Source organism: Panthera onca, chromosome B1 (genome assembly GCF_046562875.1).
Source record: "Panthera onca isolate mPanOnc1 chromosome B1, mPanOnc1 haplotype 2, whole genome shotgun sequence".
Lineage (NCBI taxonomy): Eukaryota > Metazoa > Chordata > Mammalia > Carnivora > Felidae > Panthera > Panthera onca.
The window spans coordinates 103,573,596-103,686,553 of NC_138342.1; the positions used below are offsets into that span (position 1 = coordinate 103,573,596).

Sequence of the window (112,958 nt, forward strand, 5' to 3'; positions counted from 1 at the left end):
TCCCAGCTCTGTCATCCTCCCACAATTGTTTGGCTTCATGGACTTGGATGGAGTCCTCTCTACAGTCTCTCTTTCTCTCTCACTCTCACTTTCCCTCTTTCTCTCATTCTCTCTCTCTCCTCCTTCTCTCCCTTCCCAGACATGCTTGAGCCTACAGTTCCCACATTTCATATTTGCAAAGGCAGCAGGAAATCCCAGTTTAGTCTCGGGCCGAAGATGGGTTTTCCATCAGAGTAGTCCAAATTCATTAATCGGGGAGTTTAAAAAATGCCTGTGCAGATTAATAAATCAGTGTTTAATTTCTCTTATTTGGCTGGTTGTCCCTACTAAACACATCATCAGTCAGAAAGCTGAAGGGCCAGGGATAGCTGGCATTTAGAAGTCCTAAGACCCAACTCTTAATGCTCCTTATTCCTGTGGGAAAATTCTTCCCAGGTTCCAACTGAGGAAGCTGGGACACATCTCAAATGCAACCTCCTTTCAAGTCCTGAGTGGAGGACCACTCCATTTCACAGTGACTCATCTTTTGGACGAATCTCCAGATCTGTTGTGGAAGAGTACTGGTCATGTTTTGTTACAAGAGGGACATAAAGTTGATTTTAGAGAAACTAAGAGAGGTAGTAGAAAGTATATGTGTGTTCCATTTCTTTAAAAGTTGCATAAAAATGCATTAGCTCATCCTTCTATGTTCAGAATGCAGAGATTTGGCTGTTTGCTAACCTTAGTTTCAACTGATGCAAACTTATTCTAATACAAACTCTCAATGTCATTTTTTCAGAGAACTCTGGCATTCTTCAATAACATCACTATTTCAACTAACATTTTTTTATTCAATTAGAACTTTATTATTAATTTTGTCTCACATTTTGTACAAAATCAAATGATTTATTATAGACATGTGACCTTTCTGTTTATAACCAGAACTTTCTCCTTAAATTTATTCTGAAAGCCATTTCTGTCCATAATCTGTTTCATAAGAGCCTCGTGTACTGGAAAAAATAATTGAATTGCCTTTGAATTGTTTTCCCTACAAATTTTATAGCCAGTAAAACATTATAGATAATCATATATTTTAACTATAAAAATTTAATAACATTATTAAAACTTCAGATTTTTCTAGCCTTCATTTAATATAGCTGGTATGTAAAAATGAGTTTGAATCTATGTGTTGTGTCTTATATACAGTTCAATACTTATAAAGGTCATTGTGAGACTTCGCTTCTAGATAACAGGTGACTTGAGCCCAGGGCTTAAAGACTAAGCAAGGTTACCTTGTGAATTAATTCTGAGTACCCAGCCAAAGCACTTTAAAAACTCTCTCTGGAGTGCCATATTCTTCCTATTGAGTGACCCACCGAAGCTGGACCAGGGGGAGCTGCCACCCCTACCCAGGTCAGTTGCATAGATCCTGGCTCATCACTGTGGTAGATAGAGATGGGAGGCATTGGTGTAGTGGGAAGCTGACTCCTCCTGTGCAGAAGAAGTTCTTCTGTGGAAGAGCACCAACATTCTGTGAGAAGCAGGGACAAGCAAGGGGAAGAGAGAGAGCTCTGGCAGGATTTGACCTTGGCTTCCTGTGCCCAAGGGCCAGATGCATCCCTATGCCTCCCATGGTTACATGAATGACTCAATTCTCTTTAAAACAGATCAAAATACTCCTCTCTTTGAATTGCAAACATAAAGACAGGTTTAGAGCCTGGCACTACTTTTGGCCACTCCATGAGCCCTCCAGTGAAAGAGCTACCAGCTGTCAGGAGGCCAAAGTCCCAGGGTTAGCTTCCCATAGAGAACAGGGGCAAGAGTCACACCCTTTTGAAATGTCCCTCTTTGTAAGCTTTGGAGGAAGTGGGGAATGCCACCTGGTCCTAGGACCCAACAACTTTCTCCTAAACTGCATGGAGTGTTTCTTTTAGAAATCATAGCGAAACTACTACTGGTAGCAGTTCACGTATCTCTTTTACAAGAGATTTTAGTTTACAAAATCCCTTTCACGAATTACAGAATTTGGGATGCAGCATCATAAATATAAAGAAACTATCAACTAACCTATACTTCAATGTTAAACTAAGACCTTATAATTAATTTTTTTAACGTTTGTTTATTTTTTGAGAGACAGAGACAGAGCATGAGCTGGGAAGGGGACAGAGAGATGGGGGGTCACAGATTCTGAAGCAGGCTCCAGGCTCCGAGCTGTCAGCACAGAGTCCGACATGGGTCTCAAAATCAGGAACCATGAGGTCAGACCTGAGCCGAAGTTGGCCGCCTAACCGGCTGAGCCACCCAGGCACCCCAGACCTTATAATTATTACTATCAACCATATTAATAAACAAAAGTAAAACATTTTGCTCCTTGGGGTGTCAAGGACAAAAAGCATGCATCCAAAGAAGCAAAACAATATCAAGAAACTGTAGATATGAACGATTTTGTTTCATGAGTGTGTGTATATGCATATATGTATACACATATAATAACATACATACACTAATCAAAAATGTAATGTAACAATTGTATACATAGGAATGTGTGTGACATAGGAATTACAGGCATATGATTTATTTTTAGTATTTAAGGACTTAAGAAGGTGGCTCTTCATGTTAATAGCTTGATTGAGGACAACTTGGGGAGAAATTTTACCTGTTAACAGGTTTTATACTTTTGCTCCGTTTATGTAGCTCCTTCCTTCCTTTCAGGACTTGTTTCATAACAAATAACGGCAGAATTTACTCAGTGTTTCTAAAAAAAAAAAACTATTGTGAATTGTGAGAAATGAAATAAAGAAAGTTCGTAAATGAGCACTAAAAAATAATGAATGGGAGTTAAAAACAGATTGAAGAGACTGTTGTAGTAATAAAAAAGGTTTTACCCTGGTTGGATAACTTCCTTAATTCTCTGTCTCACTTTGACCCTGTTAAAGGAGTTGATGAATGACATGAATTTTAACAGGTTACTTAGTAACGTCAAAAGAGGTGTCCCAATAATGATCATACTGATGTCTCAAATTAATTTCTAGCTATAAAAATGATGCTTATTTGCCCTACTACATATGTATATATTCAAAATTGTGAGATCCCTTTTATATAGAACAGCTCCAAAGGAATTGAAATTAAGGTTGTGGCCATCAAAAGCCCAACAACCTGACATAGAGAAATGTTCAGGTTTTCCTTTGAAGGTTGCAACCACCTTAACCTAAGTCTTTTCATGTGTATTATGTATATTGCTCAGCAGTGTGGCATAGACACAGTCCTTCTTCCCTTCATACAGGGAAGCATTATAGTGATTTCTTGATATTTCATGCCAAAGATAATGGTAGGTTATCCAAAAATGGTCTTGAGTCTGAGAGAAATATTCTAAAAATTCAGAGTCCTTGAGATTAAATAATAAAGATCTAACAACGCAAGAGGAACTGTAAAGCTATTCAACTGCCCCGCGTTGACTCCTGCTCAGTGAACCTCCACCCCCGCCCCCCGACCAAATAATGCAGGGAATTCTACATAGCACAAAGTAGACAGGTATTTATTGTCTCATCACTCAGAGAGCCACACAAATGTACAGGATTATTCATAAGTAGTCGCATGTATTAATTTTTAAATATTTTTCCACATCCTGCTGGCTTAAACAAGCACCATGTTATAGTGATAAGAACAAGAAATGGATAGATTGATGGGCATGGAAAGAGGGAAGAAGGGACAGTGAAGGGAAAATGGATTTGTTACGACATGCAAATGTCAAGTTCCTTAGCTAACACCAATGAAGCATTTAAAAAATACATGTAAAGGTACGGTTTGGTACTTTTCCATTAATTTTTCAAAGGTCTTGACCTCCTAAAGAAAAATTTCTGACTAAAAGGGGTTTTCCTCACCAGTCAGTTCCTTCTTCTACTGGGTCCTACAGAGAAATAGTGCTCTTATATTTGGCCCTTCAGACAGTTGCCACGGAAATGAGAGCTGCAAACACTTTCAGCTTTCTGGCTTCGCTGTGGGATCCAGCAGAGACCATGATTAAGCTGTCAGAGAACCTCCCTAAGTACAGTTTTACCTGATAAGTAAGAGTTTCCAGAAAAATGGTGACACATACAGGAAGGAAAATAGATTGTTTAACTCACTCTGAAAAATCCCTTTGATTCATAGACTGTCTCATGATTGAAACCATCTCTTTCTCTAATCAGACTCTTTTCAATTCACAGACGAGTACCTCAGGGGGCAAGTAAAATGCCCCTACCTTTACAAGAGGAGGTATCACGTTAACAAAAGGTAACACATTAACAAAAGGAACCCAGAGTTCCTGAGTGCTGAAGAAATAAGAAAGCAAAATGCTAAAAATGGGGGGAGGACACAGTGAATGAGAAGGGGAAAATCAAATGGCATTTAAACCATTTTAAGGAACATTAAATATCTGATTTGAAAAAAAATAAAGAAAGAAATCACTGTGGATGTCAAAGAACGCTGGCTTTTCACACCTGGAACCAGAGATGATTGGATCATAAGGGGCTCTACTGTAGTGGACTTGAAATTTTATTGGTTATCTTTTGTTCCCAGCAAATGAGACCTGGATTTTCTGGGAAGGAACTCTAGCTATCACTTTGAATCCACTGAGTATTTCTACTCCACATCATTGACCTAATAAAACTCTATTGATGGAGTAAGGTCAGTGTTTTTCATATTGGGATTAGAGAAGAGAACACACCAGTCCACGTGGTACCATAGCCACAAATGAAAGAACTGGTTGGCAGAAGCCAACGTTTGGACAGCTACTTGGAAGAAGACTTTCCAGATAATGGTGGAATAGGAAAACGAAGTTGCAACTTGAAAAGATTGTACCTTCTATCTTGGGGCGCCTGGGTAGCTCAGCTGGTTTCAGCTCAGGTCATGATCTCATGGTTTGTGAGTTTGAGTCCCGCATGGAGCTGGCTGCTATCAGTGGAGAGCCTGCTTTGGATCCTCTGTCCTTCTGTCTCTGCCCATCCTCCACTTGCTCGCTCTCTCAAAAATAAGTAAACATTAAAAAATAATAATAATAATGTCCTGTCATCTATTTACTTGTTGGTGGTTGTCTAAAATATTGCAACCATTTTGGAGAGCAATTTGGAAAAACCTAGAAAAGTTGAAGATGTAGATTTCATACAAGCTAGCAATTTTACTCTAGGTGGATGCTATGGACTATACTGTGTCCTCCCAAAATTCCTATGTTGAAGACCTAATGCCCAATGTGACTATATCTGGTGATTGGGTCTTTAGTAAGTAATTAAGGTTAAATGATTTCATAAGGATGGGGTCCTAAACTGATAGCATAAGAAGAGGTAGATCTCCCCCTCCCTCTCTCTCTCATTCCCCCTCATTCTACCATGTGATGCCATAGCTAGAAGGTGACTGTCTACAAGCCAGGGGAGAGCTCTCACCAAATCCAATCACATTGGTACCCTGATCTTGGACTTTGGCTTCTGGGACTGCGAGAAAATAAATTTTGGTTGTTTAAACCACCCAGTGAATGTTACTTTGTTACGGTAACCCAAACTGACTAAGACAGTGGCGATCCCAGAAAATGTAAGGATGTTCATGATAGTATTTCTCTGAATAGTACACATATGGAAACAATCTAACTTCTTGTAGAAAAATATATAAACTGTTCACATAACAGAATTGTATAGAGCAGTTGAAATAATTGAACAATAGTAGCATATATCAATGTAAATGAATCTCAAAAATATAATGTCAAACAAAAAATCAAGCTGTAAAGGATATTTATACATGCTATCAAAAACTTGCAACAATAGTTTATAATTTTAGGGATACATACTTGTATAGTAAAAGAACGAACATATGGCTGGAAGTGATACACACCAACTACTTCTGAGAAGAAAGGGAAAAATGATAGTGAAAGCAAGGGAATGCCTTTTGCTCTATCTGTAATGTTTTATTTCTTAATAAGAAATGAGATTTGTGCAAATTTCAGCAAACTGTCTGCATCTTTTAAATCTAGGTGGTAAATGCATAGTGCTTGTTATATTATTTTCTGGATTATATTTAATAAGCAAAAGATGTTTTCCCCTGTCATCTGGGTTTTCAGCAGTTCAGTGGTACTTTTTAGACAGACAGTTTTCTTATCCACCTTTTATATATGCTGCAGTAAGAAGCCCAGAGAAGTTAGGTGGCATGGACAAAGTGTCCAATCTAGTTAAACAGTGACTCAAGGACTAGAAATGAGTTGTCTGTCCATAGCACACTCCATATGTCTGTTAATTTTCTGCTATAGAGACAATGACGCCAACAAACTTTGTTTTCTAAGCCAGAAAAAAGCACAAATCCTGCCCAACTGTGGAAGAGCACATTTGAAGCCATTAGACCTTTTCTGTCCCCCAAGTCATACTCCACAGTTGATGTGTTACATATTTTGCTTACTCACTGAGCATCAACACTACTTAGGAGAGTTCAGTTTTTCCACTTTTGAAAAAAAAAAAAAAGGATCTCAGGAGACAGGACTAGTGATCCGCAAATTTTCTGCAACAATTGAGAAGTTGGCAGAAGCTTTGTTTGTCTGTCTGTCTGTTTATTTTTTTATTTAGAGAGAGAGCACATGAGCGGGGGAGAGGGGCAGAGGGAAAGAGAGAGAAAAATCTCAAGCAGGCTCCACATTCAGTGCAGAGCCTGATGAGGGGCTTGATCCCACGATTCTGGGATCATGACCTGAGATGAAATCAAGAGTCAGATGCTCAACCAACTGAACCACCCAGACACCCTTGGCAAAAGCTTTAAAAATGGTGGTTTTACTGATTATAATTAATTTTAGTTAGATTTCAATTAGGAAATATTCTTTGCAAGATAGATTTTTTAATACTGTTCAACATAGATTTACAGCATGAGAACTAGTAGCCATTTATACTGAGTTTCCCAATTAATCCAAGTAATTGAGTTTTCAAAAAATAAATGACAGGAAGGATTTCATGATATAGTATTGAAACAATGGGTAGGAAATACACAGGGACATCAAGAATAAGTGTTTTTTCTGCCAACATCTAACATATTCAGACAAAAATAAGCATTGTTTAACCCACTTTCTTTATTACATTTTACATAGTTGGGGCAAGAAATTTTGGCTTTGTTAATTAGGTAGTGTCGACTCATGTTACAAAACTGATAGGATTCTTTAACCTACATTTTATATAAAATAAATAAATAAAAAGGACTTGAAGGAGGACTGAACTTATTTTGAGAAATAATGACTAGATATACAATTATGCATAATTTCATACTAAAATTTATCAAAAATACAGTCGAGGAATGGGGATATTATTCACACACAGTAGCTGCTGCACACACACACACACACACACACACACACACACACACTACATGCTCAACCAGGCATAGGTAAGAAAATGGTCTCTACACTTGCTCAAATTAGATAGCTGCTTTCTCCCCATTATTTGTGTTTTGCTGACTCCCTAGTGTGTACCAAAGTATTCTCATCTGTTGTTTCCATCATCAGAGCCCTTATCGCTATTTGCTTATCTGACTGCTCAAAATTAATTTTAAATCCTATCTTGATAAGTAGTATTCCTAAAATATTCTTACTTTTCAACATGCTTGGCAAAAAGTTTGTGTGCCCTTTGTCCTCTGGCCAAATGCCTCGGTGATGTTCCCCTATTATGTTGATAGAAGGGATATTTGAACTCCAGTCCTTTGGGCAGAAACATTTTTGATTGAATTAGTAGTAAAAACATGAAGCCACGACATGTCTTGTGTCCAACCCTTAAACACTCCCGAGGGCACAGCAGTTCAGGGATGTTTAGTAAGTGATAGCATGGGGTTGCTACTCACATTTATAGGTGTTTAATTCATTATTTTTATACAGTTTGATATGTGACTTATCTACAGCATTTCCAAAAGAAGTAAAAGGTACTTACATATTTCTAATAAAAAGACAGAAATAATGTAATACAGTATACTGATTTATTTTTCATTCCCTTAACATTAATTTAAGATTAATTTAAAGGACCTTATTTAAGAACATCATTTATTTTGACTATGGGTGTTTCTTTGTTTATATAGAGTTAGTGCTTTTGTACATGTCGCTTTTTCTCAAACTGAATTCTATAGAACTGTGTTATAAACTCTTAAGTGTGAAGAAAATAAAATATCAAATTCTCAAGTAAACTGGTATATTTAGGGTTAGAACAAATTAAATAAGTTTCATTTTTGAAGACCTCAGAGCCTATATGTGACTATCCATTATGCAAAACAAGAGATGTGAAAATATACAGTATAACACTCTTCCTTTCTGATTCTAATTGTAGAATGCCTATTAATATCACTTAGATGTTATATTTATTCATATTTAGGCAGATTATATAAACTTGGACTTACATTTCTAATTAATTTTTATATTGGCATCCTAACCCAGTTTTTAAATGCAACTAAATTTTTTTACTTTTCTAAATTTAAATTATAAAATTTATGTTTATAAGAATTCAAACCATATATAGATATGGTGAATAAAAAGCAAATACCTTTACTTCTCTTCCGTCAGAAGTAACCACTGTCAACAGTTTGGTAAGTCTTTTTAGTCATTTTTACGTGAAACAAATGAATTCCTACTTCATAGAGAAAAATGTCAAACATCTTCAAAATTGAATTGGAGGGAAAAATATTTTTTAAAAATCTTCAAATATTATAACTCCCTCCATAATTCCATGGCTTACATTTTGAATAGTGTTAGATTTGGTTTTAAGTGCAATTCTTGACTTTTCATTAATGTGAGTAATTAGTTACCATGAAGGTGGGATAAAGAATAATAAAATTTCTGTAAATCTTTCCCCTAATTGTGCTAGATAAATTACATCTTTAATTTCAATCTTTCTTTAAATTCTTCTCTAATTTATGTCAGACTATCAAAACAAGCATAAATCAAACCACACCTTTATTCACCAAACTGAGACAAGACCTCAACGCCCCCTAGTGGGGTGACCTCTATCCTCCATCCTGTGTGACCAACCCCCTGAGTAAGATGAGGTACCATTAACTCTTAATGTTAAAGTTGTACTTTCCTCTTTCACTCATCCAAAAAATACTTAAATGTGTACTTTAAATTTTCTGGTTAAAATGAGCCATCACCAAAAAAACAAGGGAAAATTATTTGTGGAGGAAATGTCCATATATAAAATATTAAGCAATAACTTTCATCACTATAATCAGTCTCTGATCTTCCAAGTTATCCACTTGCCTTGACTGCCTACTCTTGGCCACCTTATGACTCTCTACTTTCACTTAAAAAAGAAAAACAGGTTCATCTTTTTCTTTGGTTTCACTTCTCTGGATTTATCACTTTCCTAAAGCATTAATTTCACTTACTTTTCCAAACAATAACAAAAAGCGCTCAGGAACCACTGCATCCATTTTTTCTCCTTTTCTCCCTTTGGAATATGTGCTATCAATGTCCCCCATTTAAAAGATCACACCTGTTGCAAGGAATGAAGAGAGCACAGTGGTGGAGTCAGCAGGCCTGACTCAAAGTCCATTTAATGTCCATGTGATGTTGAGATAGTCACTTAAACTCTCTGTATCTTAGTTTTCTCGTCTGTAAAATCAAAATGATAATAATAGTGTCCAATAGGCATAGGATTTAAGAAAGTCTGTGTAAATGTGGTAGAACAGTGCCTAATTCAGTAACTGTTCCTTAATATCACTCTTTCATCAGAGTCCTGTGAATGAAAATAAGAAAGCATGAATGAAAGATTTGAATTGTACCTCTTTTTTTTCCAAACCAAATGCAGCTATCTATTAGGTCCTCACCATCCCTTGTTTAAATGACTGCAGTAGCCTCTTAACTGGCCTTTCATCCAGCAGTCTCTCCCAATTCCAGTTCAGGGTCATCAGTCAGATTTATTTTCCTGAAAATAATATTGGCATTTTTAGCTCAGGATATGATGAACTTATCTTCCTGCTGAAAACAACTATAAAAGCTGGTATATGAAAACACTGTGTGAAGGAACAGGTAAGTACCCAGTTCAGTTCAGACAAGATTGGAAAGGAAAAGTTATAATCCTTGAGAGAAGAGAAGCACTGGAGGGGAGTGCCACACTCATCATGACTTTTTCCCTGAGGGGATTTTCCAATTCAAAAAATAGGGGAAATATCCCTGATGATGAGTGATGTTGAGCATCTTTTCATGTGTCTGTTAGCCAATCTCTATGTCTTTTTGGAAAAATGTCTGTTCATGTCTTCTGCCCATTTTTTAATTGGATTATTTTTTTTTTATTTTTTTTAACGTTTATTTATTTTTGAGGCAGAGAGAGACAGAGCATGAATGGGGGAGGGTCAGAGAGAGGGAGACACAGAATCTGAAACAGGCTCCAGGCTCCGAGCTGTCAGCACAGAGCCCGACGCGGGGCTCAAACTCACGTACCGCGAGATCATGACCTTTGCCGAAGTCAGCCGCCCAAACGACTGAGCCACCCAGGCGCCCCTTAAATGGATTATTTTTGAGTGTTGAATTTTATAAGTTCTTTAGATATCACCTCACACCAGTCAGATGGCTAAAACTAACAACACAAGAAATAAGAGCTGTTGGCAAGGATGTGGAGAAACAGCACTGTTGGTGGGAATGCAAACTGGTGCAGCCACTCTGGAAAACAGTATGAAGTTCCTCAAAAAGTTAAAAATAGAACTACCCTACGATCCAGCAATTGTACTACTAGTTATTTACTCAAAGAATACAAAAATTCTAATTCAAAGGGATGTTTACATCAGCATTATCAACAATAGCCAAATGATGGAAAGAGACCAAATATCCATCAACTGATGAATGGATAAAGAAAATGTGGTATGCATATGTATACAATGGACTATTACTCAACCATAACAAAGAATGAAATCTTGCCATTTGCAACAATGTTGATGGAGCTAGAGGATAAGCGAAATAAGTCAGTCAGAGAAGGACAAACACCATATGATTTCACTTATATGTGTAATTTAAGAAACAAAACAAACAAGCAAAGGGAAAAAAGAAAAGAGAGCCAAACCAAGAAACAAACTCTTAACTATAGAGAACAAACTGATGGTTACCAGAAGGGGAGGGAAGTGGGGGGATGAGTTAAATAAGGGATGAGGATTAAGGAGGGCACTTGTGATGAGCACTGGCTATTGTATGGAAGTGTTGAATCACTAAATTGTACACCTGAAACTAATATTACACTGTATGTTAAGTAACTGGAATTTAAATTAAAGAAATAAATAAATAAGCCCCAAGCAGAAAGGCAGGAATCTTACTGAGCTGAGGAGAAGAAACAGGTTGGAATTTGGGGATGCCAAAGTAGCTAGCATTTGGGAGGAAACATTATAGAGACCCAGGATTTAAAGTAGATTTAACTGAAAAACTGTCCAAATACCCTACCTCACTGACTAACTCCTTAGTTACACATGCCCTGGGTGAGACCCTAAAAACCCAACAGAAAACAGCATCTAAGAGAACAAAGAACTAAGTGAAAGTGTAATTAAATAGCTATGTGATGCTGCAAATATTAAAATTTGATTTTAAGCCCAGGTAAGATGAAGGGAGACAGAGATATCAGTAGATATCCTGTGCTTTCAGTCAACAGAAAAGTATTACATCTGGGAATAAGGGCAAACATGAAATAGAAAATCCTTAATTATGACTAAAGCTGTTTCTCAAAAGAATCAAAATTATCCTCCTATATTTATATACCTGCTAGAAGAAAACTTAGACTTCTGTGAAAGAAGATGACAGCATTTACAGTCTCTCTAATTTTTCATCCACAATATCTGGCTAAAAAAAAAAAAAAACAGATAACTAAAAGCCAGAATTTAAAAGAACAAAAATAGACCTAGAGATAAGATGTTAAAGTAATCAGTGACTTTAATATAAAGATAATTCATGTGTTCAATAAAACTGAGGAGAATATGAAGAATTTCAACAGAGATCTGGAATCTGTTAGAGAACTTCTGGTAAACTGGAACACAAGTCAGTAAACTATATATAAATTTGAAGCACAGAGAGAAAAAGGGATAGAAAACACCAAAAAGAGTGTGAGAGATATATAAAGAATAGTGATAAGTCTAACATGCATGTATTTAATTGGAGTTCTAGAAAGAGGAGATGATGGTTCAGAAACAATATTTGAAGAAACACTGGCTAAAATTGTTTCAAAGTTAATAAAAATCCATTAAACCACAGAATCAAGACACTATGAATCTCACGTAGATTACAAATATAAGGAAAACCACACCTGGGTAGATCACAGTTATATTGCTAATAACCAAGACAAAGAGAAAAATCTTAAAAGCACTCAGAGGGAAAAAAATCCCACACATTACCTTCAAAGAAGCAACAATAAAGCTATAAGCTTACTTTTCAAAAGAAATTACAAAAATCAGGACATAATGGAATGACATTAAAATGCTAAGTTTTTTAAAAATGCCATCCTACTATCTCACCTGGGACTCTATACACAATAGAAATATTATTCAAAAAAAGAAGGCAAAAATTAAGGCCTTTTCAGACAAACAAAAGCTGAGAGAATTTATTACCAATAGATCTTCACCATAACAAATACTAAAGACTTATTCAGCCTGAAGAAAATGATTCCGCATGGAACCACAAGCTTGCATAAAGGAATGAAGAGAACCAGAAAGGGTATGTAATTAATCTAAGTAAAATAGACTGGTTTATAAAAGACAAATATAAAATAATAACAATAATAATATCTTATATGGATTTGATTATAAATAGAAGTAAAATATATGACAATAGCACAATAGATCAGAGAGATAGATAAAGTTAAACTGTTGTAAAATCCTCTAACTGGGGGAAATTGTAAACGTGCCACTTAAAGGTAAACTATAATAAGTCTAGGATGATTGTTGTATTCTATTGTTGCTCAAAAAACTACCCCAAAATGTATTGGTTTAAAGTAATAACATCATTTATTTTGCTTGTAAACCTATAATTTAGGCAGGGCTCAGTGGGGTCATCTTGTCTCTACTCAGAATCAGCTATGGTGGCTCAAAGGCTGAATACTGGAACCATCTGAAGACTTATTAACTTATCTGCCTGGTAGTTGGCACTAGCCATTGGCTGGAATCTCCTTGGGGCTATGCCCAGAATACCTCCGTGTAGTCATTCCATATGGCTGCCTAACATAGCATGGTGGCTGGATTCCAAGGTTGGGTGCTTAGGGAATAGAGCCAAGCAGAAGCTATATCACCTTTCCTAACCTATCATCAGAAGTCATGCAGTGTCACTTCCACTACATTCTATTGGTTTAGAAGCAAGTCACTATGGACAACCCACATTCAGAGGGAGGGAAAGTCGAACTCTTCCTGTTGTTGGGAGGAATATCAAAGAGTAAGTTTAAAAAGCACAAGTGTAAGTTTCAACAACTTTCAAGTTGTATATTCTACATACAAGTGTTTAGTCAGGTATATTTATTGAAAATATCTTTTTCCAATTAGTAGCTTATGTCTCATTCTCTCCTTTCATGAAGAGAAGTTCTTACTTATAGTACACTTTATCATGTTTTCCCTTAAACTTAATGGTTTTTGTGTGTCCTAATTAGGAAGCTGACCCCAAGGTCATGATGATATATTCTTACTTTTCATGTCTTGATCAACAATAATTTAGAATTAATTTTTATGTATAGTGTGAGGTTGGGATCAAGTTTTCTTTTCTTTTTTTTTTTTTTTTTGGATATCCTATTGACTAGGAACAATTTATTATAATGAAGATGTCCCACTGTAGAGTTACCTGTGTCTTAAATCAATGGCATATACAATGAGTGTGTTTCAGGACTTTCTGTTCTATTCCATTTGTCAATTAGTCTATCCTAGTGAACACTATGCTATTTTTTTTAAGTTTATTTTGAGAGAGACAGAGACGGCATGAGTAGGAGAGGGGCAAAGAGGGAGAGGGAGAGAAGGAGAATCCCAAGATGATTCTACACTGCCAGCACAGAGCCCGATGTGGGGCTCAAACTCACAAACTCTGAGATCATGACCTGAGCCTAAACCAAGAGCCATTCGCTCAACTGACTGAGCGACCCAGGTGCCCCAACACTACACTATTTTAATTACTATGACTCTAATAAATCTTGATAGTCCGGTAAGCTAGTCTCTCACCTTGTTCTTTGAGTGTGTATCAGATCCTTGGATTTCCATAGAAATTTTAGAATTAGCTCGTCGAGTTTCACATAGGTTAAGATTTTGATTGCACTATAGCTATAGATCAATAAAAAGAGAACTGACATCTATATAATATTGAGTCTTCCAATCCATGAACATAACATCCCTCCATTTATTTAGGTCTTCTTTAATCTCTCTCAGTACTCTTTCATAGTTTTTGATATTGAAGACCTGTGGGTCTTCATTAGATTCAGTCATAAGATTTTTATATTTGTAATACTATTAGTCTCTTAAATTCACTTTGTAATTATTCATACCTGGTTTGTAAAAATATAATTGTGCTTCTATTTGTATTTGCATAACAACTTGCATCCAGTAATCTCTAAATTCTTTTGAATACACTATGGATAGATGTGTCATCTGCAAATGGAAAGAATTTTATTTCCTCCTTTCTGGTCTCTGTTTTCTGCTTGCCTTAATGTACTGACTAGCACTTCTATACAATGTTGAATAGAAATAGTGATAAAGGACATTCTGTACTTGAGAGAACTGGGATTGATGAGACTTCTATTTAGAACTCTTTGAACTTATTCATGTGTATTTTTAAGTGTATTACCCACTTAAAAATATAAATCATTTAACAACTTAAAGGCCATAATTTTCACTTATGAAGCATACTTAGTAGTTATATTTTTCTTTACTATAGAAGGAAATGCTGCATAATTAGGAATTAAAGATCCTGTGGAACACTTAATGAGCATAAGCATAGATATGCCATTCCAGCACCAATTTAAAAAAAACTTGTGTTGACAGAAGAAAATCGAGTCTTCGTTTCAGTGAGCTAAAAATGAACTGAGACAATTAAAGTTACATTTTCTGTAAGCCTGTCTTGCTCCAAAGACCATTACTTAGGTTTAGGAAGTGGGGGTGTCCAGCAAGTGGCATCTGTTGCCTATTATCAGGAGCAGAAATCTGAGAGCTTCTGCCATTGCATCTTGGTATCAGTTTAGTTGTCAAGGAAAACACAATGCAGTCAACTACTTGATGGAACAATTCTTCACTCATATGAAGACCGAGTAGTATCAGTTTTAGTAGTGAATGTCAGTTTTCCATGCAAGAGTTCCCTCCCAGAAGCCGATCTAGGGCAATTGGCCTGTATGGACCTATCTTGTTGTTTAGCAACCCCTTGCCAAAGGGTATATCCTCTTTCCAAAGTGGAGTTGGCCAGGTGTCATATTACATACACAGGCACTATAACACACACAATGCTTAAGCAGAAAAAAGTACACATTGAGTTTGAAGTGGAAAGATATTCAGACAATTCCAGCACAAGCTATAGAGACTATGTCTCTTGGTAAGAAGTGTTCTGGGCCCAAGACCCAGTCTTGTGTGACCCAGTGGGGAGTCAAAAGACTGTAGCTTCAGACTGCCTTTCTCAATAGATTGGCTCTTTCATAGGAAACAAAGTAAAATTACGAGAGTCACAATATTAAATGAGTTAGAAAATATATACTTAATTACCCTGAGAGTTTTTATCCATAGCAAAGCTTCATAATGAAGCATAAGGATACAAGATTTATAATCCATGTTTTATTATCTATGAGCAATTGAGCAATTTCTAAATTTCTCTGAACTTTACTTTTCTTGTATGTAGTAAAATGGAGCTAATACCACCAGCTTCCAAGTTGTAACATATTAACTGAGATAACATATGTAAAATCCCTACCACCTCCCAAGACAGTCATTAAATGCTCACCTGCAGGGTCAAACTTACAAGAAAATATGGGTAGTATAAGTGCCTTTCTTTATAATAAGAAAACTAGCAAATAAAGTATTACTAGGCAATTTTATTTAATACTTTACATATCTGAATAACTGATTAAAAATCAAATGTTTATCAGTTTTTAAAGAGTTGCACAAAAGGAAAATAATAGGGAAAGTAATAGCCTGTTTGCCAAATTCAATTGGATGTGGGCTCAGTTTCATTAAACCTAAAAAAAATTCTAAGTCTTTAGATGCTGAGACTCCAAAAAGTAGCAGTTGGAATTAATACTGGTTTTGGATTCACGATTCACAGAAATCATTATATTTTCTTTCTTGATGCTGTAGATGTTTAACAACATGTTGATAGAAGCCTAACTTCTTGCATGGATTACACATCAAAACACCAATTTGCGCAAATAAATTAGAAATTGACAACAAATACATTCAGATATTATGGAACTGTATAACAAATACAAAGTTATTAACTTTCCAGAGGGATTAAAAAAAGTATTAATAAAGAGTGGTCTTTTTCATCATCCTCAAAAATTCTTCCTCACTTACTTCTCCATCCCTATCACGATCAGCTTCACCAAGCATTTCCTATAAAACAAAATGTAAATATGGTATGTGAAATCATTAAAAATGAATGATATAATATTCAAATATATATACAAATTTTATTTTGAATGTATTTGAGTCCATCTAAGGAATATTAAAATTGTAATAAAATTAAAATTGTAATATATTTTATTTATAATATATAAATTACAATTGCATATAAATATATATAAATTACAATTGTATATAATATATATAAATTACAATTGTATATATACATGTAAGTTATAAAAATTATAAAAATAAGTAAAATTTACCTGAAGTTCATCATCTGTTAAATTTTCCCCTAGTTCCTTAGCAACCCTCTTGATATTGTTTAGTGTTATGCTTCCAGTATCATCATCATCAAATAATTTGAAAGCCTTCAATATTTCTTCTTTCTCACTCTTTAAAAACAGAAACAACTAACTGTCATTAATCTTTCATTTATTTATTCTATCAAATTGGACTTATGGGTGTTTGAGGTCTAGAGCAGCAATCTGCCAAGTAGCTGTGTTCATTTACTGTTCTAACTTTTAACAATTATTCCAAGGCACTCACATCTGCTCTCAGGGTATTTAAATTCAGAATTTGTTAAAGTGGAAGAGGCAAGGGTGATATAAAGATAATGGATCTCTATTAACTCCAGTAACTGATACCAACTACCAAAAAATGTAAGCTCTAACAGGGAGGTTGTCTCATCCAATGCTCTCTAGAACAGTGCCTAGCAAAAATAGGCACTCAAGAGGTGTTTGCTGAACTCAAGGCTTCAACGTGCTGACCCCATTTTCTTTATCCAGCCATTTATCTTTATTATTTCCTAACAACCTTCTCCACACCGGACAGTCTTTATTACTACCCTGAAAACATCTTTAATCTTGCTATTCCTGTCTATCTAAATCCCACCCATTTTTAAAGACCTAGTTCCAATTCATTGATTGCTCCAGCCAAAAAAAAAAAATTAGAAGGCTATTGCTTGTATTTCTTTGAAAAACAAAATCACTACTATACCATTTTTACACTCATTATGGCAAAAAAATCTTCGAAACTAATGGTGCCATTTCCTTCTTTGTCGATTTCAGCTATCATTTTTTTAATTTCTTCTTTCTTTGGTTCAAATCCTAAGGCTTGCATTGCAATCTGAAATAGAAAGCAAATAAATAATATGCCACGGTCTCATTCCTAGCTTTTAAATTACCTAATAATTACTAGATTTTCTCTTTTTTACTATGGACTAGACATAAACCTAGAAAGTCAGGTCAGCAGGCCTAGGTTCCAATTCCACTATGCCATAGGATATGTTACTGTTACACCCAGAGTTTTTGTTGTATTCATTCATAAAACAAGAATAAATGCCTAAAAAGATATAATTTTGTTAGTATGGGGCAGGTGCATACACTGAAGGTGTAGGAGTCCATAATGAAGAGACTTTATATCAAGCTTTTAGAAGGCTGCTGTTAAAGACTGAAAGATTTGTTTTTAAAATGTTTTAGAATTAGAAGTAATTTCAAAACCTTCAATTCTTTCACATCTATGGTTCCAGACCCATCAACATCAAATAAATCAAAGGCCTCTTTAATTTCTTGCTTTTGGGTTTCATTCAATTCAAGTTTTGCTGCTCTTTTCTTCCATTGGTCTGAACTTGTGGATGCCTGTAATAAACACACATGTGTGTGAAAAACTACGTAACAGGAAAAGTTACCAGAACCAGAAAAATTGATAAGTACATAAGCATGTTCAAGAACCCTATTCCCTAGTACATAATGACCATCAACAATTTCTACCTTTTCCTTTTGCTAACATTTATGCTATTAGTTATTAATATCTTGGTGGAAAGCTTGGTTCTTTTTACCACTTGTTTTTCCTTCAACCTAGTAGAACATTAGATGTTATGTCAGAATGGACTGGCCTTACTTGGTATATTTGAAAAAAAGTGTTTAAGGCATACCTTTTACCTAGGCCTATATATCTCATAATAAGATTTATTTTGTGGGATATGCTTGACTGAAACATGATATCCTTTCCCATCTTTTAGCGTACTTTCCTATATTGCAGAGGCTAAGAAATGAAAAAACTACATCTTCCAGGTGAAAAACTACTCCAGCGATCTGGATAAGAATAAATGTTGGGCCAATTATCAATATCCAGGTAAAGTGGAGGTCATCTGCCTGCTGTGTGCCATTTTCTGCTGGCAAGCAAGGTCACAGAGTTACTCCTGGGTTGTTCTGCAGCCTTATTTCAATATCTTGTCTCCCCATCTTTGGGTTAGGAAGCCGTAGCGGCAGAGACGGCAACTGGACTCCACGTTCCTGTGCACCTAGTCTCCAGTTTCGCGTGGTTTCGTTGTGGTAGCAGCAGATTCTTGATCCCTGGACCGCAAATCCACTGGTGTGGTCTTCAACTCCACAGTTGAGCCTTCACAACCTTCACCTTCCCAACAGTAGCAGAATTCGTAGCTATCCCAGCCAGTCACTTTTTCGGAGGTCAGGACCTCTTTCCTAGAGACCTAGACCCTCCAACAGATTTTAAGTTTCTTATTCTCTGTATTCAATTCCTCTCTGGCCGAACAGTGGTTTCATTTCCATCATAGAACCTACAGCGGAGTGCTGGTATTAGCAGTTGGCGGGGATAAACTGGAGACCCGCTCTTGCGTCCTTAAGAGACACGGGCAATGTGCTTCTATTTGACCACGAGAGGAGGAGTTACTAAACGACACTCGAGGATCAGGAGGCGAGTAATATATTTCACATACCAAAAACAATTTCTTCTCTGCTCCGGGGAGAGATTTCAGCACCAGCCCTGGCCCAACAAGCGGTTACAGCTTCACACTCACCATGTCACCAACCGGTGCCCTCAGCCGGGACCTCCCGATCTCAGCCGCCGGCAGCGCAGCCCAACGGCTGTCTTCACAGTTCAGAAACCGTTGCTAAGGCCGCTCTCGCCAGCCTCACCAGCAGCCCCGCCCACCGAGGCCTACTGATTGACAGTAGTTCCACCCAATAGTCAGAAAAGAAGGCCCTCTCTACCAATAGAGTAACGCTCTGCCTTTCCCAGCCAACCCTTAAGCAGAACTTTTCCTCTGGTTTCTTAGCGACCAGCCCCGACCAGCCGGCCCTCTCGCCCCGCTTCGCGCATGCGCAAAATGCCGGCGGCGAAGGGGGCGTCTTCGTCCCGGAGCCCTGGCGTCCAAGGGCCGGCCAGGACCGCGACTGGAGGTGGGAAGCTGGGAACTGGAGCCTCGGGTGAAGATGGAGAAAAGAGCTAGGTTAGTAACGAGGTGCTTCCACTGACTGCTAAGTCTTCAGTGCAGCCTTATTTGCTTTTTTGACCTCTTCTTGCCCGGGGTTATGATTGAGAATCTAGGGCCTGGCGGGCCGGGTAAATTTGGTCCAGTTTTGGTTTACCATCCGACTGGGATTACCAGAGGTGGAGGGGACTGCCCTTTCCATGCGCCCCTAGATATTTCTCAACTTCCACAGTGCCTGGGGATTGGCCTTTAACATTTCCCTCTGGTTCGGAGAGATTCTGGCGCGGTAGGGGTATGACTGGAAAGAAGTGGGGATGGCGACTGGAAGGAAGCCGGATAAGGTGTTGTGATGCACCAAGCCTCACTGCATAGGAAAGGGTTTTTACCTGTGTTGTAGTATTTATTCGCCGAGCAGGACTTTGGCCCCACCCATATTACTGTCAGACAGACACCGCCCCCCATCCCCCACCTCATCCCCAGCCATTCCAATGGTTTGAATCCCAAGATTTGACCGGCTTTCCAGCCATATCCAGCATAGATCCATACTCATGAGTCAGTCACACACAAGTAGTCTGATAATCCAATAGACTCAGGATTTAGAAGCCCATAACTGCTGTAAATCAAAGCAAATTTTTGCCCAGAGGGCCAGACTTGCTGGTTTGCCCAATCATGAATCTGGTTAGGGACCAGCTTAAGGGTGGGAAAGAATGAGGTGGACCTCTGACTTCCTGGTAGGAATGAAGTGATGATAGCCCTTTAAAATTTCTAACCCTAATAGCTTACACATCAGGATTCTTTTTATGCCTTCTGCAGTACCTTCTGCAGAGTAAGTACTTTATTTAACAAAAATCATACAGGCTTCTCCAGCAGTGAGTGGATTCAGAAGGAACATTAACTTTTGCCTAGATTTTTTTCCCTTTATCCCACTTACTCCTTGAAGTTAGGGCAAGAAAAATGTGCAAAGTACATTCTTGAGCAGTCTCCCAAATCACTGTTCATACTGTAGTAAATAGAAACATGGCACATTTTCTAAAACCATCATCCTGTCTGGTTCACATTATATCCTAGTCAGACATGCAAGCTTTGTAATCATAGATAAACAGCTCATTAGGATTCTGGAAAATAGGTAAGGTTATTCTAATATGAGAAGTTTTTTTTTTTTTTTTTCTGTATTAAGTTGTCCCAGTGGAAATTAAAATGATGCAAGTTCAAGATATTTTGTGAACTAAGTAAAAATATTCATTCACTTATAATACAGCTGACTCTTGAACAACATGGATTTGAACTGTGTGGGCCCACTTACACATAGATATTTTTTTGGAGATTTGCCACAATTTGAAAAGACTCCCGGTTGAACCTCATAGCCTAGAGATGTTGAAAAATTTTAAGAAAAAGGTATTATTATAAAAACACAGTATATAATACATATGACATAAAATATGTGTTAATCGACTGCTTATGTTATTGGTAAGGCTTCCAAACAACAGTAGGCTATTGGTAGTTAAGTTTCAGGTGAGTTAAGAGTTATATTTGGATTTTCGGTTGTGCACTGATTGGTTGGGGCCCCTAACTCTCAGTGTTTAAGGGTTAACTGTGTATTGATTTTTCAGGCCATTGGTCTCACTGGGAAAGTTCCTTTTGATCACTTTCAAGGACATTTACTGCATCTTTTCTACTAATATTTTCAGGATTTCTGAGACCCAGAAATAGTGACCAAACATATAGAACCAGATTCTAACCTAGATAAAGTTTGATCTCATGGCAATTAAAAGGCTGAAGTAATATATTAACCTGCTTTTATATCACTTTATGATTTAGGTTCTTATATTTGGGAAATTAACTTCTAGTGAAAATGATTTTTTAATTATAGGCTCAGATTACAATTTCTAGGTCTTGGGTAGGAAGTACTTAGTCTTGAAAAATAGTTGTTATTAATGTAATTGTATTATAAAACAATAATAGTAATAATAATTAATCTAAGAAAATATTAAATCCATTGGCACTCTTAAGTAAATCTATAATTATTTAATACTTTCCACATGTACTGTGCCAACTATTGGGTGAGTTTGAAAGGAACTGAATGTAGAGTATAAAGAAGAATAAAAGCAACCCACAGATTAGTCGGGGAGAAAGGCACAGACACAAATACAGAATTTGAAATTCAGGGTGCTAAGTGCTTCAGTAGGTGTGTGTAGAAAGTGCTTGAGCACAGGAAAGAGGCACTGTTCCTTCCTGGTGCATTGGAGAAGGTTATATTCAAAATGTGGCATTTGTCTTGGGTCATGAAAGATACACAGCATTTGCCAAAGTGAAGAAAGGGTAGGATATTCAAATCTGAATATAGCATGTGTAAAAATGAAAATAAATGTGTCTTCTCGTGTGGCAAGATCATAGGGTTTATATGGAAGGGTGGAAAATGAGTCATAAATTACATTGAGGTCCAATTATGGGACACCTATGTCAAGCTAGGGAGTAAAGATTTTATTTTATAAGATAAACAGATGTTTTTAGGCAATGGAGTGCTTTGATTAGGTTTGTGCTTTTCAAAGATAATTCTGACAACCATGTGAAGGAGGTACCGTTTTGGAATCATGGGATCTCAACTAAGACAGTGCCATATAGGAATCACATCAACTCTAAAGGTGATTGAAACTTAAATTTGTGGTGGGGGAATACTGACAGCACCATCTGTTTAATCTTTTCAGTTTTGTACTTAAAAGTTAAGATTTAGCAAATATGGTGAAAGCCATTTCTTCATTTGCTCACCAGATACTTCTTGAGTGTCTGCAGTATGTCAGACAATATTTTTGTTATGTGGGATACCTCAGTGACTAAAATTATCCTCCTGGGAATTAGATTTCAACAGAGGGAGATAGCTGAGAAATAATAATAGGTATGTAAACTGTGTACTATTTTATAAGGTGATAAATGTTATGGAAAAAAAGGAAGTAGAGCAGTTAACAGGAATCCAAGTAGTTAAAGTTCATCCAAACAGTTAAAGGGAATTCTACACTCAGAAAGGAAGAGCTTGTGGTGTTAAATAGGGTGCCCAAGCGTGGGCCTCGTTGAAAAGGGGAAATTTGAGTAAATACTTAGAGGTGGCAAGGCAATAGATTTCCCAGGGACGAGCATCCCAGAAAGTGGGAGCAACTAGAACAGAAATTATAAGTTAAGGAGCGTGCCTTGCATGTTCCAGGAACAGAAAGGAGGCCAGAGCCAAGTGCTCAAGGGATAGTGTAGTAGGAAACAAAGAGGGGTAAGAAGGAGGGGTGCAGATTACTAGGGCTTAAAGACTTTAATTTTCATTCCTGGTGAAATGGGAAGGCATTGCAGTATTTTGAGCAGAGAAGTGAAAGGATCTGAGTTAACTGTTTAAAAGGAGTCCTGTGTGAGACAAAGGAGCAAAAGCCTTTATGTTCCAAGTTGAAGGTTTTTTAAGTAATGGAATCATATGATTAGACTGCTATATTAGGAATAGATGAGATACGCAAACTATTGATTTTGATGATGACAAAAGCTAATCATACCTGTCAGAAAATAATAGTATTTTTAAAAATTCAACTCCTAAAAAGCATTGCATGTCTTAGTATTCTAAAACAAATTCCATATACAGGACTAGACATGATAAGAGGAAAAGAAAGCTGCTTCTGATGTCAAAACCCAGTGAAGTAGTATGAATGCTTCTATTACAGCTTTAAAATGTTCAAGAAACATTAAGCTGACAAGTAAAGTTGTTAAGGATCTCAATAATAAAATAGCTGTTTGTGGAAGACACTGGTGCTGATGTATCTCAGAACAAGAATCAGAGTGTGTCAATTCAATGCCAAGAATAGTTACCAGAGGTGTTTTTATCTTTGGAATTATGTATTTCACCATCCGCTTGACTGTCGTTGCCTTTTTTATACTCCACTTTTTAGAAGATGAATGATTTTTATTTTATGCTAATTAACTAATCTCTCTAAAATAATTACTTAGGAGCTTTTCTAACCTTAGGAATGCTAAGACTGGCTTTTTTTTTTTTTAATTGCTGCTGAAACAAAATAGTCTCCAAATGCTGAAACAGCATTTCTCTTGAATATTTATTTATTTGTTTATTCATATTTTATTGAGTAGAATTGACACACAGTGTTACATTAGTTTCAGGTGTACAACATAGTGATTCCACAGCTCTGTATGTTATGCTATGCTTATCACAAGTGGAGCTACCATCTGTTGCCGTACAACACTATTACAATACCATTGACTATATTCTTTATGTTGTACTTTCATCCCTGTGACTTATTCCTTCTATAATTGGGAACCTGTACCTCCCACTCTTCTTCATCCCTTTTTAACCATTCCCTTCCCTCCAGCAACCACCAGTTTGTTCTCTGTATTTATGGATCAGTTTCTGCTTTGTGGTTTGTTTTGTTTTTTTAATTTTACATATAAGTGAAATAACTGAATATTTTTTAGATCAGTTTTATGTAACTTTTTGTCTGTAGATTAGTTTTAGTAATTTCGTGTCTTCTCTTGGAAAACCTTTTTCACATAAATTAAATACAGACTTTGAAAGCTTGAGTAAGTTTGAAATAGCCCGTGGCTTTTTTCCTTTTGTTCTAAATTCTCTGTAACTTTTCCATTCATATAGTAATATCTTGTGATTTAAACATAGTATAGAGGGGGCACCTGAGTGGCTCAGTTGGTTAAGCAGCCTACTTTAGCTCAGGTCATGATCTCAAGGTGAAACGCCCAGAGTCCAGGAGACCCCAAAAACGAACCACCAGAGTCCAGAGTCAAAGCTAAGCAGCAAGGGTCATTTATTGCAGGTTCGAACCTGGACCTCTGCGCACTCGTTGCCGGTGACGCTAAGAGGCCCCGAGAGAGGTTTTTACAGCCCTTTTGTAGACAGGTACAAACAAGTCATGGGGAAATCAGGGATTTTCCACAGTTACAGAGCTGTGATTGGTTGATGTTTAAAGTTGGACACTTAGCAGTATTCGATTGGTTCCTGCCTTTAGGTCAGACCATAACTGGGGGTACGGGTATCTCAATGATTGATCAGGAATACACGGGCGCACCAAGCAACAATGATTGATCAGGAATACACGGGGGCGCCAAGCAATTGTACAGAAGCGGAACAAGCTGGTTAGGCTTGGTTAGGTTTCAGTTTCCCGTAACTTAAGCTTTTAAGTTTCAGTTTTCTCAGGCCTCTCAAAGGGTCGGGAGTTCAAGCCCCATATCAGGCCCTCTGCTGTCAGTGCAGAGCCTGCTTCGGATCCTCTGCCCCACTCTCTCTCTGCCCCTCCCCTGCTCATGCTTTCTCTCTCACTCTCAAAAATAAATAAATATTTAAGAAAAAAAAAAAGGCGGATTGTTAAAAAAATTTATAGAGAGGAAACCATAACAGAGACTCTGATGCTTAGAGAAAAAAGGGCATAGCCATATTAAGGGTATGAACAGGTTTAGAAGAAGGCAATAAGGGGCGCCTGGATGGCTCAGTCAGTTGAGCGTCCGACTTCGGCTCAGGTCATGACCTCACGGTTTGTGAGTTCAAGCCCCGCATCGGGCTCTGTGCTGACAGCTCAAAGCCTGGAGCCTGCTTCAGATTCTGTGTCTCCCTCTCTCTCTGCCCCTCCCCTGCTCATGCTCTGTCTCTGTCTCTCTCTCTCTCAAAAATAAATAAACGTTAAAAAAAAATTTAGAAGAAGGCAATAAGGTTTGGAAGTGGGAAATGCAATGGAAGATTCTACAGAAGAGAGGGTGAATTGCTATCATGTTGGGTAGAGGGGCAGCCAGAAGGTAGTATTGTATGGTAGTTAATAACATGGGACTTTGGTTTTAGACAAATCTGGGTTTTAGTTCATAACCTATTACTTACTAGCTGTGAGATTTTGTAAGTTACTTAACAATTTTTCATTTTCATAGGCTTTTTGCACCTCATTATATTGTGAGAACTATATTACATAGTGCATGTAAAGTACCTCATACTTAATAAGCTCTCAAAACATGTTAGAAATTAGAAACAAGCAAAAAGCCAGTCATTTTAAGCTTGTCTTTTCAACAAATTATTCTAGAGCAACTGGATATCCAGGAAGGAACAAAATGACCCCTACCTCACACCATTTACAAAAAATCAATTTAAGATGAATTGCAAACATAAATGTAAAAGCTAAAACAAAAAGAGCAGAGTTGGAGTTTCACACTCCCTTGCTTCAAAACTTGCCACAAAGCTATAATAATCAAAAAAGTGGTCCTGGCATAAGGATGGACATATAGACCAATGAGATAGGATTGAAAGTCCACAAATAAACCCAAAAGTCTATTGCCAATTGATTTTTGACAAAGATGCCAAAACCACTCAATGGTGAAAGAATAGTCTTTCAATAAATGGTGCTGGGACAATTTGACATCCAATGCAAAAGAATGAAGTTGGTCCCCTACTTCACCCCATATAGAAAAATCAGATGTATCAATTAACATAAGACATAAAACTATAAAATTCTTTGAGGAAAACACTGGGTCAGATCTTTGTGACTTTGGATTTGGCAGTATATTCTTAAATATGACACCAAGAGCATGAGCAACAAAGAAAAAATAGACAAATTAGGCTTCATTAAAATGGAAAACTTTTATGCATCAAAGTACCTTATCAAAAAAGTAGAAAATACAACATACAGAGAGAAAATGTCTGTAAGTTGTATTCTGATAAGGTTCTAATTTCCAGAATATATAAAGAACTCTTACAATTCAACAACAAAAAGAGAGCCCAATTTTAAAACGGGCAAAAGATTTGAATAAATATTTCTCCAAAGAAAAAATGTAAATGGCCAACTGGTAAATGAAAAGATGCTCAACATCATTAGTCATTAGAGAAATGCAAGTCAAAATCACAATGAAATATCGCTTCATATCCACTAAGATGTCTATTTAAAAACAATAACAAAACAAAAAAAAATGGAAGATTTGTATTGGTAAGCATACTGGGTTGAATAGTGTTCCTTCAAAATTTATGTCTACCCAGAATCTCAGAATGTGATTTTATTTAGAAATGGGGTCTTTATAGAACTTGTTAGTTAAGATGAGGTCATAGTAAATTAGGGTGGACCCTAAATACAATGACTTGTGTCTTTTTAAGAAAGCCATGTGAAAGAGAAGCAGATATTCAAGTTTTGTTACCAAAAGCCACGGACCTCCAGGAGGCAACTCGAAGCTGGAAGAGATTTCTCGAGAGCCTTCAGAAGGATCATGGCCCTGCAGACACCTTGATTTCTTCTGGACTCCAGAACCATGAGAGAATAAAAATGTATTGTTTTAAGCCACCCTGTTTTTGGTAATTTAGCGTAGCTGCCCTAGGAAATCAATACAGCAGGGATGTGGAGAAATTTCTTGCTGGTGAGAAAGTAAAATGGTTTAGCTGCTATAGAAGACAGTTTGGTGGTTCCTCAGAAGGTTAAACATAAAATTACCATGTGACCACTCCTAGGTGTATACCCAAAGTAATTGAAAACAGATATTCAAACACTTGTACACAAATGTTGATAACAGCACAAATTCACAATAGTCAAAAGGTAGAAACAATTCAAATATTTATCAGCAGATAAATAAACAAGATGATATATACATACAATAGAATATTACTCAGCCCTAAAGGGAATGAAGTACTGATACATAATACAGTGTGGATAAACCTCAAAAACATTATGCTCAGTGAAAGAGTATTGTGTGATTCTATTTACATGAAATATCCAGAATAGGTAAATCCATAGAGACATAAAGCAGATTGGTTGCTAGAGGCTGGAGGAGAGAACAGGAAGAGAATGTTTAATGGCTTTAAGGGTTTTCTTTTGGGGTGAGGGAAATGTTTTAGAACTAGATAAAGGTAGTGATTGTACAACACTGTGAATGTACTAAGTGACACTGAATTGTACATTTTAAAATGGTTTATGTTACGTGTTCACCTCATTTAAAAAAAAAAAAAAGATTAAAACCATGACGTTTTTAGAAGAAGTATAGAAGAATATCTTTTGTAGTCAAGGGTAGGCAAAACTTTTAAAAATAGAACCCAGTAAATGATAATCTTTTATAAAAAGATAAGTGAACTAGGGAAGTAGATTTTCAGGCAATACTAAGGGCCACTTGAGGTTTGAAATGACACCAGTATGGTTGTGTGTGTTTTTCTGTTTATTTCAGCTGTACCAGGGTAAGCATGGAGTAGACAGAGAGTTGGATTTCATCAGGCTTTGTGACTTTGCAAGGTGAGTAGGATGAACCTAAAGAGGGATAAGGATTTTGAGGGTATATGTGCAAGGGAGTGATTATAATTGACAAATAGGAATTTAGAATTTAAACTGAGTAAGTCGAGAATTGATAATATGGGGGTGAGGGGTAAAGGACAGCAAAAACATGCTAAGATCAGATCATTGTAAGATATCATGGGTCTCAGGATTAGAGTATTGGAGTCCTAGAATATATTTTTATGCTGTCTAGGGATATGTCTGAGTGTATCAAGAGTTTTATTTTTATTTTACAGAATTGAAATTTTCACAAAAGAGCATTTGTACCTGATTTCAGACAACTCATTGAACATTTTCCTAGGCTGTGCTCACTTTTCTCTAGTCCTTGAAAGCTTATAGGAAGCTACTCTTGAGGAATAGTTGTGTTATGGCTTCCTCCTGATCTTAAGGTATCTCAAATGGTAGTGTTCCTCAGCTTCAAGGATGAATCTAGGTATTCTAGAAACAAATTTATCTGGGGCACCTGGGTGGCCCAATCAGTTAAGCGTCCGACTTCAGCTCAAGTCATGATCTCATGGCTTGTGAATTCAAGCCCCATATAGGGCTCTTGCTGACAGCTCAGAGCCTGGAACCTGCTTCGGATTCTGTGTCTCCCCTCCCCTGCTTACACTCTGTCTCTCTCTCTCTCTCTCTCAAAAATAAATAAACATGAAAAAACAAAATTTAAATCATCCTAATTGCCAAGGCACCTGGGTGGCTCAACTGGTTAAGTGTCTGACTTTGGCTCAGATCATGATCTCGCAGTTTTGGCTTCGAGCGCTGCATGAGGCTCTGTGCTGACAGCTCAGAGTGTGGAGCCTGCTTCAGATTCTGTGTCTCCCTCTCTTCCTGCCCTACCCCTGCTTGCGCTCTGTCTCTCTCTTTCAAAAATGAATAAGCGTTAAAAAAAAGAATAATTAAATAAATAAATCACCCTAATTGCCATATATCATTTTAAAAAGCTTCTGAAGAAAAGAGAAAAGAAAGAAACAAATTTATCAGATGAAAAGCAAAACTCTGAATTGTTTTCTTTTAGATATTTTGGATTTAAAGGATTGAGATAAAAAATATCACTCAAAGAATTACAAAGTCTTAGAATTAGAAGAGAAGTTTATATTATTTACAATTTCAGTTCTAGTGCTTTAACTGACAGCTCGTATTTCATAAGACAGGTCATTTTATTATAGATAGCTTTTCAATTGGGGGTATTTGTTAAAAAATTCTTTTTACTGGGAGAAAGTTTTTCTCTTGTAAGTTCTTACTAGTCTTAGATGTAGATTTTGAAATATTATGTGGAAAAAGCCTAATAGCTCTTGAACTTCTCTTTAAGTAGTATTTTTCCCCATTACATTCTAACCAATAACCAAGTCCATCTTCTCACCTGCATTCCTCTTCTACATTCCTTATCTAGATAACTGTAGATGATTCTTAGCCGGCCTCTCTGCCTCCAGTCAGGCACCCATCCAGTTCATTCTCTGTGCTGTTATCAGAGTGGTGCTATTTCCAAAACACTAGTAGTAGTAGCAGTAGTACTCAGAAGGGATTATGTGCCAGGCACTGTTGTAAGCACTGTACTCGTTTACTCCTTATAATAACCCTAAGAAGTAGATTGTGCTATTTTCCTCAGTTTCCAGATGCAAAAGCAGGATAGAGTAGTTAAATCATTTGATGAAGTCTACACAGCTGGTAAGCATTAGAGCCAAGTTCAAGCCCAGACTTCTAGATTGAGAGCGCAGGCTTGCAAACTCTACATCAAGCTGTTTCTTAATCTTCCTTACTTAAAACACTTCAGTGATTGATTCCCATTATTGGGTCGGGTTTGACATGGCACATGATGCCCTTCATGCTCCAACCTGTTTCTCTTCTAGAGCTTCATCTCCCATTTCTCACTACTTTCTTTATATTCCTGTGAAACTAAACTACTTGTATCACCCAAATACACTGTTTTTTCACATATATGTGCATTTACTACCACCTCCTTCAATTTGCTCTTTTGGATTGTTCTTCAAGACTCATTTCAGGCATTGCTTCTTCTGGAAACACTACCAGGATTATTACCTGCATGATTGAATGAAGTGTTTCTTACCCACATGCCCATACCTTTATCGCAATATCATTATAATACAGTAACATTGCACTGACCGTATTTAATGGAAACTATGTATATCAGAAACTCCTCAAAGGCAGGGCTTATATCGGATTTTTCTTTTATGAGCAATTATAACCATGAAGTACACTGAATAAAGTTCCAAGTTTTTATTTTATTTGCAGATGAGGATTCATGGTGATGGCTTGCAGGGTCATAAATAAAAGAAGGCATGTGGGACTTCAGCAGCTTTCATCATTTTCAGGAACAGGAAGAACCTTCCTAGGCCCAGTAAAATCATCTAAATTTATTATTGATGAAGAGCGTCATGAAAGTATATTAATCAGTTCAGTAGTAAGACTTCTTGAAAGTTTGGATTTAACGAGTGCAGTGGGACAACTTCTCAATGAAGCAGTTCAAACACAAAATAACACATATAAAACTGGAACCAGTACCCTTTTGTTTCTTGTCGGTGCATGGAGCAGTGCCGCTGAAGAATGTCTTCATTTGGGTGTCCCCATTTCATTAATAGTGTCTGTAATGTCAGAAGGCTTGAACTCTTGCATTGAAGAGGTAGTTTCCCTTCAAGTACCTATCCACAATGTATTTGACCATATAGACAGCACAAAGACATTTTCTGGACTTGAAACATGTAGTGTCAGTTTGTGTCCTTTTCTACAGATCCCTTCAGATACTGGTTTACAGAAGGCGCATGATCTCAAGGATGTTGCCTCTCCATCATTGACCGTTTACAAACTTTCTGGGATACCTGTTAGATCACCTAAACTCTTTAGACCTCAGGCTGAAGATGAAGCAAATAAAAACACATTACAGAATCCTCAAACTCTGAAAAAGAGTCTGCTCGCCGACAGCCGCTGTGGAAAGTCAATACTAATCCACAGTAGGCATTTTAATAGGACAGATAGTAATCGGTGGATAAACAAACCAGAGGGATTTCTAGAACAACATGGTGCAGCTACTCCCCGTACTTACAGATGTAATGATTTGGTAGAGTTGGAGATGGGTTTGAGTCATGGAGATCACAACAGCATGAAATTAGTAGATGAAGCAGTTCGACTACAATTTCAGAATGCAAGTACGCAACAAGGCAACTGTACAATACCATTTATGTTCGACATTTCAAGAATCTTCACTTGCTGTTTACCCGGTGTACCTGAAACTTTTTCTTGTGTCTGCCCAGGATATATCACTGTTGTATCAATATCTAATACTACTCTGATCAAGGAATTGCAGAATCAGCCTGTCCAGATTATTCTCATTGAGGGTGACCTCACAGAGAATTATCGCCACCTGGGATTTAATAAGGCTGCAAATATTAACACGCTATTAGAAAGCATGAAGGTTCAACAAGACAGCTCAGAAGAACAATGGGCAGATTATGTATTACAGGTATTAATCAAGTTCAATGTGAACCTTGTCCTGGTACAAGGAAATGTGTCTGAAGACTTAATTGAAAAGTGCATGCACAGTCAGCGGTTGGTAATTGGCTCAGTGAACAGCAGTGTGATGCAGGCTTTCGCGGAAGCTTCAGGAGCAGTACAGGTGGCCTACATTACACAAGTGAATGAAAATTGTGTGGGCAGTGGGGTCTGTGTGACCTTCTGGAGAAGTATTCCCTCAGATGTCATAGATAGGATCAACATACTGACAATCATGATAAAAACAGAAGGAATTAATTTGGTTACAGTAGTGCTCACTAGCCCACTCCCTGCACAGATGCAAGCCAAAGAAGACAAGTTCTGGACTTGTGCCTATCGTCTGTATTATGCTCTAAGAGAGCAAAAGGTCTTTCTTGGAGGTGGCGCAGTTGAATTTTTGTGTCTTAGCCATCTTCAAATGCTTGCAGAGCAATCACTGAGTAAAAGAAACCACGTCTGTTCAGGATGGCTTCATAATACTTCCTCTTGGCTGGCCTCATCTCTGGCACTATACAGATCAACTGTGCTGAAATGCCTGGCAAATGGATGGCACAAATACCTTTCAGCTCTCATGTATAACACTGCCAATTGCTCATCAGAATTGGGAGCCAGCACAGTCATTCAACAACATCTACAAAGTGCCACAGACTCTGGCTCTCCTTCATCTTACATCTTGAATGAATACAGTAAACTAAATAGTGGAATTTTTAATTCAGGCATTTCAAATAAACTGGAACAGATTCCAAGCGTTTATGACATTGTTACACCAAAGACTGAGGCGTGGCGCCGAGCTTTGGATTTAGTGCTTTTGGTACTTCAGACAGACAGTGAAATTATTACTGGACTTGGACACACACAGATAAATTCACAGGAAACAGAGGGCTTTTTATTTTTGTAGTGTTATTGGCTAAGTCTTTGGAAAATAATCTTTTATAGTGTATCTTGCTAATAATAAATTTCCTAGTAGCCAAGTCATAGTGCCTAAAATGCCAGCTGTTACCAAGAAGAAAATTACTGATGTCTGTCAACAACTGCAGGGTCTGAGATTTCACCAGACTTACAGGCTAACAGGTGAGCCTGTTGCTATTTCATGGGATGCTACAGGATACATGAGACACCTGGGCCAGAGACAAAGCACTTTTGTTATTCACAAGCAAAAGTGGTAGCCAGGGCTTCCTGTTGGTTTGTATCAGTGATGGAAGCCAGCACACACACAGTGATGGAACCCACACACAGTGGGTTGTGTTATAGAAAAGGAACACTGAGCTTGGGACTTCCACTGCTTTTATAGTCAACAGAAACAATCCTGTTCTTTGTCCAGGGGGAGTTGTTACCTCATGCCTCAAGGTCATTCAGTGTAAATACAAGCCAGAGACATGGACTGGGTAAAGGTCAGGTCCTTGTATTCATGGCATACCCAGAAATATGCAGTGTCACTCAGAGCCCATAATGGATGGCCTCTTCCAAATACTCACTCCTTAACCTGATGTGCTCTTGGCCAAACTTGAATTTTCATGTAAGAATGCCACTCTCTTGGCTAGTCCAATTAATCTGACAGGTTGTTTAGTCAATACCAAATCTATTTAATTAGTTTCATATAGCAGTCAATTAAGGCTACCGTCAGACTCTGAGCAGCAGGATGAAACTGGTCTGTAGTATTGATCTCAGTGATGCCCCCTAGGGTCTTGAATTTAGTCAATTTTAAATTCCAAGGGAGGGGTGTCTTTTTATTAGCATGAATGTACTGTAAGACCAGTGTGTCATACATTACGACCCATGCCAGGAAGCTTTGACTGAGTTGTTAATCTTCAATGTCACTGACAAAATTACAGGAGGTAATAGATGGCCAAAACACATCCCCAATCCCTAATGGAGAGACCTACTGTGGCCCATTTTCCCCACATACAAGCACATCCCAACAGGGCGAGGTCACTGTACTTAAAGATTTGTTGTGAAACCTAATTTGAATAACCATTATGTGATTTGATTAAGTCACATAGGTAGTGTCAGTGGTTGCAGCCTTATTGCTATACATGGCGAAATCCAAGGCTACTCAAACATTAATAGAAGTATAAAATCAGTCAGATTGAAACTAGGTTGTCCTGGTTCCTGTGTTTGTACATTTTCACATCTAGAAGCTGCCATTGATAGCATTATGAACTGCCTCCAATACTGAATAAGAGTCTTATTAAGGAGACAACTTTTGTTTGTTTGGCTCTCAGAGGAATTAAGTGCTATTACTCTGTCTAAATAATCTTGAGAAACTACTTGGCAAACAAAGTTCTGAATTTTGTTCAGGTTTATCAGCCACTTTTACTGGTAGAAGAAGATAATAGCCACAGTCAGAGCTACTGATCATTGACACAGGCTTCTAACTTAACCACCAGAACCATCATCTATCTAGTGAACATTTGGGACATCAGAACATTGAGGCACTCACACTAAATCTCAACCTGCCAAAGGATTAGGGTAGGTTAGGGCGTGGTAGTAGATGGCAGGAAGTTTGTCTCATTTCTCTACATGCAGTAATACCCTGAATGGGAAAATGTCCTCTGGCACTTTGTGACCATTTATAATATAACCATGTTATATATTTTCATACAAATTTATTCTAATCTTAGTTTTGACTTTAGTCACTTTTTCCCCCTATGGGAACATGGACAAAGAAGTTTAACACTGGCACATTAGGGTCTTTAACAGTTGCCAAGAGATTGTTATCTCCCTGCATTCAAGGAGGCTCTTTTTTTCTTTCTTGGCCCTTGTCTTCAGTGTTGATGTCAACTTCTTTCCTGGGCACTTCCCAGTATCTGGGGAACACCCAAACTGGGGATCTTTCTTTTTGCCCTCCATATAACACTGTACCTCCTCAGTGTCCTACAGCCCTTGGTACCTTTGACCACCCTATGCCTAATACCAATTTCCCCTAGAATGGGAACTTGGGCACCTGTATCTAACAGAGCCACTTTCTTCCCCCAAGTTTCCCCACCACACTTGGCTTTTTCCTTAAAGCAGCTAAGGTCAGGGTGAAGGAGTTACCAAGAAGTGCAGAGGGAGAGAATGGTTCTGTGCCAGTAAGCAATGCTTTGCATTTAATTTTGGTTTTGATCAGCTGCCCAACTTGTGCTCAACAAACCTACAATTTTGATCTGCTCAAAGTTTTAGTTACTCATTGCTGGCAGCATTTGTTTCCGCTTTGAGGACCCCTTGACTTAGCAGCCACAGCCAAATTTCTTCTTGGCTAGAGCCGTGGGGGATGCTGCCTTGTTATATTAATATTGTTTCTTTTCCCACCCTGAGGCGAGGGAACAACAACCAATACATGATTTGACTGGTTTGTTTTAATCTTACTTCACATTGCTTATCCTCCAAACATAATTTAAGAGTGGGGGTACAGTGTGACAGTGGGAACTTATATTCCCCTTCCCCTTTCCAACTACTTAGGTGAAAACATTTACTGTTGGATCTCAGGAAGACTTATCTCTCTCAACCCAGCCCATTGGGTCCCTCATCTTTTCCAGGAAACTATGGCTTTCTCAGCCAAAACTGTCAAGAACTGGCAGGGTCTGAGATTTTGCCCTGTTTACAAGCTAACAACTAAAATTCCATGGGATACTGGCAGGAGACATGAGACTTCTGGGTTGGAAACAAATGGTTGTATAGTAGGCAGAGCTTCATGTTGATCCTCTGTCTTTCCAAGTCCCACAGGGGTACCATAAAAGCCTATGATGAATTCCTGCATATACAATGTGTTGTGTTATAGGAGAGGAACACCTAACTTAGGCAATTCACAACTTTTACAGTAAGCAGAAGTAAGCCTGTTCTTTGTCTGGAGTGAGATATGTCATCATTGAAGGTGACTCACTGGAAACACATCCCTGAGAAATGACCTGGAAAAAGAGAGCTCAACAAACAAAACAAAAAACAAAACCAAGAGAGCTCAAACTCAGCAAGAAAGTGCAGGGATGCTGAGAGCCCATCACAGAGCTCTATTGCTACTTAGTCATAAATCGAACATTGTAAGAACCAAATTATGTGTGGAGTTGAATATTAGAAGAGCTCTGGGGAAATAATATAGTAATTAAATTATTAATTACCTACCATGTTCCAGGCACTATTCTAAATTCTTTACATATTAATTTGCTAGGGTTGGCATAACAAAATAGCACACATTAGGAGGCTTAACAGAAATTTATTATCTCCCAAATCAGGGGACTAGAAGTCTGAGATCAAGGTGTTGGCAGAGTTGGTTTCCTCCGAGGCCTCTCTCCTTCACTTGTAGATGGATGTCTTCTCCCTGTGTCTTCATGTCTTCCCTCTGTATCTGTATCCTAATTTCCTCTTCTTGTAAGGACACTAATAATGGATGAGGGCCCTCCCTAATGACCTCATCTTAATTTAATTACCTCTTTAAAAAGCCTGCCTCCAAAACAGTCACATTCTGAAGTACTGGGGACTAGGACTTCAACAAATGAATTGAGTGGGACACAATTCAGCCATAACACATATTACCTCGATCTTTGAAACATTTTCTCCATTGTATAGAGGAGGAAATGAGCTTAATAATGTTAAGAAACTTGCCCAAAATCTTACAGCTAGTAGGTAGTAGAACAGGAATTTACACTAAGATTTTATCTGCTCCAAAATGTATTTCTAAGTATTAACTCTGATAGGAAGCTTTTTCTGTAAAGTAACAATAACAAAACAAGAAAAGAGAATGTCTAGTTTATAGCGATAATTTAAATATATTAGAAAATATAATTTAGTTACCTCTACTTAGGTAAAAGAATATAATTTTTGGTTTAATAGTTGTCTTAAATGTGATCACATGAAAACTTTGCACAGATCATCATTCTAGTTATATATACTGTCTTCAAAGTTAAAATAACATTAAGTGTTGAACTGTTTTTTAAAATAAAGTGTGTTATTTTACTTGTGTAGGTATCGATACTTTTACTCTCCTGTATACCATTAACACTTAGTGGGGTTTTGTTTGTGTTTTTTTTTTTTAATTTTTTTAAGTTTTTTTTAAATTTATTTTTGAGGCAGAGAGAGACAAACCATGAGCAGGGGAGGGGCAGAGAGAGAGGGAGACACAATCCAAAGTAGTTTCCAGGCTCTGAGGTGTCAACACAGAGCCCGATGTGGGGCTCGAACTCACAGACTGTGAGATCATGACCTGAGCCGAAGTCGGACGCCCAACCAACTGAGCCACCCAGGTGCCCAACACTTAGTTTTTGTTAAAGTATTATGAAAATTATGAGCGCCACTAATATTAATACAGATTCTTAGCTCACTTTATATAATAGATTTTTTGTGAAGTTGGTATTTGTATTTATTAGTACGATTAAATATTTAGTAAAATTTTGTTATAAATACTTTCGTTTGAAAGTAGAAGTCTCATTTTATTTATTTTTATTTTTTTACGTTTATTTTTGAGAGAAAGGGAGAGACAGACCGTGAGAAGCGGAGGGGCAGAGAGAGAGGGAGACAGAATCCGAAGCAGGCTCCAGGCTCTGAGCTGTCAGCACATAACCCATTGCGGGGCTGGAACTCACAAACCACAAGATCATGACCTGAGCCAAAGTCGGATGCTCAGCCGACTGAACCCCCCAGGCGCCCCTAGAAGTCTCATTTTAATATAGATTTTGTAAGTTCATTTTGTTTCCAGATTATAAAAAACTTTTTACTGTTGTGTGGTTTATCTGCTATTTTTCCAATTTTTTTAAGGAGTGCTTTTAAGTTGTAATTACTCAAGGAACTGTTCTGTCCTTGCAGACTGAGTCCCATCCCACACATAAACTTGATTCATTTAAATAAGTGAGTTTTCTAAGAAACCCTGTGCATAAGCAGGTAGACATTTTTCAAGAGACCAAAGAAGTGTTGACATCTTTGAGACCAATCTGCTTCTTTAAAATTATAGACTACAAAGAGGTTTGCAGTTATCTTACATCACATTATAGCCAGTCTTCCTAATGATAAATAACTCTTTCTGGACCAGGGGTTCATTAGCTCTTCAAAAAACAATCTTCAAGAAATTCTAGCAAAGGAATCCCTACAAATACCAGAATATGGGCAGGTGTACCTGCCTACCTCAACGCTGAATGGATGCAGGATCAGCAGAATGGAAGTGGGAAGCAGCAAGAATGAAGGGGTTACTGACAAGTCATTGTGAGCTATATTCCCTAAAACTGTTGAAAGGACTCTACCGGAAAGGAAGTATGGATGAACAGATTTGAGAATGGGCATCACATTCTGGATGAGTGCAAAGCAACAACAAAAACCAAAAACAACCCCACTTCTATGTGTTTGTGTGGATGCAAGAGAATTGATTAGTGCTGTAGTGCTCTAAGCTCTGAAGGTTATCAGAACTATTCAGCACATGCTTCTTTCCAGGAGGACTGAGCCATGGTCTAAGAGGGGAAAATGTTGGAAAGAAGTATAGAGCAGGACAAAAACATTTGGAATAAAGGAGAGGGAAAACTTACATTGGGAATGGTAAAGCAGTGTCATTTTGTATTAGGCTGGGTGGCCAGCAGACTCAAGAGGAAAAGATCTTCCTCTGTGGAAGGTCTGTAGACTTCTAGGAAACACAGAGCTAAAGGTGGAAAATCTTTCCAACTAGACTTCGCTTTGACAAATAGAGAAGCGTTACACAAAAAGGCTATATTTTTGGTCCTTCATTATAACAGGAGAGAGACCATGGGCCATGAAGCTGAGAAATTGACCGTGGTCCATCCCCATCTCCATAAGAAATCTCTCCTATGTTTGGATCCACAAAAGTCCACGTAATTTGGACATGAGGGAAAAAAGACATTTAGCCTCAAATGACCTTAGCTATTTAACCTCAAATGACCTTAGTATAAGAAAAAAGATTTAAATAGATTAAATAATTTGAACAGACCATGAGAACTTACCAGAAAAATACTCTAGCTATAAAGCAGATGAAAATTAATGTTTTTAAACAAGTTAAATCATTTAGATTGGAGCTTTTGAAAAAAACACACATTAAAAATGAAGATGTCAGAACAGATTATAGAATGACAGCTGACACAATTCAGAAAAGAATTGGATGAAACTACACGTAACACAACAGCACATAGAGTCCACATAAAGCATGGTAAAGGAAGTAACCCAGGAGAGGAATCTCTTTCACAAACCCTTCTAAATTTTCATAACAAATCTGCATCGTATCATTTTTTTTTTAAAGATGCTGACCTAAATGGCCAAACTTTACAAAGGATGACTTTCCTATGCAAAGCACAGACCAGTATAACATTAAAGTCATTCTCTGGAACTTTTCAAAACCATTAATGAGTCATGTAAGTTTTGGGGTAGTCCTCTGGCTCACTAGTTCACGCCATTGTTTGACAATAAATAGCTTTATTTAGTGAGGGGGAAAGCAGTTCACGGTCTCTCAGAGAGGCGATGCCTTGCAGTCACCAAATGACAGGGTTTCCATGAGCATAGCCTTCCAGGCCCACAAACTTTCCTCAGGATAACAGGAGGAGATCATCATCAGAGGAATTAACTCTTGTGCTAACGAAATTCAGAGAATTGTTGTGGAAACCAAGATGCTGATTTTGCATTTATATTTGTAACATGACTATTAGAAAAAACAGAATACTCATATAAACTGAACCAAGAATTGTTTCCTCCTGTGTCTAAAAGTCTCTGGGAAGCTAGGAACATTGTTTACTGAGGCTGGAATTGAAACCAAGGGACTCCTCTGATGCAGCACTAGCCAGACACCCTCTCATCAGGACAATGCTGGACACCCACCATGATCCAAGAAGGTTGCTCACTTCTGTTGTCATATTCTATTCAGGTGTTAGGTTAATTAAGTAAACACTACTTTCTTTTTACTCAATTCCATTTCAGACCAGCTTTCTGGTGGCAGCATCCTATGGCACCTTTGAATGTTAACTTGCTGATTTGGGAGACATCTCTCCAATAGTGACATCTAATAACCACAATCACCCACTTTGTGATATTCGCTAAACCCCCAGAACTTAACCATATCTGTTCTGGAAGCAACAGATCAGTCCCCAAGGACCAGCTAAAGGCTCTCCCTTTCATGATAAAAGAATGCTAAAGGGGAAGTACCTATCAGCTTCCAGGATGCACTTGTAGTGTAGTGAAATAAGCATTAGACTTAAAACTAGAAGATCTTTTTCATAATCTGACTTTGCCCCCTATGTGACCTTGGGCAGGTCACTTAACCTCTTTTAAATCTGTTTATCTGTAAAATGTATTCTTAAAGTGACTTTAAGGTTTAAATTAAATATGTATTATGATAATCTAACTCAACTGCATGCAGATATCTAGGGAAATAAGCATTTGGATCATTGTTATAAAGCAATTTTGTGAGATTTCTGTTTCTTTCCTGGCCTTAAAATTTTAATGATTCTCCTTTGTGCCCCTTCCTCCCTGACTCTCCTTATGGTGATTAGATATAACGCCCAGACCACAAAAGGTCAGCGTGCCTACTTTGGAGATAAGAGCAATAGGAAAGGAGAGTACTAGGCAAGAAGTATTTCACTTCTCAAGATGACTGGAGGAGAGAAGAACCCAGGCAGTTAAGGTTAATAATGATAAAAATTAATAATAGTAGGTTTGGTGTAGTGCTTTACCCTTTTAAATAGTTACTGACCCTGGTAGGCCACTTCTAAGAGAGCAGGACTACTCTCTCCCACATAGGTTTGCTGGCCTCAGGAAGCAAAGTCAAGTGCAAGCTAGGATGACTCAGGAGTGAGCAACAGGTGATTGTAGACCACAACACCCTTGGATCAGCCTACCTTGGAGTATGCATGTGTCATCTGTTACAAGTCATGATGTCAAGTTCTTATTGTGATTGCCACCTACTTTACTTTAGTATTTTGTTTACATAGAGCAATAGTTCTCAGCGTTGGCTTCAAATAAGAATCAACTGGGGACCTTTTATGACTGTTAATGTCCTGACCACATCCATAGATATTTATTTAATTAGTCAGAGGTCAGGGCTCCGGGCATTGGTATTTTTAAGAGCTCCCCAGGTGACTGGAGTATATAGAAAGACTGAGAATCATTGACATAAAATGATGATTTTTTTTCCTTGCTCAGTGTTCCTCAATCCCTGACTACACTGTAGTATCACCTGGGGAGCCTTTAGACAAATTGAATCAGAAGCTCTGGAATTGGGGCCTAGATATGTGGGTTTTTAAACCTTCCCATATGATTATAATGTGCAGCCAGAATTGATCATTGCTACTATAATGTAAATAGACTATGAAGAGATGGTATTTTTAATACAAAGTAATTGCTATCCTTCCTTGGGGCAACTGAATCCACATGTTCAGGGGAAATGCACAGTTTGCAACTTTGCAAAAATATGAAAACTCATGCACTTAGCTTCAGGCTGAGGAGATAATGTCAGAAAAGAGCAGAGAGATAAGGAAGAATAAAAAAAGAATAAATTGCCATGTATTATTTTATATGAAACAACTTGAATTCCTAAAATACCAGTAATCAACTTTAATTCAGCAATCATCTAAAGAAGGATCGTGCCTTGCAGAATATTGATCACAGATCTTATCTACCATTAAAGACCACTTCTTCATGCCAAGCATAGGCATGATGGGAAGCACTTCGTAGGCACTGGCTCACTTGATCTTCATGGAACTTCTGTGAGGCAGGCTCTATTATTATCTTCACTTTACAAATAAACTAAAATGAAGATAATAATAGAAATGATAAATAACAATACAAATAAACTGAGACACAGAGGCTAAGTGTTTTGCCCAAGGTACAAACTATTTAGAGGTGGATCCTGGTAGCAGGTCTTGAGAGACCCTAATGGCAGCCAGTGGTCTCTGAAGAAGAAAAACTGCACAGACAGGAAGGTACAATATGCTGCAAGACGAATATATTAGAATTTCTCCTGCTTATTTTATTTTTGTAATTTTAACTTTTTTCTTTCTGTTATATAATTTATGTATATTAGTTTGGTAGGACGTATATATAGAGAGAAATAAATATGCATATACTGGGGCATCTGATCAAAGTTTGAATATCGCTTCTCCAGAAGCTAATGGGTATACAAATAACAAACACAAATATACAAATTCTACATATGGCCGAATATCAGTCTATTTTGATAGAGTAAAGGTAAAATGGGAGCAAATTATTCATTATAGGGTCAAAATCAGAGGTGTCTAGATGTCTCAGTCATTGGAACATGGGACTCGAGCACATGGTCCATGGTTGTGAGTTTGAGCCCGGCCTTGGGGGGGGGGGGGGAGAGAGAGAGAGAGAGAGAGAGAGAGAGAGAGAGAGAGATGATAGATAGATAGTAAATAAGTTCTTCGGTTTTTCTCTTTTAATATTTATTTTTGAGAGAGAGAGAGAGAGCGAGAGACAGAGCATGAGCAGGGGAGGGGTGGAGAGAGAGGGAGATACAAAATCTGAAGCAGGCTCCAGGCTCCGAGCTGTCAGCACAGAGCCCGACACGGGGCTCAAACCCACGAACTGTGAGATCATGACCTGAGCCAAAGTCAGATGCTTAGCCAACTGAGCCACCCAGGTGCCCCAACTAAACACATGTTTTTAACAAATAATTAAAAAATAAGAGGTGAAAATAAATAGATTGTGGTTAGCTCTATCTTCTATATGTAAAACATTGTGATATACCTTCAAACATTTTGAAATACTGTTTTAATGAGCTGTTCTAAAAACCCTAGTTTCTTTGTTACTTTTAAATGAGTTTTCACCCTGTGACCTTTCAGCAATATATTTTTATGGAGCTTTTTAGACAGCTTAGACTGTATTTAAACTAGAGAATATTTTTTAAAAACTAAAACTAGAGAACTTTTAAAGTATTTTAGATTGACTCCTGGGATAACAGAGACCATACTGTGCAAGCAGCAAGCATGCTGATTTGCCTGGGCTGTTTTGTGGCCTCACTTCCAGGCTCTTAGATCATGTTGTACCAGCAATTACTTCACACCTGAGTGTGTCCTTGACAAATTTTACTGCATGTTCTGGCACCTCTGTTCTTCCTAAGTACTTTTATTTCTCTTCTCATAGCCAGACCCCATTCTTTTTATCTCTAACTATGGATCTCCTTTTCTGCATTCACATTTCCATCCTGGAAGGTTCTTTTGTTTTGTTTTTTAAACACATTTACCTTTTAATTATTTCCATTATTCTTCAAGAACATCTTTAGAGTAAACTCTTAATCTCTTTTCCCCCACACACAAAAGTAACCATTATTAATATTTGGTGTACAGTTTTCTAAGACCCCTTATGTGTACATGGATGTATATATATGTTTTTTCTAATCAATAGTGGGCTCAGACTAAATACACTGCCATATAACCTACTTCTGTCAAGTAAAGTAATATATTAAGAACTCCCCCCACCCCAAGGGGCACCTGGGTGGCTCAGTTGGCTAAGCGCCTGACTTGGGTTCAGGTCATGATCTCACAGTTCATGAGTTCAAGTCCCACGCCGGGCTGTGTGCTGACAGTTCAGAGCCTGGAGCCTGTTTCAGATTCTGTGTCTCCCTCTCCCTCTGCCTCTCCCCTGCTCATGCTCTGTCTCTGTCTCTCCCTCAAAAATAAATAAACATTAAAAAAAATATTTAAAAAAAAGAATTTCCCCCAATACCATTAAATAGAGTTCAATAAAAGAACTGCAGCGGCATCATGTTATCCCAGAACAATAACCCAGTATAATTTCTTTAACCCATATCCTATCAGTCAATTTAGTTTGGGTACATGATAAGCAAGGCTATAAAAAATGTATTTGTACTGAATCTTACCTCTTATTCATGATTATATCCTTTGGATCAATTCTTAGAGATAGATATTGGGTCAACAGGTGGACATTTTAGCATTTGTTACATAATTTTGCCAAATTGTTCTTTCAAAAGGCTCTGCAAATTAAAGTGTCATTTCCACAGCCATTATTGACAGTGGATATTATTATTAAAATTTTGTTTGACTAATTTGTGGGACAATGTAATCTCAATCTTAATCTTTAAGAACAGTGATTTTCTTTACATATGTTTAAATGTTTATTTATTTTGAGAGAGAGCATGCGTAAACATGGGAAGGGACAGAGAGAGAGGGAGAGAGAATCCCAAGCAGACTCTGCACTGTCAGTGCAGAGTCTGACCCGGGCATGATCCCACAAACCATGGGATCATGACCTGAGCCGAAATCAAGAGTTGGACGCTCAACCAACTGAGCCACCCAGGTGCCTTGTTTTTAAAAATATTTTTAATGTTTGTAAAATGACCATATTTTCCTTTAATCATTTTCCTTTGATGTTATGTTTACAAAGCTCTTCCCTACTCCAAAGTTATGTTACAATCACCTGTACAGACTTCTAGTAATGTTATGGTTTTGTTCATCTTTCACATTTATTTTTTTTTTTTTAATTTTTTTTTAACGTTTTTTTATTTATTTTTGAGACAGAGAGAGACAGAGCATGAACAGGGGAGGGGCAGAGAGAGAGGGAGACACAGAATTGGAAACAGGCTCCAGGCTCTGAGCTGTCAGCACAGAGCCCGACGCGGGGCTCGAACTCACAGACCGTGAGATCGTGACCTGAGCCGAAGTCGGACACTTAACCGACCGAGCCACCCAGGCGCCCCTCATCTTTCACATTTAAATATTAATCCATCAGGGACTTAGTTTAGTAGAAGATACAAGACTCTAAAAGAACTTTTTCTAGATGGTTATCCAGTTGTCCCAAAATCATTATAGGATATTGTTGCACACTCAGATATTTCTTAGCAGTGAGTAGGAAATTCCAACAGAAAAAGAGATATGTTCTCAGTTGCTAGGAAGCATTTTCATAGCCTTCTAAATTATGGGTTCATACTGTTCAGTGTTCTATGATAGCACCACCTACTATTGGAAGAGGAATACTGTAGAAACTTGTCACAGTAACAGAGATGAGAACGAAGGCAGCATCTTAATGATAAAAGTTTTCCTATGCTATCTTGACAGGTACTCTCCCAAGGAAGTGCTTTAAAACACACTTTTTGCTTTGTAAGAGTCATCAGAGCTTTACCCTGGAAAAAACCTAAAAGATTTCTTCTTTTGACCTGCAGGGGGCAAACTTCCACTCTTATCCTCTTTTGAAGTTTTGACCTACTGGTTTAAAGTCCTCAAAAGGGAAGGTGAGATTATTTTCATGTGAATTAGCATAAATATAAAGGTAAGGAGATTTAAAGTAAAAGGATAGTGAAAGTTAAAAGCAGTTCCTTTTTTTCTTATTGTATATTTTGAGATGGTCTGAGACATGAGTCAAAGTCCCAGGTCAGCTTATAATTAGCTGTGACTTTGGGAAGGTAATTGAAATTCTCTTGGCCTCTGTTTTCTCACCTTTAAATCACAAAGTTGCATGAGGTCATCCCTATTATACTTTCCAACTCTAAATTTTATGATTCTTGTTACCAACTTAAATCCCTGACATATTCTGAGTGATAGTAAAACTCATTGGAAAGGGGGCAAAAATGTCAAATTGTTCTTTCAAAAGTCTCTGAAAAAATTCTTAAAAGATTATAATGATTAGATCAGGCTTAAAGTTGATTACAAAAACTCTAGTGCATGATGTTTATAACATGGGGATTTCAAACACTGGCCAATTATGGATTCAAACCTTTATAATCACTTATTTTATTACAAACCAGAAGTAATACAATAGAGACTTAAATTACTTGTTTCAATGATCTGAAAAAAAATTAACTTAGATTGTTGTCACCATAGCCATATCCATAAATTACAATGAGTTCAAAAGAAGCATATAAGTTATAAATCTGCAAGAAACCAGAATATAAAATATAAAACTCAAAGGAAACAGAATAATATATGTATCCCTTTTGTGGGTGGAAGATAAATTAGCAGATATTCAAAAAAAGAGGAAGGGGGCACCTGGGTGGCTCAGTCAGTTAAGCGTCCGACTCTTGATTTCAGCTCAGGGCATGATCCCACAGTCATGGGATTGAGTCCCACATCAGGCTCTTGCTGAGCACGGAGCCTGCTTAAAATTTTCTCTATCCCTCTGTCCTTCCCCTGCACTCTAAATAAATAAATAAATAAATAAATAAATAAATAAGAGGAAGCCATTAAACACAAGATATTTTTTTTCATACTACAAGAATAAAAACATTTTGAAATGACAGGAAGAACTAAATGTGACACACTATTAAAGGCTTATTGTTTTAATTTTTTAAGTTTATTTATTTATTTTGAGATAGAGAGAGAGAACCAGCAGGGAAGGGGCAGAGAGAGGGGGACAGAGGATCCAAAGTGGGCTTTGCGCTGACAGCAGCAAGCCTGATGTAGGGCTCAAACTCACAAACTGTGAGATCATGACCTGAGTGGAAGTTGGATGCTTAACTAACTGAGCCACCCAGGTGCCCCAAAGGCTTACTATTTTAAATAGTATAAATATGTATAATCCAGGCAGCTGTCAGGGTACCTAAACTCAGGCTAAATCTGACCCAAATCTTAAACCCAGTTGCTCTGATATCAAAAACACTTTCAGGGTGCCTGGGTGGCTCAGTTGGATAAGCATCTGACTCTTGGTTTTGGCTCAGGTGATGATCTCGTGATCTCACCTTTCATGAGTTTGAGCCCTGCGTCAGGCTCTGTGCTGTCAATGCAGAGCCTACTTGGGATTCTCTCTCTCCCTCTCTCTCAGCCTCTCTCTCTCTCTCTCTTTCTCTCTCTCTCTCAAAATAAATAAATAAACATCAAACAAACAAACAAACAAACAAACACTCTGAGTGGAGCACCTGACTGGCTCAGTCAGTGGAATGTGCAATTCTTAATCTCAGGGTTGTGAGTTCAAGCCCCACGTTGGGAAAGTGGATATTACTTAAAAAATAAAAACAACTTCTGGGAATTTTAATGTGCACCCCACACACACAGTTTTGCTTCTCTCTGTCTTCTGTATTTTATTGGTAAGCTATTTTTTCTTTCTTCTTCTCATCCTTTACTTCTTCAATCTTAATGTCTACAACTGATCTACCTATTCATATTGTGCACTTCATGAGTTTTTAAAAGTATTTAAGATCTGAGTAAGTTACGGAGAGAACAGATGTCAAAATGTAGAGTGCTGACCTTTCATTATTTTCTGATTACACCCTTCTTTCTTGCTTTTCCTTTACTGTCCCCCATCCTTTTTTTTTTTTTTTTTAATGTTTATTTTTGAGAGAGAAAGAGAGCATGGAAGAGTGAGGTAGGGACAGAGAGAGAGAGAGACCAAAAATCCAAAGGGGCTCTGTGCTGACAGCAGAGAGCTTGATGCGGCACTGGAACTAAGGAACCATGAGATCGTGATCTGAGCTGAAGTCAAACGCTTAACCAACTGAGCCATCCTGGCACCCCCACCATCCCTCCTCCTTCTTAATAAAATTATCCCCAGTCTCAAAAAGAGCTCTTCTTATATTTGCCCTTGACTACAAACTCCCATTTTCCAAAAAGGACAGCTCTCCCTAAGAGGATATTAGTAAATCAAATTTTCCCCATCTAATTTTACCTGTAAGGTTGGCATTTAAATTCCCATTTGAAAAAGAAGGAATGGTTTTCACAAGAAGACATGGAAAAATGCACAACTTTGCTCCGATAATACAGTATATAGAGAAGCAGCTTTATAGCAGCATTTCATACTAGTTAGAGAATATATGAAACATAGAACTCAGTGTTGGTATTGTGCAGAAAAGTTTGCATTTATATACAATCCTGGAGAAAATGCAAATTGGTTCAACTTTAAATTGTTCTTGCACGAAGATGATAGTAGTATTATAAAAAATGGAAACAAACCAAATATCCAACAACAAGGGGTATTTAGACAAGTGTGATATCTTAATATGAAAGAATGAGCCCTATACTGCTTTTAAAAATGTCAAGTATACATTTTACTTCAACACATAAACAAGTAAATAGTGAAAAACTAAAAAACAAAACTCAAGATAAAATGAACTTTATAGCTATGTAAAAACAATAGCAAAGATTGGAACCCAGAGGAATGTAAATGATTTCATTTCCTATTCATTTGTAAACTTAAGTTCCAAGTTTTAGAAATGACAATAATTCTATTAGTTATAATTAGTCTATCTTGTATTATACCTCTGTATACACTAGGACCAATCGTTTAAGTCTATTTGAATTGATTCTAATAGTTAGAACCATCTCCAAAAGATATTTTTTTTCCTTTAGGATTGCTTTAAGTCAAATTTTTCTGATGTATTAATTGAATCTAAGAATAAATTAAGTATCTTTAAAAGCTTAATAGTATGCAACATTCTAAAACTTACTTAGCTGAAGTATAGTCTGAAGAATAGTCACAGCCTAGAGGAGTGTAAGGTGATATGACAACCACATGATAATATGGTATCCTGGATGGCATCTTGGAACAGGAAAAGGACATTTGGTAAAGACAAAGGAAATCAGAACAAAGTATGGATTCTGGATTCTAGTTAATAATTATGTATCAAAACTGGCTCATTAGCTGTAATAAATGTTGAAACTAGATGTGGAGGATATAGATATTCTCTGGACTATTTTTACAGTTTTTGTGTGCATCTAAATTATCCTAAAATTAAAAACTTATTTTAGAAATGTTAGTATGTTTAAACAGGTAACCACCATCCAATATATTGAATTAATGTACTAAATAACAGAACCTAGTTTACTGTTAGTGACCAATTGGTAAGGTGAAAAATTATCAGGTCATATTTAAAATTATGTAATATATCAAGAGAATACTTCAATAAGGGAAGATATCCTTCAATAATGAGAATGACACATTATTAAGAGCTGAGGCTGTACAGAGCCCTATATAAAGCACTATCCTTGCCTTGGGTATATATTAAACTATCTCCAGCAGGACCAGATAATAGAAATACATTACAAGGGCCCAAAGCCAACTCTAGCGTCAAATAAAATGTTCTTACTTATCAACATGTAAAGTTGTTACTACTAGACTACATTATATAATTAAGTATTTTTCAGACTGTTTGGAGTATGTTTTCCTTTTCTGAAATTTTTTTCCTTTTCTATTTTGTTTGCCATTTTTCTTGGCAATTGCATTTAAAAAATTTTCCAGTGTGTTTATCTGGTGTTGTGAAGAAGATTCTTTGTATATTGTCTACTAGGAATGAAAAAGTAAATTGCGAATTTCAGAGTCTGTTGACAACATTGAAACTGGATTGATGTCTAAAAAAAGTAGACCTGTTTCCTGTGTTAACCTCAGAGCAGGAGGTAGAAAAGGCTACTTCCCAATAGGTTTTCACTTTGGATTGATACCAAATTAAAAGAAATGAGGCAGATGTAATATATTTTTCCTCTCATCACTCTAATTAAATCATACATTAAAATAGTTTCTTTTTAATGTATTGAAAATGTTTTAAACTAGCATTTGTGTTTTCTTATTTAAAAGCAATAGAAACCTCTGTTGATGAAGTCATTTATTTTTTTAGAAATAATTATTGGTTTCCTGCCGTATTTCTGAAACTGCTTTATAAGAAGCACATGTGTCACTTGTCAAAATGCAGACTCTCACGGTCTCAAAAATCTAATTCAGTATGCCTGAGGGTCTAAGAGACTCTGTCTTTTTAATTAGAGCCTTCTTCTGGTCAGGCTAAGTCTTTTACTGATTAGTTGTTTATGGTAGTTCTTAGTTTTGGATGCACAATAGAATTATCTGGAGAATTTTTAAAACTACTAAAGCCCTGGTTTACCCTTCCCATACCCCAGATTATAATTTATTTATCTGGAATGGGGCCTACACATCAGTGTTTTTTAACTCTCCCTGGTTGGTACTACTGTGCAACCAGGGTCTAAACCATTAGTTTTGTGTATGGAATCATAATTAATTAGAAAAACCTGTACTTTATGCCTTAGGCTCTATTCAAAATATATATACATATATATATTGGCTACTGATTATAGCACATGAATCTCACAAACATAATGTTAAGAAAAAGAAGCCAAAAGCAAAAGAGAACATACTAATTGGGACCAACTGCTATTAGGTACAGGGTTTTGTGGGGTAAAGTAGGAGATGGAAATATTCTGGATATAGATAGTGGTAATGGTTGCACAACAGAGATTATAGTAAAGTGTACACTTTAAAGAGGTGAACTTTATGTTATGTGAGGTATATCTCAATTTAAAAAGCTACTAAAAAAAGAGAGAACATATGGTTTAACCATGCTTGTAAATTTCAAAAACAGACATATCTAAACCAAAGTGTTTGAAATCAGGTTTGTGGTTATCTTTGGGGAGGTGGGAAGGGTAGTGTCTGGTAAGGCAAACAAGGAGGGCTCTGGAAGTGCTGGCAGAGTTATTTCATGACCTGAATCATGGTTACAGGGGTGAATTCATTTTTTTGACCATTTTTGAATTGTATATTCATGATTTGTGCTCCCAAAAAACGGGGTTGTCAAGTAAAGTTTACAAGATATTTAGACTCCTCCACTTAAGAATACAGGAAAGAATGGCTAAGTAATCTGCCTTAATCTACAACAAAATCACGTCTGATGAGACGAAGATAATGTTTGACAGTACAGGTTGTTTGATATTGGAATTGTTTTCCAAAGACAGCTATATAATCTCTGTCCTTAGAACTCAGGGAAAATAACCTTACAGTAAAATCAGTTCTGTTTTGGGATAGTACCTTGTAGTAATTGGCCAGATGATATTTTGAGACTTGATCTAGGTGTTTGAGTCTACCTTTAGTTTATATTTACTTTTTACTCTGGGAAATAAGCAGACAAAATAAAAGAAAAACTTTGAATTCCCATAATAGAATACTTGCCAAAGAGAATTAGCTAATTCATATATTTTTTAGTTTCAGCAAAACTTATTGTAAATCTGTTCCACCAGTCATCCAACTGAATTTTTCTAAGATCAGTTTAATGTCCTTTCTTTTATATTATCACCGACAATTTTTTCTTAATTGCCATTAATATGCTGACAATCCTAGACTCTCCTTCCCTTCTCTGCTTATTGCTGCTTTTCCAGGCTCTATGAACTTAGTTGTTCCCACTTTCTTTCTTCATATGTTCCAGGGTTTCATCACTTTATTACCTCTTATATTTCTTTAGCTCTGCTCATATTTCTAAGACTTTTGGTTTCCAGTAATGACTATAATATCATGAGGTTCTGGAAAATGTCTACTTCCTTTTGCAACAATGCTTGTAGGCTACAACACTATGGTTCAACATCGACTCCTTTGGTTCCAGGATTATGTCTTTAGAATTGAGTCAATTCAACCTTGCCCCTGATTTCATAAACTCTGTTTTGCATGCCATCTATTCCCTTTGAAATCTTTTCATGAATCTCCAGAACTCTTTCTTATTCCATTAGCCACTTGTAGACTATGCTTTTATATTCTTATATCTAATGTTTGTTTTTGCTTTTTGTTTTTGTTTTTGTTTTTACAAAGAAAACAAACATCATCTTAAATTTGCTTTGTTCTTAATTGTTCTGATTTTTCTGAGGACATCACTATAATATAAATACCCAAGATATTAGCCAGATTCAGAAATAATGAGTGATTTTTTTCTAGTTCTTAATTTTTCCAATTGTTTCTTCATTGGTTGACAAATCTTATGTCAATTATTTTATTAATGATATTATTTGTGTTCACTTAAGGAAAATTAAATTACAAAAACAAGGGTACATCTTGTTTCTTAGCTACTAAGTAAATATATATTTTATATATATTCTCCCTTATTTGGGGTCAAACCCTTGTAGCCATAGATAATTTTGTGGCTAGGAAGAATTTTATAGATTCTTTTTTTCTAATCTCCTTGTCTACAGATGAGGAAACTGAGACCCAGAGAAATCTATGTAGTTAATTACTGATAAAGCCATCTTTCTTCCACATTCTTTATTGTTTTATTTACCTCTTTTTTTCTATGCAACGTTTTTAACACATAGGCACGCTAAGTCATTTTGGCATTTTTTTCTCTTAATTTCTTTAAAACTTTTTGGTAAATTATTTAGTTCCATTTTAGTACCAGACATTCAAGCTAACTATTTCAGCACGATTTATTATTTTTTTAAATTTTTTAAAGTTTATTTATTTATTTTTGAGAGACAGAGAGTGAGAGGGGGGAGGGACAGAGAGAGAAAGAGAAAGAGAAAGTCCCAAGCAGGCTCCACTCTGTCGGCATGAAGCCTGATGTGGGGCTTGAACTCACAACTGGTGAGATCATGACCTGAGCTGAAACCAAGAGTCAGATGCTTAACTGACTGAGCCACCCAGGTGCCCCTATTTTAGCACCATTTAATACATTGTTATATCAGCACAACTTAAAGAACTTCCTCAGGGGCACCTGGGTGGCTCAGTCAGTTAACTGTCCTTTTTGCAGCTCAGGGCATGATCTCATGGTTCACAAGTTCGAGCCCCACATCAGGTTCTATACTGACAGCTCAGAGCCTGGAGCCTGCTTCAGATTCTGTCTCCATCTCTCTGCCCCTCCCCTGCTGGTGCTCTGTGTGTGTCTGTCTCTCTCAAAAATATAGAAACATTAAAAAAAAAAGAACTTCCTCAGAACAAAGCACCTTTCTTTGTTGCTGTTGCTTTTTAATGTATTATATTTTTCTCCACACTTACTGAATGCTCCAAATCTAGCCACCCCCAGAAAAAACACATCCCTTCACACTCTCATACTCTATTTCCTTTTTTAGATACATTGGATAATAGTAACAGTTCACAGGGACACCTTGGTGACTCAGTCAGTTAAGCTTCTAACTTGATTCTGGCTCAGGTTATGATCTCACTGTCATGAGATCAAGCCCTGCATCAGGCTCTGCACTGAAAGCATGGAACCTGCTTGGGATTCTCTCCCTCTCTCTCTGCCCCTCCCCTGCTCATGCACTGGTGCATGAGTACGCTAACATTCTCTCTCACACAATAAATAAATAAATAAACTTCAAAAAAAAAAAAAAAAAAACCAAGGTCAAATTTCACCTAAAAGTGTGAGTCCTTTTCCGGTTTTAAAATCTTTTTAGGTTGTTTTGTTCCTCTTGGTTCCATTGACTGCATTAAGAATTGTTGATGGCTCCATCCCTCTTAAAAACTTCTCCTAGCTGATCTCATAGAATCAAAGGCTTCTAAGGGCCGAGACCACAATTTATTTATATTTTCAGTCCTAACATTTAACACAATGCCTTAGTTTCTCTTGTCAAGAGAAAAAACAAAACCATTGTCTCTAACACAGATGTAGTATTAGAGAAAAAGGCTGATCTCTAGTCCCTGGTTTTTTATTTGCTTTCAACAGTGAGCAAGTCACTTACCTTCTCTATACCTGTTTCATCACCTGTAAAACAAAGAATATGGGCTCAGTGTTCCCTATCTATCAATCTATAGGTATGGCACTATTTTCAAAGGAAATCTCACACAGAAGCCCAGTTGAAGCCCAGTTGAAGCCCAAGCAAATTGAAAAAGCTGTGCTAGGGCACAAGGAGGCTCTCCTGCTCCTCCCTTATCCCTGTCATGGCCTCAAAGGTTCTGCAAATCCCTATGACTCTTTAGAGCAACACCAGAAACTCGCTGAGCTAGACATTTCCCATGGTCCTGTCAGGCTTTAAAATACTATATTCTAGAAGCAGTACCGAGATCTTTTTTTAAACAGTATTATTACCCCAAATATTATTTAATGACAAAAAATTTTTTCATTTGATTCAATTTTTCTTTGTACTTTTAACACAATGTTTGCATTGTAAAACAGATTCAAATTGAATTCCTGAAGAAATAGAACAAAGGACAAAGTAAATTGAAACCCAAATCCATCATTTTCCTTTTTCTTTTTTTTTTTTTCCAACTTAAGTCCAACAACACTAAACAGATGGTGAGAAATTAACACCCAGAATTTTCAATGACATGGGTTCTTCATTTTGTCAGGAGACTGCCATTCTTGAGTCTGCTGGGAGAAGGGGAAATCATTAGATGAGAGCCAGTTATACAAGTTAAGTACTGAACTTTCACTTTCAGAACAGTCGTCCAGTTAGTTTGTCTTTAAGGTCACTGGTAAAACCTGAACTTGGATTGATGATTGTACCTAACAAGAAGCATTTACATAGCATTTATTTCATTTAAATCACCATGCATTTTCTTTACTGTTATTGATCTACCAGACAAGAGGAAGGTTAGCATACTATTTCTGTTCTTTAAGTGGTTACTCTTAAATTTTAATATGCATATTTAATTTAATGAAGTTTAATTGATATATAATCCTCCTGCCAAACAATGATCTTTAATGTGCAATTGACTTTTTTCCATGCCTATCCCTGGATCAGATGTTGGGATTTTCTGAGCCCCATTATATGGCTGAAAGGCCATTTCTGGGTCTCTCAGACCCACAGGTTTATGAAAGGACCTCTGCTCTATTACCCTACATGCAAAGGGCCATATATACCTTGACTTCTTTCCTCCCGTGATTATGATCTCCAGCTCTGTAGCTATATATCTTGTTCTAATGCCCCTGTGACTGCTTTTAGCTCTCACTCTTCCTCCCCATCCTGGATTATTTCCTCTATATTACATTATTTGGAGATCTCCCTTTCTTATGTTGAAACCTATGTTAAAACATTTAAAACTTTATGGAAGGAGTAGATCTCCAATGTTGGTTTAGTCTACCATATTAACTGGAAATTTCAGAGATGCTTTATTAACTTCTCTACAGATGTGGAGGCAAGCATAGAGAAGTTATGACTAGCCCATGCCAGTATTGAAAAAGAATAAGCAGACTTTATTTCAGATCTTATTATTCCAACTCCCATATTATTTCCCTAATATTGGGATTCTTTTGTCCTTCCTCTTTACTGATCCCTTAAAGTTGTTCCTAGATTCCTATTGACTCATAGAACACTAGTCAAATTTTACCCTTCCAAAGAAAGTCCTATGCATTCATTATCGTCTCAGAAGCTCTAGCTCCATTTTTGCCAGTATAATTTTTTTAAGTTTATTTATTTTTAGAGAAAGAGAGAGAGGGTAAGCAGGGGAGGGGTAGAGAGAGGGAGAGAAAGAATCCCAAGCAGGCTCCACACTGTCAGCACAGAGCCCAACATGGGGGTCAGTCTTACAAACTGTGAGATCCTGACCTGAGTTGCAATGAAGAGTCAGTCGCTTAACCAACTAAGCCACCCAGGTGCCCTGCCAATATAATTTTTTAAAAGCCATGTTAAGCATTTTTTTTCCAAGTCAATCAAAGGTTTTAGATGAATCATGAAAACTAAGGTTTACTTTAGTCCTTTTTTTACCTCTTGTAGCCTGATACAGAGCCTTTCTTACTCACAAATAAGAACTAGTCTCTGGACTCCTATGAACCATGCATGAGAGCTAGCATCCATAGCCATCAGTATAATTAGCTTTTGAAAAATTATGCCTCCATGCTATTTTTAAAAATTTTTGAAAAATGTTTTATTATTTATTTTTGAGAGAGAGAGAGAGACAGAGCGTGAGTGAGGGAGGGGGAGAGAGAGAGGGAGACACAGAATCCAGAGCAGGCTCCAGGCTCTGAGCTGTCAGCACAGAGCCTAACTCAGGGCTTGAACTCACAAACTGTGAGATCATGACCTGAGCCAAAGTCGGACGCTCAACCTACTGAGCCACCCAGGTGCCCCCCTCCATGCCATTTTTTGAAGCATACTCTTCCTCTGAAGAATTATTCTGATCTTCACTATAACAAATATTTTCGCTGTCTCAGCTCAAATTGTGACACACTCAGCTTGCACTAATACACATGTTTCTTAATGTTCCTATTCATCCAATAATCATTTTTTTTACTGTTATCCCTGGTTAAGCATTAGAATCACAAGGATGAGGGAGGGAGCAAGTTCACTGTGAAATCAGTGCCAGCATAGTCATATGCAGATTATGCTATGGAGTAAGAAGGAACAGTTACTCCTTTGGAGACAGAAGGCGTAGGGTTAGAAAGAGGCAACAGCTTGTGCAAAGTTATGGAAATCAGGGCACCTCCCAGAAACTGCAAGTCTGTCTGGGGCTGGGGATCTAAGATAGGAAGGAAGACTGGCAGAGAGGGTCCCAGAGAGGCTGGCAAGGGCTGGGCTGTTTGCCCCAGGTTCAGGTGTTTGTGTTTCATTCTGGAAGCTCTGGGCAGCCTTGGAATAATTTTAGGCAGAGAAGTGGATTAAAGTAGGGAAAGCTGGAGCCAAGGAGACACATGGGGTAATTATAATGCATGGCTTATGGTTAGCACTCAGTGAATGTCAGTTGAATTATTACATTTAGAAGAAAAATGTTTATTTATTTTTGAGAGAGAGAGAGAGAGAGAAACGGGATGGGGAGGGGCAGAGAGAAGGAGAGGATCCGAAGTGGGCTCTGCACTGACAGCAGAGAGCCCGATGCATGGCCCAAATTCATGAACTGTGAGATCATGACCTGAGCCAAAGTCAGACACTTAACTGACTGAGCCACCCAGGTGCCTTGAATTACATTTTTGTTCATGGATGAGTACCCCATCCTCATATTGGCCTGCACAAATTTAAAAATTTTAAGTGTGAAAGAATAAATGGTGTCTGCAAAAGGTAGAAACTAGTTTGGCTAGACCACTTTCCTTGTTTACACTTCACATGCTCAAATATCCTCTCAATAAAAACAGGCTCATTTAGCTTGCTATTTACTTAGAGCAAAAGTAGTTCTCTATCTGACCTGAGTGGGCAGAATCCTTGCTTAGTTTTTGAACACAGGATGTGTTCACAGGTAGTTTTTGATTACTCAAAGCCTCTGTTACTCTATTTATAAACCAAGTCCTTTGCTTTTCTTCTTCTTATTCCTTCTGATGTCTAATGTTTTACATTCACATTTAAGGACTCTTCCCATTCACAGATAGTGGGAAGAATGAAAGAAGAAAATAAGTCAATTTTTGTAAATATTTTTGGAGTAAGAATTTTCACTAAAAGTTTCCCTAAATTCTACGTGTTTCTCTAAAGACTTTAATATCAGAGGTATATTTATGTACTTCGGGAATCTGGTTCTTTTGTAGAGAAAATATCCATCCCACCCAAATTCTGTTTATTTGGAAAACTATTTACATAGCAATAAAATTAAACTCCCAGTATTACTGACTTATTTTTCTGACTTTTTTTTCTTTATGGACAGTTAACAATAACAAGAAAAAAGAGAATTCATGAGTTTTGTCTTAGATATTTCAATAACTTCAAACAATTTATGCCGAAGTATCTATACTTTCATTGACATATGAGTTAAAATTTCAAATATTTGCTCTACCTTAGTTTCTAAGCCAACCCAGACTATCTTTCCAAAGTATATCTAGGTTTTGTATTTTCTGAGATGCATTTATTGATGGTACAGATGAACTTGCAGAGGTTAGAGGCATGGCTAACATAACTGAAGCATTGATAATCCATGTATTTATTACTGAAGATGAGACTTGGGATAGGGTGGGGAACAGAAAATGTGTCAAATTTTCATCCCACTTTAACTACAGAATTATGGTTTGTTTTTAATACTTTATGACAAGTTGGTTTTTTTTTTTTTCCATTACCTACCTGTGTCAAACAGACAGCAGGCAAGGCCACAGCCAAGGCCTGCCAGAATTGGCCAGTAAAGACACTGAGCCCTTTTTAGCTTTAGAGGATTTATTACTTACATAGACAGAGAAGAGTAGCCAAAGGTGCTTGTTTCACAGCCCAAAAGGGATGGCGCGGAAACTAAAGGGTCAGATGATTACAAAACGAGTTGAAATACTCTCTTGCCAAGCAGGGAATTCTAGATTGCAACTATACAGTTTTATAGCCTACATTTCTGTCTAAAGGGGAGTGAGGCAGAAAGCCTCACACCTCATCAGAACCTGGGAGGCAATGGAAAACTGCCTCATGTCAGTTTCCCTGACAGAAAAGCAAGTGAGAAATTTCCTGGTAACCCCTCCTCACAAGCCTTCAGGTTCTCATGTTTCAAAAAGACCCTAAGGAGAATCCACCAGACCCAGGGCAAGCTGACAACCAAACCCAGCCACCAAGGTGCCATGACAGAGCTGTTCCCCCATAATTTACAGGTTACCTCCCCTACCTGCAAAGTCACCTATCTCTTCTACTCTTCAATGATATTTTCTTCATTTCTCCCCTTTCCTGTTGGTGAAATAAAGCTGTATGGTCTATCTTAATAGAACTTACTCACTGTCTGTTTTCCTTAATTCACTACCTTTTCCTAAATTATCTAGTATTTCCTATGATGCTGGCAGGAATAAGAAAAAAAAAATATGAACTATATATTTCTGTGTAATTAACCACACCAAAACTTAGTGTTTTAAACCAACAATATTTTGCTATTTCTCCAATTCTGTGTGTCATCTGGGTGCAACTGGTTTTGCCTGGGCTCATAGTTGAAGATTCAAGATGGCCTCAGGCACATGTCTGGCAGCTGACGCTTCTCCTCTGGCCTCTCGTCCTTAGTAAGCTAGACTGACTGTCTTACATGTCAGTCTCAGGGCTGCATTCTCCAAGAACCAAGACAGAAGCTTCAGGTCTAGTTTGGAAGTCATAACTTCACTTCTACCATATTCTTTTGGTCAAAGCAAGTGACAAGAACAGTCTAGATTTAAAGGGTAGGAAATAGACTCCTCTTTAAAAGATGAGTTGCAAAAAGAGTGTGCCTGTGTTTTTCAGTATGCGATGTAAACAGACTTGAGTAAGTGCCTTCAGGTAAATAGGTTCACTGAAGCCCAAACAGAATCTGACTTGACTTTTTATTCATGTAAGTAAGAATGACACTTGACTAAATATCTTCAATTCTGATCACAGCAATAAAATCACTGTAATGCTAGCAGATCACAGGATAGAAAATTAAGGAAATTGTCATAGGCCCAGAAAATATTTGCAAGAGGAAGTGGAGGTACTAAGTCTTATTTCTGTAGGCAAAGTGACCAAAGTGTGGTTTCCAAACCTCGGAGAGTTATTCCAAACCTCTTTAGTTAATAATAGAATGGAGAACACCAGCCAGAGATTCTGTTACTTACAGGGAATTTGAAAATTAACTCTCTTAAGTAATGATTGGTTGGTTAACACTCACTGACAGAAGTTTGCATTTTTACCATCTACCTTGCATAACTGATGAAAGGGGAATGAGATAATTAATGTAATGTGCCTACTGCAATACCTGGCTTACCTTTATCTCTAAAAAAATATATTTGTTACTATTATTTTATTTGAGGCTTCAAGAATTTACATTGTTTAATGATAGATATTTTATTAGGTACATTGTTAATATATTTTATAGTCAAAGTGGATGCTTAATAAACTTGCTTTAAAAACTTTTCAAGCTAAAACTATCATTGCCATATTCTGTGGGGTAAAAATGTAGAACCTCCATTTTCTAGTTGTTCATATGTTGGAAACTGACCTCTGACAATTGCAATAACCAGTTATTGATGTGTGACAGAACACGAGCAGGGGAGGAGACATGAGAGGAGACAGACAGACAGACAGACCCAACAGACAGAATCTTAAGCAGGTTCCCGGCTCTGAGCTGTCAGCACAGAGCCCCACGCAGGGCTCGAACTCACACACGAGCTGTGAGATCATGACCTAAGTTGAAGTTGGATGTTTAACCAACTGAGCCACCCAGGCACCCCTGCAAATAACTTCTTGATTCAGTAAGTTGCCTTTTAGTTTTCTTGATGGGCTCCTTTGCAGTGCAAAAGCTTTTTATTTTGATGTAGTCCTGATAGTTTATTTTTGCTTTTGTTTCTTTTGCCTTAGGAGACATACCTAGAAAAATGTTGCTATTGGCAGATGTCTCAGATATTACTGCCTGTGTTCTCTTCCAGGATGTTTATGTTTTCCGGTCTCCATTTAATCCATTTTAAGTTTATTTTTGTATATGATGTTAGAAAGTAGTCCAGTTTCATTCTTTTCTATGTAGCTGTCCAGTTTTCCCAGCACCATTTATTGAAAAGGCTGTCTTTTCCCCATTATATATTCTTGCCTTTTTTGTCATAGATTCATTGGCCATGTAATTGTGGGTTTATTTCTGGGGTCTTTACTCTGTTCCGTTGACTTACATATCTATTTTTGTGCCAGGACCATACTGTTTAAATTACTACAGATTTGTAGTACATCTTGAAATCTGGGATTGTGATACCTCTAGCTTTGTTCTTCTTTTTCAAGATTGCTTTTGCTATTTGGGGTCTTTTATGGTTCCATACAAATTCCAGTATTATTTATTCTGGTTTTGTGAAAGATGCTCTTGGCATTTTCATAAGGATTGCTTTGAATCTCTAGAATTGCTTTGTGTAATATGGACATTTTGACAATATTAATTCTTACAATCCACAAGCATAGAATCTCTTTTTATTTGTGTAATCTTCAATTTCTCTCAACAGTGTTTTATATATATATATATAGTTTTAGAGTACAAGCCTTTCACATCCTTGATTAAGTTTATTCTGGGTACTTTATTATTTTTGGTGCAATTGTAAATGGTATTTTTTTTTTAATTTCTCTTTCTGTGACTTCATTGTTAGTGTATAAAAATGCTACTGAGTTCTGGGCATTAATTTTGTATCCTGTCACTTTACTGAATACATTTATTACTTCTAGTAGTTTTTTGGTGAACTCTTTTAGGACTTTTTATGTATACATCATGCCATCTGCGAATAGTGACAATTTAATTTCTTTACCAGTATGGATGCCTCTTATTTCTTTTGCTTGTCTGATTGCTGTGTCTAGGACTTCCAGTATTATGTTGAATAAAAATGGCAAGAGTGGACATCTTTGTCTTGTTCCTGACCTCAGAAAGAAAGTTTTCAGGTTTTCACCATTGAGGATGATGTTAGCTGTAGGTTTTCATATATGGCCTTTATTATGTTGAAGGATATTCCCTCTAACCCCATCTGGTTGAGGGGTTTTCTCATGAATGGATGTGGAATCTTGTCAAATTCTTTTTCTGCATCTATTGAGATCAAATGATTTTTATCCTTCATTTTGTTGATGTGGTATATGATGTTGATTGTTTGGGGAATATTGAACCATCCTTGCATCCTGGGAATAATTCCCACTGGATCATGGTGAATCGTCCTTTTAATGTATTGTTGTATGTAGTTTGCTAGTATTGTGTTGAAGATTTTTACATTTATGTTCATCAGGGATATTGGCCTATAGTTTCCCTTTTCTGTGGTGTCTTTGTCTGGTTTTGGTCTCAGGGTAATGCTGGCCTGATAGGATATATTTGGATGCTTTGCTTCCTCTTCTGTTTTTTTTGGAATAGTTTGATGAGAATAGGTATTGGCTCTTTAAAGGTCTGGTAGAATTCACATGTGAATCTATCTGGTATATATATATATATATATATATATATATATATATATGTATATATATATATATATATATATATATATATATATATATATATTCTTGATTACCAATTCAATTTCATTATTTATAATCAATCTATTCAGATTTTCCATATCTGCCTGGTTCAAACATTTTGCAAGATTATATGTTTCTAGAAATTTATACTTTCCTTCTGGGTTCTGCAGCTTTTTAGCATATAACCTTTCATATTATTCTTTTATAATCCTTTGTGTTTCTATGATGTCAGTTATTACTTCTTTTCTCTAGCTTCTGATTTATTTTGGTTCCTTTTTCTTTTTTTCTTGATGAGTCTGGCTAAAGGTTTGTCAGTTTTGTTTTGTTTGTCAGTTTATCAGTTTTGTTTGTCTTCAAAGAACCAGCACTTTGTTTAGTGAATTTTTCTACTGGTTTTTGTTTGTTTGCTTTTGTTTTGTTTTGTTTTGTTTTGTTTTTTAGTCTCTAAATCATTTATTTCTGCTCTATCTTTATTTTTCTTCTTTTCTACTCATCTTGGGCTTTGCTTTTTCTTCTTTTTCTAATTTCTGTAGGCATAATATTGGATCGTCTATTTGAGTTTTTTCTTGTTTCTTGATGTAGGCCTGTATTTCTATCTACTTCCCTCTTAGAACTGCTTTCACTGTGTCCTGGAGGTTTTGGGCCATTGCGTTTCATTTTCATTTGTCTCCATATATTTTTTTTAAATTTCTTCTTTGATTGCTTCATTGATCCGTTGGTTGTTTAGTATCATGTTGTTTAGTCTCCACATGTTTGGGTTTTTCTAGTTTTTTTCTTGTTACTTATTTCTAGTTTCACACTATTGTGGTCAGAAAAGATGCATGGTATGATTTCAATCTTCTTAAATTTATTGAGGCTTGTTTTTTGGCCTAATATGTGATCTGTTCTGGAGAATGATCCATGTGCACTTGAAAAGAATGTGCATTTCATTGTTTTTGGATGAAATGTTCTGTATATGTCTATTATATCCATCTGGTCCAGTGTGTCATTCAAAGACATTGTTTCCTTATTGATTTTCTGTCTGGATGATCTATCCACTGATGTAACTGGAGTGTTAAAGTCCCCTACTATTATTGTATTACCTCAGTTTCAATCTATATGTCCATTAATATTTGCTTTATGTATTTAGGTGCTTTCATGTGGGGTGCATAGATATATATACAATTGTTACATCCTCTTGTTGGATTGATCCCTTTATCATTATGTAATACTCTTCTTGTCTCTTATTATAGTCTTTTTTTTTTAAGTCTATTTTGGGGGTGCCTGGGTGACTCAGTTAAGCGTCTGACTCTTGGTTTCAGTTCAGGTCATGATCTCACAGTTCATGGGTTTGAGCCCACATTGGACTTTGCACTGACAGCATGGAGCCTGTTTGGGATTCTCTCTCTCTCACTCTCTGTCTCTCTCTGCCCCTCCCCAACTTGTGCTGTCTCTGTCTCTTTCAAAATAAATAAACTTTATAAATAAATAAATAAATAAATAAATAAATAAATATAAATAAATATAAAAATTAAAATAACTGAAAAAAGTATATTTTGTTTGGTATAAATATTGCTACCTCAGGTTTTTGTTTGTTTCCATTTGTATTTCCATTTGTATGTGTCTTTAGGTCTGAGGTGAGTCTCTTATATGAAGCATACATGTTGGTCCTGTGTTTTTTTTGTTTTTCAAATTTAATTATTTATTTTGAAGGAGAGAGAGCAAGAGAGTACATGCAGGGGAGGGGAAGAGACAGAGGGAGAGAGAGAATCCCAAGTAGGTTCTGTATTGTCGGCACAGAGCCCAACGTAGGGCTTGGTCCCATGAACCGTGAGATCATGACCTGAGCTGAAACCAAGAGTTGGACGCTCAACCCACTGAGCCACCCCAGGTGCCCCTCAGTCTTGTTTTTGTTTTTTGTTTTTTGTTTTTTTAGCCATTCTGCCACTCTGTTTTTTGATTGGAGCATTTAGGCCATTTACATTAAGGTGATTATTGATAGATATGTACTTATTGCCATTTTTAAAATTTGTTTTCTGGTTGTTTTTATAGTTCTTTGTTTTCTTATTCTCTTGCTCTCTTTCTTTGTGCATGATAAGTACCTATAGTGTTTTGTTTGGCTTTCTTTTTCTTTATTTTTTTATGTATCATAGGTTTGGGTTTGTGGTTACCCAGAAGTTCATATATAACATCCTAAGTAAATACCAGCCATATTAATTTGATGGTCATTTAAGTGAAGCAGATTCTCAAAAAAAGAAGAAGAAGAAGAAGAAGAAGAAGAAGAAGAAGAAAATAAAGAAAAGATCTTTCTCTTTCTTTTTCTTTTTCCTCCCTTATTCCTCCCTTTTTACTCCCATCACATTTTATGTTGTCATATTTTACATCTTATTATTCATATTTGTCTTATGTCTAATTATGGCCATTCCTTTTCCACTTAAAGAAGTCCCTTTAACATTCTTGTAAGGCTAGTTTAGTGGTGATAAACTCCTTTATCTTGTTTGTCTGGGGAACTCTATCTCTCCTTAAAATCTGAATGATAACCTTGCCAGGTAAAGTAGGTTATAGGTTTTTTCCTTTTAGTACTTTGAATATTTCATGCCATTCCTTTCTGACTTGTGAAGTTTCTGGTGAAAAATCACCTGATAGCCTTATAGGTTTTTCCTTGTAGGTAACTTTGTTACCAACTTTCTTGTTACCAGAAAGCACAGAGAGTTCCAAACAAGATGAACCCAAAGAGGTCCACACCATGGCACATAATAATTAAAATGTCAAGGTTTAAAGATAAAGAGAGAATTTTAAAAGCAGCAAGAGAGAAACAAAAAGTTACCTACAAGGGAAAACGATTTTTATTATTTTATTATTATTATAGGTAATAATGGGATACATTGGATATAAATAAATAAGAGAATGTGATCCTAATATCTGACCCCTTGTTTCATTCTGGAATAAAAAGAGCTGAATTCATCTGTTGCTTTTCCAAACTTCTGTAATCAAATTACCTAATAAATAAACAGGCCAAGTATTGGATAGGGAAATTTTATTCTCCTTCCATTTAACTAATGTTTTACTGATTAAGTTTAAGTTTGTCTCATTTAGACCAAATATATTTCCACTTCTTGCCAAGAATACTTAGAATGAGATAAGTGAAAGCTTCAGTAAGAATAAATATTATTAAAGGATGGACAAAAGCTTGAAACTCTGTCTAATGGTTTGATGAGATGGGGATTGGGGAGGGTATGAAGTCCAATAGGGAATTCTCTTCTTTACAACAGCTAGTTTTTGGCCTAAGCTGGGCCATTAAAATACCGCTTTCTTCCCCTGTTCTGCAATGGAAAACCACAACAGATAGAGTTCATATATGTTTATGATAGCAAATGAATATCTGTAAATCAGGAAAATACAGGAGCGCCTGGGTGGCTCATTCAGTTAAGTGTCTGACTTCAACTCGGGTCATGAGTTCAAATTCTGTGTCGGGATCTGTGCTGACAGCTCAGAGCCTGGAGCCTGCTTCAGATTCTGTGTCTCCCTCTATCTCTGCCCCTCCCCTGCTTGCACTGTCTCTCTCAAAAACAAAATAAACACTAAAGTTTTTTTTTTTTAATAAATAAATAAACATTTAAAAAATTTTAATAATAAAGTACCTTATATTTGTATGTGTAAATATCTACTTATATGTAACTGTATAATCATCATCATCATTAATAAAAACCACACTTGCCATGTACCACGCACTATTCTAATATGCCATTGTTAATCCTCACAACTCAGTGAGAGAGGTAGTTATGCCCCTGTGCAGAGATGGGATTCCAAGGCACTGAGAGGTCCTTGCCCCACAGTCACACAGCTAGTAAGTGACAGAGCTGAAATTTGCACCCAAGTAGCTTGGCTCCCAAATCTGCCTTCTCAACTAGTAGGTCATGATGCCTCCCTGTCATGAGAAGAAAAATGGATGGGGGCGGGGGGGGAGGGGGGGGAGATAAGCAGCAGTTGGTTAATATCTGGAGAATGAAACTGTTGGGAATTTTTATTTTCTACATTAACATGTTTATAACATTTGGATTTTTATAATAAAGTACTGATTTTATAATTTATCAAAAATTACTTATAAATTAGAGAGGGGGTGTAAAACATTAAGCAAATATCTGAGACCATTCACCCTAACTCACTCTTATTAGCTGAAGTTTGGTAAGAAACCATGTTTTCGTAAGCAAGCTATAGGGCTTATAATGTCACTTCCTCCAGGTCCAACGTTTAGGTGTCACTCATGCTCATTGGTTAGCTAGTTAACCAAGCTCTCTGATTACAGGTAACTAATACCAATTTTGCTCACTGTGGCACTCTCTTAAAATAGAGTATGATCAGAATTCCTTGTCCCTGCAACTTGCAGTCAGATACCTAAGCCACTGGACTCTGGCTCCTACATTTACATATGTAATTGAACCTCGCTGCTGCTCTTCTAATGACCATGTTAGCATGAAAACTCTAGCCTGGACATTATGGTCCTGTCCGCAAGGATTACTGTTTTAGATCTTCCTCATTTCAGTTGAACAATACCAGCATGCCCTAGTTCAGGGTATACAAGAATATCATAAACTGGGTGGCATAGAAACAACAGAAATTTACTTCTCACAGTTCTGGAGGCTGGGAAGGCCAAGGTCAGATTCAGTGTCTGGTGAAAGCTTATTTCCTGCGTCAGAGACTGCCATCTTCTCACTGTTTCTCCACAAGATGGAAGTGGTAAGGTATGTCTCTGGGGTCTCTCTTCTAACGACATTAATGCCATTCTTGAGGACCTCATCCTCACCACCTAAACAATCACTATTACCATTTCGTTGGGGATTAGGATTTCAGCATATGAATATTGGGGAAACACAAACATTCAGTCTATAGCAAGCAACATAGCAAATTTATAAAGCAGAACATTATAACAATTTCAACACTTCCAAACCCGCAAATTTCAGAGATGTTCCAGACCTAAAGCAGTGCTATAAATAACCTTTCCCTGCATGCAATTCTTATAATATTTTAACACCATTGTCACAATACTATGCTCTACCATTCTATTATTTATCAGTACATTTATAATAGTGTATACTATTACACACACACACACACACACACACACACACTAGGTATTTACCACATTGATGAGGGACGCAGATAATTGAGGTCTGTTCAAAATTTAAACTTTTCGCCAGAACATTGTTTGAATAGCTATATTCCTTGTATCTTAAGACTTCTGGTTCTAGTGGCATTTACTCTTTTCATGACAATGGTTTATCATTTAGTAGGACACCGAGGCAAATTTAAAATTCTTAAGAATAAGCAATTATAAAAATCTTAAGAGCATCTTTCCCTCTCAAGAACCTAGATCTCTGTCAAGAGCCTAGGTCACCTTCACAGTTAAGATAATGGTAGAATTAACAAATTCAACTTGTTCATGGTCTCAGTTGGGTTTATTTAGATACAGTAGCTAGTATATGTGGGCATACACTGAGCATATAGATATGACAAGATGTAACTTTAATAAATGTAGGTATAATAAGAGCTTTTATGTATCTGCATGGAGTGGGGATCCTGGCTTGAACTTAAAGTAGATCTATGGTGTTATTGACAATCTCCACCCACCTTCTCCCACCTTTGGGTTATCAGGAATCCATGGAGAACTTGGTTTGGAACAAATCCAATCACCAAACATGCCCAGACATGTTGAAACAATGTAAGATTCCACTGCTTATAATTTAGTGCAGTTAATATTATGGTTTTCCACATCACATAGGTATAAAAGAGAAAGGTTTTTCTTTTACTAATTCCAGTAGGGTCCTTTATATGCATGTTTGTCTCTGTGTGTTGCCTAAAGATCAGAAATTACAAAAGACCCTGGGACAGAAAATTAACCTCTAGCTGGCCTAGTTTCCTTAATATTTCAGCCTACTGAGTTAATCTGTTTCATTCTTTTAATTCTGGAATCTGGTCCTAATTTAGCCATCTGATTACTAGGAATTACTTTGGAAGTATAATATTACAAGAAGACTCAGACTAAAAGAAGGCATTACACATAGGATTTCCTGTTTATAGGTTTGCAAAATACTTTAAAACCATAATTAAATAATTAATGAGGGAGAACAGAATACATCTAAACAGTGTACTCACCACAATTTCCTACCAAATGCACTGGATAGCTTGCTCTAATGCCTGACTCAGAGGAAACACTCTGGTGCATTCATGTACACAAGAAAAGAAATGCGACCTCGTGATAGATTGATCTAAATGTTGGAATCAACTGGTAAAGAAATGGCAATGTCTAATACTTCATTAAAAAGATTTCACCCAAAATATAATACTGGGATGCTGAATTTCTTAAGTGACAAATTGTGTCAATTGTCAAATTGTCTAGCGACATTATTCAGTTTCTCTTTCCTTATAACTTTCAACTTCAATTCTCTGTTTTTCTCTGCCACAGTTTTTGAAAATGAATACACAAGAAACTCACCAACAATGAACTGTCATTTTTATCTTTCTAACCTCAAGCAGGTGTTGACTGTTCCCTCTTTCTACACTATTTCTGATTGTGGAGTGGAGGGATTTTCTGATTTCTTAAATTTTTTAAAAATTTTTTTACATTTATTTATTTTTGAGAGACAGAGAGAGACAGAGCACAAGCAGGGGAGGGGCAGAGAAAGAGAGGGAGACATAGAATCCAATGCAAGCTCCAGGCTCTGAGCTGTCAGCACAGAGCCCCATGCGGGGGCTCTAACCCATGAACCATGAGATCATGACCTGAGCCAAAGTCAGACGCTCAACTGACTGAGCCACCCAGGCACCCCAGGATTTTCTGATTTCTTAATAGCAGGAGCAATATTTGGAATTTCAGTGTCTGGGTTTTTTTTTCTCTAAAGGGCACATTAATCTTATGTACTCTCTCCAAGAATTATGATAGTTTCCAATCTCATTAAGACTTTCATCTATGCACAGAGAATTCAAAGAAAATTAGTAAAAAAGATTTTCTCCACCTCTATGGCAAGTATCACAAGGAGTTCCTCAAAGTGTTTAGAGGAGAAAAATCAAAGGAAATGAAAGGAAAGAAAGAGAGAAAGCAAGAAAGAAAGCAAGAAAGCAAGAAAGAAAGAAAGAAAGAAAGAAAAAGAAAGGGAGAAGAAATAGATGCTGTTCAAGCAGTTCAGAAGATTCTTGACTTTGAGACTTTGATGAAGTTATAATATAAACAGCTTGAGGGAATATGGGATTCGAAAGCAGTTTTATATGTTGGAAAACAAGCAGTATTTTTATGAGGCTAATATTGGAACATATACCAATACCAATTCCTGCTTTTAGAGCAAATGAAGTCTTCCGTTACCAGTCCCTTAGCCAACCTGTTCTATTCCAGCCTGTTTCATAATGTATGTTTTCCCAAGTAAAAAACAAAACAAAATGACAACAACCACAAAAATGAACATTTTATTAAATATACTATTTTCCAGTTAATTTTTTTCCTTGTTGCTCAAGTACAAGGATAAACAAGTTATTTCTTCTGGGTTTCATGTCTGAAACTCTTTCTAGTGATAAGATTGTTGTAAAGATCAGAAAGACACTGTATATGAAAGTACTTTTAAATACAAAAAGAATCAGGGTTCCTGGGTGGTTCAGTTTGGTTAAGCCTTTGAATCTTTGGTTTGAATCTCCATGACCTTGGAGAAAGGTCATGATCTCACTGTCAGTGTGTTTGAGCCCCAGCTTGGTATTCTCTCTCTCTCTCCTTCTCTGTCTGCCCAACCCCCCTCACCACCCCCAATTCATGTCGGTGAGCTAGCTCTCTCTCTCAAAATAAGTAAACTTATTGCTTCTAGGCCTTTATTCCAAGATAAAATGTAAAATAAATAAACAAACAAAAAAATATATATATATATATAAAATCATACAAATATAAGTCAACATTATTACCAAATCTATTTGTGGTATGTACATTTTCTCCTTTAGTTTTTGTTTTTCTCTCTTATTCCATCATTATTTTCTGAATAATCAAAATTATTATACTAGAATTATAACATTATTCAGGTAGGTTGAAAATGTTAGCCATTTTTGGTTTTGCCTTTCAATAAAACTAACAAAAATTGTCTACCTTGCACATTTTTACTTTCAATTGAGGTTGGTATGTTTAAAAAGATTAGAAAACATGATCTAAACATCTAATTTTTATTTTTTTAAATTTAATTAATTTTTAAATTTAATTCTAGCATAGTTAACATACAATGTTATATTAGTCTCAAGTGTACAATATAGTGATTCAACAATTCCATATATTATTCAGTGCTCAGCAAAATAAGTGTACTCTTGGGGCTCCTGGGTGACTCAGTCAATTAAGCATCCAGACTCTTTATTTCAACTCAGGTCATGATCTCATGGTTCTTGGGTTCAAGCCCCACATCAGGCTCTGTGCTGACAGCACAAAGCCTGCTTGGAATTCTCTGTCTCCCTCTCTCTCTGCCTCTCTCTCTCTCTCTCTCAAAAATAGATAAATAAACATTAAAAATAAAGTGTGTTCTTAATCCCCTTCACCTATTTAACCCATCCCCTCACCCACCTCTCCTCTGGTAACCATCAGTTTGTTCCCTATAGTTACAAGGCTCTTTCTTGGTTTGTCTCCTTTATCCTTTGTTTGTTTTGTTTCTTAAATTCCACAGATAAGTGAAATAATATGGCATTATTCTTTCTCTGACTGGCTTATTTCGCTTAGCATTATACTCTCTAGATGCATTCATGTTGTTGCAAATGGCAAGAATTTATTCTTTTTTATGGCTGAATAATATTCCTTTGTACATATATACATCTTCTTTATCCATTCATCTATTGATAGACACCTGGGCTGCTTCCATTGTTTGGCTGTTGTAAAATAATGCTGCAGTAAACATAGGAGTGCATATATTTCTTCGAGTTAGTGTTTTTGTATTCTTTGGGTAAATACCTGGTAGTGCAATTACTGGATCATAGGTCACTTCTGTTTTTAATTTTTTGAGGAGACTCCATACTGTCTTCCACAGTGGCTACACCACTTTGCATTCCCACCAAGAGTGCAAGAGAGTTCCTCTGTCTCCACATCTTTGACAATACTTGTTGTTTCTTGTATTTTTGATGTTAGCCATTTTGACAGGTATGAGGTGATATCTCATCATGGTTCTGATATGCACTTTCCTGATGATGAGTAATATTGAGAATATTTTCATGTGTCTGTTGGCCATCTGGATGTCTTCTTTGGAGAAATGTCTGTTCATGTCTTCTGCCCATTTTTAATTGGACTATTTGAGGTTTTTTTGGTGTTGAGTTGTGTAAGTTCTTTATATATTTTGGATACTAACCCTTTATCGTATATGTCATTTGCACATATCTTCTCCCATTAAGTAGGTTGTCTTTTAGTTTTTTTGTTTCCTTCACTGTGTGGAAGGTTTTTATTTTGATACAATCCTAATAGTTTATTTTTACTTTTGTGTCCCTTGCCTTGGGAGACATATCTAGAAATGTCTAGGTAAAAACTTTCAAATGATACACTTCAATAAAATTAAATATGCACAAATTTTCACAGAGGAATGTTGTATATTTTGATAGTCAAAATTTCTGTTAGTAACCCATGCTGACCTGCTTAATATTTGTATTATGCAGAAGATTTTCCTCTTGAAAAATCACTATTAATATTTGAATCAAAATGAAAAGTTCATACTATCTATATATTTTAAGCCAAAAGTTTTATTTTTGAGGACAATTATTTTTAATAATATTAAAACTTTTCCAGAATAAACAGTGCTTTCTTACATTTTTACATTCTCATTTAAAGGATCAGTTTATCCTGAAATACGTTACAGAGGAGAAATGGAAGGATTTTTTGAAAAAGTAAGTATTGCATGTATTTCATAAAACCCTGAACTTCCTATTATCACTTGTTACATTAAATTAAGTATGCAATCATTTAAGCTAATAGAAAAAATTTGGCTGGAAGCTTTTTATTGATTTTGACTAAAGCACAATTTGCCTTTATTTACTTACATTGTTAAGAACCATATGTAATAAGATGAAAAGTATGTTTTAGATTATTTTTTAAAGTTGGAGATTTCATTATAAAATTATAACACTTCATAAAAATAAAACACATAGAAACCCGAAAGAAAATTAAATAAAATATGAACCAAGGTAATAAAGTATTAAATCAGTTTGTTATAGTGACAAACAAAAATAGCAATATAAAGCAAAATTGCCACCACTGGCCAAACTGTATCCATCTTGAATTCATTTGTGGTGTAGAGATTAATTCAGTTCTTCAAATATTTCTTTCTTCCTCTCTTCTTTCTTTACACACGCACACACACACATCACACACGTGCTTGTACACACTATATTCAACTTTGTGCCCAATCTACCAGAGAACATTTTTTCTTTCTTTTTTTTTTTATTTGAGTGTAGTGTACATACAATGTTGCATTACGTTCAGGTGTTCAACACAGTGATTCAAGTTTTATGTTATATTGTGCTCACCACAAGTGTAGCTACTGCCTAATGTTCCAATTTTAGTGTATGTGCTGCAGAAGGGAGAATGAGAATGTTTTCTTGATTCAATTATCTTCCACAAATGTGTTTTGAATGCCCTCTGTGTAGTACTAGTCACTTTGGAGGCTATTGACTTAAGTAAGACACTTGTCCTCCAGGAACCTGTGATCTAGTGGAAGAAATAAATGATGCACAGTAACAATTGTAATAGCAGATGGAGCCAAATAAACATCACAAATGAGAATTCAATGGTACAGGAATTCAAGGAGTTCATTTTGCTTGAGGAAACCAGAATAGTCTCATGGAAAAGGTTTCATTAAGTTTGGGCTTTGCAAAATGGTGAGATTTTTACAGAAAGTGTAGCAGAAAAAAAAGAAAGAAAGAAAGTATAGCAGAAAGCTGAGAGGACTGAGGTAAAACCAGCAGCATGTAGAGGAGTTATGATTGAGTCGTTCCGTTGAGCTGCAACGTAAGAAGTGGCAAGTAGCAGGTCCTCTCTCAAGGTGGGGAGAAGCTTGAGAAAATAAGTGAAACCACTAGTAGAAAAGTGTCATTCAGGGGCGCCTGGGAGGCTCAGTTGGTTAAGATTCTGACTTTTGATTTCGGCTGAGGTAATGATCTTGAGGTTTTTGAGTTCTAGCCCTACGTTCTAGCAGAGCCTACTTGGAATTCTCTGTATCTCCTCTCTCTCTCTCTCTGCCAAAATAAATAAATAAACTTAAAAAAAGAGAGAAGTGTCTTTTATTCAGAACACAGTGCAGATTCCTTGGAGGTTCTGGAGGAAGAACATGGCATGCTCAAGTAGCAGTTCAAGAAAGCATTTTTAGTTTGTTTTTTAGGTGTCTTTTTTTTTTTTTTTTTTTTTTTAGAGAGAGAGAGAGAGCATGATTGGGGAGAAAGCCAGAGGGAGGGAGAGAGAGAGAGAGAGAGAGAGGGAGAAAGAGAGAGAAAGAATCTCAAGCAGTCTCCATGCTGAATCCAACACAGGTCTCGATCCCACGACCCTGGGATCCTGACCTTAGTCAAAATCAAGAATCCAACTCTCAGTCATCCAGGCAACCCCCCCAAAAAATAATTTTTATGGGTGTGGGGCTCAGTGCTGAGTGTGGAGCCTGCTTGGGTCTCTCTCTCTCTCTCTCTCTCTCTCTCTCTCTTTCTACCCTTCCCCTGCTCATTCTCTCTCTCTCAAAATAAATAAATTTAAAAAACATTTTTTAAATGAGACTGTGGGTTAGACTATAGCTACAGAGATTGATTAGGTACTTGCATTGCCCAGAAAAACAAAGGAGGCAATAGAAATGAACAAGATGACACAAAGCCAGTGATATTTCAGAAGCAGAATTGTTAGCACTTGGTAATCAGAAGCCTCTTTTGGAGCTAAAAGTGTTAGTTACTCTTGTTACAGTCAGATAACAGCAGATTAAATTGAACTAGCTTAGGTGGAGTTGCTAAGCAATTTGCATGTATTATCTCATTTAATATTCATATAAGTACTTTGAAGTAGGTGCTATTACTATACTGATTTTATAATTAGAAAAACCTGTGCAACTTAGCAGACAGTAGCCCAATTTGACTCACCACTGCGCACTATTGCTCTTCCCAAGCACACTGAAGATCTACCCTGGAACCAATCAACTGAGGCCAGAGAAGGCAGAATCCTGGAAGACCATGGCCATGTAGCTGGGATGGGACAGCACTTGAGGAAGGAGGGGCAGCAGACAAAGTCTCTAGAAAGCCACTAAACAAACAAACAAAAAAATCCAATGTGTTGAGCCAGGGTGCTCAAAGGTAAATCATCAGAAGTAATCATTTGCAAGGGAACATAGTGGGTTCGACTTGGACTAGTTTAGTTTGTGCTGGCCACTTATGTAGGTGGACATATCCACCAGAGAAGTGGGGATGAGAGGGCTATGCACCCAGATAGAGGCAAAGTTTGTAAATCTAGGAGTCACATCAGGGCAGTGGTAATTGAAGCAAAGAGAGTGGATGTTTGTTGAAGAAGAAAGTATGGAAAGTGCTCTAAAAAAATGCAAGTAAGAATGGGAATGCTTAGTAGAGGAGCTGGGGAAAGGAACTGGGAAATACTGCTGTATTTGGAGAGCAGAAAAAGGAATAGGCAGTAATAACAGAAGCAGAGAAGCAGCCACCAGGAACTTTTCCTGGAAAAGGAGGAAAAAGGAGATCCAAAGACAAGAACACTGCAAGATGAAGTGATGACAACATCATCCTATACCAGAGGAGAGCCAAAAAATCTAACCACTGACATCTACTGTTCAGCACAGTGTGGGAAGGAATATCCAGACTAATAATGGTGTAGGGAATAGGGAGGGCGGTGGGTCTGGATGTAGCTTGCAGGTGTAGATGAGTCTTTGAAAAGGTTCAGTGGTGAAGGTAAGGAGTGAAATGGGATGGAAAAAAGCATTTTATAATAAAGGTGCCTAAAGTCTGCTATAGGCCCAGAGGAGAGAGCCTGGTAGCTCCTTACCTATTTTGAACCTGGCTCTCCAACAACCTCCACTATCTGGAATACAGTGAAGAACCAAGAAGCAAAAATAGTTTGAACAACTTACATCAGTGTCATTATACTTATTCAACTGAGTCTATGGGTTGTACATAAAAGAAAATTGATTCATTTGCAAAATTGAATTAATCTTACTCTAGATCAGAGATGAAGAAATGTTTCTCCCTAGCTCTAGTCTCACAACGGTAAACTATACCCACATTTACACATAATAAATGTTCAACTAACTTCCCATTTAATGAGCTAAGAATATAAAATCTCATAGGACATTAGGAGGCTACAAAGTGGAAACAGATGTAGCATATTTCAAGATGGCTCTCCTTGACCCAGAATCCCTGGGATAGAAGAGGTGGGAAAGGAACAAGAAGAAAAAACTGACACTGTCCATACAAGGTAGGGTTTTTCCACCCAGAAACATAATTCTGACTACAATCCTGTCCTTTTATAATAGGTGTTGAATTACCATTCTGGAACATACACTAACCCCATTTGTCATTACATTTAATGAAAGTCTTATAAATAACCAGAATTTCCTGGTTCCTGAACCAAATGCAGCACCAGTAGGACACATCAGTGTTCAGTCATGCCCAGGTGACCCCAGAGGATCGCTCTGCTTCCAGTCCTCTAGTATCCCAGAAAGTACATTTCCCCTCTGTGCCAGAGGTTCTCAGATGCCCCTGTGTCCTTCCTCCATCCTGCTCTGTGCCCTGGGAGGCAGACCAGCATGAACTGCATCAAAGGGATCTATCTTGCCTTCTGGATTCCAGTTGGGTTTGGCCATTTGGAAGAACTGGAAAGACCCTAGAGTATACAAGGTAAATGAGGTCAAGGATTTATTCTCACATCTCCCTCCCAGCAGGGTCTTTGTAAGTTAGCTGCAGCCTCCCACCCAGACCATAGCTCCTGGCAGCACTTAGGTCTAGGTTCCAGTAACTTCTCCCTCTCCTTCAGACCCACAGGTACTAACTCCAGGGTATGGTAGGGTGTGGCTTCTTAAGCCCTACTCACACTTATGAAAATAGAGTATTAAACTCTCTTCAAATCACCCAAGTTTGAGGTGCTATTTATTTCTTGCAGGACTTGACTACTAACACCATCCCCATGGAGATAGTATTCAGCTCCCATGCCGAATACTATCAATTCGCATCAATTCTTATCAATTGATAGGAGCTACTTGGATGGAGCATCTTTTGTGAAAGATTCTGAGGCCACATCCAGGGTTTTAATGATTCATGGTTAGTGATGGGGAAGAATAGCTCTCATGCTAGGTATTGGCAGTCCTTGTTCTGGATTTTCATAATTATAATCACCTCATACCCAAACTCTCAGCAGATTTAAAAGCAAACAAAGAGAGATTTGTTACAAGTAGGTACACTGAGAACAGGATAAAGGGATGGTTGACAGACTAGCAGAAGAAGGAGACTGAGAGGAAAACTCAAAAGTAGACAAACAAACATACAAGCAAACAAAACCACACATGCAGACAGTAGTAGAGTGCAGGCCAATCTAGAGTTTAATCTACCCGGTCAATGATGCTTTTGAGCAATCATAGAAAAGGCTAAATATGTTTGGCATACTTTCTTTGAAAAAGACAAAAAGTAGGGGTGCCTGGGTGGCTCAGTCAGTGAAGTGTCCAACTCATGGTTTCGGCTCAGGTCATGATCTCACAGTTCATGAGGGCTCTGTGCTGTCAGTGAGGAGCCTGCTTGGGATTTTTCTCTCTCTCCCTCTTTCTCTGGCCTTCTTCCACTTCTACTCTCTCTTTCCCTCAAAATACATAAGTAAACTTAAATTTTTAAAAAAAATTTTTTTAACGTTTTATTTATTTTTGAGACAGGGAGAGACAGAGCATGAACAGGGAGGGTCAGAGAGAGGGAGACACAGAATCTGAAACAGGCTCCAGGCTCTGAGCTGTCAGCACAGAGCCCGACGCGGGGCTCGAACTCATGAACCACGAGATCATGACCTGAGCCGAAGTCGGCCGCTTAACCGACTGAGCCACCCAGGCGCCCCTTAAATTTTTTTTAAAAAAAGAAAAAGACAAAAAGCATAACATACACTTGATAAAGATTTCTATTCCGAAGACCTAAACTGTTTAGGTGATCTGAAAAGCTATTTTATACTTTACTGGCTGGTTTGTACTCCTTGTCAGTTCATCATTATCTAGAGAGAGTTCATGAAAGGTCAATTACCCATTTATTCCCCACAGTTGCCATTGCCAAAACTCCTAAAATTCCTGTCATCACAATAGACAATGACAGCTGATGACTCCAGGCCTCCTAGGGATCAATAGACCATGATGCCAAACTAGTGCCAGGGAGGCAATGACCTGTCTGTTCTTCCCCCGCAGTACTTGGATCCCTTGCTCACTCTGCACCTCCCAGATCTTATTGCTACCATTCCCTTTTTCACCCCGTTGCAATGTATTGCCTGGGCCAGACTCCGCGTTTTAGGTAGTGTGATGCTGATAATTTCTTCAGGGTTAATAAAAGACAAGTGAGCCTTCCTCTGATCTGAGAGAACAGAGATCCCGCTTCACATCAACCTTCTGGAGCTATATGGCAGCCACTGTTAAGGCTATGTTGTGCAAGAAACAGCTAACCAGTTATTATGCAGCTTCTGTGAACAAACTGCTGTGCTAATCTTTGTAGAGAGAGGCAAAATTGCGTGAGAACTTGGGGCTCATTTGACAAACTTCCAGTAAACATGGGCACTACTAACTACAACTAAAGAAAAAACTTAGCCAAGGCTCCACCATGCAAACCTGAACATGCTAGAAAGCCCAATGTACTCTGACCTGGACCTCTCTGAGAACGGCAAGAGCTGTAGGAGCTCTGAGAACTGGTGCTCCCTGCCATGACAGGGCCAATGTGATATCAGCTGGAAAGAAGAACTCACAGTCTACCTTGTGAGCCAACCAGAGTGTGAACTCAGGCTTCACTGGTGAATTTCCTCCTCTGTCTTATGTCAAAAGGTAAAGACTAAGTTTAGTTATAAGAAACTTAAAATGTTACTTTTCCTCCTCTGTGCCTCCTCCTACCTTTTGTCCTAAATTCCTGTTCAAGTTACTTCTTGAGTGACATGGCTCTTTCTCTCCTGGCAAAGGAATGCACTCAGTTTTGTCTTGTATTGTGTTGTGTCCACCTCTCCTGGTCTTTGTATTTTGAGGTGACACTAGAAACATGCTAATAAAGAAAGTGGGTGCTGTAGAGAAGCAGCAGCTGATCTGGACAGTGAAGGATGAGAAGAGCTTCAACAGGGAAAGAAGAGAAGTAAGGGTCTTCTAGGTATAACAGGGCCAATGCTTTATAGCATAACCTCTGGTATGAAGGAAATGTAACATTTTAAATTTCTTATAACTAAACTTAGTCTTTACCTTTTGACATATGAATTACTTTGAGCTAGAGGCGCCTGGATGGCTCAGTCGGTTGAGTGTCTGACTCTTGATTTCAGCTCAGGTCATGATCCCAGGGTTCTGGGATCGAGCCCAGCATTGGGCTCTGCACTGAGTATGGAGCCTGCTTGAGACTCTCTCTCTCTCTCTCTCTCTCCCTCTGCCCCTCTCCCCTGCTCATTCTCTCTCTCTCTCTCTCTAAAATAAAATTTTAAAAATTAAACAGAAAGAATTATTTTGAGCTTAACTATCATAAGTGTCCCCAGAGGCAATTCTAATCTCTTCCCAGAGAGAAGCTGAAAAGTTGACACCACACCCAAATATTGTCACAAACTGTCATATCTCCCATCTGTTCTCCTAAGGGTCCTTTTATCTTCCAAAAAGACATCTGTGTTTCTGTAAATGCCTTCTGCCTTCCCTTCTAGGAAGTCATTTGTTCTCCCAGAAGTGCCCCCTGCCCCTCCTCATAGTAACATGGTATATAAGCTCAAATCTTACCACTCCTTTGGATATTCACTCCCAAAGGAAGTCCCCTGCACTTAAAATTAATAAATTTGTATTTTTTTCTTTTGTTAAATCTGTTTGTTGTCAGTTTAATTCATAGAACCCCCAGCTATGAAACCTAAAAGGGTATAAGAAAAGTTTTTCTTCCCCTACATGTGTCACCTGATATCTCAAAACATAATCTAGTTGACTCCAGTAAATTCAATCATTTCAGTAAGTTTCTTAGTTATTTCAAATTTACACTTGGTCAGTCATTCAAAAATTTTCCCCAACCCCTCAATTCTTCCAAAGTGACATCTGTTTGGGGGAGTGTCTTAGTTAGATTCCCTAGAAGCAGAGCCTGAAGCAGAGATTCTTCTGGAAGTGACTGAGGGAGTGCTCATAGAAGAAAGTTGTAAAGGGCATCTGGCAGGCTCAGTCAGAGCATGTGACTCTTGATCTCAGGGTTGTGAGTTTAAGTCCTGCATTGGGCAAGGAGCCTACTTTAAAAAAAAAAAAAAAAAGAAGAAGAAGAAAGTTGTAAGGAGGTGAGATTAAGCAGGATACCTCAGGAAGAAGCTAAGTACAATGAGATTTCTGCTGAAATCTAGCCTTGGCTTGCCAGTGAGCCCTGGACTGTGAATGACACCATAAAGTTGACACCCCTGAGGCAAGAGAGACAGTTTTTTGTACCCATGTCAGTCAGCCATTGATTTGCTGGTTGGGATGGGGTGGAGGTGACCTCCCAGATAGTTTTGGTAGTTCCTTAATGAGGACAATTCTCTGGAGAAGGGTGGCTCCAAAGGGTGAGCTATTATCAGCCAACCCTCACAACAACTGAGGATGGTGTACTGGTCAAATGAAGAGGATTGGATAAGACCAACAGTGTCTACTAGCAGAAGCTTCTAAGGTATCCAGGCATTAGGCCAGTGTTCTAGATAGTGGGTCTACCACTCAATCATCTAGCAGTCTCCATTTATCAGCAGTTACTGACACTTGTGCCACATAGATGTGCTATTCCATTTGGTTTTCAGGTGGCCATCATCAACTGAGACATAACTGATCAACGGAGACCTCATCTGATCCCCAGATGCAGCCAGGGTAGCATGTTTGCATCCTACCCTGAAAGCCATGCAGCCCATTTTCTCTCTCTCTCTCTCTCTCTCTCTCTCTCTCTCTCTCTCTTTTTTTCTTTCTTTCTCTCTCAACCCTTTCTTTCCTCCCAGGGCCTGGAAAGCACTGACTATGCATTGTACCTTGCTAGGGAATAAGGTGTGTATGGCTCTTCTGAGGCTTACTGCCATCCCAGAGATACATCTTGGGACACACCCCAGTCTTGGTATTTTGAAAACTTTTTGGTAGATTCTTTTCAATTGTCCCCAGGGGTTTCAATCCCATAAGGAAGTATAACAAGCCCCTTTTCTGACCCTTATGCCAGCCATTTCCTCTGAGTCACTTTCATCTCCTCTGCTGGAGCAATGCTTTTCTAGTCTGTGGCCTGGATGGTTCTTCATCTACTTTTTCTACAAGATATTGTTTATGTTAAACTTCATTTAGGGGATTCTTCTTACTGATACTTAAAACTAGCTTTTTTGGAACTAAAAAAATGTTTTCTCTTTTAAAAAGCCCTGATTTTGTCTTTTCTTTCTTAACTATTGTTCCAGCTCTGGGTTTCACAATGTATTCTTGAAACATAAAAGCTGAACAATAATTGTTTCTTTGTTTTTGCATTCCTGCTTTAATAATTCTAATCCTCCTTGAGGCAGTGGATGCCTCCAACCAAAGAATAGACCCTCTGAAACAAAGAGGTTTTCAAAAGAGAGGGTGTAACCCTGCCATGGCCATAAGAGGCACAGAAAACTGTAGGTCCCATCTTGGAGATACTTGAAGGATAGCAAGTTTGCTAAAGAGGGGGCAGTGTGCCAGAAAGGCAGATGGAAAATGAATGTGGAAAGAAATCAAGATGAGAGGTTTTAGAAGTTTCAGTTTTGTGCTCAGTAGGGGAAATCCCTAGATCACTTCACTTCGCTTAAGGCTGCGCTTAGGAGGGCATGTCCAGACTTGCAGAATCTGGATCCTGGAGAAGAGAATAAGATGGAAAAGAATAGGAAGAGAATCCACTCTAAAGTTGTTCAAGATATTTAAAATAAGTAGCAATGAATATTTGGCCTAGGTCCCAAATGCCTACTACTAGAATTTAAAAGATATGAGAATTTAGTTCAAAATATATGTGACAGTTAAATAAAAAGAGTAATATGGAATAAGTAAAGGGAAAAATATTACTTTTCTTCATTCTAAGAAATATAGATGAAAAAGTATTGTCATTTTGGTTTAAGAACTAGAATTAATGGCATGGTTGAAAATGGGCTTTGAATCCTAAAATTCATATGGAACCACAAAAGGCCCCGAATAGCCAAAGTAATTTTGAAGAAGAAGACCAAAGCAGGAGGCATCACAATCCCAGACTTTAGCCTCTACTACAAAGCTGTCATCATCAAGACAGCATGGTATTGGCATAATAACAGACACATAGACCAATGGAATAGAATAGAAACCCCAGAACTAGACCCACAAACGTATGGCCAACTCATCTTTGACAAAGCAGGAAAGAACATCCAATGGAAAAAAGACAGTCTCTTTAACAAATGGTGCTGGGAGAACTGGACAGCAACATGCAGAAGGTTGAAACTAGACCACTTTCTCACACCATTCACAAAAATAAACTCAAAATGGATAAAGGACCTGAATGTGAGACAGGAAACCATCAAAACCTTAGAGGAGAAAGCAGGAAAAGACCTCTCTGACCTCAGCCGTAGCAATCTCTTACTCGGCACATCCCCAAAGGCAAGGGAATTAAAAGCAAAAGTGAATTACTGGGACCTTATGAAGATAAAAAGCTTCTGCACAGCAAAGGAAACAACCAACAAAACTAAAAGGCAACCAACGGAATGGGAAAAGATATTTGCAAATGACACATCGGACAAAGGGCTAGTATCCAAAATCTATAAAGAGCTCATCAAACTCCACACCCGAAAAACAAATAACCCAGTGAAGAAATGGGCAGAAAACATGAATAGACACTTCTCTAAAGAAGACATCCGGATGGCCAACAGGCACATGAAAAGATGTTCAACGTCGCTCCTTATCAGGGAAATACAAATCAAAACCACACTCAGATACCACCTCACGCCAGTCAGAGTGGCCAAAATGAAGAAATCAGGAGACTATAGATGCTGGAGAGGATGTGGAGAAACAGGAACCCTCTTGCACTGTTGGTGGGAATGCAAATTGGTGCAGCCGCTCTGGAAAGCAGTGTGGAGGTTCCTCAGAAAATTAAAAATAGACCTACCCTATGACCCAGCAATAGCACTGCTAGGAATTTATCCAAGGGATACAGGAGTACTGATGCATAGGGGCACCTGTACCCCAATGTTTATAGCGGCACTCTCAACAATAGCCAAATTATGGAAAGAGCCTAAATGTCCATCAACTGATGAATGGATAAAGAAATTGTGGTTTATATACACAATGGAATACTACGTGGCAATGAGAAAAAATGAAATATGGCCTTTTGTAGCAACATGGATGGAACTGGAGAGTGTGATGCTAAGTGAAATAAGCCATACAGAGAAAGACAGATACCATATGGTTTCACTCTTATGTGGATCCTGAGAAACATAACAGAAACCCATGGGGGAGGGGAAGGGAAAAAAAAAAAAAAAAAAAGAGGTTAGAGTGGGAGAGAGCCAAAGCATAAGAGACTGTTAAAAACTGAGAACAAACTGAGGGTTGATGGGGGGTGGGAGGGAGGGCAGGGTGGGAGGGAGGGCAGGGTGGGTGATGGGTATTGAGGAGGGCACCTTTTGGGATGAGCACTGGGTGTTGTATGGAAACCAATTTGACAGTAAATTTCATATATTAAAAAATAAAAAAAAATAAAAAAAAATAAAAAAAATAAAAAAAAAAGAAAATGGGCTTTGTACTTTAAATAAAAAGTACAACTCCAGAAACTCACCAGTGTAAACTGAAGCTTAGACACATAATCCTTAGCTTCAAATATTTGGGTCAAAGAAATTTGTCAGAGTAAAAATTTTCTCTACACTTCAAGATTCTTCTAGCTGGTCTAAGAATTAAACTGACTTGTGACAGATTAACAGGAGGAAAAGACCAAAGTTTAATTACGTGCTCGTGGAGGCCTAATAATGAAATTGAGATCTAAAGAAATGACCAAGGGCAGGCAGTTTTTATACTTTCTAGACAAAGAAACAGTAAGTGAGGAATTAAGAGGACAAAGGAAACATGTTTGGGAGCTCCAGTTAATAAAGTATTCTAAACAGAATCTGGGCTGAGGTAGTAAATGAGTAAAAGTAACAAGGTTTGTTTATACAGCCTTTTTAGCTCCAAATTCCCTATCTCTGGTGAAAAGGATGTCTCTTTACCTCCTGGTATAGGGAGAGTACCTTTCATATGGGATATTTATTTTCTGCTTTTTGGAGACAAAAGGGGACCAGAATGTTCCCCCATGTACTGGCTGTTTCTTAAGTAACTTTTCCTTCAAAATAATCAATATGCCAAAGTGGCACATTTTAAGGAAACCTGTCCTCGCCTCCTATAGAAACATTTGCAAGTTTTTTAAAGCACTTTTCCCTGTTTATAAATAAATACTAAGTTTGTCTTTTACTTTTTTGGGCTTTAATTGATAATTCATTATCAATCAGACAGCTCTGTATTGGTTTAGAGTTGATAATCATATTGTTAATATTTGCTGAGTGCTTATTATATGCACTTCACATGGAATAACTCAATCCTTACAAGAAACTGCTGAGATGGATACTATAGTATGCCTGTTTCACAGCTGAGGAAAGTGAGGAAAAATTAACAAAACAAATACTATGTACAGGTACTACATTCTTTGTATATAATATTTCATTTTCTCCTTTAAAAATAGCTATGAGATACTATTATATTCCCCATTTTATAGAAAAGGAAATTGAGACTCAGATGAATTTGTTTTGAGGTGATGCAATTAGTAAGTGATGGAAGAAGAATTTTAATCAAGTCTACCTGTTAAACCAAATTCCTGGCTCATATAATGTTGAAAAGCTAGAAATAATAATAACAACCCTTACTAGACAACTCTTATCACCTATACACTTCCTAAGCATCTTCCCACAGTTTACCACTGTTAGGAGCCCAAACCCTCTTTTCCTTTGTCTATTCACTTCTTCACAATTTATTGCCCTTTGTTAAAATGATACATAAACCCCCAGGTCTAACTGCCCCTTTGGATTTTCATCTCCTTTCTATGGAACCACTTTGCACCTAAAAATATTAACATAAGTGAAGAAACATATGATTTATCTCCTGTTAATCTGTCTTCTGTCAGTTTAGTTTGCAGGCCTCCAGTGAACCTTAGAGGGTAGAGTAAAAGTTTTTTTCTCCCCTGCACTTGTCAGCATTGTGTTACTTGTACGTCTTGTTTTGGTAATAAGAAAAAAAAATAATAGAAGAAGTAATAAGAGAAAAGGCATTAAATGTGGAAGTGGGAGTATTAGAATATATACATATACACACACATATATATACATATATATGTATATATACATGTATATATATGTATATATACACACACGTGTGTGTGTGTGTGTGTGTGTGTATATATATATATATATATATATATATATATACTTTATTTTCTAATTGCCTGCCTGCCTGCTTTTTTTCTTGTCTAAATAATTTGGTCTCAAAGACAATAGGTAGAGTTGAGCAAAAGTAAGCATTCACACTGGACAGTGGATGTTAGTGGCCCAGCACAAGGAGGTGGAGCTCAAGAGGGATGAGAAAAACATCTGCATGGAGTAGGGGTGGTAGCAGTGGTATGGTAAGTGGAGTCCAAGCAAGATAAGGACAGCATCTGTACAAGGGAGAAATCACCCAACGTGGGATATTGCAGGCAGAATGAGGTGAGGAGAGTGCCCCCTCAGGGGACAGTGGTGATGAGAAGAGATTGATTACATGGAGGGTTGATCCAACAAACAAATATATTGAGTTAATGGGAGCCAGGTTTCCTACTCTTAGAATAAGAAGATACAAATATGGAAAGGGATAAAACTGAAATAAACCCTGTAGTTATAAGATTAGAATAAATATACCAGTGGTTTCGTGCTTTCCATAGCATGTGTGTATACGTGTGTGCACACACATATATGTAGACATATATTTCCTAGCTCTCTCAGTTGAGAAGGCCTGAGAACAGTGTCATTGCAACACTGAGCATACCTAGTGTTTAGATCTCAGTTTCTAAATAATATTATCTATAAATAATAATAATAATAATAATAATAATAATAATAAAACAAAACCAACCAAAAAAAAAAAAAAAAAAGCAGAGGTCTTTGAAGATATATTTGATTCCAAGACTGGGGCAAGAAAAGTGCAAGGTAAGTCTGTAACATTTCATGTATGTAACAGAAAATAAAAAAGAATTCAAAGATTGATAGGGATACATCAAAAAACCATGAGTAACAGTGATGAGGTATAACTAGAAAGATGAGGCAACCATCCTCCCATCCCAGCTCAACAGGATGTGATACTATATAGGGTCTTATACTTTTTCCATAGTAGATAGAATATCAGCCAGTATTTCGCATGATACTTACACCACATTTTAAATGACTCTTCTACCATATACATGAAGAAACAATTCACACAAAAGTTATCAGTAAATTATGTACATGAGGTACTTTACCACAGCATATTTGTAACAGCGGGAAAACACCATCTAAATGACCCGGAATAGTGGGTAGCGAAATGAGGTATACACATACCAACTTGATGACATTTAATTCTTAAAATATGAATTCTGTAAATAATGTAGAAAGATAGGAAATTATGATGGTAAGTAAGGAGAATAGAATATAAAAATATTCCTAGACTATGATTGCAAGAGTGCAAAGCATAAATAGACATTAGCCAATGAACAAAATAAGAAGGGAACACAAACGAGAATAACTGATGTCTGAGGCTAGGGGAATTTGGGTGAAGTCTTTTTTTGTATTCATTACTTTTGTTGTCATACAGTTGCTTAAGCAATAGATGAAATCAAAGGTCTAAAACAGAGAAACAAATGGGTGGAAGTAGAAGAGACAAACATTAGACAGCCCTTTAGGAATTTTGCTGTAGAAGGAAGCAGAAAATGGGTAGTATCTGAAAAGTGGTGTGGAGTCAAGGGAAGAGAGGGTCCTTTTTGAAGACAGGAAAAAGACCTATATATTTTTATGCTGATGGGAATAATCTAGTGAAAAGGAGGAAAAGTGATGCTGGTGAAAATTCCTTCAAGTAAGAGGAAATGTGACCCAAGGCTTAGGTGGGAGGGGGCAGAGGACAGGTCCGGGGCCAGATAGAGTGTATGAGAGCAGATATAGGTAGGTTGGTTATTTCGTGGTGGGAAGGGAAGGAATTATATTCTGATTGATTTCATCATCTTTGGTAAAATAAGAAGCAAACAAGGTGTCGACTAAAAGTGGGGGTTGTTGGAAGTTCAAGAAAAAAGAAATGTTGAAATGGTCTTAGAGATTGAAAGAGTTGATGGACCTATACAATATGGTTGGATTTCCTGACAACAGGAAATCCTGAGGGTCTACTTGAGGTTTGTGCAATAACAGATCTTATTGATCTACCCCATGCAAGACAACCTGTCTCAACTATATAATACCTCAAACACATAGTCTTTCTTTTTTCCTATGATTCTTAAAAAGTTCAGTTTCAGTATCATCAATTGCTATTATACTCCCTTTTCATTTTATGTGTGAACAGTGACGTTGAAAATACCCTGTGGACAGTAGTCTTGCATTGTTAGCTTACATTTACTCTTTGAATGTGTTAATCTTAATATAAGAAGAGCTCTAGAAACATCAGAATGAGCTAACCCTAGGCACTGACTCCACCACCCATCAGAAGCCATGACCTGTGATTTATGGGTGTGAATTAGATCGTAGATTCTCCAGAGACTTGATACCCTTCAGCAACTGCAAAAAATAAAGAAATCTGTATCATATTGCTTTATATGAGTGATGTAGTTTTGTTTTGTTTTGTTTTAATCTGATGGCTTTAAGTGAAGACAGGGCCACACAAATTGCATGACTAACCCCGCTCAAAAGTTAGATACTTTTTGCAGCCTACACACTGATGTCATTAAGAGTACTTAATACCAGTGATGTGGCTATGATTGCACACTGGAATTTATTCTAAGTGGATCAGGAAATGGGGAAGAGAAATGAACAGGGAACTCTGAGGGGAAACAAACACTTTAGAAGAAAAAAATAAATTAAAATTAAGGCAAAATAATTGACCAAAAAAATTGGTCAATGTATGTATGTGTGTATATATATATATATATATATATATATATATATGTACACATATAGATATATATTTTTTTAACTTATTTTGAAAAAGAGAGAGTGAGAGAGCACAAGCTCTCTATAGCCTATCTGGTAACAGACCAAACAGTGCTTTGAATTTGCTGTTTTGGGCACTTCTCAGATAACATTGAAATGATTGTGCCTCAGTACTCACCACACTTAAGACTAATGAATCAAAAAACAAAAAATATAAATGTTCAATAAACTCATGAAAAAAGTGTTCATTTTCTATAATAACTTTAAAAGTTATAATAACTTTCAACAGTGAACAGCTATTTTTTCCATGTCAAATAGTTCAATGATTGTATTTAAGATAATTACCCGAGATAAAGAGAATGTAGAAAAAGGGGATTTTCACCATGCTTTTGGGAAAGGTACAAATTGACACAACTTTTCCAAACCAGCTTGATACAATGTACCCAAACTCTGAAAATATTCATTTATTCAAAGGTATTATTGAATGTTTCCTATATCAAGGGCTAGAAATCACATTCTATCAGTGAATAGACATTACATAAATAATTACAAGTTCAAGGAGTCTTGTGAAAGGAAATAAATGCAAGGAATTGATCCTAAGAAGTAACCAGAATTATGCAATAAAATATAATTTAAACAGTGAGAACTACCTAAATGTCCACAGTGGATTACATAAATTTTGGTATACCAAATGCAGTGGAATAATGTGGTGGCACTAAGAACAAACTTACAGGAAAATACTTAATGACATATAAAGATGTTCATAATACACTGGCAAATGAATAATAATGGTATAGAAGTGGGTTCAGTATGGCCCAGTTTTGAAAAACAAAGCCAAAAACACCCAAAACATATCTCTATCCTTATCCATTTATCTAAGAAGGATGTCCCAGCAAAATGTTACTAAATGATAATTGCCGCAACAATATTTCCTTCTTTGTGTTTATTGTCATGAACATTCTTACTGTTGTAAAAATGATAATAATAAGTATATAATTGAACTCAAGATAACTGATATTTAAGAGAGAAGACTTAAGGAACATATTAATCAACCACCTTTCCAAATTATCTAAAATCTGTCCTAGTTTAAATTAGATCAACAGAATACAATGTTCCTGAAATACATTTTTTAATCCCCTACAGAAATGCTTTTACAGAGTTATGACTGAATGTCGAATTCTGCTTTATTAAGGCAATCTGAAGAACATTTTCTTAATCTTTGGTAAAATTACAGTTCACTTACATTGGCCCTTATATTACTCACTGCTCATTTTATAAGACGCTGCTTAACAGGTTTGTAAAGAATTCATGCCAGTCAGGAACTTTTCAGTGAGCTGTTATCAAACAGCACAAAGTTTAGAACACGCTCATTTTTTCTCATTACCTTGTCTGCAGGAAGATTAGAGATAATTCAGTGACTGATTAATGTAAAGATCTAGCTTCTGGTACAATTCTGCCTGCTTATTTTTATAATTTTGAACTCTTTGTCTTCAATAGACAAGTTACCTTAAACTGTTTTTCGAAATAGACACACTAAGTAGAGAGATGCAGTACTGGAAATTAGTATTCTTTTGCTATTTGTGTATATGTGTAATGCGAAGGTTGTAAAATAGTTGTCTTTGTAATAGTCAAAATGTTTTTCCAAGTTTGTTTAGCCTTTTGCATGAGTAGTAAGTGCATTAACTTTAGCTGAGTCTTTTTGAGTTGCAGTGGTTCGAAATTGAATCTTCACTATAATTTCATTTCTCGATTAGTAAACTATTGGCCAAAACATTAGCTTTTCAGAAAGCATGATGTTCTCAAAAGTTTAAAATTAATGAAATACATTTTTAAAAGTTTCTTGAGTTATTCTGAGAGAGAGAGAAAGTGGGGGAAGGACAGAGAGAGAGAGGGAGAGAGAGAGAATCCCAAACAGGCCCTGTACTGTCAGCACAGAGCCCTACATAGGCGCTTGATCACGCAACGCATGAAATCATGATCTGAGCCGAAATCAAAACTCTGACACATAACCCACTGAGCCATCTAGGCACTCCTAATGAAATACATTTTTAAATTTTTATTTTATTTTAATTCCAGCATAATTAGCACACAGTGTTATAATAGTTTCAGGTATACAATATAGTGATTCAACAATTCTATACATTATTTAGTGCTCATCATGATTAAGTATACTCTTAATCCCCTTCACCTATAATGAAATATATTTTTATCATAGAAGAAATATTGACAAAACATTTGAAATTTTCAAGTCTAGTGAACTCCTGTCCCAGTTTTTCTTTTTCTTTTTCTCTTTCTTTCTTTCTTTCTTTCTTCTTTCTCTCTTTTTTAATCATTACTCATTCTTTCTGTATTAATTTTGTGAGACCTTAACCTTAAGAATACTAATTTGAGATAAAATTTTGTACTCTCCCAGTGACTAGGGGCTGAGGTGTTTAAATGACCTTTTTCATCCCAGGAGACGATTGCCTGTAGGTCAGACTTGAGGTCATTGGCTGGACAGTTACAAAGTCATAGTTTTGGCTGAGGTTATAGTACACTTGGACTATAGACAAAGCTGATGCTTCCTCACTGATGAAAGAAAAAAATATTCAATCCTGTCCTCTGAACACAAATAAGAACAACTATAACCGGCCAGTTTGGGTGGGTTGGAGTTTATAATATTTCTAAATCTGGTATGCATTGCTTTTTGACCATATGTGGTCAGGTTACAGTTAAATGTTTGGGAAGATTTCTGGGAAAATAAAAAGTATTTCCAAGAAAGGAGAAAGAATCTTTGAATTGTAAAGATGGAAGACCCCTACAGTGATCTTTTCTTTTGTATCCAGAAAGACTAACAAAGGAAGAGTCCTGAGTGGATACTCTATTTGGAGAACAGAAGGAAAAAGTGTTCCTGTAACTTCCTGTTGTAATGTACTCTAATTTTGTCTTTGAATAAAAGAACCTGATGCTACATGGGAATTTGCATGATCACCACAATACATGATTATGGTAATCAGAGTTGCCCAGTCTTGCAAACCATCTATCTTGTCAGTGTCCCTTTAAGATGTAAATTTCCAGATGTGATCTGTTACAGTTCAGAGGAATTGTAACCTCCAATCATCTGGTCGTTAGATATCTACTCGTAAAGCCCAGTTATTTTAGTGTCTTTGGAGATTACTTGCGCTACTGATTTCTATTAACTGCGTGTTCTTATAGGGAGCTAGGGAGTGCAGAAGTCACCAGGGAGCTGTGCCCTGGAATCCCACAGGATGTAGGTAGAGATGACTGACACACAGCATCTTTACATTCTGGACCCTGTGCATTTACTTTTTTTTTTTAAAGGAATTTCATATCAAGTTATCATATTTTTCTTACTATATATATTATAAAACATGTTATTTAAATGGGAAAAGGTAGTTACATGCATATGATTAAAAATCAAGTAGTACAAAAACAGGACAATTAAGAAGTCTTCTTTTGCAATTTCTAGTCCCCAGTTCTCCCCAGAGACAGACATTCCTGAAGTACTCTATGCCTATAAAAGCATGTATGTTGTGGGTACATGCATGTTTTCCTGTCTTTCCCATCGTGAAAATGAAAGCACGCTATACACATGGCAGCATATCTTATGTTTTTCACATTTTCAATATACCTTGGAGATCATTCCATAGCCATACATATAGATTGACTTCATTTTTTAAAAATGCTTATTTATTTTTGAGAGAGAGAGAGAACACACACACACACACACACACACACACACACACAGGGGAGGGGCAGAGAGAGAATCCAAAGAGGGTTCTGTGCTGACAGCAGAGAGCCTGATGTGGGACTGGAACTCACAAACCTTGAGATCATGACCTGAGCCAAAGTTGTATGCAAAAACGAATGAGCCACCCAGGAGCCCCTAGATTGACTTCATTTAAAAACAAAAAATAAACAACAAAAAACAAACTTCAGTAGTTCATTCCAGAATTGCATCTGGTAGTGATAGACTCTCAAAAAAAAAATTATTAATGACTGTACTATAATTTCTTTTATAGGCCCCTATTGATAACCCTTTTTATTGCTTAATTCCAATCTTTTGCAACCAAGGGCAAAGCTAAAGTACATATGTTCTTATATCTTTGGACACATATATGACTATGTGTATAGGATAAATTCCTAGAAAAGAAATTGCTGGGTTAAAAGGCATATGTGTTTCAAATATTGAATGCTATTGCCAATTTGATCTCCCACCAGCTGTGACAAGAGAGTGCCTGTTTCCTCCTACTCTCTAATGCTATATATTAAACATTCTGACTATGCCCATTTGAGAAGTAGAGCAATATATCTCATTCTTAATGTGCAATTCTTTTACTCGAATGTTTTATATTTCATTTATATATTTTAAAAGATTATGTAGTTAGTATGTATTTATATATTTTATTTATATTTCTTTTTCTATGAACTACTTCATATTCCTTTGCCCATTATGAAGTTTTAATTTTTCTGAACTTAGGGGTTGAATTTGGGAAAGCAAAATCAAAGAGTTGATGAGAAGAGACTAGTCACTTGATTAACAGAGTCATATAGATGCCTGAAAACAGTGAATGACTATAGATTGGCTATTTAGTTAGAGTGACAATACAATATTTAAGAAAAAAAATCGCCAGGGGTGCCTGGGTGGCTCAGTGGGTTGAGTGTCTAATTCTTGATTTTGGCTCAGGTCATGATCCCAGGGTTGTGGGATCAAGTTCCATGTTGGGCCCTGCACTGAGTGTGGAGCCTGCTTGGGATTCTCTCTCTCTCTCACTCTGCCCCTCTTCCCTGCTTGTACTTTCTCTTAAAAAAAAAAAAAAAAAAAAAAAAAAAGAATAAAAATTGCCAAATGTAACACAATTAAGCCTTGGCTATTTCAGGAATTTTGGGGTGTTTATTGTTTTATTATTTGTTTTTCAAAATCAAGGACACGAAGTCAACGTAAAGCACAGAACATTATTCTGGTGAGATCAGAATCTGCTACCTGAGCATAGAAGGTAAACAATAACCTTTTTATTACCTCTTTGGAAATAAAATAGAGTGGCTCACTCTACTATATCACAGCTGATAGTCATAATGATGACTTGAGAAATGATAAAATTGTTTTTGATGTACTAGGTTTTAGAATGCATTCACTTCTGCATGTTAGTGAGATTTTCTAAGGAAATAAGTATAGTGTGATTGCATTAAAAAACAGCATATAGAGTTCCACAGTCATTGACCACATCCATATATAATGTAGATGAAGAGTAGTTTTCAAAAACAACTTTTTAAAATGATGTTAATGCATGCATTTATTTGTAAATATTTGTTCAGGTCCTGCTTAGTGCACAAGGCCCAAAGATACAGTAATATTTAGGGTAAAAAGATCCCTCCTGTAAAGAATCTTGCATTCTATTGGAGTGAAGGGACTGATAATAAATAAGAAAACAAGTAAATAAACAAGATACAATTTTAGATTATAAGTTTTATGTGATAGTAAGTAGCCAGAGGTTATTTATATAAAATGAAAATAATTTGACCACCCAAAATAGTCAGTACTAACATTTTATTATTTATTTATTTATTTTTAAAATTTTTTGTGTTTGTTTATTTTTCACAAAGAGAGACAGAGCGTGAGCAGGGGAGGGTCAGGGAGAGAGGAATCCAAAGCAGGCTCCAGCAGGCTGTCAGCACAGAGCCAGACGTGTGGCTGGAACCCACGAACCGCGAGATCATGACACCTGAGCCGAAGTCAGTCGGTCGCCTAAACGACTGAGCCACCCAGGCACCCCAGTACTAACATTTTAATATATCTCATTCTAATATGTATTTGGGAGTATCCATATAGTTACATGGAACACATTAGTTTGTATGAATATGATTTATTCAAATTAATTTGTTCACTTTTATTTAGATGATCTCTCATTTTTTTCTCCATTATTAATGAATGGTATTATAATGAACACCAAGGCTGCCAACCATATACATAGATGATATTTTTCTTTAAATTTCTTGCACCAAAACTTGTTGGCTGAAATGAAATTTAATTTCAAAAATTGAAGGACTCAATGCACATACTTTTATTTTATTTTTTTTTTTTAATTTTTTTTTCAACATTTTTTATTTATTTTTGGGACAGAGAGAGACAGAGCATGAACGGGGGAGGGGCAGAGAGAGAGGGAGACACAGAATCGGAAACAGGCTCCATGCTCCGAGCCATCAGCCCAGAGCCTGACGCGGGGCTCGAACTCACGGACCACGAGATCGTGACCTGGCTGAAGTCGGACGCTTAACCGACTGCGCCACCCAGGCGCCCCATCAATGCACATACTTTTAAACAGCACTTCCAAAATGCTACAATATTTATCCTATATCAGTTCATGAAGTCTCCAGTTCGCCTCATCCTTGACAACACTGGCTAATATCAATTCTTTTTTTCTTTCAATTTTAGGGGAGAAAATTTTCATTTTTATCCTATCATGCATTTCTTTCTTTGTTCTAAGATATAATTTATATACCACGACATTCACCATTTTAAAGTTTACAATTCAATGTGTTTTTAGGATATTCATAAAGTTGTGCAACTATCACCACTATAATTCCAGAGGTTTTTCATCACTCCAAACAATAACAACAAACCCATACCCATCAGCAGTCACTCCCCGTTTCTCTCTTCTTCTGGTCTCTGGCAACTGCTAATTTGCTCTGTGTATCTGTGGATACACATATCCATAATATCTGGACATTTTGTGTACATGATATCATACAATATGTGGTGGTTTCTTTTCTTTTTAAAATTTTTAATGTTTATTTATTTTTGAGAAAGAAGAGATATAGAGCACAAGTGAAGGAAGGGCAGAGAGAGAGTGAGACACAGAATCTGAAGCAGTCTCCAGGCTCCGAGCTGAGCTGTCAGCACAGACCTGACATGGGGCTCAAACCCACAAACTGCAAGATCATGACCTGAGCTGAAGTTGGATGTTAAACCGACTGAGCCACCCAGGTACCCCAATATGTGGGCTTTTCTATTGGCTTCTTGGATGTAGCATAATGTTTTAGGGTCCATCCATGTTTTAGCATGTATCAGTACTTCACTTATTTTTATTGCCAAGTAATATTCCATTGTAGGAACATACCACATTTTGTTTTTCCAATCACTAGTTGATAGATATTTGGGTTGTTTCTACTTTTTGACTATTATAAATGATGCTGCTATAAACATTCATTGATTTATTTTTATGTGATATATGTTTTATGTGACCATATGTTTTCATTTCTTTTGTATATGTATGTACAAATGGAATTGCTAGGTTATATAGTGACTATGTTTGCTTTTTTGAGGAACTACCAGACTGTTTTCTGTATCAGTTTTATGTTCCCATCAGCAATGTACAGAGGTTCCAATTGTTCCACAGCCTGACAACACTTGTTATTTTCTGTTTTTTTAAATTATAGCTATCTGGGGGCGCCTGAGTGGCTCAGTGGGTTGAGCGTCTGACTTCAGGTCAGGTCATGATATCCACGGTCCATGAGTTTGAGCCCCACATCGGGCTCTGTGCCAACAGCTCAGAGCCTGGAGCCTGTTTCAGATTCTGTGTCTCCTTCTCTTTCTGCCCCTCCCCCGCTCACATTCTGTCTCTCTCTCTCTCTCTCTCCTCAAAAATAAACATTAAAAAAAAATTTAATTATGCCTATCTGAATGGGTGTGAAGTGATATTTCATTGTGCTTTTGATTTGCAATTTCCTAATGACTGTGTTGACCATCTTTTCATGTATTCACTATTCTATATATATATTTTTTTGAAAAATGTCTATTGAAATACTTTGCCTACTTTTAAGTTGGGTTGAGTTGTAAGAGTTTTTTATATATTTTGGAGAGTAGATTCTCACCATACATATGACTTACTAATACTTTTTCCTATTCTCTGGGCTCTTTTCATTGTCTCAATAGTGTAATGTGCAGAAGTTTTCAATTTGGATGGAGTACAATTTATCTGTTTTCTTTTGTTGCTTGTGTCTTTAGCGTCACATCTAAGAAATCATTGTCTAATCCAAGGTTGCAAAGATTTCACCTATGTTTTCTTCTAAGAATCTTATGGGTTTTTTTTTTTTTATTATTTTTAATGTTTATTTATTTTTGAGAGAGAGACACACACACACAAAGCATGAGCAGGGGAAGAACAGAGAGAGAAAGGGAGACACAGAATCCGAAGCAGGCTCCAGGCTCCGAGCTGTCAGCACAGAGCTCGACATGGGGCTTGAACTCATGAGCTATGAGATCATGACCTGAGTCAAATTGGGATGCTTAACTGACTGAGCCACCCAGGCGCCCCTAGAACTTCAACTATAATGTTAAGTAGAAGTGGCAAGAGTGAACATCCATGTTTTATTCCTGATCTTAGGAGGCAAGTTTTCTTTCTCTTTTCTTTTTCTTTTCTTTTCTTTTCTTTTTTTTTTTTTTTTTTTTTTTACCATTGTAAGTATTATGTTAGCTTTGAGTTTCTCATAAATGTCCTTATCAAGTTGAGGAAGTCCCCTTCTATTCCTAGTTTGTTGTTTTTTGTTTTTGTCATGAAAGGGTGTTGGATTATGTTAAGTACTTTTTAAATGTCCATTGGGATGATCGTGGTTTTTTAACCTATATACTGTTCTGTTAATATGGTGTTTTACTTTGACTGATTTTCCTGTGTTTAACCAACCTTGCATTTCTGGAATAAATCCCACTTGGACATGATGTATGACTCTTTTTTTTTTTTTTATGTTGCTAGATTCTGTTTGATAGTAATTTGTTGAAAATTTTTGATCTATATTGACAAGAAATGTTGGTCTGTAGTTTTGTATTCTTGTGATGTCTTTGGTTTTGATTTTACTATAATGCTAGCCTCTTGAATGAGTTAAAAAGTATTACCTTCTTTTCTTTTCTGTTCTTGGAAGAATTTTTTTTTAATGTTTTATTTATTTGTGAGAGCAAGAGAGGCAGAGCATGAGCTGGGGAGGGACTGAGAGAGGAGACACAGAATCCAAAATAGGCTCTAGGCTCTGAGCTATCAGCACAGAGCCCAATGCAGGGCTTGAACTCACAGACTGCAAGATCATGACCTGAGCCAAATTTGGATGCTTAACTGACTGAGTCACCCAGGTGCCCCTGGAAGAATTTCTGAATTTGGTCCTGGGTTTTTCTTTGTGGGGAGTTTTATTACTTGACATGCATTTTTTATTGCTAGTGACACAAAAATTTTATTTTATTTTTATTTTTGTTGTTTCTACATTTTGTTTTTGTTTTTGTTTTTAATTTTAATTCCAGTACAGTTAACATACAGTGTTATATTTGTTTCAGGTAATAGTGATTCAACAATTCCATACATCACTCAGTGCTCATCATAAGTGCACTCCTTAATCCCCATCACATATTGACACTAACATTTTATTTAAAAAAATTTTTTTTAAATTTTTATTTATTTTTGAGAGAGAGAGAGACACAGAGTGTGAGTGGGATAGGGTGAGAGAGGAAACACAGACTCCAAAGCAGGCTCCAGGCTCCAAGCTGTCAGCACACAGACTGATGTGGGGCTTGAACCCACAAGCCATGAGATCAGACCTGACTGAACTGACTGACCCACCCAGGCACCCCGAAACTAACATTTTATTTTCAATGTTTATTTATTTATTTTGAGAAACAGAGAGAGCACATGTGCATGAGCAGGGGAGGAACAGAGAGAGAGGGAGAGAGAGAATCCCGAGCAGGCTCTGCACTGACAGTGCCAATGCGGGGCTTGGTCCCAGGACTGTGAGATCATAACCTGAGTGGAAACCAAGAGTTGGATGCTTGAGTGCCTGATGGCTCATTCAGTTGGGTGTTTGACTTTAGCTCAGGTCATAATCTCACAGGTCTGGTTTGAGCCCTGCATCAGGCTCTGACAGCTCTGAGCCTGGAGCCTGTTTTGGATTCTGTGTCTCTGTCTCTCTCTGCCCCTCCCCTGCTCATGCTCTGTCTCTCTCTTTCAAAAATAAACATTAAAAAAAATAATATAAATAAATAAATAAATAAATAAATAAATAAAAGATTTGGACACTTAACTGACTGAGCTACCCAGGTGTCCCTTGACATGAACATTTTAAAAATATTGTTCCCATGGCAGCTCATTTATAATCATTTTAGATACCTCTGAAATTTTAATCCTTGTATTGATCTTTTGATCACTGCATGCATCAGTTCACAATGTCTTATATAAAATAGTTTTATACAGATATCCCCCACTTTTTGAAAGTTCTTATGCTACTTTGCTTTTGTGAAAGACCTACATTAGTACTTGTTTTTAGTAGCTAAAAGGAATCTGAAGATGATTTTCACTTTCATGAAAAAAAAGGTGAAAAGAGAAGATTGCACTCAGCATCCGTTTTGTAGCAAGCCATTATAGAAGCCGTGCAAACCCCCAGCAGCCAGAGTGGTACCATCAAGCTCCTTTCTTGGAAACTATAGTCAATATAGTTTCAGCAACAAGCTGCCATAGCTTTGAACTCTGTGAGCATCTGTGCTTTATGTCTGTTTATTTTGTGCATGTACTAGCAAAATGTGTCCTAGGGTATAAGAAAAGGCTTTAAATGTTTATTTTTTAGGTCTGGGAATACTGCAAAAATTTTCTACAATATATTAATAGTAATTGCTCCTTCACTTTACATCATTTTGACCTAATGAAAAGTTTCACAGGAATGGATTACTTTTGGATAGTGGTGGAAACCTATAATACATTTCAATATCTATAGAGGGCAAGTTTCTCCTCATTACTCTTATTATTTTAAAGGATAATTTTTTCAAAATGTAAAATCAGGACTCCCATGTGGACAAAATGTGAATATTAACATTTCTATCTCATAAGATATAGAGTTTATATTACCTCATTAATTAATGTGGAAACCAATAGGATGTGAAAACAGGTTTGAAAGAAAATTCAATGAGTCACACATATCAAGGCAGAAGGAATGCTGAAATGAATTTACAAATACATTCCATAGGTAGAAGAGGTATATTAATCAGAGTTCTCCAGAGATAAGAACCAATAAGATATATAGATATAGATGTATCAGAGATTTTTATAGGACTTGGCTTACATAGTCACAAAATCTGAGAAGTTTCATAGTCTGTCATCTGCAGGTTGAGGACTAGAAAATCTGGTGGTTTAGCTTCTTCTGAGTCTGAAGGCCTGAGAACTAGGGAGGACCATGATGTGACTCCTAGTCTGAGACTGAAGGCCTGAGAACAAGGAATTTCAATGTTTGAGAGCAGGAGATGGACGTCCCAGCTCAAAGAGAGAGAGAGAGAGAATTCACCATTCCTTCACGTTTTTGTTCTATACGGCCATCAGTGGATTGGATGATGCCCACAGCATTATTGAGAGTGAATCTTCTCTAGTTGGCCTACTGATTCATATGTGAATCTCTTTTGGAAACACCCTCAAAAGACATGCCCCAAAACAATGTTTTACTAGCTATGCAGGCATACCTTAACCTAGCCAAGCTGACACCTGAAATTAACCATCACAGAAGGGAAATCAATGTTCATCCACTAGATATACTCCATTTGCATATTTTTGGTTATTATTAGTCTGCCAGGGCTACCATAAGAAAAGACCCCAGACTGGGGGGTTTAAACAACAGAAATTTTACTTTCTCACAGTTCTGGAGGCTGGAAGTTCAAGATTAAGGTCCTGCAGGTTTGGTTTCTGGTGAGGCCTCTTTCCTTGACTTGCAGACAGAAAGAAGCCTTTTTGCTGTGTCCTCAACATGTCTTGTCTCTCTGTGCACACTCCTGGTGTCTCTCCTCTGTATAAGGACACCAATCCTATTGGGTTAGGACCCCACATTTAAAACTTCATTTAATCTTAATTATCTCCTTAAAAGGCCCTATCTCCTTAAAAGGCCCAACCTCCACACTGGAGGTTAAAGCTTCAACATAAGAATGTGGGGAGAGAGAGGGGCACAATTCAGTCCATGACAGTTATCTATAGTTTACAAGAGTTGTAAAGTTGCTCAAAGACAATGAAAAGTATAGAGACCTCATAAAATCAGATACCTACATAATGCCTAATTTTCCACTGAAGATATTTAGTAATCTTGTTAATCCATTCAAAAGTCATTTATGTTTTTTTCTCTATAATTAAAAGTATTTGCTATTCTTATGTTTATGTATCCAAATGAATTTTACAATACTGTTGTATAGTTTTCAAAATTATGCTCAAATCAGGACACTTGGGGGTCTCAGTTGGCTCAGCTCAGGTCATGATCTCATGGTTTGTAAATTTGAGTCCCGCATCAGGCTCTGTGCTGACAGAGCCTGGATCCTGCTTTGGATTCTGTGTCTCCCTCTCTCTCTGCTCCTTCCCTGCCCACTGTTTCTCTTTCCTTCAAAAATAAATAAACATTAATTTTTTTTTAATTGGGCTAGAATTTAAACTATTGTGTTTTACAATTTTGAAACATGTGGGCAGAATTTTACATTGATATTTTACTATATGTTTCCATCCAGGAACATATAAGCTCTCATTAAATCTTTGTACTTTTCATCATTTGGATTCTGCACCATTCTTTTTTTTTTTTTTTAATGTTTTCATGTTTATTTTTGAGAGAGAGAGAGACAGAGAGTACGGGGGGGGGGGGGGGGCGGGGGCAGGGACAGAGGATGCGAAACAGGATCTGCGCTGAGAGCAGACAGCCCAATGAGGGGCTCAAACTCACAAACGTGAGATCTTGACCTGAGCCAAAGTGGGACATGCTCAACCTACTGAGCCACCCAGATGTTCCTGAATAATTCTTAACTGCAAAGTAATTTACCTTGGTATTATGAGGGAAATTCCTCTTTCTTTTGTAGTTTTTAAATAGTTATCACTGGAACCTAGTGGTTTTTTTTTTTTTTTTAATTTTTTTTTTTAACGTTTATTTATTTTTGAGACAGAGAGAGACAGAGCATGAACGGGGGAGGGTCAGAGAGAGAGGGAGACACAGAATCTGAAACAGGCTCCAGGCTCTGAGCTGTCAGCACAGAGCCCGACGCGGGGCTCGAACTCACATACCGTGAGATCGTGACCTGAGCCGAAGTCGGACACTTAACCGACTGAGCCACCCAGGCGCCTCAAGGAACCTAGTGGTTTTTAAAAAGAATGAGTTTTGTACCCATCATCTTACATTAAAAAGTTTTTTTATATTCATCCTTACAGCTGGGTAAATTGAGAATCTAAGTAATTTGAGTACTCATGGTTCCAGTAAGAGCAAATTGATTGCTTCTAAGAATAGTGTGTCTGTCTCTGCATGTGTACAAGTGTGTGTTGTGAGAGGGCTGGGTAGGGAGTTGAGACAACTATCTTAAGGATGTCTTCTTGGAATTAACACTAGTTTGGATACCTAGCTTCCCATAGCTGGATTAACTATTACCTCTGATATTGTCTCTCCTGGTTTTGGAAGAAATTAGGAAACAAGGGGTTAACTGTACAGGTAATGAAGTTCCATGAGCTCCGTGGTCCATTAGCAAACAGATTACTTAACTGCATGTGGCTGTTGCCCAGATTTCAGGATACCACTGTTAAAAAAAGTTTTGACTTAGATTTATCACTTTGCTCTTGGGATACTCAGCTTTCTCTGACAGAGTTCAAGGCTTATTCAAATCTATTCATTTCAAAGTAATTGGCAACCTCATGAGTGCTATAGAAGGATTAACCATTCCCTAGGATACCTACAGAGATCATCTGGAAGGGGGTCATTAGTCCTAACTGATTTTTTAATGAAGTTAAAACCTGTCCATTTGGGAAGAGCAGTCAGAGAACATACAGCAGCCAAGAGAAGACTATGCCTGGTGTTAAAGCTCCAAAGAATCAATTCGTACTTCTTTCTATTTAACATCCTGGGAATGCATCTAGAATTAAAACCCTCATGGAGACTTATGAACAAATGCATTCATCTTTTGATGCACTGATCTCTTGAAACCAAACATGTTCCTAGAGAAACTACCATTTTCTCACATCTTCCTAGAAGCTTTCCCTAACCCCAGTCTACCCCCAAGCTGAATTACCCCTTTTCTGAAATCTTACACCTCATCTTACTCTTCTATGGCCTTAGCACTTTCTGCCGGTATGGTATCTGCGTTGTTCACGCTGCCCATAGTATCTCCCGCACTGTGCGGAGAAGATCCTGCTTGATTGGGCGCCTCCCACTGCACTTACCTGAATGCTTGGCATATGGTAGATGCTCAAGATTAAGACATTTTCTGGATGGATATTTTGCTAATCTGTAGTACCTGTTATATTCTACTGAAAATTACCAAAGTCCAATCAATTTCAATTTTGTAGTTTGGGATTTTTAGAAAACTACCCTCTTGCTAAGAAATACCTAACAATTTAACCAGGGCTATGCCAGCTTAGGAATAAGATATGAACACCCATGAGGTTTTGGGGTGATAGTTGGAGGGGGGTGGGTGGGAGCTGACAGCCAAGAAAGCATTCTTGAAGATGTCTTTGGTGCAAAAAGGTGATTTTATTAGAGCACGGGAATGTGACCCGTGGGCAGAAAGAGCTGCACTGGGGTTGTGACAGGTAACTGATTATATACCCTAAGGCTGGGAAAGGGTCAGGGACAATGTAAGTCTTAAGGAATTTTGGAAGCAAGGTTTCCAGGACCTTGAGGGGCTAGCTTCTGTTAAGAAAATGCCATTTATGGGGTGCCTGGGTGGCTCAGTCGTTAAGCATCCGACTTCGGCTTAGGTCATGATCTCACACTCCGTGAGTTCAAGCCCTGCGTCGGGCTCTGTGCTGACAGCTCAGAGCCTGGAGCCTGCTTCACATCCTGTGTCTCCCTCTCTCTCTCTGCCCCTTCCCTGCTCATGCTCTGTCTCTGTCTCAAAAATAAATAAACATTAAAAAGAAATTAAAAAAAAAAAAAAGAAAATGCCATTTATTACCACTTAGTAAAACCTGTCATGAGACCCTTCAGACGTATATCAGGGCATAAGCTTGGAGCATGATTGCCAGCATATATCCTTTGGCAGTTGAGATAAAGTAAGTTTCCAAAGGATTTTTATAAGTTAAAGTAGACTTACAGGATCCTGGCGGGGGGGGGGGGGGGGGGGGGCGGGCAGTGTCAGGATAATGTTCAGCTTAAGATTCTCTTTTGCCCCCAGCAAAGTGTCACCTTGAGGCAGCTGAGCTCCTAGAGGGAGGTCACTCTGCTGGTTTCAAGGACCTGTCAATGGGCTGTAGGCAATAAGGGAATTTAATTTTTCATTTGCCTTGGTTTCCCACGTCACCACAGCAAGCACCTTAACTCCTTTCCTTTGTTCTTGGGTAGCCAGGAGTATCCGAGGAATATCCCACATATCCCACCCTGGGGGGAGGTGGGGGAAAGTGTTGCTGTGAGCCTGTACTTTGCCCTCAGCTTGCCCCAGGCTCCCTCATCAAACACACTTGTAATCACGTAAGGATTTGAGGCCTATCTTCATCTTTCCACGTTGGCTACTTCAAGTTAGGGTGGTAAAAGAAAATGTTTTTCTCTTAGCAATCCAGTCTGCTCTCTTCCTCTGTCCTCTTTTCTTTCCTTTTATTAGTAAATGATTTCAGCCTCTGCCTTCAATTATAAAGTTTGTGCCCCACGCGTACCCCCCCCCCCTCCCCTATTTCGGTGATTAGAGGTGTTCAAAACTTATTCTGACACAGTATCCGCCCTCATTTCGGAATCCTTCACTTCTTGGGGGTGGAAATAGTTTCTTCTCTGAAACGCTGGCAAGGAAAAAGAATGGGGGAGAAAGTTGCATTTAAACGTTTAAAAGTTGAGTCACGGCTGGTTGCACAGCAAAAGCTCCACAGTGTGAGGAAAGACTAAATGTGCTCGGCAGGGTGGGCCTGGGGCGACTTCTGGGGAACTAGCCGGGGTCGAGCCCCTAGAGCTGCGGAGGCCCCGGGCGGTCGCCTCCCGGCGCGCCCTCCTTACCTCCCCCGCTCCCCGCTGCCCCCCTGGGACTGATGTCGGGCGCTTGCGTGCTGCGGCCAAAGCTCCCGATCCAGAGGCCGGCCTCGTAAAGTCCCGAGCGAGTAGGGGGCGGCGCGCAGGAAGGGAGGAGGGCCGGGGGCGTGCGGGGTTGGTGGGTGTTCGGGGGTGGAGATGTACAAGATGTGACGCCGCGGCCGGGCCGGGGCCAGAGCGGCGGACGCGGTGCCCGCGGTTGCAGCCGGAACCCGGGCGCTGTAGCTCGGAGAGGCGGCCCTCCGGAGAGCGGCGGCCGCGGAGACACCCAGCCCTAAGCCCCGGCTCCCGAGCGCCGCGGCGCATCGCGCTCCAGGGCAGACGCGGAGGGGAGAGGCCCAGAGGCGCGACGCTGGGGGCCCGCGGGCGCGGTCGCGCGCCGCCGGGCGGGAGGCTGGGGGGCCGGGGCCGGGGCCGTGCCCCGGACCGGGTCGGGGGCCGGGGCCGGGGGACGGCGGCTCCCCGCGCGGCTCCTGGGGCGCGGGCACCCCGGCACGGCCCCGGGGGAGCCATGGCAGCCGGGAGCATCACCACGCTGCCCGCCCTGCCGGAGGACGGCGGCAGCGGCGCCTTCCCGCCCGGCCACTTCAAGGACCCCAAGCGTCTGTACTGCAAAAACGGGGGCTTCTTCCTGCGCATCCACCCCGACGGCCGAGTGGATGGGGTCCGGGAGAAGAGCGACCCTCACAGTGAGTGCTGGCCCGCTCTTCTTCCCCGATCCCATCTCCACTCTTGTGGTTCTCTCCCCCTCCCCTCCATTCCCTCCTTGGCGCTTCTTGCTTCTCTTCACCCCGACCTTAGTGGGACTTGTGGTTTCTTTCCTAGCGGCCCTCGGTGGTTTCGGGTTCACCACTCGCCCCTTCCTCCCCAGCTGCGGTGTCGGGTTAGATCCTTCCCCAGGCTTTGGAGTGTGCCAGTTTCCCCTGGTAAACCAGTCCCCTGGGCCCTGAGCCTCCAAGGCCTGGGAGGCGGGCTCCCTTCGCGCAGACAACCTGTGACTTAGGGGATGCCCAACGGCGGAGAGGCGAGCGGCTTGCGGAGAAACAGTCTGGGTCCCCATCCTGAAGTTCCAACCCCTTCTGTGTTGGATGCGCGAAGTCCCGCGGACAAAGGCGGGGGAGGGGGGGACAAGGCTGAATTAAGTGCTCTTTACTGGAAAAATACCTTTCCAGAGTGTGCCCTTAAACTCTGATTTGGTAGGATCCAGGCCATCTGGCACACTGCTCTTACACATCCATTTCTATTTTTTTCCAAATTGCCGAAGGCTGAAGCAGCAGAAGATGTGGACCTTTTGTTAAAGTGCGACACACTTTTGTTTCAATAGTGACAAGAACTGCAAAAACTTTTATCTTTCGCGTGCAGTTATTAGCTTTGGGACCTTGGGCTTGTTTTCTGATACCTAAAAATGGGGATAATGTCTACCTTGCATCAAGTTTGAGGATCAAATGAGGATTCATACAAAGTGCGAAGAGAACTCATTTTACCATCGTACACTTTTGTGTTCTGTGAAAAATAATCTGTGGTTATAGAAATAACACTAGCCTAAATCATTGGTTCTCAAACTCCAGGAGTACATTAGAATCACCTGGGTGGGGGGGCGGTTATAACACATTGCTGAACGTTGTCTCCCAGAGTTTCTGCTTCCTTAGGCCTAGAATTCCTTACACCTGATAATTTGCATTTGTAACACGTTCTCAGGTGATGCTGACCTGGGACCACACTTTGAGACCCACTGGTCTCAAAAAAGAGAGGGAAAAGGGCATAAAACTGGCTGACACTGTTGGAATTTGAAGTGAGAGAAGGAGGATCAGAGCGTATTGTAACTGTTCTCCTGTAAGTGTAGGTAAAAAGTCTGTTTTAAAAGCTGTGAGTTCCACCTTTATTGGTTTCTGGTGAAGAATCTGATCCTCTATTTGCCTGAGAAAAGACCTGCAGGAGTTCCGAGCTCCACGCCCCAGGAGTCACCTCTTTATCCTAAGATGCTGATGCAATGTCCTTCCCACCTGTGAAGTGATTGGAAGAGGCGAAAGCTTTGCACTGAGATCTGAGTTGACAAATGAGAAATGTGCTTTTATATTGCTTGGGTTTTTATTGATTTCAAAGCAGCAACAAGCAAAAGATGCAGGTCTTTCATTTTTTTCCAGGCCTGCCATAATTTTTAAATGTTATCAACCGCTTCTATTCAGTAAAACTGAAAAGATGCTCGTAATCCAATATGTATGGGTTAGTGCTGTTTCTCTATTCAGTAATTTGAATAGGTTGTCCAAATTAAATTTTAAGCTTTGTGTTTGAAGTTTGTTTTGCAGTAGTCTGCTAGGTGAACACAGCTGATTAGGGCCAGGTGCATATATATCCCAATGAGTTTTGTTCTTTTCTAGCAGCATAAACTGTCTATAATAATAAAAAAGGAGCATGTTCTAGGACTACAACATAAAAGAGCTCTCCTCCATATTAGGTTCATGTTGGACCTTCCCCTAGTACTCTGTCTCTCTCTTTTTTTTTTAAGACCCTTTATTAGTTGCTGGATTTTTTTTTCCTTTGAAGCTTTTGATACCCTATTTCCTTTAGAATATAACTGGGGGCTAGTGACTGAGGATAATTCTGAATTGCATACCACGCTACCACCCTTGTAATAATAGCTGTTAACTGTTTCTTTCCAACTCTGAGTTTTTTTGCTATCTTATTTTACCTCACTGGTTCTCATAGGTGGGTGATTTTGCCCCATCCCCCCCACCCCCCAGCGTCTGGCAATGCCTGGAGACACTTTTGGCTCATTTGGAAGGGTGCTACTGGTATCTAGGAGATCCAAGCCAGGGATGCTGTTAACCATCCTACAGTGCATCCTACTTTATCCCAGCCACAATTTTTCTTTTCTTTCTTTCTTTCTTTCTTCTTCGTTTTTTTTTTTTTTTTTTGAAAGAGAGAGAATCCTAAGCAGGCTCTTCACTAGGCTCGATCTCACAAACTATAAGATGATGACCTGAGCTGAAATCAAGAGTTGGACGCTTAACTGACTGAGCCACCCAGGTGCCCCAGATCCCAGACGTTAATAGTGCTAAGGTTGAGAATCCTTCCAACTTGATAACTAGCTAAAGACCACATGTTAAAAGTGAAGATTAGAATACTCCAGATTTGTGGAGGGTACTGATTTTTTTTCACCTTTTAGCAGGCAATAGACTAACAATACAAACCTAAAGATGTGATGAATTTAAACCACTTCTGTGTAGCTCAACCTGGACATAAGTTTAAGTACAGTCTATTTTTCTGACATGTCAAAGCTGTGCTGATAGTTGACCAAACCAAGACAAGACCGATGGGAAAGATACAAGGAAAAATGATTGTGGACATGATATAACAGTATCTTCCCAACCGCATTTCCTCCATTACCCCAAACAAATGACACTGACCAGAAAACGTGGGGAAAAAAGAGCAGAGTTGATGGTTGTCACAATTTCCCACTGAATTATGGCTCAGATATCTAGACCTATTTGAAAAGTTAAAAAACCCCTAGTCTCATTCCTCAAACTGTCCAGTTGACCTGAAAATCTCTCCGAGATTTATTCCTTTGGCATGAACATTTTCTGCCCCGGTGTCTTTTAAAATGCAAATATCCTTTGGGTACTTGGAGGGATGGTATAAATGTGGGGGGTGCTGGTTAGGTATGGGGGATGTGTCTTAGGTGCTGAAGGGGGAGACAGGGCAAGGAGGTGTGAGGTGGGGAGGGCAGAGGCAGAAATGAAAGGGGAGGGAGAAGACTGAATATCAATTTTCCAACTTCTCAGTGTTGTTGAAGGCCCCTTTTGCTTCATACCTGGGTATTCTGCTTTATTTTCACTTGAAAGGGCCAATTTTCATGCACTTTCCTTCTAGTCATGGAGTAGCTTTTGTTTGACATGAGATTTTGATAGAAGCACAATACGGTGACAAGAGTCTGTTTCTCCAGCATGTGTGCTCCTCACCCAGCTTCCTTGTGTCCTGGATGTTTTAATTGGCCCCTTCCAAATGTCCATGGGATTGTGTAACATTAAGTATTTACTCTTAAGTAGTGAACTATGTGAAAACTTCCGAAGAGGGAACACTTTAGCCTGAGTGGCACGTACGCCGTGTGGTGGAGTGTAGCAAGAGAAATGTATGCTGCCTATGTACATTTTGGCATTAAATTTGGTCCAGATGCTCTTATTTAGGAAAAACTGGAGGCGGTTAGCAGTGCTGTTTCTACCCTTGGGCTTCTCTTGGGAGCTGACTGCCTGTTTGCCATACTTGTCTGCCTCCAGGTTCTAGAGGATACTGAGACTTGGAGACGTAGAGGGACCTGCCCACTCCTGTGTGGAGCAGAGATGGCATCCTGGCCCGCGTGACACCCGTGCCCTTTGCCACGGCACATATTCCATGCGACTCGACTCATAAAAACATGGACTTGTGAAATTCAGAGGGAGGTGTCAGACCTTTTAGTTCACTGATCTTGTTTTATTGAAGACAGTATTGAGGGTCAGAACAGTAACTGATCACCTGCCTTCATATGCCAATTTCCCCTGTCATCATCCTGAATGAGCTTCTTGCCCACCAGGTCCCTTGCCTTCTATTCCTGCCCTCCTCCAGCCTCATTGCACTCTTCCGTTCAGTCAGAGAGAACACCCTCCAGGGGCCCCACTTTGTGGGCTTTCTCCATTTCAGAGCACTGGGGAAGCCAGCCCCTCGGAGGAGGTCTTACTGGTTCACAGGTTACCTCTAGTTATGTTCCCAGGGCATTGGATAAAGCCACCTTTCTTCTCTACTTCATGTAAACGGAACCATTGATTCAGTGATTCTAGATTCTCTCCCCCATCTTTTTTTGGGTAATATCTGGCAAGTGGATCCCACTAATCTGCCTCAATAAACACAATGTTTACTGTAATGCTATTTATGTGCAGTAAACAAATGAAGTAAGAATCTAATAGCTCATTTAATCATGGAAATCATGTCATTGGTACAGCAATGAAAGGACAATTCATGAGTCATAGATATTACCACACCTTAGCCTTTTAAGAAGGGTTAGATGCCAAGTGACTTCAGCCTAGAAGAGGCAATATCCCCTGTGACACGCCCTGAGGGCACTCCTTGTGTTTATAAAATGTCCATTATGTAATTAGGCTTTGACAATGGTATGACAACGGAGTTCTAAGTATTCTCATTTAGATTTTTGATGGCATTTTAAATGGATGGGTATGATTTTTAAGTTAATCTGAAAATAAAATATTACAGATGTAATAAGACACGAACCATTCTTTTATGCATTATAATTATAAAATTGACTTTATTCATCTATGCATTGATTCTCAGAAATCCCCATCTGTGATATTAAAAAAGGTGATTTTTTAGGTCTCACATCATTAGAACTGTTATTTTAAAGCCACAAGATGTCTGTACAACAGGATAATGACTACACATGTGCCATAGCCTTTTGTTTTTCCAAATTCCAGTGTTGATTTTCCAAAAACCCTACTTGGGCCCCTTTGTCCTGTGGCACACATCTGTTAGAAGGCTGCCTGGGGTAAGAGTCTAAGACGTGAACTGGAGCAAGGCAAATCCACACATTGCGGCAAAAACCTTAACCTCGTTACGGTATTCTATCCAAGCAAATGTATTGTGTTGTGTTTTGCTTTTGAGTTTGTCATTTTCTGCACTCTGAAACCGGAAATCTGGCCTTGTACTCGTATGCTGTCAGTGCTCAATAAATATCCAATGTTTGATTGTTTGCAAAATAATTTAGAATATTGTATCTTTAGGAAATGCAGTTGTGGCTCAATGTTTCCTTGTTGTATTCATTGTTATATTAGCTATTGTATTCTCCTTTGCTATCAAATCCTTCCTCTAATCTAGGTTATTCATAGCCCCAGGAATTTAGGAGAGGACCAAAAGTGGTAACTCCCAGGGAACCTCACCCCTTGAGCCATAGACTATGTTTCTTAGAAGCCAGACTAGTTCCATTCTAAATTCCTGTAGGATATTTTTAGTTTGAAGAAATTTGGAGGATGTGGAGTCAACAGACAGCCAATATTCAGTGTTTAATTTATGTCTCAAGCCAGCTGTCCTCTGTCACTCTTCCTGTGCAAGGTGACTTTTAAATTGACCAGTGTATCCTTAATGCTTGCCTGTTCATTTACAGAAATCTGTAGAGTGTGTGTGTGTTTGTATTTTCAAAGGGTTACTTACTTTCCCCATATTAACTTATACTCTAAATTGAATTATCTTACAGAATTCTGAAGTGAAAGGTTTCCAGGTTTTTAAGGTATTCTGGAGATTAAAAATTGAGGAAGTTCTTGCATGTATAATTGAACGATTGGAAGGAATTTTCCTGTTTAATTTATAATGTTTTTAATTAAAAAAATTTTTTTAATGTTTGTTTATTTTTTGAGAGAGAGAGAGGAGGAAGAGGGGCAGAGAGAGAGAGAGAGACAGGATCCGAAGCGGGCTCCAGGCTCTGAGCTGTCAGCACAGAGCCAGATGTGGGACTCGAACCCACAAGCTGTGAGATCATGACCTGAACTGAAGTTCGACGCTTAACTGACTGAGCCACCCAGGCACCCCAGTATAATTTATTTAATTTTAATTAAGATCTACATTAATTTGTAACTGTAATTTATAATTAATAAATAAAATTAGCCAAGAAGTTTTTTTTTTTTTTTTTTTTTTTGTCTTAAAGAAAATTTGTACAGAGTAGTCATAATCTGGCTAGATTCTGTGAGTACATTGTTCTCTGTTCATGATTTAGGTGCTTGGTGAAGATGCTGACATCTTAAGGTAGGAACCATGAATTCTCCATATAAATAAGCATCATGAACAGCTTAGGACTTTTCCCTCAGGGTGTGCTCACTAAATGTCAGCTGCTGATGAAACCATTTTGTGTGGACTGGCCTGTGTAGTAACTACTCATGGCCCGTATTGCTGTAGAAAGCTTAGTTGAGGTTTGCTGTTCTCTTGGTGTAGTAATGCTTGCATTTAGGCACTTGGTCAATCTTTTAATGAAGGTGATTATATGTAACAAAGTTATATTTGAAAAATATTTGGGAATCTTAGAGATTGGGTGTTAGCATTTCTTCGAGTATTCCATATAGAGAGTGGAATCATTTTTCAGGATAAATAGTAAACTTGTTAGGAATTCTGCTTTCTTTAAAAAGCATTTTGGGTTTTTATCACGTACTATGTGGTATGAAGTTCCTTAGGTATGCTGTGCATTGTGTGTTCATTCTTTTGTGGCCAATATCCGGGAGTCCTGTGTGTTCTTTTTCTACTTCACCTCCTTTTCTCTTTTTAACTCTGGATCCTGTCCACCCCAGAATTCTACGTAAATCATGCTGGGCCCCAGTCTTCCACTTCAATAATGTGGCCTTATCCAATTTGTCACCCTACTTTTGACACGATACTATTTTCTGCCCCTGTCTTCTTGAGAATTCTTTGGTTTCTGTTATACCACATCAACCTAGTTTTCTCACCTGCCAACTATCCTTTCTTCTGATTTCTCCTTCTTTTGGTCTTTTGCTTTCATATTCCCCAAGGCTCTGTTTTGGGCTTCTACCTTTCTTTCTGGGCACTCATATTCCTTCAGCAGATCACTTATGGTCTTCGTCTCAGTCTCTGATTTCCCATCTCTGTGTTGATACTCCGTTTTCTTCTGCTTGAAGGACAGATAAACTGCCACTGTCTCAATTCAAAATGGGTAAAGAACTTAATGTGTTTTTCTCAACCTATTATCTCTTTCTACCCAATTTCTATTTGGAGTGAAATTATTTTTTTAAAGTTTATTTATTTTGAGGCAGGGGAGGGGTAGAGAGAAAGGGGGAGAGAGAGACTCTCAAGGTCTCTCAAAGGCTTAGCACTTTAAGGGCAGAGCTGGATCCAGGGCTCGAACTCAAAAACAATGAGATCATGACCTGAGCCCAGGTCAGGAGTCGAATGCTTAGCTGACTGAGCCACCCAGGCACTCCTGTAGTTAAATTGTTCTTGTCTTCAAAGCTAGACACCTCAGAGTCTTCCCCACCTTAGTGATTTTTCTTTGCCGTGCCTTTTGATTTCCCCTGCCTTCACTTACCTACAACCAGACCCTACCTGACCACCCTTTTCAAATGTGATCTACCTGCTCAATTTTATTGCCCACTATTTACCATCCCTACTCCCCTGATGCTGCCAGTGCTCTTGCTTAATTATAGACCATCACTGCTACAGTGATTGGCCTTTCCTCATGTGATCCTTGTTTTGGAAGACGCTCTTATCAATTCCTCTCACACACTCTTTTTGTTTCCACCTTGCTCTTAAAAAAAAAAAAAAATCTCTTAACAGCTAATCTCAGCAGTTTTCTTTTTTTGTGAAATGTTCCCTAACTTCCCAGGGAGAAGTTGTTTTTATCTCTTTTTTCCCCATAATACTTGGTACATATGCTACTACAAAGTCTAATGATTTCTGTTGTAATACATTGTTGAATTGTTTCTCTCCCGGAGTGGGACTGTGAACTCCTTGCGGAGAAGGACTGGGACAGATTTTATGTATCTGACCTCATGCACAGTGGCCAAAGAATGTTTAAGTTCTACATGTACCCGAAAAATTAGCCAACTCTTTTCACTTCCTTTCTGACTTTCTCACATCTTCCTTCTCTTCACCTTTCCTCAGGCTGTTTGCTTGAGCTGGAAAGTCTTCTCAATCCTCTTACCTTATCCTAGTCCTAATCATGCTTCAGGCCGCATTTCTTTCCCACTGTCCTATACCATCTTTCCTTCATGCTTCTAATAGCTTGATGTGTTTTAATTTCATGTCCCCTAATGTTATTGGAAATTCCTAGTTGGTAAGGATTTAAACAAACAAACATTACCTAACAATCTCTTACTTTCTTTTCTTCTCTGAGGGTCCAAGACTGAATGAACTCATCCCAATTTCTCTTGGCTCCATTTGCTGAATGAATGACCAGGCTGAGGCCTATGAAGAGATTCAATCTACATTTGTGGAATGAGCTAGAACTTTAAATAAATAAGCATAAATACTTAAGAATGAGGCATGTAAAGTGGATAAATTGAATGTAGCATCACTGTAGTTCTTTCTGTAGACACCTTTCATGTTATTTAAAGGGGGCAATAAAGGTAAAACATAATTGTTTGTTAACAGTACTTAAAATTTTTTTTTAAATGTTTATTTTTGAGAGAGACAGAGTGTGACTGAGGGAGGGCCAAGAGAGAGAGGGACACAGAATCCAAAGGAGGATCCAGGCTCTGAGCTGTCAGCACAGAGCCCAATGTGGGGCTTGAACCCACAAACTGTGAGATTATGACCTGAGCTGAAGTCAGACGCTTAACCAACTGAGTCACCAGGTGCCTCTAGCATTATTTTTTATTGTGGAAGTTTTTCTTGTCAGCTATTGAATAACACATCAGTATTTCTAGCCAATTCCAGAACTAGTTCTAATCCTCTAAGATCTGAGAATTCATACTTCAATCAGACACTTTAATCCTTAAGCCTCTATCTCTTAAATTTAAAACCAGTGAATCATTTTATGAATTAGGATTAAAAACTATCTGGTACCATTGTTAGTATACTTTTTTGGGTGAGGAAATGGCACAAATAGTTTAATCCTAATAATCAGATTTATGAGCCAGAATTCATTGCAATCTTAAAACTCTTAAAAGGATAGAAATTGTATGACAAAGTGAGTCATAGTCTTTGTGATGTGATGTCTGTAAGGATGGGTGGGAGAAATTGCTGAATGACCAGTCTTATTCTATTCCTTTCTAAGCTGAATCATTTTGCAAATAGAAAACAATTCATAGGTTTTTCAGTGGTCATTACATAAATAGAAAATGGAAAAGAGTAACAGAATCAAATAATACCTCCATTTAAAAAATTACTTTCTGAATTGTATCACTTGATGAACAGTCTTTGTCTTGAATTAGAAACAAAATTTATTTACTGCTTTAATAACATGTATCTTTTAATCTAACACCTGTGGTCTTGGTCTCTGTCTCTGCCTCTTCTATTAATTATATTAATTTTCTTGCCTAGATTTTTTTTTCTTCTGTGTAATTTGATCTTTCTCCTCATAGCTATTTCTAGCTTTGACTTGTTTGAAGATAGTGTGTGTATGTTGGGGAGAGGTATCATTTACTTACCGGCTCGATGACTACTTGAATTGGATAGGGATTCAAGAGAAGAAGGACCCTTTAATCTTGGAAATCTTGATTTGGTGTAGGCATAATCTTGCATTTTGCATGGTTGGTCCTCTTTTGTTAGTTTTCTTATTTGGAGGTTTGGAGAGCCTTTCTCGGAGGCAAATTTCATCTTAATCTTTAAATGTAAGATTAATTAACCTTATTTCCTTATTTTCTTTGAGGGCAAGGCATTTGTCCAAAACATTATGTGAGAAAAAGAAATATTCTATTTTATGTTTCTAAGTTTTAGAAGTTCTTCTTACATATTTATATTTTTACATTACTCTAAACTCAATAATTTAGTAATGGGAATATAATGCAAGTAAAATTGGGAAGACAATCTTGCTAACTGGTTCAATAGAGATACCATATAAAAAGAGGACATTTATAGCAGGTGTTGGATTAAAAAATAATGAATTGCACAACTCTTTCAGCTACTATAGGGTTGGAGAAATGGGGCACAGATTATTTTGTAGGGAGGTTACTAAAGCCATGAAGTATTTATAGGATCTGTCCAACTTTGGCCAGATGCCTAGGGAGATTGCCGTAGTGATAGGCAAAGTCACTACCTTGCGGGACAGGAAGGGCCAGATGGTTGGTTTTCATCTCAGTATTCCCAGGACC

The 112,958-nt window shown here is 37.9% G+C and overlaps 3 protein-coding genes and 1 long non-coding RNA gene across 15 annotated transcripts in view; 2 read left to right on the forward strand and 2 right to left on the reverse strand.

The window, feature by feature from the left end:
- Positions 1-864: 864 nt before the first annotated feature.
- On the reverse strand, positions 865-5,424 carry LOC145715412 (uncharacterized). The gene is made up of 3 exons (XR_014137543.1): positions 4,819-5,424; positions 2,636-2,734; positions 865-1,489 (listed from the first exon to the last, which is right to left on the reverse strand). It is a non-coding gene; the product is annotated as an uncharacterized LOC145715412 (long non-coding RNA).
- A 10,533-nt stretch (positions 5,425-15,957) lies between these two features.
- LOC132692125 (centrin-4-like) lies at positions 15,958-19,448 on the reverse strand. The gene is made up of 5 exons (XM_060654252.2): positions 19,325-19,448; positions 18,006-18,143; positions 17,503-17,631; positions 16,770-16,898; positions 15,958-16,494 (listed from the first exon to the last, which is right to left on the reverse strand). Exons 1-5 carry the CDS (start codon positions 19,325-19,327, stop codon positions 16,405-16,407), a joined length of 489 nt encoding a protein of 162 aa, XP_060510235.2. The 5' UTR covers positions 19,328-19,448; the 3' UTR covers positions 15,958-16,404.
- A 68-nt stretch (positions 19,449-19,516) lies between these two features.
- Positions 19,517-89,139, forward strand: BBS12 (Bardet-Biedl syndrome 12). Of its 10 annotated transcripts, none has more exons than XR_013555157.2 (5): positions 19,517-19,756; positions 27,911-27,975; positions 44,615-44,683; positions 70,678-70,733; positions 72,989-74,164. XR_013555157.2 is itself a non-coding variant. In XM_060654245.3 (4 exons), exon 4 carries the CDS (start codon positions 30,275-30,277, stop codon positions 32,414-32,416), a length of 2,142 nt encoding a protein of 713 aa, XP_060510228.3. In that variant the 5' UTR covers positions 19,521-19,756; positions 26,856-27,023; positions 27,911-27,975; positions 30,265-30,274; the 3' UTR covers positions 32,417-36,447. The 10 variants fall into 10 exon arrangements, 4 of the variants coding, with proteins under 4 accessions (XP_060510229.3, XP_060510228.3, XP_078301897.2 ...); XR_009616192.3 differs by lacking the exon at positions 44,615-44,683 and adding an exon at positions 89,007-89,139 and having other exon boundaries at positions 19,528-19,756; positions 72,989-73,172; XM_060654245.3 differs by lacking the exons at positions 44,615-44,683; positions 70,678-70,733; positions 72,989-74,164 and adding exons at positions 26,856-27,023; positions 30,265-36,447 and having other exon boundaries at positions 19,521-19,756.
- A 12,920-nt stretch (positions 89,140-102,059) lies between these two features.
- The window catches only part of FGF2 (fibroblast growth factor 2), a 309,364-nt gene continuing 298,465 nt past the window's right edge, over positions 102,060-112,958 (forward strand). For 2 of the 3 annotated variants that reach the window (XR_013555161.2, XM_078445774.2), the window contains exon 1: positions 102,063-102,854. Coding sequence is in view for 2 of the 3 variants with exons in the window: in XM_078445774.2 (XP_078301900.1) it covers positions 102,677-102,854 (178 nt within the window). In the remaining variant the exon portion in view is untranslated. Of the gene's footprint in view, positions 102,855-112,958 lie in introns of all 3 variants that reach the window. The other variant, XM_060654251.3, reaches the window with a different exon arrangement.

Bases quoted from the DNA above. Each gene is read 5' to 3' on its own strand.
- LOC132692125 (XM_060654252.2), bottom strand. The intron at 16,899-17,502 runs GTATAGTAGTGA...CTGTTTTTAAAG, and splicing joins CCATAATGAGTGTAAAAATG to AGTGAGAAAGAAGAAATATT. The intron at 16,495-16,769 runs GTAAATTTTACT...TTTGTTTTATAG, and splicing joins TAACAGATGATGAACTTCAG to GAAATGCTTGGTGAAGCTGA.
- BBS12 (XM_060654246.3), top strand. From the start codon at position 30,275: ATGGTGATGGCTTGCAGGGTCATAAATAAAAGAAGGCATGTGGGACTT.